Source organism: Actinia tenebrosa, unplaced genomic scaffold, assembly GCF_029948245.1.
Source record: "Actinia tenebrosa isolate PJP-AT-01 unplaced genomic scaffold, QUT_ActTen_1.0 PGA_scaffold4__44_contigs__length_22323623, whole genome shotgun sequence".
Classification (NCBI taxonomy): domain Eukaryota; kingdom Metazoa; phylum Cnidaria; class Anthozoa; order Actiniaria; family Actiniidae; genus Actinia; species Actinia tenebrosa.
In genome coordinates, this window is record NW_028292581.1 from 19,976,636 (window position 1) to 20,081,524 (window position 104,889).

Below are 104,889 nucleotides of genomic sequence, written 5' to 3' on the forward strand. Positions count from 1 at the left end.
CAAAGTAGCAAACTTGGGTATCTTTCCCTCTACGGTTTCTATGGACAATTCCGAGGTGTCTACTTTGGCTACAAATACCGCTGCGGGTTCTCCGTGCAAACTGGACCACTTGGCTGCCATGTGGGAGACGCGATCTACTATTTTTCCTTTCCTGCAGCTGTGTACTATTTGGACATGTAGGAACGTACCAAAGGCTTCCTGAGTCGCAGTGGATATTTTGGATACCAGCGTCTTTGCGTTTCTGCATATGCGTCCATACATGTCGTTCTCTGCGACAAATCCATAGACAAACACATCGTCTACGAACGGTGGTAGCCCGGACAGCGGCTGCAGGCTGGTAGTACCTTCGTTCCCGCGCAAATAGTCGCACTTGGATATGTCTGGTAGTAGATTTCCATCGTACGCATTGTCCAACAGCAAATGTGCCAGCACTCTATTCTTCGCACGTATACCCATCTCTTGCAATGTTGCCGAAATACTCTTTTGCTCTTCCATCGTATATATAGGGCGTCGAAGGTTTTTGGCTACTCGCAGCCCTTGCAAGGTAGCGGTGTTTCGCACCACGGACATTCCTGGTGCTTGCTACCAAAACAGTGGACACAAAAAAATACTTTTCCTACGCAAAATGTGTCTACCAGGAATACCCGTGTGGGAGTAGAAAAGGCAGCTGAAAATGGTTGCCGAAACAATGGGCAAAAATATACTCTTATAAGGAATAGGGTCACCGGTAATTTCAGACAAAAGATAGGGAATAGCTTTGTAATATTTCCCTAGTTTTAATTTTTTCAATGTCTTCCGTAGACTTTGCGGGGTTGGCTCTTCTAAGTGGTCTATGATTTTCTCCTTTACTTTGTTGTCTAAATATACCGGTCGATAACCTTGGATATGACTCATCCAGTCCCTAAAGTATTTTATTCTCTTATAAGGTGTTTTCTTACGACCTCCATTAGCGTAATATTGGTGGCATTTGGTACGGCATTACGAATATTCTTACCACACTCGTAACACTGTGCTGACGTGTCGTCTTCTATTTGCATTTTCTTACCACAACAAACAAGCTTCCTTGGTGGCGGGGCAACAAACTTGGGTTTCAAGCACTTTATACAGAAGTCATAAACAAACTCTTTACATTCATGCATCGTATATAAGACAAATATTTTGACTTTTTAGTAATACGGGGCACGGGTAACCCCCGCCAGCCTTCCTTTGAATTTCACACTTCATATATAAGACTTAAATCTTACGTTAGAGGAAAACACCCCCTTGGGACCCGAATGATCACCGCAAGGTGCCACTTTAGACAGCGAATACAGGGGTAGAGATTGAGTTAGTACCCCCAATCCTTATACTACTATATTCCTTGTCAAAAATGAGTCCACCAAATTAAAACAACAAACTATGTTCTTTTGTGCTTTATTTTCTGACTTATTTCATTTATAATCATTATAATATACAATCGTGCATGAATCATATTTTTATTTTTGTTTTCCATAATTCAGTGGTCCGGTTTGTCCTTCAGGGTGCATGGTCCTTCGTCCTGTCAGCTGCAAAGTTTTCAGACAAATGATATTATTTTAATGATATATGTTATAGGCTAATAAGGTAGGAAGAAAGTGAATAATTATCATTAGCATATACCAACTTGTGTACTTCCTAAGAACGCTCGGCTCATTGGTTAATTGGAGGTGAATATTGTACGATATTTACCTGTGAATCTCAGAATATTGAGTCGCCAACAAAATGGCATCTGCCGGCAATCGTTTTGGTACAATTTCCGATGAGGAAATTGAAAAAATGAAAGTAAATGCCATTCCTATCAATACTAAAAAGACAACGAAGTATGGCCTAAATGTTTTGCTAAGAGTTTTGCAAAAAGTTTTGCGTGAATTTGTCACGGAAACTAAAAGTTTCTGTTTGTTTGTTTTTATTGAATTATTGTATATAAAAATAAGTTACTCTGTACACAAGTTGGTACAGCTCGAAGACTCGCGTCTCGGTAAATATTCCCCGATATTAACTTCGCCTTCGGCGAATAATTGCTAATTATTCTATACTTCCTTCCTAAACAAATTGATTTGTGACAGGAGAAAAGAATCAATTTAATTTAGCACGTAGCCTCGTACTGAAACCTTTGTGCGTGACAAGCGATGCATTGGAAGTTGGCAAGGTGACATCATTTTATAACGCTACTTAATGACAAAGGATGATTGTACCCAAGCTTGACCACAATGTACCGTGTTCATAGAAAATTTCTATATGTTACCCATGAAGTAGGCTATTAAGGTAACATGCTTTTATGACGCTATTCAAGATAAAAGATCGTTGTACCCAAGCTTGACCAGAATGCACCGTGTTCATAGAAAATATCTATATGTTACCCATGAAGTGGTCTATTAAGGTGACATCCTTTTATAGCACTTTTCAAGATAAAAGATCGTTGTACCCAAGCTAGACCACAATGCACTGTGTTCATAGAAAATATCTATATGTTATCCATGAAGTAGGCTATTAAGGTGACATCCTTTTATAGCACTTTTCAAGATAAAAGATCGTTGTACCCAAGCTAGACCACAATGCACCGTGTTCATAGAAAATATCTATATGTTATCCATGAAGAAGGCTATTAAGGTGACATCCTTTTATAGCACTTTTCAAGATAAAAGATCGTTGTACCCAAGCTAGACCACAATGCACCGTGTTCACAGAAAATGCCTATGTTAACCTTGAATTAATTTACCATTACCCCTCTCTACCCAAGACATGTTTAATAAATAACTCCACGTACCTTACTGGCATACCTCAGCACATGCCACAGAGTTGCTTACAGTAGCTCCTTGCAAATTTTCCCATCCGGGATTTCTTCCTCATGCAATCACTTGGGCTAATAACCTATTCACGTATTTCAATACAATTAATTAAAATGGTAGGTGTTATAAAACAACGTTCTAGTTTATTACTGAGTTTCGCTTGAAGTCATGGAAGAATCTACATAGCACTCGCTTCAGGGTCATAATGTTATTCAAAGAAAAAAAAATCTATTGCATTCTATTGTCGTTCTATCTATTGTATCATGTGCGATTCTTTATATTTGTATGATAAAATTACATCATCTGCTTCAGGGGCGGATCCAGGAATTTTTCCAAGGGGGGGTTGTAGCATTGATTGAGGTGGTGGAGAGATATAGCAGACCAAAGGGTTAGGGAGACGATTATTTGCTGCAGGCGAGCATGTTTGTTTCAGGTCCCACACACGGCGTATAGAAAAAAAAGTGAGCGAAATGTGTTCGGCACCCTTGTTTTGATAAAACTCGCGATGCTGTTGGTGTTGTCATAAAAAAAAAAAATCACGATGGCTCTCATGGGGGGGGGGTTGCAACCCCCAAAACCTACCCCTAGATCCGCCACTGTGCTTTCCATGGTGCTCTCCTTAACGTTCATTAGCCAAATCGCAAGTTTCAAAAGAATTCTTTCTCAGGGTGGATAGCACATGGGGGACAGTGTTTGACCACCATTTGGAGCAAGTAAAGAGAGACTTTTATACATCAAACTGATTAAAAACCCATCAATAATATAAGGACAACGATATACTTTAACACTTCAGATTGGACGACTTGCACTTACCCAAGAGCCCACGTTCCTCTTGGTCAGTACCGAAAAACGTTTCTCGGTACTGACCAAGAGAAACGTTGGCTATGGGTACGCGATTGGCACTTACAGCGTATTGCACATAACCCTCCCCCCCCCCCCCCCCCATTCCCTTAAATAGAGCAGTTGTGCTAGAATGAACTCCGGAAATAAAAAGTGCCGAACTTTGCTTTCTTTCAAATATCGAGGTGCTCTTTTATCTCTTCATTTTGCCACCGCTGACTGGATGGTGTAATGACGTAGGGTCACGTGACTTGCTAGTGCAAATGGGATATTGAAAACACTTACGCTTCCGCAAATGTTCGATTTGTATCTGTTGGTACATCCTAAAGAACAAATAAAATAAGAGTTAAATAGTGCAGTCTCAAGAAATGGCTTTAAATATATATATATACCTACTTGCAAGAACGTTGTCATACGAAAATAGAACATTAGTGATTTAGTGGGATAGGAATTATATTAAAAAACAAAAGAAGATCACTGAAGCTGAACTTTCTCTTTTGTCTTTTAATGTATTCCTTTCTCACTAAATTACTAATGTTCTATTCTTGTATGTCAACGTTCTTGCAAGTAGGTGTATACACCGAATCGAAATATGGCGACCAATTTGAATAACTATTGTTCTGCACTGACTAGCACTGACTATCTTATTTGCACTTATTTATTTATTTAATTTACCTTGCACTTGCACTGAAATTTGCTAGATGTCCTTTTGGATTTTGCAAATAAACTATGTAGATGTAGATGTAGATGTAGCGACTGACTAGCTTCTCATACATGTGAAAACGCTTTGTGTTTCCACGTGAACACGAGGCTAGTCAGTCGCTTGCCAGTGCAGAACAATAGTTATTAGAGAGACCCTTAGATTACCATAATTCATAAAACAAACTTGGCAAAGTTTTCGGAATCATCGATGATCCTTTTAAACAAAAATCTGTATTGTGATATAAAAATTAAATTAACTTTGACTTACTTTTTTCGGGCATATCTTCATTCACTGAAAAATAATTGATAACCATGATTAAATTTGATATAAAGAAACTGTAAAGGTAATATCTGTTTCTTTACTTTTGTAGCACTATTTTGATCTTAGTTAGCAGATTCTGGTTACCTTTTACTTTAGTATATTTCTTTTCCATTTTCAAAAACGCGAATAATTGTATTATTTAGTGCTGTTGATGTCAGCTAATTTAGATGCTTTTTAAGCTTAATGACAAAAGGAAAGGAAAAAAGGAAGATGGGTGAAAAAGAGAAAGAAAGAAAGAAAGAAAGAAAGAAAGAAAGAAAGAAAGAAAGAAAGAAAGAAAGAAAGAAAGCAGCAGTAAGGGGGACTCGCGATCGATGCCGTATATTTGCGGGTTTTACCCGGGAAATTACGAACGCGGGTACAGCAGATTTACGGGATTTCCCGCGAAAAGTCCCTTACTGCTGCTGTGTTGGGTACCGCAAACGAAGTATAAGGTATTCTGTTGGATATACGATGCATGAATGTAAAGAGTTCGTAAACAACTTCTGCATAGTTTGCTTAGCACCTAAAATTAACATACCCAAGCCCAAGGGTTTCTGGTGTTGTGGTAAGAAAATGCAAATAGAAGACGACACGTCGGCACAGTGTTACGAGTGCGGTAAAAATATTCGTAATGCCGTGCCTTGTGCTACCAAAGAGCAATATTACGCCAATGGAGGTCGTAAGAAGACCCCATACAAAAGAATAAAATACTTCAGAGACTGGATGAGCCACATTCAAGGTCATCGGCCGGTATATTTAGACGACGAAGTAATGGAAAGAATTATAAACCACTTAGAAGAGCCAACCCCACAAAGTCTACGGAAGACATTGAAAAAATTAAAACTGGGGAAATATTACAAAGCTATTCCTTATCTTTTATCTGAAATTACCGGTAAGTCTATTCCCGAGGTTTCTGATATGACAAAAGCCGAGTGGATGTTTTGTCGGCTGGATAAGGATATTCCTTATTACCCTGACGTAACTTACGAAATATTTTACAAAATTGACCACAACCACCCCCTGTTAGAATGGATTCCGAGGCGACAATAACATATTACGCGTAATTCATACGATGAATTTATATTACGCGTAATAATTTGCCAAATAAGGTTATGCAAATAATTCATATTACGCGTAATTTCCAGACTGTCGTTCGATATGTAAACGAAATCCCGTCACGCTCTTTTCAAAGCAGATGTTTACTGAGCAAGCTTTCTTTGAAGCTCTTCTTTTGCCTCCTGGTAGATCTTTTTGCGAGATTCCTCGGAAAGATCTTTTACGACTGTTTTTTTATTCCTCATGTCCGACTTTAATTTCTCGTACTTTTCCTCTTCGGCCAGAATAAGCGAGAATTCTACGTCGTCTATCTTTCTGTCACGCAAAGCCTTTGAGACAAGGTCAGTGATCGTATTTACTTTAGCCCTTGACAGAGCTATTGTCGTGTCATGCTTGGATATCTTGCTTGACAACTGTTTCATAATACCTGTTGTAACAGCGGAAACGATGCCGCAGACGGCGCCGACGCTAGCCAAAGGAACTCCAACAATTATTCCCGGTCCAGTAAGCGAAGTAGCAACGCCAGAGCCTGTTAACGCCACGGACATGGAGCCGGAAGTTATCGCGATTTTATGTAATATGCTTCGGGCTCTAGCATACTTTTTTCGGACTTTTTCGTAGTGTTTTGCCTGCCCTTCCAAGTAAGCTAAGATTAAGTTCGCTTTATTCAGACGAAAGTTTTCGGCGTTTAGTTCATTAATGGGGACGTCTGGATACAACTGAGGTGCTGATGGTATAACATCCATTATATATACTAATGTACGACGCTTTTGGAAATGACGTAGAGGAGAAGCCGCATCACGACAACCGGGATTACTGGAACTGGAGAGCATTTAGGAAAATGTTCCCAAACGCAAAGTCTACTATGTTCGAAAGAAGACCCGATGGGATTTACTATAACGGTTCTAGGATGTACAGCAATGAGGATTTAAAGCCTAAGCTAGTTGATAAGGTAAAACATTTAGAAGTGCGTAAGGAGTCTAACTTTCCAGAGAATCTACTACCGACGACGGAAGATTATCCATTTTACGACAACAAAGGTGGTGCAAATGACTTTGCTAAGATGGTTACCTCCTTAAAGATTCCCGTGGGTCCTACGACTTTTAAGATAAAAGTCAGAGACATATTTAGAGAAACTGCCACGAAGCATGCCTCAGGGAAGGAATCCAGAGAATGGTTGTCAGGTCCTAATATGCGGTATTGGCCGCAGCAGTTAAACTTTGCTGTATGGGCTGCTACTAAAGGATGTGGTATAGCTGTAGACATGCTCCATATTCCTTTCCTGCGATTTCATGTTGCTTTTACTATTCGTAGGATATTGTTTGAGTTAGGAGTACCACTTCCTAATGACATCGTCTTTGACCCAAAGGATAACAAATATAATAAAGTTGCATGGGAGCGATTAAAGAACGAATTTAAGCTCACCAACCCCGACTTTCGTAACCATGAAGGTGCCGCACATGGTTTAGGAGAGACTTACACCTATGCTTCGTATGTTGGAGCTAGCATAGAAAGACCGGGTATGGGGTATCCTAGCAGATGGGAGTTCTCTGACTTAGGGGGTAAAGCATCAAAAGGTAACTTGATTTACTTCATAGAAAGCAAAGAGAAATATCCTTGGGCACCTTTCTTCGCTGCAAAGGGTATTGGATTAAAGAATCTTGCAAGGATTAATCGAAGCATCGAAGCCTTTGTTTACTGTATTCTAGGAGCGCAGGTTAGCACTCGCAGCCCAATCGTAGATGCCTCTGGTGCGTCACAGGAAACGCAGCAGGTATTCCTTGTTCTCTTCGAGAGTGCTATTATTGAGAATGAGATATCTAAGTCAGTCCAGAGATATCAATTAGCAGTACAGCAGTCTAAAGTGCGACTGGATTACGCCTTGAGTCCTGGTTGTTGGTTAATGCCTAGTAATTTGGTCATCAACGCCGATTCAGTCGTGGGTTACAACAACAAACTTCAGCGAGCTACTAAGAGTATGAAGTTTGGGGTAAATGATGTGAACTCTGACACTCTTAGGAGCATTCCCCATTTTGTAGAGAAGCCAAAGAAGGAACACACAGAAAAGCCATTAAAAAAGGTAGAAAAACCCGAACCAAAGAAAATAAAGAAGGTTACCGAGGAATATGACCATAACTTATTAAAGGCCGGCTTAGCAGCTGCAAGCATTGGTCTGAGCTATTATATATGGCGATGAACAACCCCTACATAGCTGGAGTAGATTGTGTCTATACGACTTACACAGGCGAGAAAAAATACACCCAGGCATCTTGGGTTGATGTCACGGGCATGTCCGTGTATTTGAACTACTCCGGAAAGAAGTTGATATTATGCAGCATTTCTTTGGGGGCCGTTAGCAGTGCGAATGTAGGATTTCGTTTCTGTGACGACAATGGAGTATTACAGCCCATGCGCGCGAAGACAAACAACAGGGAGCCTACGCATTTCTCAGTAGAGCCGCCAACGAATAGCTCTGAGAATCTTTCCGTTTGGACTTTCCACATGGTTGCTGATTGCCACGGGAAGGTAAAGCTGCAGATAAGAGTAGATGACACCGGGAGTGTTTGCATAAATAGCATAGAAAATCAAAGGAATACTGTCTATAACCACATGACCATCAGCACTTTGACGGTAATGAGCCTCTAGAAGGGAACTTGTTCCCTGTAATATATGAATCCATACGTGAGGGAAACGCGTTATACCCACCGCTTAGATGAAGAGGGATATGACAACGGCGCTTGGCATGACGTTGGACTGTGGGTTGAGGTTGGGGGCACTGCATTGGTCATTTGCACTATTAGCATTAATACAAATACGCATGCGAATGTGGGGTTTAGGCTTATCGATGAAAATAATAAGCCCCTACTTCCTTATCGAACTTCAACGAACACCAGGAAAGTTACCCATTTTTCGATGGAGCCACACACAGGGTCCTCTGAAGACCTAACGCCAGTGACTTTTCATATGCTAGCCAATTGTAAATATGCTAAGTTGCAAGTCACTTCTGATGACGGCAAGTTTGGGATAAATCGCATAGGTCGCAGGCCTGCTAATGCAGCCTGGAGTCATAACCCCATTTCTACCATGAGTGTGTTGCCGTTGGTTCCAAATTACCAGGGCGGTGCTAATACCGTCTTTCATTATCCTCAAAGCAGGGCACCGCCCGAGGATAAGATCAAGCCTTCATCTTCTTCAGGAGGACCACCCCAATAGCGACGACTAATATCCAAATGTTATTCCCCACGAACTTTAACAGTTCTCCGCCGGCCCTAAGTGCCAAGGAAACAACCGAACCCAGCAGCCCAGGCAAGCCGGCTGCCATCTTTTTTCCCAAGTCCGTCAGCCCATTGCCTAATTTCTTTACGCCCGCGCCTGTAGCCTTAAGCGCGCTAAGGATAACTCCTACTACGGTGCTAATAGCGACCGCAAATGCCAGTGGAACGCCATACTTCATCAGAAACCTTTTTATTTTTTCCTTGGTGGTAAGCCCCAGCTCCTTTTCCAGGTTATCCTTTTGCGATTGTAATTGCGCGACTCTTTCCTGAAGGGTTTCTACTTCCTTTTGAGCTGCCTCCCTTTCCTCTTCAGTACTAGTTTGGTCATTGATTATTTCCTGCTGCCGCTCTATTTGCCCCTCCAGGTCTTCGATGGCCCGATCTCTTTGCCGGATTTGCTCCTCTTTAGTGTTGATTTCGGCAACCAACTGCCGCCGTTCCTCCAAAGAGCTGGATATGGTGATATGCAAGTTTTTAGCTTCTTCCTTGCTTATGTCTAGGTCTTGCAGGGCAAGTTCGAAGACCTTTTGGGCTTGATCTCTTTCACGTAAGGCATTTTCTTTTTGTTCTCTAAGTTCTATTATTCTTTGGTTTTTATCGTTAAGTTCTCTCTTTTGAGCATCAAGGAGTAGTTGGTTTTGTCGCATATAATCTGCTTCCCTTTCTTCCAACGTTTCTTGTAGTTCCTCGACGCGCTTTTCTAGCGCGACCTTTTCATTTATGTTTTCCAATCTTTCTAACATGCTTCTAGTGGCACGCTGGAAGCCTTTTAATCTTGCTACGTCACCCCTAACTTCGCCATTTTCGTCAAAGAGGGGTTGTGGTTTCGTCCAGCGGTCTTTATCAGGAAATCTCAGGTCTTGAACGCTTATGAGGACTTTGTTTCCGCGTTCTGTGAGCCTTACGTCGTCAGCATCGAAACGGGAATAGCGCTCATTTAGCTCTTCCATTGCCCACTCTACGGTTTCCCGCGCGGCTGCCTCAGGCTGCTCTATGTTTTGAAGCTCCAAGTACTCAGGGACGGGGCTGCCGTGGTTTTTTGATTGCCACATGCGATTCAAGGCGGCCTTGAAGCTTTTCCATCTATTACCATACTTGTTTTCTAGAGCCATGTTGTAGATTAGGGGGTCGGTATCCGCGCCTTTAGTCCATGCGTCGTATTCTTCGTCATTGATATCAACTTGACCTTCTTCAGTGGTGGGATCAAAATCTGTTCCTTCTACTTCCATTATATATGATAAGCTCGAAGTTAAACCCCAACATATTACCTAAGCAGGTCGGCGGACTGAAAGCAGAACGCACCTTTCACCGGGTTACATTCACGCCTTCTAGCGCTAAGCCAGGTGAGACGCTGTACGTAGGCGTACCCCGCCTAACGGATAACCTAGTATTGGTTCCTGGCACCCTGGCGCTAAGGTTTAACCTAGCAATACAGCCAGATACCGTAGACACGCGTTACGTCGTCAATAATGCAGGTAGAAACCTTGTTTCCAAAATGCGCGTAAAGTTCGCCGGGGAATCCTTGCTGGACTTAAACAGGTATGATTTGTATACCACGTACAAAGACTTATGGTTGACTGCATTTGACCGCGCGCAAAGGATAGAGCAGGGAATCGCCAGTGAAACCATACGCAAGGTAAGAAGCGCAACCGAAAGCGCCTCGGGAGAAGACGAAATAAAGACGGCTTATGGTACTAAATATGTCGTTCCTTTGGACTTTGAAGTTATTACGAACCACGGTGCATACTACCCAAGGCAGCTAAGCGAGCTGCAGTTCGAAGTGACCCTAGCAGATACTACGAACATCCTGCAAGGAAAAGATGTAAGTTCATCAGCCGTGGATCCTTATTTCATCAAGAACTTGGAGCTGCAGTATGAAACGGTATACAGCGAAGACTTAGCACGTAGCGCCGGTATGGAATACAGCTCCGGGAAGGCTTTCCTTTACGATCACGTCGTGATGTACAAGACGTTCAGCTTTACAAATAACGTCGAAGAGGTCATCAACCAAAGCATTAACCTTCCCAGGCGCAGCCTTACAGGGATAATGTTGCTGTTCGCAAAGACATACACGGCAGGATTGCGTGACTCCGAGGCGTTCTTTAATCCTAACATTACCAACGTAGGTGTTAGCATCAACGGAGTGCCTAATAAGGTTTACTCACAAGGGATAAAGCCCGCGGATATGTACCGGGAAGTCGCACGTAAGTTTGGCGACCAAATTAGCCCAAAGGAATTCTTTAAGGATAAGTACGCGCTGTGGATCGACATGCGCACGACGAACGACGAAGACCTACATGGACAGGGATTACGCCTGGTAAATACCCAGGACGGCATTACGTTGGAGATCAAGCGCACCAAAGACGCCAGCGACACTACTAAGATAAATGCATACATTTTCGTAGTCTCAGACGCGCAGCTAAGCGTGGAAATGAATCAGCTAAAAAGCGTTGCGTACTAGGATGACTGAGGATAAAAATATCCCTTACGTATAATATGCTCCGCGTATTCGAAAACAACGAAACTAAACTGCAATGCCTAGTGCAAAGCGACAAGCTGTACTTTAAGGCGAAAGAGGTAGCAAAGGCATTAGGTTACGCAGACACCAAAGATGCTATTAAAGTCCACGTGGGGGATAAGCATAAGAAGAGGCTTAGTGAATTTAGAATAGAGGTGAATCGCCTCCCTTCTGGTTCACACCCACAATCCCTGTACGTGACGGAATCTGGTTTGTATCAGTTAATATTTAGCTCCAAGCTACCGACAGCAGAGGCATTTCAAGATTGGGTCTTCGAGGATGTCCTACCAACGTTAAGGAAGGCAGGAAAGTACTCTCTGGATGGTCCAAACAAGTTAGTCTTCAAGATCGAGAACGAGTTCGACCTGCACAAGAAAGTCGTAGATTACATGCGTCGGTTTCACCCTACGCTGTTATTAGCACCTGGACTCGGGGAATTGCAAGATACCACCAGTAAAAGGATAACGTGCTGGAAAAAGGGCTACCAGGCAGGTCAACCCGACATCCTAATTCTTAACTCCCATAAAAAATACAATGGGTTATGTCTGGAACTGAAGACGCCAAAGGGTAACGGCGTATTGTCCGACAAACAAAAAGCGGTATTGACGCAATATGAAATGAATGGTTATCTTGCGATGGTTTGCAACGATTACGATCTGATCTGCAGGGAAATCGACCGTTACGTCGACGGCATTCGCATACCCTGTCCTGGCTGCGTTAAGGCTTTCAAGTCACAGGAGACGCTACAAACGCACCGAAAGATATTTCATAAATATAATGATAGTTGAACAAACTCACTGGCGCGAATTAATACAAGGCATTTCATACAAAATAAAAAATTACGTCGTCTTCGAGGACATTAACCGTTTAAGGTTGGCCCTCTTAGACGGCGGCCAAGAGTACAGTTTATGGGCTCCTGACTGCGTACGGTACGTACTGCAAGGCGAAGAGTACACTCACATACGTAGCTATGGTAAAGTCAACGGTCGATGGAAGTTCGACGTTGAAAGAAAGGCGGAGGCTAATCCATTGTGTGATTAGTCGTCCTTATGGGCTTCTAGGTATTGGTCTGCTACGGCGGACCTCATTTTTTCTGACACGTAATTAGTCGATATCGTAATCAAAGCTCCTCCTGTGAACGCTGCGGTGTAAGGTAACATCATATATTAGACCATTCTTTTCGTATTGCAAGGTAATGGTCTAAAGGCTTGGGACCTTCGTACAGGCAACACCAAATATGTTGGCCGCTGCGTTGACAACCACATTTATCGCAGATGCCGTCCCAGTGTTCTCGGTTCTCCCATCTTACTCCTTCGTAGTCGTCAAAGCATACGAAATCTTGGTCTATTTCTTTTTTACGCAGCACTAAAGCCCGGCTGGTTTCAAGGGGGCAACATCGCTCTGCTAAATCGCCGTGGGTCTCGCAGACCACATCTGTGAGGTCATAGCGACGGCAGCGGTACTTATGCCAGTTTTCTTCGAAGAGGGGTTCATCGCATCGGTGGCAATGACCTTTAAGGCAGACTCTATGCTCGCGGTGATATCGTAGGGCTTGGAGGGTGGACAGCTTTTGACCGCAGTCACCACAAAGGGTGCTTATGGGACGGTATTTCAGTCGCTCCATATACCTTACAGATCCTCTTTGTAAGCTAAAGTTTTTCGTGCTTTAGGATCTGTGGGACACCAATGCCCAACAAAGGATCCTTCGGGGAATACCTTATTACAATGAGGACAGGTGTATTTTTTCTCCTCACGAATTATGCAGTCGGCAGGTAGTTCACATGTAATGCAGCCCATATATTGAAAGGGTAACTAGAATTCCTCCTGCGCCTTAACTTCGATGTAAGGAGATCTTAATAATATCTCATTATTCTTTCTTAGGATACGTTACGTAAAGACTTATTTTAGGGTCCTTCATATTATCCTCTTTTTATTTATTATATTAAGTAATGTCAATGAGATATCATTAAAGAATAATAAGGTATCATTAAGACTAAAGGCCCTAAGAATATAAGCCTAATAACATTTAAAACATTGAGAAATAATACCCTATCATTAAAACTAAAGGCCCTAAGAATAAAAGCCTAATAACATTTAAAACATTAAGGAATAATGACATTAAAACTAAAGGCCTTAAGAGACCCTACCCTATCAGCAACAACGAAGTAGGATCATTAATAAGGCATAAAGAACACCCTACTATAATGACGTGCAACGATTGCAACAAACGATTCAGTTCCTTACAGCGACTTAACTATCACACCGAAAACAAGGTCTGCTTTAAGCAACGCGCAGCAACGACATGCGAACATTGCAATAAGACCTTTACGACCAGCCAAGCTCGTTCCTACCACGTCAAAAACAAGGTCTGCTTTAAGCAACGCGCGACAGAAACGACATGCGAACATTGCAATAAGACCTTTGCTACCGCGCAAGCTTGTTCCTACCACGTCAAGAACAAAGTCTGTCGCCGAAACAACGCACACAACCTTACTTGCGAAGAATGCTACAAGGTACTAAGCTCTCCTCAAGCACTAGCATACCACATGGAACACAGAGTCTGCCTCAAATCTCTTTGCAAAAGCTGCAACGCATCCTTTGAAGATGCCTGGCACAAATACAGATGTAAACGATACGACCTTTCAGAAGTCGTCTGCGAAGAGCATGGCGACGTAGCAGAACGTTGTTGTCCAGTCGACACGGTAAGGCAATTAAACAACCAGAAAAAAGAAATAGACGACCTCTTCGTGAACTTCGACGTCACATTTGAAAAGGTTGCCTGGGAGAACGTAGACTACTGGAACGACACTTGTGATAAGTGTGGCTGCGTCAGGAAGGAACAACACTTGTGGCAGTGCTTATACGATCCATCACAAGCACGTACTTTCAGTTGCTATGCTGAAATGCGTATGAAAGATGCGCTGCTACAGAAGGCGGAAATGCTACGCCAGCAACGACGATGAGGTTCTATGGAGGATATTGAATGAAATCCTTGATGGACTCCTTAGCCCAGCCTACCATTGTCAAAAGCGCACCAAACCGTTCTGCACGCTTCAGACCACACATTTCATCATACAATTCCTGCACGCGCTCTTTTAACCGGTCTATCTCTTCCCTTTGTATTTCTATGGTGTCTTTTTTATCCTTTGCGTCGGCGGTAATCCTTCTTACTGCTTCCACTGGTTCCATCTATATATGAATCCAGATCACATGCCTTGTAATGCTCTGATAGTAGGACCCACCGGCTGCGGAAAGACCCAGTTCATCGTGGAGCAGCTATTAGGGCCCTTTAGATACCGCTTCGACTACATAGTGCTATTATGTCCCACCTACGTGAATAACCGCACCTGGACGGGCATAGGAGTGAAAGATGACGACTTCTTCGTAGATATCTTAGATCCTAACGAGTTATCCAGCCATTTGAAGTTCTGGCACAAACAATTCCCTAAAGATACGCAGACTTTACTCATACTGGATGACATTGCCTGCGGGGACGACGTAAAAAAGCGCACCTCCGAATTAGTGAAGCTCGCTTTCAGCGGCAGACACGACAATATCAGCGTTTGGTTGCTTTCCCAGCAGCTTACCAGTGTCTCTAAACCCTTTAGGGAAAACATAGGCTCTCTCGTAGTATTTTATACTCCGAGCCGGAGTGACCTGGAAACCATCTTAAGCGACTACGGCGGTGAGATATCCAAGGAACAGTTGCATGAATACATGCGGCATTTAAAGACGCATCAACATTCCAAGATGATCTTCTCTTTGAGGTTTCCGTATGACGTTAACATATATGGAGATTGAGCAGCTCATAGATGAAGTCCCCACACAGTTAGATGAAAGTAACCTCAAGGAACAACTTAACATCCTTGTGTCATCTGGGAAGTGCAAAGAAATGATAGGCAAGGAACTTACCCATGAGCAGGTTAATAAGCTGTCAGAAGAGGAGGTTAAGAAGTTCCATAAGAGGTACGAGGCCGCCCTTGCAAGTAAGACCACCGACGCCGTCGCAGACTCCGCTATCCGACTTGCCACCAAGCTTCTCGGACTTGCGCTGCCTATAGACGACGTGGAGCAACTGCGGAAGGACATAAGAGATGACTATGTCATCGCCCAAGAACTTAAGATAACCTGCGGCTGGTTGTCTTTGAAGTGCGGTAAGTTAATGGCAGTAGCCTCTGCGGCTTTGCACGTAGCTCAGCACGTAGACTTGAAGGAGGTACTAGGTTCCTTCGGAACATCTTGGAAGGACTTCAAGAAGGATAGAGAAGTCGAAAAGGTCTTTCAGGCAGCACTTACTGAGGTACCTGATCAAGTCGCCTCAAGTACCTAGTTAAGTCATTCGTAAGTACTTAGTCAAGTCACCTCAAGTACTTAGTCAAGTCGTTGTCAAGTCGTTGTCAAGTCGTTGTCAAGTCGTTGTCAAGTCCTTCAAGTCCCTTAATATAAGATGAGTGACACCGAAGAACAACCACCCGTAGAAGATACCAAGATTACCAAGGCTAAATCTCCGGGCAGAGTCGCTGCCGGAAAGAAGCTCGCGGAGATGAATAAAAAGAACAAAGCAAAGAAGGAGGAAAAGGTGGAGGAAAGAGAAGAGGAATCCTTTATCAATCCTGGGTACGTCATTGGCGCGATAGGAATTGCTATAGCAGCAGGCAGCCTCTACTTACAATGGCGGGCTACGAAGCCAGAAGTAAAGTGGGAGGCCGTGCATGTGCCGCCAACATATCACGCACCTGTGGAGGTTAGAAAAAGTAAGATCCCTGAAATGGAGTAGATTTATCACCCGTGGCGACCTAGATTTTCCTTCTCGCTTTGTAATATAATGTCGACCGCGTTGTTGAAAACTGTTGAAGAAGCAGCTATCATTACTTCCATCGTTGCGGGTATTGGTTGGGTAGGTAAGAAAGTGCTCAAAGAAGACTTTACTGAAGACCCAAGCAAGAGCTTCGCTAACTTTGCTAAGATGACCGCTGCCGTAGGCGGGGCTATCATGCTAAAGGATTACCTACGAAAGGAAAAGTACCTGCCTACGACGTAAGCTTTGCTTGCGTCTAATATAAATGGTTAGCTTAGTCGCAGGTGGAGTCATTGCAGCTTTAGCATTTACAGGAGCTAATTATGGCGGTAGATATCTGGATAAATTAGTTGGCGGTGATAAAAACGCAGAATCTAACGCTGAGAGGAAGAGGCACGACTTAGCGCTGGAGAAATATCAGCGGGACGTGGCGGCTTGGAATGAAAAAAGACAAGCTTACAGGGATTGGTTGGACAAGAATTACCAAGACAAAATGCAGGCGGATGAGAACTTCGAAAACACAGACTACGCCTTCAAACTTTATGCGCAAGCACACCCCGCGGCATTAACGGGGTTAAGAAAGCCTCAGTTCAAGAATTACTACCAGCCTTCTAAGAAACGAAAAGACAATGAGTTGGTCTTCGTAGGAGTCGCAGGGCTGGCGGGAGGCGTGGCCTTGGCGTATCTGCTCTAACGAAGGGGGACTTGTCCCCTGTAATATATGATCGTCTTTTTGGAAAGCGACAAGAATAACTTTACCACTTATCTGAATCCCCCCATCAAAGCCTGTAAGGTTCGGTTGGTTAGTTGCTCTTTGTACAATTCTTGGTATAATTTAATTAATGGCTTTGTCATCGGAACTTCCGGCACCAAACCAAAAATACCAGATTCCCATTACGCCCCTATAACACTGGCTAAGGAGCTAGCAAAGCATGGATATACTCTTACCACAGGATTGCCTCATGAAATGAAATTCAAGAAAAATAGTGGAAGCGCTAATCTAAAGGACAGTTCATTGGTAGAACTCCTGGGCCTTACTAGTACCACGATAAATAGCAGCAGTACATATGACGTGAAATGGAAGGTCGCATCCTCTTACGAAGTCTATTGCGACTTGGTTCATAGTTACAACAATGGAGAAAAGTCTTCTCTTATGTCCAAGTTTCTGCCCAAAGGTAATCCATTTGACTCAGAAGAATACACCCCCATTTCTTTAAGCTATGACTTGTCTAATTTGGTAGAAAGCATAAACATCACCATTAAAGTGGACGGAAAGACGGTGGATTTTAACGGACGTAAGATCAATCTTGTTTTGGAATTCATATAATGGGCCGCGTAGAGTACAAACTCAAAAGGATTTACTATGGGCCTGAGGGCTATTGGAAAGGAGCGTCAGCTATCAAGAAACTCGCGACCGCGGCCAGGGTATCAGATGAAACGGCTAAGAAGTGGTTGAAAAAACAAACCCTCTGGCAGGTTTATCTTCCCGTGCCGAAGTACATTCCCAGGCCCAGCTTTACCGTAAATGCCCCTAATGAAGTTCATCAGGCGGATTTGCTTTTCTTACCGCACGATAAGGTGAGAAAAAAGACCTATAGGTACGCTTTGACCGTAGTTGATATCGCAAGCAGATACAAGGACGCCGAACCCATAACCAGCAAGGATTCTGGGGAAGTCGCAGAAGCCCTAGGTAGGATTTATAAGCGCGTCTTGAAATGGCCTAAGCTGCTGCAAGTGGATGCGGGGACGGAGTTTATGGGCGTGGTTACCAAGACCCTGAAAGACCACGGCACTAAGATTAGGAGAGCTGAAGCTGAGTACCACAGGGGTCAGAGCATCGTCGAAAGATTCAATAAGACCCTGGCCGAGCGTCTCTTTGGATACCAGTATTGGAAAGAGCTGGAAGATCCCTCCAAACGCAATAGGGAATGGACTCAGAGGCTCCCCCAGGTCGTCGCGGCTTTGAACAACGAGGCGGCCAGGGCTACGGGAATGAAACCCAGGGATGCCATAAAAAAGAAACACGTGGAACACAAGTCCTACGTCAGAAGTTCGAGGGCGGTCGGACTGAAGGAAAAAAAGCTACCCCGCAACATAGTGGTCAGATACCTCTATCAGCCGGGGGAACTCGAAGGTGGCAGTAAGAGAGCCACGGATCCTAACTGGTCTTTGGAAACGTATGAGATTTCAAAGTCCGTCACCAAGGAAGGGCAACCCGTGTTGTATTACCTAAATGGCCCAAGTCGTGGATTTGTCATGGAAGAGCTGCTCATAGTCCCCAAAGACTCAGAGTAGCGCAGCACCGCGCGCCCGATTACACTCTAGGCATGTCAGTCTTACGTTACCTCTGCAATGCCCGCGTTTGTTGTTGATACGATCCACGGAGAACTGCTGATCGTCATTCGGGTCAAACCTCCATAGTAGAGGTATGTTACATTTGGCACACCTTGCCCCTTTCTTATAGACGTCGTCCACGCAGAGGTCGAACGTCATATTTTTTTCTTCGTCGTGGCGCTTGTAGCGAAGGAGTTTCTTCGTAATGTTCTCTTTGGCTACGTCTTCTGGGGTCTTATCGTAACGCAGTTGCGGACCCCAAGCTCTTTTCAATTGCTTGGCGTATTCTACGCGGCTTACGGCGGTGTAAATTAAGTTACTCCAACACAAACGCTGGTCTATGATCCACATCGTTTCTTTTACGGTTAATCCCTGGGCACTATGTACCGTCATGCAGTAACCAAGTCTCCAATCGGGGTGGGAAGTAATCCTTTCTACGTCTTTCATTTGCACCCAGGCTTTATCGTGGGTAACTGCGTTCTCTAAAGTAATGTCAGTGCCAGGTACCCGTACGTCTCTTTTCTGCATTCTGGTATCTCGGGGCTTATAGCAAACGGGTACGAGATTAGTGGGGAATCTTTCGCGGTGAATATTTAACAGATCTTTTTGAATACGGGCCTGAGAAGCACGCTTACTACTTAAGACAACATCTTTGGGGTTCCAGGCCTGTAAGAATTCCTCATAGGACTTGGCTCGTACTCTCTTACGGAGTACTTTACATTGCTGAGCGTCTGTAAGGCCCCTTAGTTCCGCTTTGAGGTTCCTTACTTGATCCTTGCTACGGTAATCGGTGTTAATTTCCTCTGCGTAATCTACCATTCCTTTTAACCATTCGTGGGGCATTTCCCCTGCTATTGGGGGTGGCTGGCAAGGATCTCCTGCGAAGATTACCTGGCACTTACCTTTTAGGAAGTCTACGAACTCTTTTAGGATTTCTAAGGGCACAGTACAGATTTCATCCCATAAGATCACAGGAGGAATATCATGAATAGCTTCTGGGACCCATTTAGTGCCATTCCAACGAAAGAAACTGTGGTAAGTTTGTGCTTCAAAGCCCTTAGCGGCGAGTTCGCGTTCTAAACGATGTGTAGGAGTTAATACGGTTACTTTAGGGAATAGTTGCAGGACTCTGGTAGTCTTACCACTGCCTCCTGTTCCGTAAAGATAAGAGAAGCGGTGGTAAGAAATGGGGTCTGTGACACTTGGTAATGGTTCCTCAGTCGGGGTTACCGTTCCTTTAGTACGATTACCGTCGTAGGTTACTCTTGCTCGCCAGGCCTTTATCTCTTCGTCCTTGACCCTCCATTGCCCGCTTTCTGCTAATTCGTCGTCGGTGTAGAACTCTTGCACCTTTTCAAGCACTGCAGGTTTGACGTACAAAGAGTCAGTAGCTACTCTTGGAATGTCTTCCTTGTCAAACCGCAACAACATCGCTAAGAGATTAATGTGGGCGTAAGCTAACATGCTAGCACGCAGATGGTAATACTGCGGTCTGTGGTCTTGATAGTAACACAAGGCATTCCATTGTTGCAGGGAATCTGTGAAATGATCCCACTTCTCTACTGACACCATTGAACCTTGGTCGTGAGCTCGTTGCACGAGGAAGCTTAATTCTCCTTTATCTGTGATTAAGCGGCGTTGCATGTGCTTCTCCCCTTCCTTTGCGCCCTGAGTGAACTTACCAATAACTATGCGGGCGGTAGCATTGTCTTCTGGCAGCCATTTGGTAAACTCCCGACGACATAATATTGCCTCATGAGCAGCGTACGTAAGGAGTTTCCGTTCTTCAAGGAACTTTAATAGCGGCACAGGGATCCATTCCTTTTCTTGCAGATGCTTCCCATACCACGCGTAAATTATGGGATGTAATCCCTTCTTTAGCTTCCAGCTGGTCAATCTAACGAATCCTGTTGCTGGGGCATCGTACGTACCATCCAAAGCTACCCTAAAGAATTGGCTGCCCGGATGTCCGTAACGGTCATAATACTCTTTACAATCTCCTAGGCCTTTGAAAGACGCAGGGTAACAATGTTTCATATCCAGCGAGACATACTCGTCCTCGTCGTATTCCATATTCCAAAGACCTCCGTGACCATGTTCTATGCAGGCTTTGGGAATTGGAAGGTCGCTAGGAGTCGGCTTCCAGCCATTACGCTTCTTTGCGGCTAAGAAGTCCAGGGAACGAGAACTTAATACTTCGGGAAAATCTTCACCCAGGTCTTCACAAACGCTGTCTATCTTCAGCTGTTCCATTTCGGGTCTATACAGAGTACCGTCTTGTGTCATAAATTGCCTACCTTCTGCGTCCATTAACCAGATGGAATTCTCATGAACCAAGTCTGCTAACGGAGATACTTTGTAGACTGAGGTCTTAACCTTCTTAGGAAACCTTAGTTCCCGCCAAGCGTGCCCATTATGTTGGTAGATAACAATAGGAGCTCCTCTACCTCCATATTTGTGAGTCCCAGAGTAAATAAACCCGTCTGTGATATCTTTAACGTGTATACGCCGCTCTAATGCCACTTCCAACTTCTTAATATTGGCTATGGTTCCTCCAGTCTTGCGGGTAGAATGCTCCCACTTTCGAATGGCTTCTCGGCGCTTTAAGGTTAACTTACCACCACGGGAAGCATCTTCAAAGAATTCCCGGACTAGCTTACCAACACAGTTACCAGGATGTCGCATTGGTTGTAACTTCTTTACATCTGGCGTGGGCATTTCATACGCCCCGTAAATTACCACCGTAACAGGGTAAGCAACCTCATAGAATAACATGTCAATTCCTTCTAATGCTCCCGGGTTGGTAGCCTTACTTAAGACGAACAGGTTCTTTTTACCAGACGCTCTAATGGGATTGCGGCCCCTTTCAATAATCCATTCCCCGTCCAGATACTTTATAAAGGTCAACTCCAAACGGTAATTACCCTCGGGCATTAGGTCGATTATCTGTTCTGCTCTTTCCTGTGTCATAGTCTCATCCGTATTACCTTCCATAAATGTCGTAAAGGCAAAGTCTGCGTCTAACCTGTCCAAAACCTGGGTTCTGAGTTTGCGCACAGTCTTGTTCTTGATACTTTTGATGGTATCCATTATATAGGACGTATTTCATACTTCGTTTGCGGTACCCAACACAGCAGCAGTAAGGGACTTTTCGCGGGAAATCCCGTAAATCTGCTGTACCCGCGTTCGTAATTTCCCGGGTAAAACCCGCAAATATACGGCATCGATCGCGAGTCCCCCTTACTGCTGCTAAGAAAGAAAGAAAGAAAGAAAGAGAGAGAGAGAAAGATAGAAAGAAAGAAAGAAAGAAAGAAAGAAAGAAAGAAAGAAAGAAAGAAAGAAAGAAGAAAGAAGAAAGAAAGAAGAAGAAAAAGAAAGACGAAAGAAAGAAAGAAAAAAGAAGAAAGAAAGATAGAACACGAAAAAGAGAAGAAAGAACAAAGACCGAGATACCCAGCCAAAAGCCCTCCGCCGCCCTCCCCCGCACCCCCCCCCCCCAGACCGACAGCAAGCATGCCGCGCCGCACACGACACAAGAAGAAAAGAAAGAAAGAAAGAAAGAAGATTTATACGAAATGGTCCCTCAAAATCGGGCATATATCGATAACTTGGTAAAGTAGTCCACACTATTTTCATTTGCAGTTCAATATACAGAATAGATGAGAGAATGAAAGGGAGAGACCTAACTCTACAGAATAAAAAAACTTACTATGTGCAGTCAGGATCTCCTCCAGCAGTTCCGAATCAGCACAGACCTGACACATCAACACAGTTCCGATCAGAAGAAGAACGAGCATACGAACAGAAGCCATGGTAAATCTGTTAGAGTCTATCGCGAACTTTAGTAGATACTTGCTGGTTTGATAGTGACAGAGTTCTGCGTATAGAGAGTATATATAGTCGTAGTACTGGCTTTCATTTCACAGATGGTGACGGCTTGTTTGATTGTTCTATTCAAATTCTATTCACTTGATTACCGCATTTGTTATTAAGTGGCTTTGGATTCATCACTTATTTAGATGGTGTTAATACTGATTAATTAAGAAAGAATTCATTGGGTTTAAATTTCTTTTGGGGACTTTGTGGAATGGCATGAGGGGAAGAGAAAAACAGTGTGTGGGATTGTTGATTATGTTTTTTTCTCAACAGTGATCATTACGCCGTGAATGAAGTGCAATGAGATGTGGTTTTCTTCCTTTGTATTGAATTTTATTATATCATAGTTGTTATTTGAAAAAATATAAGAATAAATAAATGAATGCATGCATGCACGAAGAAGCAGTGACTTCCTAGGATCATTAAATTGCCCCTAATGTCTGATTACAGACCAATTTAGAACAAATCCTCACATTGTCATAAACGCGTTTTTCAAAAAAAAAATTTCGTTTCAAACGAATTCCTAATTTTTTACGGCACGAAAAAGTTGGCAAAATGTTCGTGTCCACTCACTCTCGAAATTTCAGTACCGTGTTCCAGGAGCCTGAACAATTGTATAGACTTACGTCATCGGGATGATACACCAATTTTTTTGTGGGTCAAGAGTGCTGTTTTTAAAAGTTTCAAGAAAGAAAAAATGCCGAAATATTGAGCTTTTACTTATTGTACGAGTGTATCCAACTTGGAAGAATGCGCAAGTCTTTCACTTTTGGAACGTATCACCCCGATGACGTAATCGCACCAGTCCCCCTTACCCGCGGTCCTTATATAAAAAAGCGCGTTTTCAAAACTCATTTAAAAATCAGGAATGCATCCAATTTTGAAAAAAAAATGGATTTTTGCATTTTCATGAATATATCTTCAACTTACATAAGGTCTGTGATTATGAAATGGTGCTTCCTGCATCGTTAGGACAAAAATAAGATTAATCAAGTTCATTCTACTGAGCGTAAAGAACACGATCAGTTTCACAAGAGGGGCTATGGAGCCCTAGCAAAACAAGGGAAATTTTTGAAGTTAGGAAGGAAGGAAGGACGGAAGGAAGGAAGAAAGGGAGGGAGGAAGAAAGGAAGCAAATAAGCAAGTAAGCAAAATGATAAACAGATGAATGAATGAATAATTAAATAAATAATTAAATAAGGGTTGGATGAATAAAACAAACGAATGAATGAATACTAAAATGATTGCCAGTTTGAAGGAATGAGCGAACGAAGGAGCAAATAACGAAGGAATATATATGAAGGAAAAAAGGACGAAGAATGAACAAATGAACGAAGAAATAAATGAATGAATATATAAATGAATATATAAATAAAAAATTATTATTTAAATAAACCTACTTACAAGAACGTTGTCATACGAAAATAGAAAATTAGTGATTTAGTGGGATAGGAATTATACAGTCGACTCTATTTGAACGACCACTCTCGTAAGCGACCATCTCCCATAAGCGACCACTTTTTGAACTTCCCGTTTTGTTCCCCATTTAAACTCTGTAAAAAAAACTCTCTCGTAAGCGACCACTCTCGTAAGCGACCACTCTCGTAAGCGACCACTCTCGTAAGCGACCACTCTCGTAAGCGACCATCCGAGAGAGCCAGTAATGGTGACAGATCCTTTAACGATAAATTTTTTAAGGACATAGAGTCATTGGGTATTAAAAACCCGACGAAATATTGACAATTGCAGTACTGTAAACATATAGCACATTCAAAGTTTTGATTTAAACAATTTAATCGTTCATACAGTAGTTTTAACGCGTGAGTTACAAATTATAAATGGTTTAGGCTTCCTGTGTTAGGATTCCCATTGTTTGGGCTTCCTGTGTTAGCTTTCTCGTAAGCGACCATCTCCCGTAAGCAACCACTGGCCCCGAGGTGGTCGCTTACGGGAGAGTCGACTGTATTAAAAAACAAAAGAAGATCACTGAAGCTGAACTTTTTCTTTTGTCTTTTAATGTATTCCTTTCTCACTAAATTACTAATGTTCTAATATCGTATGACAACGTTCTTGCAAGTAGGTGTACATTAAAGAACAATTTTGTGGTTCAATCAAGAATATTAAAAAATTAATGAATTCTTTTTAAAGCTGGACCATAAATCATCTGTCCTTAATGTCCACTTAACACATGGTTATTACACTATCAATAATTAATAGGTATTCTATACTTTTTCAAATTAAGGTCAAACTTGAGGTTATATTCATAACAATGAGTTATTATTGCAACGTCCAACCATCTAAACGCCATTAGCTCACCAAGAGTCTCCTGGTCGTGTATTCAATATTCTCTTTTCTACACAGGTTTAGTCTCGCTTAAAAACTAGGCCAATCATTTGCGAACGAGTGAGAGATTTTCAACACGACAAGATAAAATTCCTATCTCCAAGCGGCCATGTAATATTCTGTTTATTATATAATTATCAATGAAGTATGTTTTGGCTTCTTCGGGCAATTCTTTCCGTGTATTTTTGAATAGCCATCGCAATGGTGTTATTTTCACATGTTATTTTCACGTGTGAAGATATCAATTTTTCGAAATAGAGAAAAATAGATATTTCATTGGTAATTATATAATAATGTATTATATTATTGTACAAGTCGACTATAAAGTAAAGATTGTGCAGCTCAAACAATTCCAGTGTTTTGAAATCCCATGGACTCTTTAATGGCTTCTTCTTATATAAACAAGGCTAAATTAGCATGCGTAATTAAGAGTTTGCGGTCTTCAAAAACAGCCGTAAGCATCTGCGAATGCGAAACTAGTGTATTTCTAACCGGGACTCGGATTTTTCCCCGAGTTTCCTTACTTTCGTTGTGATACACTGAATGATATAGCAGCGAAAGTATTCTACACCTTGGCATAACTATGATTTGACAAGGCATCTGCAGATGGAAATACGATATAATAAAGAATGTCTGTTTTGGAAAGATGGAAATATAAAAGTAATATACGTAATAAAGGAACTTGTTTGCGGACGCAAAGAGCGAGTCTAAAGCGAACGAGCACGGAATAAAATTCTAATTTGTGTAGGAGGCACAAAAACGTTGTCTTTCACATTAACCACAATATATGCATTCGGATATTAACCACATTGCCGATAAAATGCAGTTGGTAATGAATAGCAATTTAACAGGAAAGCGATATCAAAACAACAGATATTCGTAGTTAAGCTTAGTTTTTATCCCAAGTGATATTGTTTAACCCGACTATTGGGACGTCGCTTGGTTATTCATCGGTTGATTTTTTAAATCTCTATGTTGTAATTTCTAAAATTCTATCCTTGGCTTGTCTCCATAGGGAATTCCTCTTTGAATTTTGGCTTGATGGCGTGAGGAATGGCTGCCCAATTCTCCCGCCAAGAGGCTGATGTAAGAAGCGCTCGATGGTGCGCACTTTACCCTCTCAAACTATCAGTGCTCCTTATTACGGGTATTTATAGATAAAGCTACACAGAACAGAGAGAACAGAGAGAAGTCGGATCGAACCGTGCACCTCTAAGCTCCGAATGCCACGCAAAGGCCAACTGAGATACGCCTACGATACGTCGATATACGTTATCGCAGAGGGAATAGAGAGTTTTAGATTTCGTTTACGTTCACGGCAAACGTGAAACGTCAGTTGACCAGTAAAAAATTCTTTTAAATTACTGAAAAAGAATCGCAAAAAAGTCCAAGTAGTAGAAAAACAAAAGAGTATTTGCGCTTGGTGAGAACGTTTGTAAAAGGTAAAGTAAAATTATGGAAAACTATGAAAACGTGGTCACGTTTGCCATTTGCGGAGAGGAAAAAAAGTCAATCTAAAACTCTCTAGTAATTTCTCGGTCTCTCCGAGCTGAGTTGACCACATTCCCTGAAAGAAATAATGGGCCAACTATTTTTGGTTAGCATTTTTGGAGCAGGAACCGAGTATAATGCAGATTTCTCTTGCCAATTGAAATTGTGAAAAATAAAAAATTCATATTTTTATGGATTGTCTTCGCAGAATCATCGAAAATGCTAATCAAAGTAAAGTGTGAAATCCCAGCAGATGGAATTGGAATTTAAAGTTGATTTTTTCGTGGGGAGAGAAAGTTTGAGAGCCTGGATACAAACACTCGAAGATGAAGAGAGAACCAATAAACAACTCTACACAGCTATTGTATTAGGAGGTCCAGAGATATAGCCCATGAGAGGCGCATGCGCAGCACGTACCATCCGTGCTTCCCATATGTCACACTTTTATTTTACTGAATTAACCAAAAAATGCTTGTTTTATTATTTATCTTATTCATTTCTGTGGTCTTAGCTTATACATATTTAATTTGGAGACAATCTTGATGCCCTTAATGCAACGACGTCCCCCCAACTGGTAGCATACATATTTTTTCTTTAGTTAATGCGGTAGGCAACAATAAATATTTGATGCCAACCGCTATTCCCTAATGATAATGTCACTATTAATACTATTCACTTGAAACCTTGAAACCCCTTAAATTTTATAAAGCGCTTGTTCCTTAGAATCTTAATACTGTTAAGGTAGGAAGATATTATATGAAAAATTAAGAAAATGATTTTAAAATCTATATTTTTAAAATCTATTAAGAGGGTGCCAATGGGGGTATACCCAATTGTCAGTTAACTACTATTTTTCGGTCGAATGTCAGTTAACTGTAATAATCTTACAAGCGCTGGCTATGATATTAACCAAAATAATCAAATATTTCTCTTTTACTCCTACGAAGGACTAGCGTCCGAAACGTTGGTAAGTTTAATTTATCTTTTTATCATTACGGTAATCAAATGTCAGTTAACTGTTAACTACTAATTTAAAATTATTTGTCAGTTAAATACTACCATTCTTTTGGCCAATTTATTTAGAATTTAGAAGTTGATTTTTGAGGAGGGAGGAAAACCGGAGGACCCAGAGAAAAAATCTCACGAAGCACAGGAGAGAACCAACAAACAACTCTACTCACATACTCATCGGGACAGGATTCGAATTAGGGGGGTAGCATTGGTGATAGCCGACGCGTGTGATTCCCCCCCCCCCCCCCTTTTCTCTCATTCTTTGTAGCAGATATATCAAGAGCTAATAAGTAAATTGGTAATTTTAATTACTGATCTACATGTACATGTATGTTTACATCGATTGTTGAGTGAAAACAAGAGCAACTACGTACAAAAATAGTTTTTACCCTCCCCTTCTCTATACTATGCTTTCCTTTCCTTTCCTTTCCTTTCGTCAGCTTTGCTTTGTTTTGCCTTCCTTTCGTGTGCTTTACTTCGCTTTTATTTCCTTTCATTTCATTTCATTTCATTTTATTTCCTTTCCCCTCTCTTCTTTAAGTCTTACTTTTCTTTCGTTATCTTTATTTTATAATCTGTACCAAGAGAACATGATCTCTTGTCTGTACATTAAATGCGCCTGGCGGTGAAACATGCAGGCATAGACCTATGGTTTAGCATCATTATGTCGACTACATTATTAATTATTGAGGAAATAGAACAGAAAGCCTGATCCATAAGGATGATTAGTTTGCAATCGGAAACCAAATTATTGAATTAGTCGGTGAGACCATGATGAAAATGCTTCCTCGGTCAGACCATGAAAATAAATCCCTGAACAATTGTTAAGGAACTTCATGCTATCCCATTCAATCTAAACGAGCTTTACTACAACTTGCCTGGCCAGGGCCAGGTTGTACGAAGGATGGACGGATAAATCCTTATCCAGTGGATAAGTCGATGCTGTTATCCTATAAATTTATCCACTGGATAAGATCTATTCGTACGTGTGGGATCGCGCTATCACCACCCTTCGTGCAACTAGGTCATGAACCTTGTACACAGATCGACAACTTATCTGAAACTCTTCCTTGAGGTTCACTCCCAGTGTGACTTTCAATACATTAACTACGACACCCAACACACAACCCACATATGTCGATTTTTATGGAGGCAGAAAAAACAGAGAACCAGGAAAAAAATTCTCATGAAAAGGGAGAGAACAACACATCGAAAAAAAAGGTTGTGATAACCACGGTACGTAAATTAAATAATCGAGCCTGAAGCGAGTACGTAAAATGTGTCCTTTTAGCTGAAAAAATGATTGATTTTAGAGTCGTTTTTATGCGAGGAACATACAGTCCTTGATACATAGAGGATTTGAATCCTAATGTTGGTCAAACTGTTTTACGACCAACTCATCGATCTTTGTATTAATTCCTAAAGGACTAGTTTTTTAAGATGTTAACGAAAATACTTCGTAAGAATGAAACCACAACTTCTGACCGCGAGATCCACTTTAATAAAAAAAATGCAAAACTTGCAATATTGTTAAATGTGAGGTCATCTGTACAGTACGTACTCATAAAAAAATTATAGAAAAATAGATAAATATATAAAAATAATATAAAAAGATCTAAGGTTATATGAAGAGAAGAAAGAGGAAAAAAGGTACTGTTATTACGTGGGACTCGAACCCACGTCCACCAATTTTAATTAAATAATTAATTCCAAAATACAGAAGCAAAAAAACTAGTGCCTTCATGCCATACCCCGAGACATCCGCTGGGTCATCGTATGGACTTCGGACATGACGGCGATTAAGTCCCTCTGCCCTTGGGTGTACGGATTACGCAGGACTGTGTTCTAGCCGAAGCATCAGGGGAGAGACTAGCCGGCCCCCAGACCATATCTACAGCTAATCCCTTGCACAACCTGCCACGCACTGGCACATTGATTTGAAGTTGAAAATAATCTAGTCTATCTGGTCCTTTGTTGTCATGGCTATTGTTGTGCTAATTTCCTGAAATCGTGGCCCAGTGGAAAAAACTTGGCCTTCCAAGACACTGAGTCAAGCACGTTTGAGGGAGATTAGTACTTGGATGGGTAACCTGAAATCAATTTATAATTACCCTTTATTATTATTTTTTTTCTTTTAAGATTCTTGGATAGAAAAATTCCATGAAACTTCCTTGCACCTAAATTTAATGCTGATTTCAAATCATAATAATAATAATATCAATAATAATAATAATAGTTTATTATTTGTATTGCGCAATTTAACATGTTAATATGACCAACTGCGCATTACATATAGGTACACTAAAATACTAGGGATAAGATCTCTAAAAAGCTACAAAAAGAGTATATAAAAGATTTAATAACTAAGGTCCAGTTTAGACGTCGAATCCCGCACGCGCCGAATCCAGTGCAGACAAACCAAACATTAGTTTGTCCCTCTGCACTAGACCCGGCACGCGCGAATTTCCACGTCCAAACCGGGCCCATCACGTTAAAACAAATGGGAAACTAATTTGTAAATATTAAGTAAAAGGAAATCTAATTAAAAGCTAGTCTAAAAAGGTGGGTCTTTAACAACGTCTTGAATCTATTAAAATGTCTTTCGTTACGTATCTCTTGTGGTAAATTGCTCCATAACTTCGGAGCAGCCGCCGAAAAAAATCTGGAATGAAAAAAGGGGTGTCCCGAGGTCAGTCATTTTTGCGATATTCACGACTAAATACAGGACAAGGTAGTTTTGAAGAAAACTTTCTAAGCGATAAAAAACTCCCTATGAAAAGATTTAAAATTCACTAATAATCAACTTTAATTTTGACTTTATTTTTTCATGAATCCTAAATCATACATCTTTTTACAAATACGAGTGAAAAGATTTGGAAAATTTTGAGAAATATAATCTTAGTGAAAATAGATTAATAGAATATGAAGTAAGTACTTAATATTCTCTTGATTACTTATTACTCTTGTTCTAGACAATTTTCGTCTAAAACGATTGAGAAAAATGTACACTTGCCGCTTTTTTCTATAAGTAAAACCCATGCCATTTTTTTCAGACTGTCCTAAGTTAATAGCTTGATGAATCACAATATAACATTTCTTTTGAAACAACCGTCGAAAAGGATGTATACACAATGTTTGCAGTGGCTTTGCTAATGAGGGTCTGACTCACTAATTACACGCCTTTTTCTTGGTTTTGAACTAAGGGAGCCAGGAGAATTGCTTCTGCTGAAGACAAACTGATTATACACTTGAACTGGAAAAATAGGCTACAGCGAAAAAATCTTCCATCTTTACAAAAAAACTTTGAACTTACACCAGTAAGTTGTTGTTGCTAATCGTTGCTATAGTGATTTGAATCAGTGTTCAGATTGGTGGATTTAGATAAAAGCAGCAAAATGATTGGTCCACGTGAACTTTCCGATTACAAGTGTCCAATTACGACCAACTGTCGGATTAGAAATGTCCAATTACAACTTCCAGATTTTGATTAGTGTAAGATACAGTAGTTTCTCAACCAATCAGATATGAGGAAATTGTGATAGTTATGATTAATCAGGATACCAGTGACAAAAAGGCTACTTCAATGCCCGAAAATATTCTTTTTAAAACAAATCAATGAGCCTCACTCGCTCTAGGCTTTTCTTGGTTTTCATCTACGCCAAAAGGCCATAATTCCATTGTATTGTTATATGGTCGAAAGCGGCCACGTTGGTTTGTGAACAGAAGTGCATCTCGATTGCCTCGCGGCAGTGCAATACTTTGTTCTTGAGCGCCAAAGAATTTATCAATTGGCCACCAACTTGGTAACGGAAAAACTTGGGAACTACCATCGTAACAATGCTCCCCTTTCGAAGTTTGCAGTACTAAGGACCATCCATTTTAATATTTACTAATATGTTCCTATTGATTGTCAATTTAAAAATGTCCTTCCTCAGTGTAGTTAACTTGCCCCATTTCCACTCGTCCAGAACTTCTTTCCTATTTACGGCAATCTCCACTTCACAATCACTGAGATCACTTGGTAGTTCCTTCAGAACACATCCCACAGCCTGGATCCCTAACTCGGCGATTGGCTGTTCTCTTTCAAACTCCCCGCTTTTTAAACTACTCTGTTCCCCAGATGGTAAGTGAATGATAGCTTCCCATTGGAGCGGTGAGATGGACAAAGATACTCTGATAGTCTTGTCCCTTCTCCATGGAATAACACCATTAAAGTCGTCAAGAAATCCCCAAAATTCTAATTCTTCACGCAAACCTTGAGATAGGCTTGCTTGAGGTCGATCATTAGTTGCCTTTGTAATTTCTCTGACATAGAAGTTTGCTAATGATAAAGCCTTTGAAAACCACAAACATTTTCCTCTCAGCTTTTTGAGCTGAGATTGTTGAGTGGCAAATGACTCACTTTTAAGAATTTCTTCTCTGAGTTTTTTAAAGTTGTCCTTTTTTTCCTGGGGAACCGAGAAAGACTGAGTAGTAGAGTCTATGAGCATGCCAAGATGAACAATACTAGTCGAAGGCTCAAAAACGCATTTTTGCAAGCCAAGAAAGTACCCCAAATTTACAAGGATTTTACAAATAACATAAACAGCAGCTTTTGCTGCTTGAAGACTAAATTCAAGGTTGCGTTGAGCCATTGGGGTAGACCAGCGGCCTTCTTTTGTGAACAGTTCTCCATTCAAACGGTCATCAATGTATAGGGAGCAGGCGATTCCCCGACTCCTAAAGAAGTGAGTAGCGCCAAGACCAACGGTTTGGTACACATACGGCGCGTTCTTCCAACCAAATGGCAAACTTGTACAAACTAACCACCAACCTTCCCATTCAATCCCGAAATACTCCTGCGAGTTTGGAGAGAGTAGAATATGATGATATGCAGACTTGTCGTCAATCTTTGTCATGAACGAATTTTTATACACAAAATCAGGGACCACATCCAGCGACTCTAAGGAAAAGGATTTAGGATTATCCTTCATCCACAGGTTTAAATATCGTGCATCTATAACCAGTCTGGGCTTCGTTGGCTCTACTTTCATTGGAAGAACCAACCAAGGGGGCTTTACCTCTCCTACTTTTCCCCAAACCCGGAATGCTCCAGATTTAAGATTTTCCTTGAGAGTAGCAGTGACAAATCTCGGTTGCTCAGAACAGGATTCGTGATTTGGGATTTTTTTCCTGCGTGGATATGGTGAATTGAATCTCTCACCATTGAATTTGCCCTCGAAATATTGAAAGAACTTTTTGATATCCACTCCTGTCTGAACCCACTCCATAACATTGGCTTTGTCTTTGTAACCATCCAAGATTATCTCCCACAAGTCAGCGTGCGATCGTAACTCCCCTGCCTTAAACGTAGCGGGATCTCTAAACGAAAGTGCTTTCAAATTACCATCATTTCCTTTTAATACATGTTCCACATCGGCCATAACTTTGTCTACGGTAGAAACGTCTTCCTGCTCGTTGGGGGCTCCGTCATGGTACACCCATGTAACTTCTCTCTCTTGTCCTTTTTTCACTGCCTCTCGAGGATCGAATGTCAGCTGCGAAATAAAGACAGGAGATAAAAAAGTGATCGAGACCGTAGTAAAATTGGAATTTATCATATGATTAGGATTGTACGTGCGCGCTGATTGGTCGAAAATTGTACTTTATTAGTGAACGGAGCACAGTGGTGGCGCCATCCGTGCGCGCGAAGTGCTGCTAGATCCTGCGACAGTTTTTCTTTTTACGTAAATAAATTCAATACCGAAATAAAAGTAACTATTTAACAATTAGCCTACCAGGTTGAGTTTTCTATGAGTCAATGAAGCGTGTAGCGCCGAATCGACTTTTTGGTTCATACGAAACGAGAACGAGTAGTCTAATTGTTTTAGCATAATATTAGCTAATAATATAGTATTGAAAACAAAGAATGCCACTGAAAACTTTACTGAACAAAACGAAGGTCAACCGGTGGCACTTTTTTTTCATTCACCTTTGCAAACTCGACTCGATGTCTTAACGCGCAATATTTTGAGGCCGTTTAGTGGGTTTTTTCAAAATCCCCTCTTCTCTACCTAAATAATGGCTTGGTAGAGAAGAGCAGATTTTTAAAAAACCCACTAAACGGCCTCAAATCGCGCTGAAACCTCACCAGAAGACTTAACAAAGTAAAAGCAACAACTGCAGCAAGTTTTGAGGCAAATTGTTGAGTGAAACATTTTATTTTCGTAACTTTATTATAACTCCCATACATTCCCTTATAAACCATACACAGGAACCTTGTTTGGGCTGCCTGTGCGCTCGCTCGTTCGATTTCAGATACTTCACCAACTCGTGTGAAAATCCCGTACGAGTGCGCTTTCCATGAAGTAATCTCTATTTTCACACTGTGTTTTACTATGAAATAATAATTAAGCTATCTAATGTAAGGCCGTTTTCATGACTTTCTATGATGAGCTTGTTCTTCTGCACGAGATTCTTCTTCGTTTAATTAATGAGTCTGAAGGCGAATGTTCTTGTCCTTTTCATCACTAGCTGCGCTTTCGAAAATGTTGTCTTTTGGATTATGATTCCAATTAGTCAAAAATGCTTTGAAATACAAAACCTACGACAAGAAATGCACACTTCAACATTACAACTAAATTGCTGGCAAGAATCACAACAGTCCTCGCAGTGCCGGATTGAAATAATGGATTAGGTCCCGGGGACTTTTTGGCGCTCAGTGACAGTCAAAGGAGGCCCGCAAACATATTTTCAAAAGCTGAATTTAAAAAGAAGAAGAAGTAGGAAAAAAAAAAAAAAAAAAAAAAAATTAAATAAAAATAAATTGCACCACGACAAACAGAAACTCATGAATTTTATCATTTCATAGTAAAATTCAGTAAGCACTTTAAGGTATCAGAATATCTTCAAGATCTTTTTGCTTTGCCTTTAACAAGAATACTATCATGTTTCTTGAAGTGCTCGAAAAAAGTCAGCTTTACACAGTGTATTTTTCAAGCGACACGTGATACGTAGCCACAACCCCAGTCAATCATTTTAGTAACACAAGCAATGAATGACAACTGTCAAACTGTAATTGATCGTTTTCTCAAGGTTGGGTGCACATCCAAATTTAAGGAACTTGACGGGCAAGGATACCAGAACAGAAGCTTCATAATGAGAATTATCATACATTTCTATTAGATTTTTCAGTAAAAAATTTTCAAATCAATTATGGCATATTCAAAGGAAAAAAAACATTATAAAGATGGAGACTTTTATGGGCATTTTATGACTGGTCTGTCACAGCCAACCCAGTATAAATATTATGAGCTATCGAATCCGTCAGTAGTGTATTGCAAACACGTCTGACTAGGAAAACTCATTGAGACAAATATATTTTGAAAATATAAATATGTTAATTAAAATGAGTTTTATTTTTATTTTCAAAATTTTCAGTTTTATGGATGGCGTAATATTTAGAAATATAAATAAATATTTTAAAACAAAAATTTAGATAGATACGTAACGAACTCGAACCCGGAAATGTGTATATATGTTTTTTATCGGCCAAGCTTAAATTTGCTCGCTAATTTGTGTTATTATAAATTTTAAAATGTTCCTATATCTACATCTACATTTTATTGAGTTGATAAAATCGGTAAGATATCACATCAACTATAAAACAAATTAGCTATATATAAATATAAAAAATACTTAAAATATGTAAAATGTTAAAAAAAGCCCCGAATCATTAGTTTTGAATAAAGCTAAAATGTAAATATCTGCAAATCACGAAATAAATAATAATAAAACATATAAAAAATATATTCAATATTATGAGATCCTTATACTTATACACTCTCTCGGTTTTCATTGGAAAACCACGCAAACACCGGATTCATAACCATCACGTAACGGGAGTATTGTATGAAAATAATCGAATTCCAAATCGCTTCGTTCTGGTGATGCCAAACGATTTCGAAATCACGAGAATGAATATCTAGTTTTGGTGCGTTTGTATATCTAGGATAGAACTGGAATGTAAGAGAAAGATCAAAATCATAGCTAGATATATAATATTCATAACTATACAGGTTATAAATGATTTTAAGAAATAATAATAAACGATTTTAAGCATAAAGAATACCAGCCTTGCCATTGTTTACCTCCGTAGCCTCACTGTCCACTTCGCTATTGTTGCTCGCCATTTCTTTCTTTCCTTTCGTTGGGTTCGTATTTGAAAAGCTGAAATGTGGCTTTTAAGGTATCAATATTTGTACTGAATTTCGAAAGAACCTAATCTAGGCTTCAATTCGAAAATACGAAGGAAAGAAGTAAAAATAACAACAGACAATTCCAGTAATCGAAAATAAGACGCGACAGCAAAATAAATAATTCATGAAAACTTGTCTTGACTCGTCGAAAATTACGTACTGAGGAGGGGTTCTGAACTTCTTAAGTGAAGCTTTAATACTAGGATACGACGGAAGAGTAGTTAAATGTAAAAACATATTGAAACATTTATAAATATAAATATATCAAGAACATGTATCTTGACTAGACTCCACTCAGAAGGAGTTTTGAGCTCCCGAACTAAAATTTACTGGAAGAGATAGGAAGAAAAGTCAAATGTGAAAGCTTAACTAAAGACAAACACTAAGCAAACAAATGTATTTTGAAATCTAGAACGTGTTTTGACTCGTTGAAAATCACTCCAGTGGTTATGAACTAAGGTTTACTAAGAGGAAGAAATTTAATTTACAGCTGTAAATAAAAATTAATTGTGAGAGTGGAAAGAAATTATAAAACGCTATGGTACAGAGTTTTTACCAATAAGAGAAGAAAACAGAGGATTTTAATTTTGTCAAAAAAGAAAATCTTACTAAAGTCGGACTTAATAAATGAATAATTAATTCATAAAAACGGTTGAATTGTCTTGATATTGACCGTTAACAATAATAATTAATAATAATCTTTAGTGTGACGATAAATAAGAATCTACAAACGTGAAACTTTCACAAAAGTAAGAATACGAATAACAGAAATACTACTAACAAATGTTATAAAAGCTAGATTATTGAAATGTGCTGTGTTTTTCGTAAGCTGTCAAAGTGCCAAGTGCTACGATCAAATTTCTGACTTGATTTTTTTTGCCTGCTTCGAAATACCTTTGATAGGAAAGTAAAATCTCTCTTCCCTTTTTCAAAAAAAAAAAAAAAAAAAAAAAAAAGTATTAAATGGTAAATAATTCAGAATAGATTGAATGCTTGGACATACAATCACAAAGTTCATAAGCACAATATTTCGATGACCAAAGAAAATAACCAAAAAAATCAAAAGAAAATCAGAGTTTTGAACACTCTTCAGACTGGTCAGCTGTCTGGTCTCGGATGCCTCTTTCACTCACGGTTGGAAACTGCGTGGCAGCGATGTGCGCAGAAGAGCAGTTTTCGTATGACTGTAAAAAGCTTACGTAACGAACACGGTCGTATCACGGCAATAAATAAGCTAGACCAATCCCATTGCAAGAAAATTTACTCTCCATCCAGTCAAATGCCCGAAACACGGCATGAACAAGGCGCGGACACGGTCACTGAACTGTAAGACCAATCATATTGCGCGAGAAAAAATCCCCCAATCAAAAGTCTAGAAAACATCCCGGCGGCGGCAAGACACATATACGGCACCAACGTTTTTACATAATGCGAAAACAGCTCTAATAGTAGTCTGAAAAAGTCCTACAAAGTATATAGTGTTAAGCTTTGATACGTATGTAATCAAGTTATGTTGTTCCTTTTCCGTTTCTTAGACACTTGGGCTCCCTGTGTTCACACACCACAGGTAGCCCGCTAAAGAAACAGACGAGAAAGGCTCGAAGCGCCTGCAGAGGAGGCCAAAGTCGATCCGCACATTAAATTGTACCCTCAACTTGAAAACGAGGACGGGAAACAACCTCTATAGCTCAATTTTTACTTTTTCTCTACTTGTAGAATCTTCCATTTGGTAGGGAAACCCTCTTGTTCGAAAAAAATGACCCTTGGCTAAATGGCCAATTGTTTTTCATCAAAGCGCTTCTGTAACGTCTTGTCTGAGCATGAGCATCTCTGATCTTACTGACCGCCTGGCGCGGTAAGACTACAGCCAATTATTGCCTTTGAACGCACGGTAAAATTAGTTCTCGTACAAAATGTAAAGCTGATACAAGTGACTTTTCTCCATGGAAATACTAATTAGTTTGAGTTTTTACTTTAAGATAAAACGACCCCATCCAAAATGTGTCTCGAACCAGAAAATAAAAAATAGGGTTAAAAGGTTTAGATGATACTAGCACGGGTTTCGTATGACTGGGAAACGATAGATCTGACAGTATTTCGTAGCCTTACTGTAGACGTAACGTACGTGTCGTACCGTATCCGTAACAACGCATTGCGATTGGATGAGTTATTGGAAGACAATGGGAGGTCATTTCAATCTTACGGCATGTCGTACAGTACAGTGTGCTGTGAGCCACTATATATGTTTCTCACTCATATGATCATGTGATAACCATTCTTATGGGAAGCCATTTCAATGTCACGCATGTCCTACATTGTATGTAAATCAGCACCGTACGTACGTTTCTCACTAGTACTGATATGATGACCGTTCTTATAAGAAGACATTTCATTGCTACGGCATGTCATACCGCGTGAAGTGCCAGTACCGTATGTTTCCCACTCATACGAAAACCACTCTGAACAACCACAACAAAATTATTAATTGCTTGTTTAGTTTTTAGAGTAGAACCAGAACCCGCCCAGTTAGACTGGTCTTGTCGATGTCATTCTACGAGCTTCCATTGACCTGATCTCGTTGCAACATGACAATAAAACACTACAAAATATAACAAAAGCACCTGTTTCTCACAGGTACTACTTATCCAAAAACATCGACATTTTTAGATGTTTATTTGATAAATTTGTATTATTACTCAAAATTACTCATTTGATGGAATTTTTATGTTACCACGTGTTTCCTTGGCATTTCTTCTCGTTCCCACCTACTGCCGCCACAGTCATAAAGCTTCTAAATGTGACATGACACTGTTCGTTTAAAAAATCGATCGGACCGTTATATATATGGTTCCAAAATTCCAAAAATAAAAAGCATTTATATAAAGAATTTGAAGAATAAATGGTTTGAACCCAGGTGTTGAAGCTTGTTGTGAAGTGAGTTGTTGTTTCTGGGTGAGTGTAGTCTTGAGAAAGACTGTTATTGGTGATTAGGTTGTCGAAACATCAGTCACAGGTTTTTCTTACTATACCACAGTCGTCAATCGGACGATCACACTTCACAGCCATTATAACGAGTTCTTTTCCCCTATAGCAAAATTTGCTATTGTGTTTTGGTATAATTCACGTCATTAATACCGTTTTTCACTTTATTTTAGTGGTTTTCTGAACAAATTGGCTCGTAAATGCTTTTCCAGTTTAGGAGAGCTCTATTCGATCGTGTCTGGGAGCCGCTCTTGACATTCAGGTTTTCTCCAAGCCAGTTTACGACTGTTTCAGAACTGCGATTATTTAACTTTATAATAGCCTTTGGTTGTCCATGGCATTAGTGAGAGTGGGCGTCTGAGCATATTAACTTACGGTATAACCAAATTTTATTTTTTAGTCAGCACGGATGGATGGATTTGAACGTATCCAGATTGGTAATCTGTGATGTGTGAATATCAACACTACTTGAAATTTCCTTTCATCTTTTGAGAAAGTACTTGAAATGGGTCAGTAATTTAAATGACTGAAACCACTCTGTTAGATAGCTACGGGAAGAAATGGTGATGGATTGTTATTTTTTATTGAAGGATAAAAGTGGTAGTGATGGTGATGGTCAGTCGCTTTGATGGTCAACGCCACGCCAAATATGGCCGCCTTTCCCGCCCTGGAAATAAAGATTAGAGCAACCATATTTTCCCATCAAAACTCCACGGTGTCGGTTTTTAAAGCCATTACTTCAACTTTGGAATTCCAAATCAAAAATGAAAAATAAAGTTGACTTGAAGTGTGAATTACCAGTTTTGATAGATAAAAACAAATATTGTTGATCATTGCCATGGAATTATAAACCAATGTCTGCGTATCAGATTGAATGGGCTTTTCACCTCTTCTTTCATTAAAATCCCCCCTCCCCCTCCCCCAAGGAAATGAAACAAAAATCTAACTGAAATTATTTTTTTTGGACACTTTTTATTTGTTATTTCAGCCTTTTTAAATGTTCTTATTCGAGGGTAGGGAAACATGGTGCTATGGTTCACCGACTATCACGTCTAGATAATAAGGATCACTGTCAAGTTTTGGTTCCAACTTGCAGGTAAAACCATCAAACTCAACAGGTTGTCGTGTCACGTGACCAAAACTCCATAACCAAATAACCCCTATTTTCTGCCTAAATTTCAAAATATATTCCTTAAAATCGAACAACGATCAAACAATAGGGTATTTATCAGCAAAGAAAGTTGATTTTGACTCAGTTTTCTTCAGCAGTAAGGGCAAAAAACCAGGATTTCTTACTTGTCGAGAATCAGTGAACGAGAAATTGCCTCAGTAAGTTTTGAATAATTCAGATGACATGAGTCGATGACCTGAAGCCTTTGGGATGACGATTGCCTTTGAATTATTGATCAATTCTTTGTTTCCATAAAACGTATTATGTGAATTTTATGGTTATTCACTTGAACAGAGGCCCGGTTTGGATTAGCTTCCGATTGAAGGTAAAACGATTTTCCTCTCTCCACCATATTTTTTTATATACAATACCTTTTCTCTTATGTAGATAACCATAAACGTTACTCACTTTAAGATCTAAGACTCAAGTTCTCAATTTTATGAAGAAATTTTCAATTTTAAATGCTATATTCACTTATGTTTGCCAAAAGCTACCATATTGGAATAATCAGAATTGGTTCATAAGCAGACCAACTTTGAAAATAGACGTTCACTTATGTGGCTTTTTCTAACCTTTCTGATTAGTGATAAAAACTCAACGATTTTTAAAACGTTTTAAAAACTCGATGAGAAAGCTTTTGATATTTGAATTCAAAAAGCTTTCACTCAAGAGTTTTTGTACTATTGTCGGTACCTAATATCTGGTTTAAACTATGATTAACTTTAGAAAAAAGACACGTTATAAAATCTTATTGAGCTAATTTATTTTATTGGCAACAGGATGGCCTCCAAACTTATATTTATCGCGCTAGTCGCCTTGGCATTATGTTTTTTGGTAGAAGCAGGAAAACACCCAAAAGCTAACAAAGTTAAGAAAGGTAAGTTGTCTACAATGACCCGTAAACTGTTTCTATATCACGTTACTTGCTTTAGGTTTCAGCCATTTTTTTTTACAACTAGAATCATCGTGGTTCATATCTTTATCAATCATATTTTATTATATTTTATTAGAATATAATTATATAAAAAGATCAAGTTAAATGGTGTCTGGGTTAGCTTGTTGATTGGCTCTTTCATTAAGAGAAAATTCACATAAGATTCATCTTAGAACATAGCAGGGACTTGCCTCATGATTTATTTACAACGATAGAGTTTTAGGAATCACGTGAAAGCTTGAAGAGTAAACAAACTTGTACCTGCTCAGGTTTTCAAAATAAACTGGATGTCGATTAATATAGAGAGAAAATAGCCTACGTACTGAATGAATAGTAATTTGATTGATGGAAGAAATCATTTAAAAAAAGTTTTTGTAAAAAAAATGAACATTATGAAGCCATACCTTTTTCCTCTTCAATGTCTAAATACGTGTCAAAATGGCGGAAAAATTGAAAGGGATAATGACTTGATAATGTCTGAAAAGGGTTTATTTAGTATTGTATTAATCCTTTTTGGTCTTTGACTGATTGTAGCATCAGCTAAACACAGTAAGGGATCAAAGAAATGTGTAGGTCAGTGTGCACCAGCATGCGCTCCCCCATGTGCTCCTCCAGTGATGATGCCAGCAGCTCCAGTGATGATGCCAGCTCCATGTGCACCACCACCTGTGCCCTGTGCACCCCCACCAGAGTGCCATACTTATAGCCAACAGGTTCACGAGACCCACCATCAGGCTCCAGCTCCACCACCACCATGTGCGCCACCACCAATACCTCCAGGTCCACCACAGGTCATCACCCACCAACATAATATTATCCATCACAAGATTCTCCCACCTCCTCCACCACCACCACCACCACCATGTCCACCACCATGCCATGTTAGCAATGTGCAGCACCACGTAAGCCACGAATGGGCCCCTGCCCCACCACCACCAATGGCACCCTTACCAGGACCACCAGCTCCACCCCAACGTATCCACCACGTACATACCATTGTCCACCACCACGTCCATCCTCCACCACCACCCCCACCACCACCAGTTTGCATGCCAGCCTGCATACAGACCTGCGCTCCATCTTGCCCCATACAGTGCTGCAAGAAGAACAAGGTAACTAAAATACCATTGCAATCGGAGAAATTCCACTAATAATTGCGATAATATAAAAAAGATGAAAAAATAGACGTCTCGAGGATGCACAGTGAAAAGTTTATTACGACACAACTTTTGTCGCTGAACGTTTTTTTTTAAAAAAAGGTCACCGCATTAACTATTACCTTGTACATGACTTAACAATAGGATTAAGTGCCTGTTTCAATTAAATTTAATGTGGGTTTCTTCTAAACCATTTTGTCTCCCATTCCTCAGGTGACGGGCAAGAAGGCTAAAGACGTCGAAGCCTCAGCTGAAATTGACGACGATGAAGATGATGCTAGCGCTGCCGTAGATGATGATAAAGAAGACGACAAGGCCGAAGACAAGGCTGAAGAGAAGACGGTAGAAAAAGCAGTAGAAAAGGAAGATGAAGAAGTTGAGAAAGACGATAAACCTAAAGCCCCTAAAACCAAGAAGAACTAAGTCACTTTTCTAGGTCAAAAATGTCTTCTACGAAGTTCTCACATTTTATCTGAAAGCGGATTTCGTTAAGGAATCCCTGTTTGTAAATGCTATCCCGTGTACATCAACTGTGTACGTATAAATTCTAGAAAGTTTGACAAACTAGATGATGTGTGCTGTAGAATATAAGTAGTCGTTTCGCTGGTTAACGGCTATAGCGAGAACGAAGTAATGTACAAATAAAACATTATTGTTTTACGAAAAACTTGAAAAGACTTTTTTATTGCTGGTTTTAAACTTCATCTTGATTTTTCAGTTCATCTCTATTCAGATCTGGTTTTGAGCCTGCATAAAAAAAGATGTCGGCGTCAATTTGTATGACACCAAAACATAGCTTATTGCTATTTTTCCTTTTATGTTCTATCAAATGTAAAGCACATTATTGTGTCTAACGGGAAAATTCTTAGATTTCTTCCAAAGTAGTTCTGAACTGCATTAAGACAATACAATATAACATAATCATCAATTTTACTTAGAAGAGCAAAAAAGGGGTAACGAGTTCTCCAGTTTTCCTCCCTTCGCAGAAGACAACATTTTAAAGTCAAGTTCCGATCTGCGAGCTAGCTCAGAATTCCACAGAGATATTTTCAGGTTGAATACAATTGAGGCTTTGTTGGTATAAACAAAGTACAAATTTGAGGGGTTTTTTTTGGTGTAAACAAACTACAATTTCTTTGTGTGTAAACAAACTTGACAAATTTGGTTTTTTTCTGGTGTAAACAAACTACAAATTTTATTTAAAAGTCGCCTCGCGGACAGGGGACAGCAATATTTCTGCAATAGGTGTGGACTTTTACTCAATATTAATTAAAGAACTAAGTTTATTCTTTGCTTTAAGCAGCTTTATATTAATACTGATTAAAAGTAGCTGTTAAAACAACTGAAGCTAAAACAACTGATAGCAACAAAACAATTGATAAATAATTGTTACCTAATGATTAGCATGTTGAAACTTATGGCAAAACTAACTTATACAAAATTCATATCTATTGCTTACAATAGTAGATAAACTATGTTTTCTCAACTTGGTTGAATTGGCTTCTAAAAGACTCTTTATATTAATTATCGAGCTGCAATTCACTAGTAGGCACTAGTAGGCAAAAAAAAAAAAAAAAAAAAAAAAAAGGGGAAAAAAAAAAAAAGGAATACCTTATCGTATGTATTCTTAATTCAAATATATATGTTATATATATGTCCCTTGCAAGAAATCGTCAAGAGCTCAAAAGCTTATTATTTATAAACTATTACATCGAAGCAGGTATTAGACCGAGTTTTAGTAATAACTGTCCTTCTATAACTACAACTTCTTGAGTGACTGCTGGCGAGGATCAGTAGATCATCTTGTGAAATAGGCTTCTAGTCTAGCCTGAACGTTAACAGACAACACTGACCTAGGTCTATCATCTATATTAGTCCAAGTCACCAGCGATTCAACGTTTAAAAGGATGTATTGCTCCTATAAAATTATGGCTTAACTTCTTTTTTCTATGAGAACTAACTTCAGAAAAATATCTTCTGTGGCAACAAGTGATAATGTTATAGCTGTGACGAAATCCATTTTCCTTTTATATACTTCTAATAACTTCCAATATTAAACCAAATGTCAATTTTATCAATCCTTGGAACAACCTTTGGGCAGACTAATCAGGGCATGGCTAATTTTCAGATTGAACCGAAATGTAGGATCGATGTTACACAACCTAAGGTCGTTATGCAACCACATGGTCAGCCACATTTCTGTTTTGCTATTTCTTTTCCAGTCAGTTAGCATTTGTAACGGGACAAAAGGAAAAAAAATCTACTCTTGAATTCTGTAACTGTGTCGAGTTACCATTAATAGACACTGGTGCCTCACAGAGGTTTAACTTTAACATATACACCATATAACTGATGTTTACACGGTGCATGGATTCTTCATTGCAAGGTTCAGACCAGTTTTTGAGTTCTAAGTGTCGCTTGAAACTCTTTACGTTCAAGTACTTCAAGATTTCAAATCTTCAGACATGTTTAAATAACAATTACTTGGATTGGACCCGTGTTTCTGTCGATGGCTTGTTAAAGGAATCACTTAAGGGGTCACAGGTATCCGCCTACTTTTTCGCCTTATTTCTTTTATTATTTCCAATTTTTTCCCTGAAAGTCGTATTTTTATTACAGTAGATAAAACGAATAATTTTCAAAGCAAAATATAATTAAAATTCAAGTTTGGAAGACGTTTTTGACTTAGTCTTTAATATTTATTTCTTTTCCTGCCGTCAAAGCCACCAAAATCCTACAACAGGCACCGGTAACACGGTTTGTCATTAAGATCAAAATAAAATTGTTATTGAATACCCTCAATGAAGTTTTGCAGGTAGAATGACAGAAGATACCCTCAACCAAGAAAACTAAAACAACTTTGACAACCTTTGATAGACGTAATACTTCAAAGAATAATAAGAATAAAGAATACTCTTTCACACTTTGTTCCTTAACTTGGGGTGTCATCGCTTTGTCGGTTAGTGATCCATAAAAGTAAAAGGAAGAAGGCACTGATTTTTGACTTTGTGTTTTCCTTGTTTTTGACACTTCAACAAAAGCCCAAAACGTGAAATTGTGTGTAAGATTGCGGTAGAGTGTGAAAGAGTATGACCTCATCGGTCAAGTGTCACTTTGTTGGAAACAAGTCATTCGTGAGACATGATGTCAACATGGCTACGCAGCGACCATGAACTAATGCTACCCGTTAGTCCATGTCACATGACCCAATCGTAATGATCAGCCAATCAGGATTAGCTTGGAATAGCAACAGTGAACACAGTCACCCTTGCTTATAATTTATGACTTTTGCATTCTAAAGCAACCCACATCCAAAGGAGATCATTCATCGGACTTGCTTATCCACTTAAGGTAAGTTTATCTCTATCTTCTAAGACTACAACTCTTATTACTAACCTGGACTTATCTGGTTGTATCATAAACATCATACTGTCTAGAAGTAAGTAGTTTTTCCCCAACTACTTAATCAATTTTATTCGTTCTATGGATTCCTTATTCCATTTACTCGCGACGTCTTACAACACTTCTTGCCACGGTTGTACGACAACCATGAGAGCCCATTAGAACAGAAAACTTATCAGGTTATCTATATCTTTTTCTTCTTCATTTATTTAGATATATATAATGGCTCGTGTAGCAGTCTTACTCTTAGCTCTCGTTGTGTGCGTAAGCGCCAACCCAATGGGTAAGTTAATTTTGATCGATTTCGTAAGACATCATTTCCATCCACTAATTTCTTATCGCTAATTACTTGTTTTCCTTATATAATTTATCTATTTAAAACGCAACTCAACTGTAGTCAAAGTTGTACAAACTTAAATTTTAGCAATTTTGACTTCAAGTTCTTTTACTAAACTAGACATTATGATCATTTCATAAAGGGATTTCAATTCAATACAATGATTCTTAATTCAGAACTTTATTGATTTTGGCAACAAGTTCTAGGATATCGTAATAATAATAACGTAATCAAAAATCTGAGTTATCGTCTAAGTATTAGATAGCTCATTTTCTAGACTAATCTGTTCCATAATACATTAACGATTGTCTATACTAATATAAACGTTTTCTGAAATCCCCTTTAGGTTTTAAGGAATTATAACTATGTGGGGTAGAACTGATTATATAACTAAAAATGATCGAATCTCAAAATCTCAACGAACATAAACAATATCAACAGGTACCAGAGATAATGATCAACCTGCCAAATATATCATTATAAACTCAGAATGACAAATTTTCAGAACACAAAATGGCAGCATCATCATTTCTGGTGCCTTATGGAGTTAACACAATTATCAGAATGAAATTAAAATAGTTCGTACAAAAATAAAAATAAAAATATAATAATAACGTAGTCTTATACAAAGTTAATTGTAAAAAGTATTTTAATACATGAGTTGCTAAAAGCAATTTAATCCTGGTCCATATCGTTACTAAATCATAAAGTCACTCAGAAAAGTATGCTGCATGCCCAATATTAATTGAGTTTTTTTTATTCGTTCCAATAGTCAAGAGACAAGCATGTGGATTTGGTTGTGCTCCACCATCTTGCTCGTACGGATGTCCAACAATGTGCTGCGCTCCTCCCCCTCCTCCCCCACCCCCACCACAGATGGTCAACCACGTGACCCACGTCCACCACCATAACATCCACCACCAGGCTCCTATGGCCCCTGCCATGCCCGCCCCACCCATGCCAGCACCTCCACCAGCTGTTGTCCAGAGCCAGCAACACGTCTGGGAATACGTCCCACCACCACCATGTGCCCCACCATGTGCCCCAGCCATGCCCATGCCCATGCCTATGCCCGTGCAAGCCCCATGTGGAGGACCATGCGCTCCAGCTGCCAACCCATGTGCCCCAAGCTGCTCACCAATCTGCTGCAAGAAGCGATCTGGATAAAACGTTTTACCCTTGACACTTGACGTGACAAAATACAAATTATGCGACAAGACTTTGAAAGCCTTTTGGCTTAAAAATGCTTGGCGCATTTGTACATTGCATTTGCTAAGAGCGAATTTAGAAAGAGCTTGTAAGAGCTACACGATGGTTGTCTGGTGTGGACACTTTTTTCAAGTACATAATGTAGTTTTATTACGATACAAAGAAACACTAAACCACCGTAGTCGTGCTGCTCTAGGCACGTCATAGTTTGATATTGTGACAATATACATGACTGTATGTAACACGACTGTGTAATAAAGTGAGTAGTAGAAGTTCAAATACTCTGTCTCTTTATTTTATACAACAGTAGTCTTAAGCACAGTTTCACACAACCCTCGATTATTCAACAGATAGACGAATAGTAGGGAACTATTGCCTTCCTCTCCCCCAGTCATTGATTCCCACCCATATATCTCAAGTATGTACCACACTATTTTACTAGCCTTGAAGATAAACACATCGAGTTAAAAAACACTCACAACAAGTTGAAACGAAACAGGGTTCGACTGTAGAATGCCCTGCAATAGTATTTGGACATGTATACTAAACGCGACTGCCATTCGTTTATACAGACACTGCCAATGGTCCAGTGCATGCAATCCCGTCCAGTATGTTTTCTATGGCAGCTAGCAACATTGCATTTTCATTTTATCACACCCTTTTCCAATGGATATAAGCAGTATTAGGCATACGAGTTGAGCTGATTTGTTATTTTTACATGAGTGCTTTTCTTGGGAAGCATGGGTGGCGTAGCGGTGAGAGCGCTCGCCTCTCACCAATGCGACGGGTTCGAGTCCCTACGAGCTCGGTGTCGTATGTTAGTTGAGTTGTTTGTTGGTTCTCTCCTGTGCTTCGAGGGTTTTCCGGGTTCTCCGGTTTTCCTCCCTTCGCAAAAACCCACTCCTAAATTCCAATTCAATCTTGGGCTTTCACCTAGCATGGATCTGAGGGTTCCGTTCGTGATTGTCCCACTCTGTGATTACAGAGACAACTGATAGATTCCTCGATTAATAAATCCCTAATTCTTCCTCATTAAAATCGTTGTTAACTCTTGTTATCAGTGTTCTACTTTGGGCCAGACTCGGAGACATTCGGCTATTTCTTTCATTTCCCAATACTCCGAGTATACAGTGAATATTTATAATTTTTCCCCATTACTATTCAGCTGGTGGGTGTGACATTAACCCAAGTTTCAAGACGAAAAAAATGGCAAAACTAGTTTTTTTTGCTGCTCATATTATTCGAATTTCAGAGCTACGGCAATGGCTACCTTTCAACGTCTTTGAGTTGATCGACAGAGAAAACCGCATAACGAATATTCAGAGGAAGCTCGCTGTAAAGTAAGAATTAACATTATATATAAAGTGTATTTTCACTTCAATGAGGTCCACATCAGCTTTAGCTGCCATCATAGTTAATGGAGCAGAATGGTTAGGAACCTTATTGTTCTATGTTTTTGTTCGTCTTGTTTCATTGTTATATGACGTTGACTGTGCACAGTGAAGGAAAAGTTTCTCCATTTGTTCACAGTATTAGGGAATATAAAAGTTTTTAAATCTTAAAAATCGTTCTAAATATGCATCATTTGTTGATTAATCCTATATGATTAATATTAATTGTTTATTGAAAATGAAATTGCCCTTTTTGATGCTTTCTTGTTTATCATCTAGTAACTTAACTGTATTTGCGCGGAAATATTTATATGGTTTTTCGTCATGGAATGAAAGTTTTCAAAATAATAAGGCAATGAGCATTTTCAGCTATACTTGCTTTGGTTCATTGTGCACCGTCACTTGATGGTACGGTTCAACATCGAACGGAAAACAATAGCTTTGTTCTATGGAGTTTCCAAACCATTCCGCTCCATTAACTATGCTGCCATTTTATGTCCTGACTCTATTTGCAAATAAAGTATGTAAAAGTATGTATGTATGTACTTAATTTAATACTCTTCATTCTGCTTTTTTTGATAACTTTTTTTTTGAAGATGATAAACTCTCATAGGCGAAGAGAGAAATTTTATATTGTATTCAAAACAAATTGCGTACCTGTTTGAGAGAGAGAGAAAAAAACCGTTATAACTGGTATTCAAGAAGAATATATTAAAAATATAATTAAAAAAACTGTAGCCCGAATACTCTTCAAAGTAGATAAATTGTAATCTGATAACAACAGTATCCATTAAACCAAAAAAAAGTTAGAAAAATCTTGTTTTAATAATATCAATAAAAAAACAATCTTAAAAAATAAGAAGAAGAAAAAAACACTATTTTATGAAAAACCTAATGTTTTATTCTTATAAATTTTCATTCAACAGATTATTATAATTTTTTCAACACAAACTTGATTTTTTGGGGCAACAAATAACGAGCACTTTACTTGCAGAATCCAGCACGAAGTAAATTAATGGTAATGTTTTTTTAAAGACCAAAAAGTTGTTTTAATGTTGGCATTTTTACATGAATTGTAAATTCAAGACACTTGAATATCGCAATTACTATAATATAAAATTCGTTTCAATTCAAACAGTTTATGACTTTCTGGGTTTGAATTTACCTTGGACAAACTATAGCATTTAATAGTTTGGACAAAAAATGGCGTACGTTTTCGATGACAAAAGCTATATATTAGACAATGCCGGGACCTTTTGAGAATTATCTCGAATGCAAGGCATTCAAGAAAATATTAAAGAAATGTCACAAATTCCATTGAGGAAAAAAAAAAAAGATTAATTTTGGTATTTTTATTTTATTCTTGCATACAAGATAATTTCAAGAGAGGACAATTGAAACCCTGAAAACGTTTTCATTCAACGCTTGGAGTAACACACGAATAAGAAATGAAAGACTAGAGTTTTCAACTTGAATGACTTTAAAGAAAATGTCACGTTTTTGTCCAATGACCAAACACGGCCATCGATCAGTAAAAGGTGTTTATATTATTGTTTGTATTCCTGGCACCGTGGCTTTAATTTTCAGGGCATTAACATTGAGGGGAAAGTTACAACCCCTTTATGATTTCAATAGTTTTCAAACGCCTTTATTGTCTAACTTGACAAAAATATCTGCAATGATCAATCAACCTGAGGACATGGAAAAATTTCCCCCAATTTTTCGCTAGAATGATTGATTTTTTGGTAGCAATGTTTACAGCTACAACTCATTATGAAAGACTATAAAATAAGGTACAAGTAACGAACGCCAGATGCGAGTGGTTGGTTTTTGAAGCAACAGGTCATGAATGAATAATAGAAAAGGTTGTTCCATGAGCTATGAACCAGGATAAAATAAGATGACCTAGTCCCGTAAGCTCGTGATCAACCGTATCAACTGCCATTTATGGAAGGCACATGCATGAGTAATTGACATTAGCCAATCAGAAACAAGTGTGATTATAGACTTCCGAAGCAACTGTGGTTGAGCGAAAAGGTACTTGTTAGTTGCAGTAGCCCTGTGAGGAAAGGAATCTTTCAGGGACTTAACAGGTGAGGTATATCGCTTTCTTAAAATCGCTATCTGAAGAGGTTATGTGTTTAACTCGTCTTGTCGTTATAGTAAAGAAAGAAATGACAATTTCTCGTAAAAAAACATTGATTTTCTGACCATTTCTTACATACTTATCAACATCCCTCTAGTATCAGACTCTTACAACGAAACGAACTCCTTTTTCCTATCTTCAAGTCATAATTATAAACCTTATTAGTATAACATTCACTCATTCTTTTATTTTTGTCTTTCGTGTCTTTTTAATGGCCGTAGCTGTAGTCATACGGCATTTTCGATTACACTGAAAATTTAGAACTGAAAATGCCATACCAAATGACTTAATGATAAGGTCACTCAGACAGTGATCTCTTGTATGGTATGATGAACTTTAACTTTGCACACTCTTACCATTATAGGAAAATGCGTTATCCATATATTCGTGTCGTATAATATAATATAATCTAAATTGAAAATTATTTTCCATTTCAAACCACAGGTTGTTAAACAAACTAGAATGTTATTCTGAGTCGGTTATTTTATTTTCAATTATTACTAACATTGTTGTTTTCTTTCCATTTCAGAAGTATGGATTTGCGACTCGTATTTTTGGTAGTTGTGGCTGTTGCCGTGTGCACAGAAGCCAAGAGTGTAAAAGGTATAGAACACCTTCAAAGCTTATCTATACCCTGAAACAACCTCTGAGTTGAGCCAAGTCAGGGCACGTCTTACATACCGGAAAATATATCTCTATTGTTCTAGTCGTGATACGGGGGGTCGCTCCCGAGTTGTCCTAGCCCAAACTCACTAACGTTGATATTAAAACTCAACTATAAAATCATTTATTTGTCATAATCAAAAGTATTTCCTAATAGCCATCTTCGATTCTCGTTGATGTTTTTTTAGGTCTTTTTCAATAATACTTGACCAATGTTGATTCAGTGTCATGAAGATAATAAACTATGACGGATAAACAAGCTTTAGTCCGTGAAACGCACAACAGAACATCACAATCAAATTTCCGATTTTCTTTTCATAAATTTTAGTTGTTTTCTAAATTTTCAATGTCTCTCAGTTGATTTTGAAGGAAAAGCTGTCGAGTCGTTTTTTTTCTCTTGACCTGTGTTTCTGTTATGATTATGATATATAATTCAACAAGTGCTCCAATGTGTGTTTGATTTGTTTATCGAGGCACCCGAAGCAGGTACAATTATTACAAGACCAGAAAAGAGATGTTTGATGATTTATTGAAGAAGACTTGCTACATATTATATTACCTCTAAACCAAATAATTTTTTTTTTACAAATCTTTGTGAATTTATGATTAAAAATTATGAACTGTTTTGTCGACAGGAAACAAGAAATGTGGATTTAGCTGTGCTCCTACTTCGTGTGCACCATCTTGTCCAGTGTCATGCTGCACTCCTCCACCACCACCTCCACCTCCACCACCACCACCACCACCACCACCACCACCACCTCCACCACCACCAATGACTCTTCACCATCACCAACACGTTGTTTCCCACATAATGCACCCCGCTCCTCCACCACCCCCTCCACCACCACCAGCACCATGCATGCCACCATGCCATCAGCAGGCTATCTCCCACGCCATTCAATATCATGCTTCTCCACCTGGACCTCCACCAGCACCAATGCCAGCTCCTCCACCAATGCAAATCGATAGCCACCAACACGTCTTTACACATATAACCCACCCTGCTCCACCACCACCACCTCCACCACCACCAGCACCATGCATGCCACCATGCCACACCGTGCAGACCGTCCACCAGCACGTCCATCACTTCCCTCCCCCACCACCACCTCCATGCCCAGTGCCATGCCCAGTGCCATGCCCAATGCCATGTGGTAAATAAATCTGACAATTTATTAAACAAGCGTTTATCAGTCCCGTGGACTTTGGATCGATCACATCAAGACTGGTACAAAGTACTACAGTGCTACCGTTGTTTTACTTCAAAACACCTCATAGAATTAGGTGCTGGATTAGAAACCAAGCGAGAAGACTGACGACGTTTTTGGAACATATTTAGCTTAGTGACAATGACATTCAACAAGGAGAACGACAAGTGCACATACTTTTCTTTGTAAATAATTGTACCCAGCTGTACCGCATTATACCTATCATGGTCATTGTTTACGAAGCTGCAGTTTGGGGCGTGTATTTTAGAAGTTAAAGTGAGTGTCCGACCTGATCTCGTTTCGCCAAGTATCGTTGTGAAAATAAAAGTTGAAATATTTCATGAACTTTGTCTTTGTATTAACTCCTTCGTCATTAGCTATTAGTTTTAAGTTACGATTTTCACAAGAAAAGTGAAAATAGTAGAAATTCAACTTCAATTTATGTTTTCAATATCGAGACATCAAAAAAAAAAAAAAAACATTCGCAAAAAAAAAAAAAAGTTGGCGGGGACTTTTGGCACAAACGCGCCAACTCAAACCAAGCCCCTCCCACCTTGGCTTTGACGTAAATTTACTTAGGCCTTAGGTGAAATGAGTGAGTAGAAATCCTTCTTTGAATTGGAAACATTTTCTGCAGCCTTTGCCGATTTTTTTCGTAAAAACGGAATAGGGAAAACGAACGTCGAACTGCTGGAGTTGGTACTTTTACTAAGATTTGTTGACGAAATGCGGATCTTGATGACAGACGAGGAAAAAGCTGGGTTTTTTTAATGAGTTTAGTTTATTCAAGTTTTCATAAAAGCTCTATTGTCAAAATGAATTACTTCATCTTGCCCACCTAACCTTTTCGCTCGTGTTTTTGAAAGATAGACCTCTTTAGCTTGGGCATAATGTTTTTTCCCGCATTTTAGACCACGTGTCATTCTCTTGAGGATAAGATTCTTTGTTTGACTTGTATCCATGCATATTCGTGCGTCTTTAAATACACAACCGGGAAATCAGTACTACTCTAGGGAATGACACGGGGCCCTAAATTAGGGAATGACACGGGGTCCTGGGTTAGGATTTTGTGTCGGGAAAATAAAAGACATCTATTGCCAATCTCAGATCTCAGGGTGCACGTGCACCTCCCCATAAAAGCTTAAGGTCCGCTCATCCATGTCCTTTTTTTTTTTTTTTTTGGTTCTGCTTTCTTTTGGTTACCTTTTTTTCTTTTTGGTTCTGCAAATTATTGCCTGTGCACCTCCCTGCAAGATCCCTAGTTACGACACTGTACTTTACAGTAACACGATGTATTTTGATCCAAAGGAGTGCTTTATTTGTCTATTGAATTCCAACAATTACTAAACGCTACATATTCAGCAAATAATCCAACACGACTACGTATTAATAAAATAATGTACAATAAATACCTCCCCATAAAATACGTTCATGCAGTCTTAGAAGTAAATCTGTGTCGATGTTAATACATGACAAATCACACACGAAAACTTCAGGCACATTAAAATATGTGCACATCAAATATTGGAAATCCACACAAAGAATTACAAGTATTTTATCATTCGCTGTACTTAATCTATAGGAATCGTTTTCCGGCTTGTTTGGCTACGAAGTTCAATATATTACAATTAAATATATTTGGTATCAAATCCCAGTTATTTATACAATTGTATCTTTAAATACAAATCTGCTTGGCTGGGAATGCTGAGTCATCATCTAAAATAGAAGATGAAGTCGTTTGGTCTTGAGGAAGCAATGTTTATCAGTTGTCTTTAGCTTCATCGTCTTCGTGTTGCTTAGATGGCCCTTAATTTCCCATCCTCATCTCGCCCCTTTATTTCGAGATGTTAAAAAATGTCCTTATATTTGTATAGTGGTCGCTGTTTATTGGTTGGCTGTCGAAGTTTAAATTGAAGTTCGAATTCTTACTTTCTGTCACAGCATTCTGGCTTGCACTTGGGTGCGCAAGATCTAGAGCATGGGGCAGGGCATGTTTGGGGTGCCATAGGCATTGGAGGAGGCATGAACATCGGGGGAGGAGGAGGCATGAACATGGGGGGAGGTGGTGGCATGGGCATTGGAGGTGGGGGCATCATCATTGGAGGTGGGGGCATCATCATTGGTTGAGGAGGCATCGGCATGCCCATTGGTGCACCCTGGCAACATGATGGAGCACAAGAGGGCTGGCATTGCATTGGCATTGCAGGTGGCATAGGTGGTGGTGGAGGTGGTGGATTGCAGCATACTGGGCTGCATTTTGGATAGCAGGCAGATGGACAGCCTGGTGGGCATGGTGGTGGAGGCATTCGTGGTGGTGGTGGTGGTGGAGGAGGAGGAGGAGGGGGAGCTTGTGGTGGGGCACAGCAGCTGGTTTCTACGCATTGCTGTGGGCATGGAGATGCTGGTGGTGCCATGGACATGAAGTCGGTGCATTGTGGAGCACACTGCTGTGGGGGCTGCATTGGCATTGGAGGAGGCATTGGAGGTGCCAATGGAGGTGGAGGTGGACCTTGAGAGCAGCAAGAATCAGTACACGAAGGAGCACAACTTGGGGCACAACTTGCTCCACATGGGGTTCCTGTGATAACAGAAGAACATATTAGATAATCCATACACGTCACCTCACATACGTCACGACAAGCCAAGGAACGTCAAGGCTCGACACAGACATTCTATACTGACTGTACTTACTTCTTTCTCGAAGGTATTGTACAAATGATGGTACTAGGAAGGAAAAGAGCACAAAATTAAAAGCTTGAAATATTGAACAACAAAAAATCTGTTTTTAGGAATTAGGTATTTATGTATATGGGAGAAATAATGGCGAAGTTTCTCATGATACGCGCCGGTGAAAAACTGGGTCAGACAGTTTTTCCTTCCCATCTATTGGGAAGCACGGGTGGTGTAGCGGTGTGAGCGTTCGCCTCTCACCAATGCGACCCGGGTTCGAGTCCCGCTGAGCTGTGTCGTATGTATGTAGAATTGTTTGTTGGTCCTCTCCTGTGTATAGAGGGTTTTCCTCCCTCCGCAAAAATCAACTGCTAAATTCCAATTAGAATTACAGTGGATGAACAGATACGCTTTAGAAATGCCACTGTTAAATCCCATTAATTTTTGTTTTTATTTTTTATTTTTATTTTATCTATCGTCATAGAAACTCAAAACTGGAGCTCATCTGTGATAAACACTTTTACTCGATTTACTAAATTATTTTTCACAGCTCCTTTTGTCCAAAAATCGTAAGTCTTTTTTAATATATATATAATTTAAAGTAATTGAGGTAAAGCGTTTGGATTTATTGTTATTAAGTCTAAATTTCAAGTAGTGCATGAACTAGACTTGATCCTCTGCTAAAAGGTCAAGGAGACCAATTGTATGGATCACTAACCAGCCACAATGGCAATATAGAGCGATCTTGATACTAGAGCTCTATTGTTAATAGTATACATTTGGAAGGAAAGCAAAAGGCTTGTCCCGTAACAAGTCCGTAACAGGGTCACTAACTTTCTTAACTTCATTAGCCTCTATTAAAGAACGTTAGTTCGTCAGAGCATTGCCTGGTATAACAAGAGGCCCATGCCATGCTGCACTTGTTTCGGCTCACTTTGCCTTAAATAGGAAAGCCTGGAGAAAAACCTTCAAATGAAGGGAGAGACCTAGCAATCTAAAGATCTACTCCTAGCGGTTTTTCTCTGACGGTGCGCACTTTGCTAGTTGTAAGAGTATTCAAAGCCCACGCACTACGGACTAACACGCTAAATTCTAATTCGATCTGTGAGTCAGGCCATAGCGAGGTTGTTTCAGTGTATCGAAAAATCGAAAAAAATTGGTAGGGGTTATTGCGATAGCACTGACATTTCATTTCTTTTAACATCAACCCTGCGGTTTCGCCACCTCTTCTAGATATTTTGGATATTAAAACTGGGAATTGACCCTTAGGATTATGAGGAAGAAAACGTTTTTATTTTGTTTCACTACACGATGGGTTGGTTTTGGACGTCTCCTTCATAATGAATGGCAGTAAACTAAATAGCGAAAGGAAGACAGGCAACACTCTTACCTCGATCAGATTGAACTGCTGCAGCAGCCCAAACCAGGCAGAACACGATGCAAATCTTCATCTTTGTTCCAACTAAGAATACAAGCAAATATGAATCATTTCACCACTGCTGGAATGAAAGAGCGCATACTAACATCACTAACAACTGTCAAAGTTGGAACCAGTACAGACTTAGAATACTGCTAAACCACAGCTATAGAGAGCAAATAATATACCCTTGAAATAGTTATGAAATAGGAGATAGTTAGCGCTTAATTAGACAAGACATAGGAATTCAACGAGGCATGACAAGGGCACGGGCGTTTACCAGAGTGACAACCCAATATGTAAAATTATACGAAGGAAAAGTATGTACAATAAAATATTGTTTCAGTAGTTTAGTAATTAGTTAGCTAGCTATCTGTTTCACGGGTATATTATTTGCACTCTATGAACCTATATGCCACAGTCATCAGTTATTCCAATTCCAATTCCAAAGAAATTATTGAAAGCCATTCCATAGTTTACTTAGTTATCAAAAAGCAATGAATGCGCGACGTTACGATACAAGAGGGGGGGGGAGGGGGATTTCGGGCGCTTCAGACTTTTTGAAAGAAAAGTATTTAATCTGAAGATAAAATTAGTGAAAACAAAATTTAACCTTTGCTAAAGATCGATCCTTATAGTTTATTTTAACATCTAAAATTATGAAAATCTTGATTGATTTAAATCGGCAATTATTATTTTTTCTTTTGGTGATTTTATATTGGTATTTGGATTGCAGGTAGTTAATATGGCTAAGATTGAATACCTTTGTCCATCATATTTTTACATAACCCGCAGTCAATATATCGAGTTACAAACGTCTGCTCTTGAATAATAATAAGTTCATCGTAAGATTTGCTCAAAAAAATATAGAAGTTCTCCTTTCGTCTTTTGATTAATGTTTAAATTTACAAGTTTATAGTCAAATTAAAGAGCCTTTTCTTTCATTTATTCATTTAATCGAAGTTTTTCTTCTCCTTTGTTTCTTCGATATTTTTTCTATTTCTTATTGATCTCTCTGCATTCGTATTTTTACTCGTGTGTGTGTTTACATGCCATGACATGGTTGATTGAACCGCTGTTGATTTTTTGTGAAACCTCAACAGGTTGATCTTAACCTTCCATTTTCACCTTGATGTCCCAACCACGAATACTAAAAACCTAAGCATATTTTCATGAAATCTGTTAATTGATATAGAAATATAAGTGTATTTCCTTCTAAATCTTGGGATACAAAGATTGAAGGATAGAAATAAATTTCCAACTTTACTAAAAAAATATAACCTTTACTATATCTAACTCACGGACAACCAACCACAATGACAGAAACCAGTTCAGATATAAATGTGAAATTCCTTCTTATATACAAGGCTTAAAAACCCATACAAACATTTAAGACAGTTTGAAAATCAAAAAATTTACGACGATCCCACAGAGTCCAAGCTTCATCATCAGCAAGAACAAACCACTTACTTTTAACATGAGATTTTAAACCCTTAAAAATCGAATTCACAACAGTCTCTTTTAACCTGTTGTATGTCTAATAACTATTGTTTCTTCAAAACTATCTATATTAAAAAAGCTTTCAAACTTACCGTAATTCAGCTCTTTCCCTACGAGATAAAGCTAAAAAATCTTACTCCCTTAGATGAACCAGTTAAGATTTTTCAATTTGTTTATTTATTCAATAATTTTGTCACTCGGAGAAAGCTGACATATTTTAAAGGTTGCATCATGTTAGGTAATCTTGAACCGTGTCAGGACTGGACTAGAGAGAAACGACACTATGTTACACAATATTATTTGTATATCGCAGCGTTTCTCTATTTTTGGAACAAGGTTTCATATCTTAAGTAATTCTTCTTCTTAATTTTTCTTTCAGAAACGGTTACCGCAAGCATTCATATTTAGTAGACTCCTTAAATAACCAGATACATGTCCACGGTTACTGTTAACTTTCGAGAATACTCAGTTGGCCAGTCAATCGGAGCTCGAGATTTTTAAGAGATGGTTTCATACATGCCTCGATAACACTGGCGATTTTTTCGGCGATTTTTGCGTCGATTTTGAATATAATCAAGAAAGGTTGGATTTTAAAACTTATAAAGTTCTATTGTTTACAGCAAGATTACCTGTACAAATGTCAAATAACTAGAACGACAAGAAGAAATTTATTATATATATTTTTGAAAATCGCGACAAAAATCGAGGCAAAAATCGCCAAAAAAAATTGCCAGTGTAAAGGGTCTATTTAATATGACATCAATCAAAAAGTAGATCATCACACTTATTGCATGATGGTTGAATGAACCTTAATCAAACCACGAAAAATGCATTAGACGAAGCAGCTTTGATAATAACAGAAAAGATTAATTTTTTATTCAGTTGATATTTCAGTTTGAAATTCTTATTATATATTTTTTGACCGCTGTCATTCAAATTCTATCTATTTAATTTCTCCCGACAGTCAGTCATGTGTTGTGCGAGAGACCATGGGAGCAAACCTTGCAGAAACAACAATATTTAATAAGTTACGGAGGAGAAAAAGCTGTCTTACGAAAAGACAGCTCTATAAAAATAGAATAGATGTTCAACGTGGCTAGTAGGATGCCCATAAATGGCGGCCCCGTCTCTTCTGTAAACATCAAAAATAGAGCAATGAGTTTATAGGTTCTAACGTATAACTGTTAAGTGTAACCCTTTCAACATAAGGCCTATTTCATCATTTTAATTATTTTTATCTATTTTAAGACTTGATCTCACATGGGATCAGTTTTTCGGAGATTCTGTCCATCTTTTTTGACAGCAGATACTATTAGAGAATCAACTGATTTGACCTCATATTTCTGTATTGGATTCCGTTATGCTTACGCATGCTCAGTTGCAGTTGGATAGCCGGTCCTGTTCTCTCGCGGGCTTAGGCCCCCTTCACACCTATCCGGAAAGTTTTGTACCCGCAATTTTTTTTTCGGATACGGGTTGCGTCCACACGCATCCGGAAATTTCATGATCCGCCCTGATGCACGCTAGTGCCTAGTCTATTTGACGGATAGTTTTTCTTATTGAGCATGCGCAGAATCGTGTTTACGTCAGCGTATTCGAAAATTTGCGGATACTACCGTCCACACGTATCTGTATTCGGAGCGTATTCGAAAATTTCCACTCTGGAGACCGTTTTCGAAAAATTCAGGTTACTGATTCAAAACTTTACGACAATTTCGGGGCCTTTTTCAAAAAACAGGCCTGGAGCGGTGGCGAGAAACATCACATACATGTGAGAAAAATTAATGGTCACGCGGTACATACGTGTCGTGACGTGCCGTGACTGTAACGGTACCGTGTTTGAGCATTTTCATTGGATGAGGAGGGATCTACTGCACTGTGATTGGTTTAAAATGTCGTCATTTGCCGTATCACAGCGATACAAAATCTAAATTGATTACCGACACATTTCGATGCGAATTCGAAGCTGGCTGGTTTTATCAAATAAGGCGTCTAAACTCGTTTGGCAGCAATAAGTGTGAGCATAGAAGTATGCAAGTATAGTAAGTATAATGTGATACGTAATTCATTCACGCTTCCCGCTGTAATGTTGGAAAGAGAACAGAGAAAAGCCAAATCATGTATAACGAGCATTTTGTGGGTTGGTTTCACACATTACAATTACGTCATAGAACGTAAAATCCGGTTCAAGTGCGCAGACGTTGGAGCGAGAGGAAAGCGAATGGTATCGGCCTCCGGGAATTCAGGGATAAAATTCTCGCTCGTTTTTCGTCAAAACAAAACAACAACAACAACAACAACAACAACAACAACAACAACAAAGGTAACGAAAAACGAGCGACAGAATTTTATATAACCTAGGTAGAACATAAGCGAAGATAAGCGAATGGAGGAATGGACCTTTATCACACGGCAGCCATGTTTATTCTCATGAGAATAAAAACCTTTGTTTCCCCAGCATAAATTAGTTCTCAAACTCTTGTATGCGAGGCTACGTGTGGTGGAATCTATTGTTCAATCCAACATGGCTGCCGCGTGAATAAGGCCCAACTTAAAGTTTATGCAAATGAACACAGTTTCGTATCAGATTTACAATACTCTACACGAGTTAAGAACCATGCTCTTTCGTAGTTCAGACACTGACGTTCACGTTTTAGAGTTGTAGGCAGTGCTTAAGACTCAGTCTAATGATTTTATGATATGCCTTATTGGTGCCTTGATACGTGAACTAGTCTCAAAGAAAGTTTTTCTTGAGTACGCGACGTCAGCCAACGTCACCAAGAAATAACCAATGATATGCCCCTGATAGTATTGAAGAAACTCAAGCTGGATAACAAAAATATATATATATTCAATAGCTTCTTTGAAATGAGATAAACGCCTAAATATCAATCAGGAACTGAGTCATTCCGTGGTCGAAAATATATTTTCGTCTGATAAAGTAATAAAATTAAACTGGGCATATTTAATTCGAAAAAGAGTTCTTAAAGCCTCTTGCAGCCGCTAAACAGTCCATGTATGACCACTTTTGATTCAATAGCGTTGGTAGTTTGATAGAGGGAGAAAAAACTAGAAACTTTTCCAATTTCCGAAAGAATGAAAAACAGGCAGCTGGCCCAAGCAGCGTTTTTGTTGTTTCGTTTTGTAAAAAGGGGAACGTAAAACTCTTGCTTAGTAAAGATATTTTTGTGTATTTTTTAAATCAAAATTGGGGTCGATCAAACTGACGCTACACACACACACACACACACCACACACAACTGCTTGGGATGCCTGTGTATCAACTGGTGCCCGACCTGGTGTCATAGTAACAGATGTTGTCGAAAAGAATTACATTGGAAATGAGGCAATAATAAGTCTATATAAAAGTGATAATCAAATCAAGAGATATGAAAATTGATAAAGAAAAGAAAAGAAGATAAAATTTTCTTTTGTCAGCTGTCCCTTGATAAGATTATTATGATATTTTTAGGTCAGACTAAGTTTCTCACTTCTGTCAAATTTAACAATGTTTTTTAAAAGAGGACATTAATTGTCAATCTGTAAGTCCTTGTTAGTGTTAAATGTAATGGCGGCTTTTCTTCTCTTTGTTTCTATGCCCTGAACTACCATAACTTGTATTTACTGTACTGATGTTGGAATTTATATTTTTTATTTCTCGTTCGTATTCTAGACTTACTGTTTGTTCTTTTACTTCCCCTTTTTTCCGCTATTCGCCCATTCTTTTTTCTTCTTCCTTTCTTAAATATCTCCCTATTCCCGCCTCTCCCTTTCCCTTTGCCTTCTTCATTTTACTGTCCAATTTTGTTCGTTTTGTTTCATTTTGGGAAAAAAAAAAAAAGAAAGAAAGAAAGAAAGAAAGAAAGAAAGAAAGAGAGAAAGAAAGAAAGAAAAAAAGAAAAAGAAAAAGAAGAGAGAGAGAAAAAAGATTCATTTGAATCGCGATAAAGAAATAATATATAGATAATACTGGAACTTTGGAACTTTGAAATGTTACATTCACTGAAAATTACTTTGCCTACGGTTGTTAATGCTGTCCGAATCATTTCAGCTCAGTTCTTCTTAATCGACTTAGTTGTTTGTTTTTCGAAGAATAAAGAAATTAAAAATCCAATATTAATCAGTGTCTTACATATTCTATACATTTACCAAACAAACTTAATTTGAAATCAAAAAGAAAAAAAACACAAAAAAACGTTGGGGTCGTTGTCATTCAAAGCTCTTGTAAGATAAACAATGAATAGAAGTCTTATGAAAGTTCGAATTCTAATTTTTTGCCTTGAACTTTTAGAGAATCATTGGTTACTAAGCTGGTAACTAAGCTGGTTCTTTATCATGGTTCGTCTCGTATTGATGATTTCTCTTTATGGGGCAGCCGCCATTGGTTTCAAATCATTTTCAAATTTTTCCTCATGAATAACACTAGACGTCGGTCGTATAGACAGTCGAAATATCAATAACTTTTATTTAAGTGTCTAGTCGTTCTAGCACTTTCGCACTAATTGGGGACACTTTTCGCTCACTCGCACTACCACTACATTTAATATTCTATACACACAACGCTCAACTCACACAAAACCCTCGTAGCATAGGAGAGAACAACACATCAAACAAACTCAATTCACATGTGGCGACCGCAGGGCTCGAACCAGCGACCCGACCCGTTGGACTCTCAGCGGTGAAAGACTACGCGTTAGCCGCGAACGCCACCCATGCTACCCATAAAGTTACCAAAGTTACCAAATCCCTCGATAAACAAACTGATGGCTGCTATGATTTTGCTAACGTCATCCCACGCTCTTACAGCATGGATAATAATCCCAAAGTATCACAAATCAAAACACTGCTGAACTGATGCCGACAATGTTTGTTTCTCTGGTGATTTATTTGCTTTTTGAAAAATCAATAAAAGAAATATTCATTTAAAACTAATCAGTTTTTTAGTGTTTGCTGATGACTTCCGTGTAAACTGGAGAAGGAATCGCTCAGCTTCTGTTTGCTATTATGATTTTATTTATTGTCGGTATGTTTGATTATGTTCTGGTAAATCAAAATCACGGAAGACAGAATTATCGTGTAATGTTGTAATAAAAATTAGGTGTAAATAAATTATTTTAAAAATATTTAGATTTAACTGACGACTGTGATGGACTTCTCTGCACTTAAATATACTTGGTTGTCAAGTCTCATAAAAAAACTTTAGTAAAATCAAATTCTCATTTTAAAAAGATAGAGGCATGTTTTCTAAACTGAAGTCCTATAGAAAAACTTTTCCAATCATCAGTCAAAGTTATCGGACCCTGCCAGGGCACGGCTCACACACAACACACCGAGATTGAATTGGAATTGTCGGGTTGGGAATTGTAAACGGAGGAAAACCGGAGAAATTGGAGAAAAAACTTCAAATAAAGGGAGAGATTCAACAAACTTTATTCACATGTTATACTGAGTCCAGGAATCAAACCCTAGACCCTAGAAGTGAGAGGCGGAGTGTACTACCGCTAATTGATAATTTCCAATTTCTAAACATTAAAGAAACCGAATCGATATCGGAAAGATATCACTTAAAACGCTTTTCGGTCGGTATTTCTTTCACATAACTGTCAACGGATCATTTTGGCTTTTAAAAACGTGCGGCGAGATTACTACTAAGTACTGATTATTCATATTCATATCCGTCTGTCGAACTTTTCCAAAAACACTCACTGTTACCAATTTCAGACGTTATCAAAGAAAAACTAGCGAAGATAGCCTTTGAATGCCTAAATGGCCTTGCTCCAGACTCCCTCTCGAGTCTTTTAAAAACAACTGAGCACTGTTACAATACCATAGGAGTATCTAATTTTATCTTAACTATCCCCAAGTCAAGGACTAATGCATGCAAACGTAGATTCGCCTATATAACTTCCTCTATTTGGAATGGCCTTGCTTCAGAATTGCTCAAGATATCATCTCTTGAAATTTTCAATCGAAGGTGCAAGGTGCATTTATTCTTAGTCAATTTAAGGCTTCTGCATAATTTCTTCCTCAAAAATATATTGATGCCTCTTGACTTGCGATTCTAGGTTTCTTAGTCCAGCTTTTGCTGGACTAACACTATTATTAGTTAAGCTTAGCTTTTTTCAGTTTAGATTAGTGTAGATAAATTTGTTGAGGTACCTAATATAGCTGTATATGGAAACACTGTAGATATAGCAATTCAATAAAAATACAAATCCTTAGATATAGTTAAGTAGATAGGTGCACAGTTTTAGAGCTGAAATATGTATAGATTAAAATAAACATTCTGAATAATTTTGTAAAATTTTTATCGTATATAAATACATATATATATAATTTAGTTTATATGGGCCTAATTGGAAATAAGCCCACCGCTTTATTAGTTCACCCAATAAAGATTATTATTATTAGATTATCATTAAACATTACTGAGTGCCATATTTACGAGACGAGAAGAGGCCACTCGAGACTAATATATTGAGAGAGAAAAAAAAGACATAATTCTAGCGACGATTCCATCACAAAGAGCATTTGGTAAAAAAAAACTTTAAACATATCCGAGGATTATCGCATGCACGTGCTGAAAAAACCGTGTTTTCATTCAAGCAGTAAAAAACCGTTAAGCTGGTCAGGTGTACCGTGGGAATCAGTGCGTGCTTAAACAGTCGAATGAAAGGCAGATCTGGCTGTGTTTTCAGTCATGAATTTCTGCCTCTTAGGAAGACCAAAGGAACGACGGGAGGGTCACGATATTCAGTACTTTGAAGAGAATGAGGGCGTTGATTTGTACAGATATGTTTGAATTTTCTGCAACCTCTCAGCATCGTATCGTTATACTCCAAGATTAGAAATACTCATCTTCGAATTTTATTTAGCTTCACTTTTGATAAAAGATACCGCTCTATTGAAAAGTGGGAAAAAAAAAAAAAAAATCCTTAGATACAAAAAGAGGCAAGCTGAGTCAAAACCTCTAGAGAAGCCAGGGTAGAATCTATTGTGTCGAAAGCCAATGATTTTTATCTAACCTCCTTTTTAGGCAAAGTGTTAGATAATTCTTGAAATCTTCCCGTTTTTTTTATCGAATACCCTGAAACAACCTCTGGCTCTTGGTTGATCAAAGTCAGGGCATAGCTTAATCGTATCGTTATCCCCCATGATTAGAAATACTGATCTTCGATTTTTATTTAGCTTTACTTTTGATAAAAGAGACCACTTATTTTGAAGAGAAATAAATTAGTATCTATAGATACACAAAGAAGGCTACTCAATATTAATGACGTTATTGAGATCAAATCAGTCCGTCCCAACGTTGAGCAAAAATCAATAAAAGCGCTAAGTGGGACAAGAACAATGTTAACAAGCCATCCCACTTCTGTGTAAACAGACTTTACCATTAGTGGTAAAAACCGACTTTGAAACTAAATATTCCCAATAGAGTTAGTTTTCGTTAACTCTTATACCAAATAAACGTGAAAGGTTTTTTGACTATCTTAATCCATGGATTTTCTTTCTCAAGGTTCCAATTGGCCTTAGGCGAACAAGCTTTTTTAATTTGTCAAGCCTTGAATGATTTTTAACCACAACGACAATTACTCAAGAAAAAATTAAATTAATTGCTCATATTCGTTGTGATTAAAGCGTGGCATTAATGTAAATGTGTAAGATTGATAACAGCAAACAGATCAAAGCTAGATAATACTGACGACGACAAAGGAGGGCTAATTTATCATAGCTGGAAATAAGACAGCACTGTCGGTGTTGAAAATAAGTAAGAGTGACACCGTAGTGAGATCCACTTTGCTTCAAGTACAGCGTAGGTTATACATGAACACCATGTTGGTTCGACTTCTTTGTACGTTTGTCCTTCTCGTCGTCCAAGCTAAGGTAATTCAGTCGCATATCTTGCCAAAGCTTGCAGAGTTGAAAAACGTCACGCGCGTAGCAATATGCTTTCTAGCTCTTAGATTACTAGAAGAAAAATTCTTTTGTGTTTTTGATTTCTTGTGTTCGTAATATCTTGGTTGTTTGTCGTGTCGGTGTTCGCTGGGCTTTGAGGCAAACTAAAGCAAAAACTCTAGAAAAGCAAAGATAGACTCTACTGTGTCGAAAGTAAATGATTTTTATGTATCCTTTTGGGCAAAGTGTTAGATAATCCTTGAAATCTTCAAGTTTTTTTTATCGATACCCTAAAACAACCTCTGGGTTGATCAAAGTCAGGGCATGGCTAAAGCGTAGACCGAATTGGAATTTAGCTTGTTAGGTTGAAAGCGGAGAGAGGAAAATCACAGAACCCGGAGAAAAGCCCTCGAAATAAGGTCCACTGCCACTGCCACTGCCACTGCCACTGCCACTGCCACTGCCACTGCCACTGCCACTGCCACTGCCACTGCCACTGCCACTACTGAAAGCATTAAATACTTTTTTTGTCCTTTAGGGAAGTTCAATCAGAAAAAGGTTTGATATCCCATCAGGTAGGCCAGGAAAAATTATTTAATCCATTCATTTTGTCTCTTTGCTCAGAATAGAGATTTCGACCATCATATGACGGCAGCCATGTTCGATGTCAAGAACAATACAATCGCGTTTTACACGAGTAAAAAATATGTCATAAATTTTATTGTTATGCTATCTAACCACAGACAGCCCAAGCTGTATCATGAGCCGTGAGCATGTAATGGTGCAAACCCTCTATTCGAAAAATATATGTGTAAATATTACTACACTTATTTTGCAAAGGCTTACAGTGCGAATACACCAATCAATGCCCACAAAAAAAATGCATAGAAAATGCATTTAAAAGCATATATTTTTTAAAAGCATATATTTTTAAAAGCATATATTTTTTAAAAGCATATATATATATATATATATAATTTTATTTATATATTTTTTATATGTGTATGATCAGGAATACCAAGAAACAATTACAACTCCAGAATTTGTCACCATTTTTTTATTTAGCGTCAAAAAACTGTAAACTGCTTGCGCTCTACGCTTTTTGCTAGCGCTCTCCTTGTCTTTTGAAAAAAATACACACACACACAAAAGAGAAACAGTGTAGAGTGCGCGCAGTACGCGCGTGCAAGAAAACAATCGATCAAACGAATGACTCTAAAAATAGCATCAAAGATTCTAAAAATAAGCATCAAAGGGTGCTCAGGATTTCTTCTCTTAGTTCATTTTCCCTTGACTAAACCTATCGTGTATAAATGTTTCAGTATCGAATACCTTCCTATACCTTTTCTCTTTTTCAGACTGCAAATTACAGGCTGGTTCCAATGCTTGCAATAAGAACTACTTGTGTGGAACAGGGGACGTCAAGACAACACTCTCTGTAGTCTTGTTTTGTCCAAATCCTGCTTCACAATTAACATGTGCTGTTCCACTGGTTCCTGGTGGATGTGGCAAGCAAATATGTCGTGAGTACAATCGAATAACGGGACCTGATTGGACCTGATTTAGACCGGAGGGGTTGCGTAATTACGATAGTTTCCTTACTATTATTACTATTATTACTATTATTTGATCATTATATTATATTAAATTTTCTAACTGAATTTATTGCGCATTTGATCATATGATTGCGTGGAATTATAGTTTAACAATTCCAGGCTCAAAAATATTATGACCCCCCAGAACTCGTTTCAAAAAACTGCAATTGTAGCCCTCCTATAAATAGCTCTTGAAAATGATGGCCCTCCCCTTAAAAATAGCGCCCTCCGTTAAATAATGACCGATCCCAAACGGAACTACGATTCATCTTTTCTTTTTTTCTTGTATAGCCTGTGTGGATCACAATGGCAAACGGTACAACAAAGGACAGAAGTACATGTACGGTGAACTGCAAGGCGCTGGCGAACTGTTTGAATGTACCTGCGACAAGGACAGTAAATTATGTGGAGCAGTGTGTGAGCGGCTTGAGAGAGGTAATCCATTATGGCACTGCATGGATATCCGTGTTAATATATGTATAGGGAATGGTACAGTAGACTATGTGGAGCAGTGTGTGAGCGGGTTGTGAGAGGTACTCCATTATGGCAATGCATGGATATCAGTGTTAATATATGTATAGGGGATTGTACAGTAGACTATGTGGAGCAGTGTGTGAGCGGGTTGTGAGAGGTACTCCATTATGGCAATGCATGGATATCAGTGTTAATATATGTATAGGGGATTGTACAGTAGACTATGTGGAGCAGTGTGTGAGCGGGTTATGAGAGGTAATCCATTATGGCACCGCATGGATATCCTTGTTAATATATGTATAGGGAATAGTACAGTAGACTATGAGGAGCAGTGCTTGTGAGGGGGTGGAAAGAGATATGTATTATCCATCATGACAGGCAATATTTTATAATGCTTTCAAACAACCATTTGTTTTCTTTATCATTCTTCCGCAGTTCCCGTACAAAAGCCAAGACCTCCTCCAACTTTCCCTCCATTCCCTTTTCCTCCAGGCTTTGGTCGCTAGACGTGTTTATAGCAGGTAATTAGATAAGTAGTTTAGTTCATATATCAATGCATATAGTATCCGTCTACTTTCATACGGGCAGTCCGTCTTGTAATTATTATTTACCCTCGGATTATCACATCATCGGAAGAACGCATCCTGGAGTTGAGATCCATATGAATATCCGACTCGCCCTTCATGAACCAACTGATTATGCATGGAGACCCGAAGGCATCAGGGGAGTTATTAGCCAGCTGCAGACCGTGCCTAAAGCTTTTAAAATCTCTCGCACCTGCAGTGCCACGAACATTTGAAGTGGAAAGTAATAGTCCCCTTCACCATCTTGAAAGGTAGCCGTGCCTTTGCATCGAAGCGAGACGAACGGTGACCTTGCAATGATAGAGACCTTTTTTTAACACCTTGGACAATTATTGACAGGTCCCTATCATTGCAAGCTCACTGTTCGTCTCGCTTCGATGCAAAATTAAGGCCCGGCTACCTTTCAAGATGGCGCAGGGAACCGTGAAGGGGTCTGTTGCGGAGTGTTCGGGAGGTTTGCTGGAAGCTGAAATTTTTTCTTATAATAGCATTTTAAAATGCTTATATATGTTCAATACATCAATAGTAATTATACATTATTTAAAATTAAAAAATATATATTAAACTAAGGTCAAACGTCGAACTTCACACGAGCATAACCTTATGTACCAAATTGAGCTGATCCTCACAGTACATCAACCATAACCTAATGACGAAAAATTGTTTTCAATGCGTACGACTCGACGTTTGACCAAAACCTTAATATTTGATATATTAGATTAACGATACTGGCTACTTTTTGGGGAATCTTTTATTATTTTTAGAGTAGGATTTTTTAAACGAAATTCAAAGCTGGGGTGTCTTGAGCTTATTTCCGAGATAATCAGAGCATTAATGAATGCCCTGCGAGCAAGTTTTGGAAGCAAGATTTACGCCACACCGCGGACGTGTCAAAAAAAAAAAAAAAGTAAAATATTTATTCTAAATTTAATATAACGTAGATATTTTTCAGGTTTTTGAACTTATCTCATAAAAAAGAATAGATTCCCGTACAAGCTTATCGATTCGAGGGTTTTGAATTTTTGAAATTCAAAACGTGTACATGACTATCCTCAATAAAACTTTGACCATCGTGCTCAAAGCAAACGTTCAAAAGTAGGCTGTCTCCTTGGTAGTGACCTAAAAAAAAAATATATTTTTTTGTAAAAATAAATTTAATGTATTTTTCTCCATAATGATCAACAGAGCCTCATATATGGACCACCTAGATGAAGTCAAAGATACTCTACAAGATGAAAGAAATATATAACAAATATTATAATTAAAAACATAGCTGTACTTGTAAATATAGATAAATGTGGTGGAGTTGAATTAACTAAGCTTGCTTACTTCGTGTATAGTCAATGGATGTTATTTTCATTGTAACAACCGCAGAGCGCAAAGCAACGCAGGCGAAGACTTTAATACACAAGCGATAGAGTTTACTAAGATTGGGTCAATAAGACTAAGGTCAAAGGTCGAACTTCATATGAGGCGACCCTAATAACATCAAATAAGGCCGCCATGTGAAGTTCGAAGATTTACCTGAGCCTAATGCCCCGTCCACACGTATCCGGAAATTTGCGTATCCGCAATTTTTTTTACGGATACGGGTTGCGTCCACACGTGTCCTCAAATTTTTGTGACCGTATCCGCAAATTCTACGAAAACGGACACATGTGGACGGTGAAAACGATTCGAATACGTTGCGTGTGGACGTAAACATTTTCGTATCCGCAAAAACATTTTTGCGGATACAAAAATTTCCGGATACGTGTGGACGGGGCCTAAGCGTCCCAGTCAAATGTAAACGTTACCAGATAGTCTTGTATACCCTGGCTATTGAATGTGGATCTAAAGTTTTATAAGCAGTAGTCGTCAAATAAACTGAGTTTAAACCCCTGGTAAGATCGATTTGTATACTTATATTGACACTAAAAAAATTATGGAAAGAGTATGGCCCGGAATGTTACAGATTCCCCTCCCTTTGAAAAAAAACAAACAAAAAAAACAAAAAAACAATACAACGACAAATAACAACAAAGGAGGAAAAAAACAGCAAACAAATCGAAAAATCATAAACAAAACCATAATCAAGAAAGTAAAGAGTAAAAAAACAAAAACAAAACAAAACAAAACAAAAAAACCAACAAAAAACAAACAAACAAAACCAACAAACCAACAAATAAACAAACAAACATCAAAACTAGAAACACAACAACAGCAAGTTTTAACTCGATGATAGAACAAAGGTCACAGGTATTTAGATCTCGGGTATATATAAAGTGCTACACTCCTAAATATGAACGATGTATAAGAAACTGCAATTTGTATCGAGTACAACAGCCCTGTGGAGCTCTGCGTACCTTGATGTAATCAAATTTAGAAAAGCAGATATTTACGGAAGGAACAAAATCAGAGAATCTATCCCGGGAGAAAAAAACTCCAAGCAAAACTCTCAGGAGAGAGTTAAAAAGTATTTCTAGTCATTGAAAGTCGGTCAGTTCAAAGTTAGTTCTACAATAGGCCTAATCCACTGTTTTCCAATTTCAGAACACATGTCATTGCATATAGTATCATTTCTTTATCTCACGGTTGGGAAAGTGAAGAGACAATCAAATAGATACAACTCAAACAAAGAATCTTGTACTTAAGAGAATGACACGTGGTCTGTAATGGAAAAAATGTCTATGAAAAGATTTATTGAAACCGTAAAGTATATTTCAAGCAGATTTTATCCGAACTATTACTCGTTATGGATAAACCTCTTGATAACGATCGAGTTGTTACTGTTCGCTTTGGTTTTAAAGTATCTTTGATTCTTTGGCCCCTCCTTATCTTCAACTTCGGTTTATAAGATCTATCAGAATATATCCTGACAAAGGATTTTAAACTGTAATTCTTACTGTGACTTTATATGGGATGATATCGAACTGTGATCTTGTCCGAGGATATTGTTTAAAGTGCCTATCACCCTTCTGACAATATTCACAGTATTGATTCTACATGGGGTAAGATGTGGAATAACCCGAAAATATTTCATAGTTTGAGTGCGGCTTCTTGAAGTAACAAAGGTTTTTCCATGCCATATGCTAATGATGTGACGTATGAGGAGTAATCATTTAATATACAAAACATTACTGGCACACATAAATAAAATTTGGAATGCGTCATTGTTTTTCCCATTGCTGTTATAGAAATTATTGCAAGTTAGTTTTCATATAGAAGCCGGTGTTTCGAGTTACAAGGAACAACAAATAACCATAAATGCTTCCTCATACGTCACCGCATTAGCCGTATGACATGGAAAAACCTTTATAACTTCAAGAAGCCGCACTCAAACTATGAAATATTTTCGGGTCATTCCATATCTTACCCCATGTAGAATTAACACTGAGAGTATTGTCAGAAGAGTGATAGGCACTTTAAACTAAAAGTATAAACTAAAATTGAAAATTATAAAATCAAAATTAAAAATTAAAAAAAGAAAATATAAGAAAGAGTAATAAAGAAAAGGATATTAATAAAACTAAAATAATAAAATGATAACAATAAATATTCAACTTGAAATCAGCTAATAAAAAAGAATAAAATATTAATAAAAATAAATAATAAAATAATAATAATAAAGTATTCGACGTGAATTTAGATTTTAATTGCAAAACGCAAGAGTTCGTGTACAACAAGGTAGGGCAGCCCTACTCTTTTGTTTTTGGAGTCAGTCCGGACACTTGGGAATAAAAACAAAAGACTTGTGCGTCCCATGCATATCTGATGTGAATGTTATCTGAAATCCTGGGTTTGTCTTTGAAGTATTGTTCTCCTTACTCTTAAAACGAGGGATTTCGTTTTCCGCGCCGGTTCCCTGGCTGAGTCTAGCTTCACACAGGGAAGAAAAAAAATAATTAACCATTCAAGTGATTTAGAAAACCTTCTGGTTTTTTTTTGTTTTTTCTTCTTCTCATAACGGAAAAAAAATTATAATCTAATAAGATAAGAATTCCATTTCAAAATTTCCTCCGTAAAAAAAAAAAAAAAGCACGACAATAATCTAATGTTGCAATGTGTTTTAAAAACTATCAATGTAGTACAGTTTTAAGGATCAATACAAAAAGACAATACGGAAAAACTTTATCAAGGGGTGTCAATATTGCAAAGATAAGTTTTTTTCTTTTTATAAAAAAAAACTTTTTTAAAACTGAATCCCAATCAAAATTTAATTACAAAAAACTACAAAGGTAATGAGATAAATACGAGTATAAATAGATTAAAAAGAGTGTTGGTGTGGCAACCAGAAACAAAAAAAAAAAGAAGAAGAATTCGAATTTAATTTCATTCACAAAAAAGAGAAAAAAGACTTCAGTTCACAGTTTATTTTTCTAAGTGTAAAGTATCTACGAGCCTTTAAAAGACTCTTCTTTAGCTGTTGAACAAGTTTACTAAATGTTCTTCGTATTCTCAGCAATTTCTAAATTAATTCCTGTAATACATCTATCTAATTCTATTTAAAAAAAACAATTTAATCTCTTCACAACTCGGTAAGGTAGTAGTTAAAATTCGTGCTGGTTTCGAACTGGACATCGACTTGCGTATCAATCCCAGCACAGTTGGAAATTTATTTAATGATTCATATTATCAAGTTATTCTAAAATTGGATTTTTATCGGTCTATAAATTTAAGATTTTTATCTTTCATGCAGCAAGAATAGTTGGTATTTCTCGAAGCTGAAACAGTAAACTGAAGATGTCGAAGCTGTGGGTCTTCTCGCTTGTGCAGATTGTTGTTGTATTGTTGGTGTTACAACCTCGAACTTGCTTGTCGAAAAAAAAAGATAAGGTAAGGTGCAGGTGTAAGGAACATTCTTCGTTTGGTTTTGCTTTGTTTTGTGGCTTGTATTTACTTCATTTATTAAATGAACTATGGATCTTGAATACCAGAGGCCGCATGAATTGAACAACGCAACATCATTTAGGACGAGTTTTACAATGTTTTACTAAATATATTTTTACACCATTTCCGAGGTTAGTCTAGTTCAGGATAGTAAGGCAGGCAATTTAGAGAAGAGAAGAGAAGAGAAGAGAAGAAGGGAGAGATTATGATAATGAAATAGAGATTCGGTTTAAACATAATTAATATTAAAAGTTAATCTAGAGTTTAAGTCCACACTTGATATATTGTTCTGTCCTGTTAAAACTGTAATTATGTGCTTTACATATTTACTTAGCTTTTGATAACTTTACTGCTGATATAAAAGGGTGTAAAAATCAAGACAGACAGACAGACAGACAGACAGACAGACAGACAGACAAATAATTTATCTATTAAAAGCACAATAATATCACTAGTTATCTTTAGTTGTTTATCATGGACAGAAAACGAGGAGATTGTGGAACAATATCATAAAACTTTTTTGGCAAGATTCGTCGCAGATTTTAAAACCGGCTTTGTAAAGGGAGACTAGCAACACATCAAACAAACTCAAGTACCATGGGGCTTAGTCAGGAATCGAACTCGCTACCCCAGGCTTGAACTACACACTCAGTGAGCGGTGAGAGAGACAGTAAAAGCCTATGACATTCTGGGGGACGAGGGGTGAAAATAACCCAACTTTTGGAAAGCTAACCAAAGTGTTTTTTAAAACTCCTTTTTTTGTGCACGAGACGTTGTCAGCGGTAGAAAAGAGAATGCATGAGCTAGGAAGATTACCGGATTCAAGAGAAGAAAAGAAGAGCTTTCCTTGAAAAACTGTTCAGGCTATTAGCCCCCTCTCCTTCCTCATCCACCTACCCCCTACCCCCTACCCCCTACCCCCTACCTCCTACCCCCTACCCCCTACCCCCTACCCCTACCCCCTACCCCTACCCCCTACCCCCTACCCCCTACCTCATCTCACACAAACAACCCCACACATATAGCTTCGATCGGGGGCATGCTGTTCTTTACCTAGCTAGCTTTACTTAGTCTTTATTCTTCTTCTTTCCACATCTCTAGAGCTGCATTCACCATGGCGTTGAATACAAGGAAGGCAAGAAAATACCGACTGAGAATCCATGTTTGAAATGTAAATGTCGTAAAGGCAAAGTCCAGTGCGAACAAGCGAAAAAGTGCCCTAAACTCGATGGCTGCCCGGCGCCAGTTACAGATCCTGAAGAATGTTGTCCCCGATGTGGTAACCGTTAATGTAGTCCACCATTTGACATTCAAATATGCTATAAATGGTCAATATCTAAAAAAACAAAAACAACAACAACAACAACAAAAAAAAAAAAAAAAAAGAGCCGTCATCTTGGTTGAATTTATCAAAATAATTTTCAATGAATTCTTTTGTTGTATCAACCAACATGGCCGCCGTGTATTTTGTTATTTCACTCCCTTCGGGATAATTGAAAACCTACAATAGTTGAGTGGACTAAGCTAGTAATGTTTGTGTTGCAGTATGCCAAGACACAGAAGGAAACACGTATCAGAGGTTCCAGAACTGGACCTTCAAAAAGGGAGAAACATGCTACGAGTGTGAATGTAAAAAGAACTCCATTGCCAAATGTAAAGAACAAAAATGCAAGGAGAAATCCTGTCCTAAAGGGTTTGACGGCGTAAACATGACGGGATTTTGCTGTCCTGTTTGCACAAGTGGGTAAAAATGTTAACATTTTAATTAACGAAGATTCAGAATTCCAATTGTTAGTCTGTATCTATTTTTGTTGCATTCGGTCCTAAAATTTGCAAACTTATTTTGAGAATGGCACTGTAGAACTTGGAAAAAGTATTTAAAAGTATGCTTTCTATTCTTTGATCTGTCTGTCTGTCTGTCTGTCTGTCCTTATCAGATGCTTGTTTAACTTAATCTCCCAATTCGTTTTCAGAGGTTATGCCAACCAAACGTCCACCTCCAAGAAAATTCAAAAATTGGAAAGAGCTAGATAAGTATATAACTGAACATGGAAGTGCCACACCCCGAATTGAATCCAAGCCTGAATCCAGGTGCGTATATGTTATTCGTACGCCCATTCAAATCCAAGTTTACAAAGTCTCTTTCAACATATGCTTTTTGACAAATCGCTCATAGATTTGCACTCTTAAAAAAATGTTCGCCGCGCTCGTGGTTCCACTTGAGTTTTGAACACTTCAAGCCGTCATCTATGTTCAATAAGAGGAAAATCCGCGTAAATCTATGAGCGATGTTGTTTTATTTTTACAATAAAAGAAACAAAAAAAAAAAAACAATAAACAAACAAACGAACAAAAAATAAAAAATAAAAAAACTAAAAACGAGGAAAAAGTTTAAAAGAAAAACGGTTTCAAGCGCGTACTATGCAAGTGTCAGTGTCCTCTTATTGATCATAGCTATCAGCCAATCAGATTGCGAAAATACGCTCTTTTATTAAAGTAAAAACAGTGTGTGTAAAGACGTTCCTCAAATGTGCCTCAACAACATTGAAACAGCCACCATGCTGGTTGATCTAACAAGAGAAGCTAATGAGGAATGCTTTGTTATCGTCAACCAAGATGGCGGCTATGACGTAACACTCCAATGCTCTATATATCGAGTTGCGCTTTCCATCACTCTGAGGTTAATTTGAGCCGAAACTTTTGAGTAGGGTTGCAATTGTTTACATGAAAATGATGACAAACGAAAGGAATTATAATATTCTCAAAGAGATGACACGCATATAAAATGTTTGGCAAACATACAAGGAAGCTATACAATATACTAATTTCTGCGATTTGAGGACATCATCCCGAACTTCACTTGCAGTAATGGTGGGTACTGTGTGGCCCCACCCCTCCCCTCTAAACTGGATCTTGTCCCCCAGCATACTAACGACAATGTCTATGTCTATGTATACACCCAATTGAAAAAACGTAGTCGGGTTCGAGAAGGTCATATCATCGAAGCTAAGACCGAAAACGATTTTGGGTACTCCGAAATGCGTATTATATTTGCATACAGACATGTAAAAATGCACAGTAGAGCAAAGTCGTTCGACCTAGATTAACAACATGCCAAAACCATGATGCATAAAATGTGCACAGGAAGGGAAAACTGCAATACGCATGAAATTAGCATAATTGTTTGTCTTCCCATGCTCCCCTTCGGTCTTAGCTTTGATGATATAATGAAGAAATAGAAAACGCGCGCGCGTGCTGTGTGCAGTCATAAAGCACGCGGGGGTTGGCAGAACACGAGAGAAGTGCTAGGAGAAGCACGACGCGTAGCGGAGTGCTTTTCGACACTTCTCGAGTGTTCTGTCAATCCCCAAGTGCTTCATAACTGCACACAGCACAGCAAGTAAGTTTTTTATTTCTTTTATAAAATACGAATTACGTGAATGACGAAACTGAAAGTGCGCGCGCGTGCTGTTTGCTCTCATAAAGCACGCGCTCCTAACCAATCAGATTGCGAGCTTTAGAGCAGTTATTTTATACCCTTTTTTATAACCCGACAACGTTTTTTCAATTAGGTATATCATATTTTGTATTTTGATCGTCAGGTCCATCCAGATGGTAGATCACTGATCGCCTAATGTCTCATCGTCTGTTTGGTTAATAAGTAAATATTGAGATACTTGTGGTTCAAATACAAGCAAAACCTAATTATTCTTAGAAAACTATATGAAATGTTCACAATAGTCACTACTAGCTACGTTGAATAAATACTAGAAAATAAATATAGTTTCTATCATTCTTTCCTTTCGATCCTTTTTTCAATCTGTGTATCATTTTTTTTCTATGCTTCAACTCCCTTTCCTTCTTTCATATTTACCCCTTCTTTTAAATATTTTTTTCATTATTTTATTCTCTCTTTTCTTTCTATTTTTTCTCCTTTATATCGCATTTTTTCAAATCTTTTTTTATATTTCATTTGAGATTATTTTTATTCATGTTAACTGAAGTAACCGGAGACCACACTTCCAGACATCGAATGCTGAACCGTCGTATTGCAGCGCCACCGCTATCCCGGGAGGAATTACAGACTGATCAGAAAGCTTGACCGAAGCCTAAGGGAGAGGTTAGTCGGCCCCTATACCGTAGATGAATTAACCCTTTGCTATGATCAGCAAACCAAAAATGTCGATTTTGCCACTGATAACTACATACCAGTCGGCACTTCTTTCCATGTGGGACGCTTTTTTGGAAACATGCCGCGAAGCCAACTTCACGCAAACTCAGTGAGGATAATCGTGAAAAGAGAGGATTTTTCTTGTGTTTTATATAACACATTTTGAAAGCATACCTTTTTAAGAAATCATTAAAAATGCCTACGAAAAGTATACAAAAACATAGAAAGTTGATTAAACTATGGTAGTGAGATATGCAAATGTATGTGAAAATAATGAATAGCAGAACCTCAACACACTCGAGCAATCAAGAATCGACTGATATGGAAACCTATTAGCCATTCCGAGATTGAGGGAAAACTCGTCGAGTTGGTTTCGCAGTGCATTTTGGGGCTGAGCTAGGCGGTTTAAAAAAGCCCCGAAATGCATTGAATTGCCAACTCGACCCAGTGTTTTCCTCAACCTCTGAATGGCTAACAGTTATACGTCCCTCGTTTTCCTTTGCTTCAAGGTACTAGCAACAAAGCACGGCACGGAACGCTATTGCTAGGAGTCTACTTCCAAGGTACTCCAGTCCTATCCTAGGGCTATAGGCCCCTTGCATGTGACGTCAAAGCAGCTCAATGTGGGGAACAAAACAAAAGAATTTCCAATCTCCTGAGAATTGGAACCTATTGTTTTGTCCTCAGATTGAGCTGCAAGGGGTCTATATTTTGTTTTTTGGTGTTTCAAAAGATTTGTCCCCAGAATCAAGGTCACTTCACTTTTATTTACATTGGCCCTATTATTGTTCGGCTTGGTCTAATACCTTTCTATTTACCTAATTTTACTCAATTAATTCTTAAATCTACAAAAAAAATCCGTTCATCGTTCCTTGTTTAACCATTTGCCTCTCTTTGCATCTCTTTCTTGTTCCTTAAAAACCGCTTATTTTTAGTTTAACGATGTTAAGTTAAAAATTTTGGGGACATATTCTGAATCAAATTTCACTGTAAATTTCGCTTCGCTTCGTCGTGTTTTGACAAAGATGTATTTTCAATGTCCCAGCTTGAATGGTATATTCTGGTCACTTGAAGCGTAGTAGAGCCTGAGATTTTGAATAAAACAAGGGAATTCTTCGCTTCCTTGGATAAATAAATATTTAGCTAGGTATTATAGCAAGCTGGGCAAAGCACTGACGGCAGATTCAATCTTCTTGGAAGGTCAATGAAATAGCGTGGGAACCTGTTCTTTTATTAAGGTACATTTAGATCGGTATGGTTTTTAACTTCTATGAAGACAGATTGTAACTTAGACTTTTACATGATCAAAATATTTTAAAAGCTAACTATACTTTATTTTTGGTTTAAATAGTTTAAATGTTTCGGGATTCGATAATTGCTAGGAATGTAGAATCTATTACCTATACTGTTGGACGAGTTCAGAAGCGAAAACCAGAACCGAATAGAACGGATTTATATCGGACTTTCTTTGCTTAGCGATGCTTTACTAGCTTTTTGACTGTTTATGACATTTGATATAACAAGCTTCATTAATCAACACAATATCTAGATCCCTCGATCATTCAAAATTCACGGACCAAATATTAATGAACAACAACTTTTGACAACTCAGAAACTGTCAAAGACAATAACCAAAGTTTAGTGTAGAAAATTTGTGCAAAATGTTATTGTGGATGTTGTCAGCAAACCTTGAACAGTTCAAGTTATGACGATACTCTGAATCGCCTTCAAGCTGATTAGAGTCAGGGCTCACAGCGGATTGAAATTTAGCTTGTTAGGTTTTGCGGATGGAGATAAAATGGACTGAGAATCCGGAGAAAAGAAATCGAATCAATGGGGTAATCAGTATGAGAAGAAGGCGGCCGATTTTCGAGATTGAGGTCGAAAAAAATAAGTTTCATTTCAAGTTTAAACATATAAATCTAATATTCCTGTATAATTTTAAACCGCTAATTAATGTTTCCCCCCCCCCTTCAAAAAGCCGGGAAAATTAAACTACTTGAAGTTAGTCACCATGCCTGCCTCCCGCCCTGGAATTTTTTTGCTTTTTTGTTTTCCATATAATATTTCATATTGCATATGTGGTAGTTACGACTCGAAACTCTACTCTAACATAACTTGAAAATTCATCGTAACACTTCAATCGATTATCCGGATCATTTGGTTATGAAGTTATGCTGTTATGTGCACTAGATCGTGGCTGATCGATTTGATTGAATGGAACATCGCGTAAACAAACTAAGCCTCTCTCTTTGATGTTTTATTCATCAATGCTTTGAATAAATCCTCTTGCTTTGGGCATATATAAAAAGTTTTCCCATTTCAGACCACGTGTATGATTCCCTTGAGTATTACTTCCTTGTTTCTCCAGTTGGTATCGCTTGGTTGTATTTTAACAAAATATTAATCATTTGGGGAGGTTTGGCATGGAAAATCATTTTGACCTAACATAAGAGGGTCTTATTGATTTGTGATGATTTTTGAAGGCTTTTTTTAGCATAAGTTGTGAAATGAGAGGACTGCAATGCCATCGATCTTGCCATCGATCTCAACGTTTGTTCAAAGGTAGAAAGGTCCTGCGAAGCAGTAATCTTTCGAGGGAATTTCGCAGAAAGCTGAGAATTCGCTCATATGCTTATCTGAGACTGATTTACCGCGGAAATAAAAAAATAAAGGAAAATTCCGAAAATTCCGGGGGAAAAAAGAAGTATGAAAAGTAAGACAGGAAGCAAACAAAAAGAGTAGTAATAAAACAAGGAAGGAAGTGCGACACGTTGAAAGCAAAGAGGATATAGATACTATATTTATATTTCTGACAAAAGCCAGAAAGGAAGTCATCAGTATAAATTCCCCATCGGCAATTCTGCTAAAAAAGGAAAGAAATTCTTTTCCTTTTACTAAAGTTTAACTGTCAAAAAATATGAATGTAACAGGAAACCAAATATCAACCAAGATAACACACAAAGAAAAGCCAAAAATGATTGCCAGAAAGGAAGTGGTATATCGGTATTTGCTGAAGCGAATCACATTTGTTATTTTTGGTAAACATTAATGAGTGTGTTCGTAAAACGAAGGATTTCTTTGACGTTAGACACTCTTGAGAATGATTACAAACCATAAGTTGAATTAATAACCCACATGAAGCCCATTCAATGTTATCGTACCTTTAATGCTACAAAGGAATGCATGTGGAATGTGTATCGTAAGAATGTTATCTATAAAGTATTTTTATGTGTGTTCTCTGCACGCAATTTGGAGCCAATACGACGAGTTTTAGCTTTTTTACGGGTCTACCAATATACGCATTCTTTCTAACAAAGCACATGTACATTGCTTGGGCGTCCTGTGTTTATGATACGAGCGAAAAACGTCTGCGCACGCTCTGCATAAAAATTAGTCAAAAACGCCTCTTCGTGATGTCGATACAATATACCAGTTTGACATTCAACATGTCTGACAAATGGACTTTACAAGATGCCAAAACTTAAAGTCAGCTCTTAAAACTTAGATAATTTTATATGATAACATTCACACCATCCAGTCTACACCACTTCCTTATGAAGACTAGCAGTTTGCAGTCGATACGTCGCGCGGTCCTTCTACCTCAAAATGACCTTAAATCGGGAGACAAATGAATAACTAAAACTAGTTTTAACGAGAAATAATATTTTCCATCCGAATCTCTTATATGGTCGTTGTTAATACAGTATCTGTTTTTATTTTTTGTATATTCGGAGGAACAACATAGCATGGGTGGCGTTCGCGGCTAACGCGTCGTCTTTCACCGCTTTGAGTCCAACGGGTCGGGTCGTTGGTTCGAGCCCTGCGGTCGCCACATGTGAATTGAGTTTGTTTAATGTGTTGTTCTCTCCTATGCTACGAGGGTTTTCTCCGGGTTCTCCGGTTTCCTCCCTCCGTAAGAATCAACATGTGAGTTGAGCGTTGTGTGCATAGAATATTAAATGTAGTGGTATTGCGTGTGAGCGAAAAGTGTCCCCAATTAGTGCGAAAGCGGAAGAACGACTAGACACTTAATTAAAGATTTTCTTTCTCACTAAAATTTTCCTAAATTCTTGGAAAACGTGCTGAAACGCAAGCATGCGCAAGCGTCTTTATTTTCTGGCGATCAAAAATCATGATTATATTAATACGTTAATGTAACTAAGGGATTGGAGCACTAGGAAACAATGAGATTACTTCCTTCTGTACTTTTTACCTTAGAGGAGCGTTGCATGTGTCGAGCTGAAACGGAAAACTTTTTTGACACTAACGATAACCTAGCTGTAAGTTTTGCACTATTATAACAACATTAGCTGAAATGTATTAGACTTAAAACCGGATCTTCAAAGTTAGCAGGGCTTACTCTATGTCTTACCGTTTTTTTTTTTTCCAGTGTTTAAGCAATGTTGTATTGATTTATTTGCGAAGGAAATATTAGAAGGTTTAAAAAAATAATTTATATTAAGTGTTTGCTAGCTATGGAAACGCCGACAAAATGTTATTACTTCTTAAACTCTCAAGTGGAAGACCGTTGACCGGCTATCTAAAGTATTGGCGGTTATTCAAGTTACTTGTACAACCTATAACAAAACAACCCTTTTCCGGGGTCACAAGGGAAGTAATTCCTGTTTTATCTATTTTAATCAAATAGGTGGAGACACTATAAGTTGGATCGTAATATTACCCATTTTAGACCACGTTTCATTCACTTGAGTCAGTTGAGAATAAGATTCCGCACGTATTTTCTTATGTACAACCGTAAATTAAACAAAGAAATAATAGTCTAGGGGAAGACACGTGGACTGGAATGGGAAAGCATTTTACCCAAGCTAACAAAGTCTACAGTCATTTGACTAAACGTTGTCGTTGATTGATCATCCCTACGCGCCTAGACCGAAAAGGATAACGGGTAAATTACCCAGAACTTGCGTCATCCAAACTGCTCGCCAGTTTAAATCTTCGCTGTACGCTCGAGACATGGTTTTAGGAAATGAAATGGGATCGAAAAAAGCGAGCTCAAGACGTGTTAGATAACACATGCGGCAGCTAGTAACTGTGAATTAATCATCCCCATGATACTTTTCGGTCTAGGCGCGTAGGGATGAAGCCGATCAAACGACAACGTTTAGTCAAAGGACTGTATACAACGGTATACAACGGTAGCAGCTAAATCACTGGTTCTGTCGATAAAAATTTTCTGTAACTTGAGTTTACGGCCTTATGATTTTCCTGCAGTCTTTCGTATTCTGCAAACTCGGTAGTTGCGAGCTGCACGCTGACATTTGGGTTTTCGCTGCTGTCAACCAAAACCAATCACTCGGTACGTTTTATGTTCTTGACTGGCGGCAGTAAAAAACAAATTTCACAACAAGCCGTTGGAATTTCTGAGTTCGCAGAATAATGGAAAACCGCAGTAACTCTTTTGTCATATCTTGCAATTAGTTTAATTTTAACCATCCTCCATGAACAAAATATACCTTCCGGTCATCTGAGGATGGCAGAGGATAGGGATCTTAAAAGCCCAGGAACCAGGAACCAGGAACCGTTAGTATCGTAACTGCCCCCAAACTCAAAGACTTGATGACTCAAGACCTTTAGAGACCAAAAGAGATTTAGAGACGTTCTTGAAAGACGCATAATATAATTATTGTCTCTAATTGATAATAGAGGACTTTAATCTACGCATTCCATGGGAATACATAAATGCAGACAAAAGAAATAGCCACCATTTTGGTTGACAAGACAAAAGTTCTCGTCTAAGTTGGCGGCTATGACGTCAAATGACACCCTAAAAAAATTGAAAACATTTCTCTGAATAACAAAAAACAATTTTAGGAAGGTTTGTCTTAAGACTAAGTGTTTTTTTTTTGTTATAGACGATTATAATAACAGTTTGGTCTTATCATGTCTAATTTTTATCCCAATTAGTTATATTTTTTATCACCAAGTACGACCTACAAAGCAATTTCTTTTTCAGCGCGTATTTTTCTAGTTGCTTCCTAGATCGCCGACAGGGCATAAGCATCAAAATCATTTTCCAATTATCCATTATATCAACATTTCCTCCAACTAGATCCGGCGACTGTTGTGAATGACGTTACCGAGATAGGAAACGACATTCTAATGTCTTCTTTATTCCTCTTTAGTTATCTGGTTCTGATAGGGTCTCTATTGTTCAGCTGCCGATAAAAAAGACATTTAAAGACCAAAAAAGAGGCTAAGAGGACAGTAATCTGTGGTGAACAGCCGTTAGAGTACTTTGAACTTGAAAGACTCAAAGAGTCATGGCTTTTTTGTATTTCATCGTTTTCATTTGCTGCATTGATTTGGTCATCAGTAAAAACATCTTAAAGGTAAGCTTCTTAACTCTTGATTTCTCCATCGTTTTCTTAACTATATCAAAACCACCGGTTAAGTAAACCAGTAGCCCTACTAGTTACCAGATTCACAATCATTATAGAAATTAGCAACTATATGTTTCATGTCAGACTACACTACTTAGGATAAAAGTTATAGATATCAGAAACACAGGTAGAAGTACGCTATCACCTGTGTTATCCAGAAGAGTCTTATCACTTCTCTCTTGAACAAATTCCATTTGTTTTTATTGGCATGGGTTTTTACGAGTATAAGATAAGCGGCTTTCTTAGACTTTTCATTTTGCGTATCTTACCTGATCGGCTTCAAATAAAGTTCTATGTTGTATACATAAAGGGATCAATGGGTAATCGGTGAATTTGTTAACCCTGGCAGGGAAGATTGTATTCAGCCTTAATTTTTTTAGATTGTACTTTAAATTTAAAAGGTAAATCGGCTAATACTAATTTTCTATGATATAATTCATTAAATTGAAATTACTTGGGGCGCCAAGCTATGGAAACGTACAGAGGAGAGGAGATTGGAGAAAACAAGAGCACATTAGAAGAAAAAGAGTGTAGAGGAGGAGGAAGGAGAAGAGAAGAGAAGAGAAGAGAAGAGAAGAGAAGAGAAGAGAAGAGAAGAGAAGAGAAGAGAAGAGAAGAGAAGAGACGAGAAGAGAAGAGAAGCCCCCCGATCGAGCATCAGACGACAGACTAGGGCCTCTCCTCTCTCCCTCCTCTCCTATCGAAGCCCTCCACTAAAGAGAAGAGAAGAGAAACAAAACTAGTTTCAAATAACGTGCCTATAATGTTTACTTAACAATCATTATTAACTATATGCCTAAACGCGGTATTAACACATTTCTTGAAGCGATAAGTCCGGCAAAAGGAAAGCACGAAACTATATACTTCTGTTATTAAAAAGGACTGATTGTAAAAGTGTTGAGAATATTATTCAAACGCTGCCCGACGACATTTATTTCGATATCCATATGTATTCGATTGTTGGAGCTATTACTGAAGGATATAATTAATTTTTCATTTATTATACATTTTACGGCTGGTTTAGGAAGAAGACATTAATCCACTAAAACTAGAAGAGAGGCAACTTGATATTGGTAAGTCTTAGATATTAGCGGTGTTGCCATGGTAACTTGGCTATGACCAACAACTCATTGGAAATTTACATTGACTATTAGACTATTGCAAACTATTTACATTGACACCTAGATATTCTTTTGGGAAATATAATATTGTGTATGATTTCAATTTAAAGAGTTCGAATCTCTTCTTGTTTCTTTTCTTTTTTTCTCCTCTCCTCTCCTCTCCTCTCCTCTCCTCTAAAATACGGGCAATAGCCATCCATTAGCGGAAGAATTGCCTTTACACTAGGTAGCGGAAATGGATAATTGCAATAATTACTTGTTAAGGAGAGTTTGTTTTCACGTACCACCTGTCTTCGCGGTATCCGGACCGGAACCATTCAACATAATCTTTTTAGAAGAAAAACCAAAACAGACTAAGATGGAAAAGAAAAAGAAAAATACAAACAATAATTAAAAATCAACCACACCCTAAATCCATTGTTTGATGTAGGTTCTTAAATTCGGCGGAAAACCCAGATTCTCAAAGCCGGCGGCGGAATTGATATCAACAGGGTAGAGCGGGGCTGAATTATAAACCCGGGATAGGTTTTTAATTACTTTTCCTTATACTTGCCCGAGAGAACGCAAGGTATGAAAACAGTACTATTTTTATTTCTATCGGAACAATAGAGTGCAAACGCGGATATATTGTACTCTATTTCCAAAAGAACAAAGCAACAGTAATCTATCTCTCTGAATTCATTATAATTTAGTATTTCGTGTTTTGCATCGAAACAATGGAATTTAGGGCTTAGTTGATATTTTAAACCAGTTCGAACGCACGGGCTCGGTTTTGCATTAGAATTCAAGACCTCGGGCCTGCGGCCCTGTCTTGAATTCTAATTCAAAACCTCGTCCTAGGGTTTGAACCTTTATTTAAAATCATATATATTGAAAAATACTAAATATTCCTTTAACACCTTTCTTATTCGTGCACACAGCACTCTGCTCTTATGATAATTGGCATTTACATTGGAACCGTTTAAAGGTCCGTTCTCCCCTCCTTAATTTTGTAATATTTTAACGAGTTTTCTTTATCAAGCTCAAAAAGAAAAGAAAAACAGCCGGAAATATTTCCATAAGAATAAAAAAACAATTGCCAAGTGAAATCTTTAAATGACAAAAAAATTCTTAGGGCCCCCCTTGAAGCCCCCCAAAAAGACAACTATCCCCCCGGGCAATCTCTCGTAGCTTCTTCCCCCCCCCCCCCCCCCCACCCCATTTTACTGGTAAGATTTTTTTAACCCTTCCCCCCTTTTTTTTCCACAGGAGATGCACCTCAGGTTAAATCAATAGGATGCTACAAAGATCAGCAGTGGGATCGAGCATTTCCAGTATTCTACAAGAGTATGAGAGGACACACGCCATCGGAGATCATTATAGGATGTGCCAAGGCCGCGGTTGCTAACGGGTTCGTGTATTTTGGTACTCAGTATGGCGGAGAGTGTTGGGGAGGAAAGGATGGGTATCTACGATACGATATGCACGGCCCTGCAGATAACTGTGAGGAGAAGATAGGGGCAACATGGAGCAACTATGTTTATCAGATTGAAAGAGGTTAGTAGGATCCTTAGGATATTACAGTCTCAAGTTTGAATGACAATGATGTAATGTTGTAGTGTCGTAACCAGGTGATCTCGCGCACGCACTTCCGGTTACTATTAACCAATCAGAAGCATTTTGATGCATCGACAAAAGTTCCATGAGGAATTTCAAAATGGAGGCGCCTTACGATTTAACCTTTTCAGAATACGTCCTGAAATATAACTTAACATCGAAACATTCTATGTTACATGTACTAGAGATGTAGTTTTACTAATATTGTGTACGACGCTATTGTATACCTATCTAATGTTGCAGCAACCTCTTGTCTCATGGTGTATTGGATACAGATGTAGTTTTACTAATGTTGTGTACGACGCTGTTGGGTATACCTATCTAATGTTGCAACAACCTCTTGTCTCATGGTGTATTGGATACAGATGTAGTTTTACTAATGTTGTGTACGACGCTGTTGGGTATACCTATCTAATGTTGAAACAACCTTTTGTCTCATGGTGGTGTATTTGTTTCAGTGGACGGATATTGTGTTGCACACAACAAGTTTTACAAATACAACACTCTCGTGGACGAGAATAACCCTTGTGAAACATGCACCTGTCAGTCTGATGGTCACGTGATTTGCCATCATAAGACGTGTCCCGTTCTGCCAATGAGTTGCGAGAAAAAGGTTACTCCTTCTGGACAATGTTGTTCAGTGTGCGGTGAGTCTATTCACGATTTTCTATCTTTTATTTGATTTTTTATTCTATTAGCTTTTACTTTTATTTTTCTATTATACTAACTTTCCAAGAATAATTTTAACAAATTAAACAGTAACAGAAATAAAAGGCAGGAGGACCGCAACAACATTAATTATCATCTGCGAGCCCAGTTTGTTGGAACTCTTTTTATGATTTTTTGGGTTTTTCTTCTGCTGGGGAGGAGGGAGGGGGTTTTACTTTGCTGCCGCAACTACGTAGCCAAATACTGCAGGCTCATACATCATATGTTTTAGTTCCGTCTTCTTTGTTAAAAAAATATATAGTAGTACCTAAGTACCTTATGTCACAAAGGCTGGTTCGGACGTGCTTCCGCCTAAAGGCTCGTGCAATAATGGACGTACCCTTTTTTAAATGATCTTAGATGCGAGAATTTACTCTCCATCCAATGATGCCCGAAACACGGCACGAACACGGCGTGGACACGGTCACGCCAAGGTCACGGCCCTGCCAAACCAATCAAATTGCTCGAGAAACTTTTTTAAAGTGATACGAAAATATCTCTACTATTAAATTGTTCCAATGATGGAATAATATTACGATAATATTTAGCAATTATTCGCCGAAGATGAAGTGAATATCGGGGAATATTTACCGAGACGCGAGTCTTCGGGCGGCGAGGTAAATATTATCGATATTCACTGAGGCTGAGGCAAATAATATCTAACTATATATACAAAGGTGATTCTTTCAAAAGAAAAAAAAAAAAAAAAAAAAAAAAAAAAAGAAGATAAAAGACATTTTTCCGGTAACAGCAACAAAGCGGCTGGCCGCCAGTTTGGATTATCGCTGGAGGTGATTATCGCGTGATAGTGTGAGTTTCTCGACCAATCAGCGCGCGAGATTTTCAATAATCACCTGTGCATTTTTACTAATTGCCATTAAACTAATTCACGTTTATAATAATAATTCATAGCATGTTACCACAAAAATAAATATTACCAAAATGGAGATAGTTGGTCATGGCCCTTGAATAATAATGGATGTGAAGAGTGCTCCTGTTCCAATGACCAAGCCGATTGTCAGATCAAAGTTTGCCCTACTTGTAGTGAGTACTTGGACCTACAACCAGGACAGTGTTGTCGGGCTTGTGGTAAGTATGAGTGATTATGAACATCGGTCATACAGTGATAGGATCATCTACTCCTTCCTTTCCTTTCACATCCATTTCAGATTACCTTACCTTCCATTCCATTTCCTTTCCTCTTCAATCCCATTCTATTTCATTCCATCTTTTCCAATTCCATTCTATTCTGTCCTATCCCATTCCATTCTCTCCGATCACTTTTCTTATCTTTCCTTTTCCATTCAATTCCATTTCATTATCTTTTCCAATTCCATTCCATTTCCTCCCACCTCTTTCCTTATCTTTCCTCTTCCATCCAATTTCCTTCCATTTCCACTCCGGAAAAGAGTAGACTTACCGGAATGTTCCACTGATTACAATTCTATTCAGTTCTTCAGTGATCAATACACTTAATTCAATCAAGTAAGTCAGGAAAAAGCCAGCACGAAAGCTTATAATGGATTATGAGGATAATGGGGAACTTTTCATAACGTTAACAAACAAGTAAAGATTTTTTAATACAAACTGCAGCTTAAGGATGCTCAGAAGTGCATGGTGAGACTCTTAGCTACTCTTACTGGTAAAAGATGTGCAAGTATATCTATCAACACCGCTGTCAATCAGTTGAAACATGTAAAATGTTTTTACTCATAATCCTTGTCGGTTTGTGCTTTGTAGATTTTCTGGTGACTAACTTTATTGAAATAAGTATAACAAACTTAAAGTGAGTTATCTAGAGCATTAGTGAACGATAAATTTTTATCGCTTTGCATGGCAAAAAAAACCCTCCAAAAAAACCCACTGTTTTATCGGTCATCATTGAAATCTAGGGATCCAAATGTTGTGTAGTGACACTGCCTTTCATCTCGGGTTTATTAGGTCTCGTTAGGTCTCTTCCCTCGATTCGAGAGTGTTTCTTAAAACAAACCCTAACAAGCTAAATTCTAATTCTAAATTCTAATTGAGTTTTTGCACCATCACGTGGCGGCAGCCATGATAGATGGCAGGAATAACACAATCGTTTTACATGAGAAAGAATTCAATTCCGAAGAGCAAAGGAATTTTATTGTTCTGCCATCTAACCACAGGGCGGTCCAAGTTGTGTTAGGTGCGCCGGCAAGCAATGGTGCAATACCTCTATTCGTTTTGTAAGCTGAGTTATAGCCGTGCCGTCAACATACACTACTTAAAATCCAAAAAGTAGAGCGAATTCGATAATTTGAGGCCTGCCACCTCAGACGCTCTAAATTTATTTATTTATTTTATTCTATTTATTTTTTATTTTTTGCTCTTTTTACTTTTTTTACTTTTCTTACCGTTTTGTAATTTACTTTTTAATTTAATTAATTTTCAATATATTTCTTTGCTTTTAAAGTTCTTTTTCTTTTCCCTCAATTTTCTTTTTCTACCATTTTTCATTCATCCGTCCATCCATTTATAATTTCTGTTTTCTTTTCAGTCCCAAAGCCCACAATCATTATCCCACCGACAACAGAAGAACCAATCTTAACTCTTCCTCCATGGCCTCCAATCAAGAAATGAGAAAATTGAAGAAAGGCGCCCGACCTTTGTAGTTTTTTAATGTAATCTCATTTCCAAATGAATTGAATTTCTGTCTACTTCTCTTATACACATTAGAAACAATTCCGGGGCAAATGCATGTAATTAAAAAAAAAAACCATGTTTGATGATGAATAAACCACGCAGATATTAAAGTACACTCAAGCACATTAATAAATATTGAGACAAAGTTCTTTTCTAGTTCCATCTCAGTTACTTTAGCTATGTTTACTTAGTTTATTTAACCAAGTGTAGAAGCGAGCTTTAGGTTCTTGGGGCATGAATTAATAATCAGATTATTTATCGACTAAATTCACTTTCGTTAAACAAAAATCGATCCCGTCTAAATTGGTAATCATTGATATCTTCATTAATACATTAGAATTAGCCCCTTGGCTGCGCGCATGAGAGGAATCAGAAAACATCGAAAGATCTAGTTCCAAATGTTATATAATTCGCTGTCATAATATCATTGGATCACTTTAGATTATTGTTTAAGGAGGAGTAGAATTGTGACATCGAACACTTATCTAGTGAATGGGAAAGTGGGATAATATTATTGTAGTTCCGTTCGTACTTCAAAACGTGGATCCACATATAGAAGCAAGCAAATATTAACATTTACAAAGGTAAGTTTCACTTTGGATGAAATAATTTGAACTAAAAATGCGAACCATTGTCGATCCCTTCAAATGTCAGATTTGTTCAAAAAGTTGAGCATGTGCTATCGATATTTTTTACGGCAACAGAGCGTATTCTCGCAATCTGAATGGCTGACAGCTAGCTATCAACAAGAGGTAAGACACTTATGACGAATCGATCGCGCTCGCTCATAGCTTTCCATTGCCTTTGCCCTTAATATTGATCGTAGATGACGTCTTAAAATGCTCAAAAACCACGGTAAGCTGCGCAGCGCTCGTGGTTCTACTTGAGTTTTAGAAACTTCATCTATGATCAATAAGAGGACAGTCAATGTAAATCTATGATCGATTTGCTAATGTGCCTGTTTGTAATGCATCTTGGAGATATCAAGGTTTATACTCCCATTGATGTCAAAGGAGGCATTATTAAATATACGAAAGAATTTTGGGAAAATAAAACATCCTGTATAAAATATCATTGTCTTACTCAGGGTTTATAGATAGAAAGGTTATAAATCACTCATGATTGTAAGCTGCACGGCTGCTATAATATAGCGCATTCATATGCAGCCCGTAAAGTCCTTCACTGCAATGTAAAGCGCACTGAGACAATGTGAAAATGCGCTATATAAGAACCCCCATTATTATTATTGCAAATTTGTCTTCTCATAGGAAGCACTGTCTCAATTTACAAAAATGATGAAAAATAAACTCAAATGCTTCAGTCCTATGACTGCATCACAATCCTTAGCGTATTGGAAGTATAAGCCTTGATTTCTCGCAAGATGCATCACTCGAGCCACATAAAGTATTTTACCATTCAACTATTCACTTCATATACACCTATTTCAAAAAACGTCGTCATCGCCAAAGGCGATAGGTAATAGGCGATAGACGAAAAGCGATAGGAGATAGGTCATTCCAAGATCCAAGAATAGCTGGAATGACTTGTGTTTCTGCTTCTTATTCTCATCAAGAACATGGACCTTAGTGTTGAGACTGATTTAAGGTTCTTTGTATTCAACGAAATCCTTTCCATGTCGGCGCATTTGACCTATCGCCTTTTGCCCGGCTTTTTCGATGACATCGATCGTTTATTGAAATAGGTGTATGTCACCATATATGGAAGCCATTCATTCCATAAAGATGACTTAATGAAAAGGGGGCGCGAACGATTCAGTTTAACGAGTTGTGAAGTATCAAAAAACGAACGAGCGAGTCTTCGAGTTTTTGATGCAAAACGAGTGAATAAAGATCGTTCAAGCACTTTCCATGGTGTTTTCTGTTTATTATATTCATACTGAGTCCCCTCGAATAGAAGCTTGACATCTGCCCCGCACATTTTTCACATGTTCTTGACAGACGCCGGTGTGCCAAAGTGAACGGTGTTGTTCAGCCACGCCAATTTTAAAATCGACTCGGGCGAAGAAATGTCAAGTCGTTTTTTTTTTCTCAGTGTGGTGCTGCAGCTCTCTTTTTGTTTCCTTTTTACATTTCTTTTCGTTTGGATTGTTTTTCGAGTAATAACAAACTCTGTATGGTACTCGCAGGACAGTAAAATTTCTTCAGGTTTCTCTCAGAGCATATTCCCCTACAGCGAATCATTGAGAACTTCCCCTCTTTGTACGTTCCGGCGTTGGTATATAAGCGTAAAAGAGAATAATAATAGGACGGAAAACAGCTTGCCAAAAAGTAAGAAATAGAAAGAAAGGAAGAAAGGAAGGAAGGAAGGAAGGAAGGAAGAATACCGTAGTAAAAACAAGAGCACCTTATGTTCAATGTTTCTTATAGTCGTAAGACACAAGACGACATGCAAGAGGTGGATAAACCAATGGGGTTCATTGTTTTAAATTTCTATGACTGTATTAGGTATATGTCTAATTAACTCGGTTTGAATAAAATATATTAGTAGTGTATATCTTATGAAACAAAAAGCTTTTGAATCTATTTACTACTTTTAATTGAATCCTAAACCATCTGTGTGCACTTTGCTGCTTTACTGCTTGAAAAACGATCCGCAAATAGCCTAAAGGTAAGAAATTATATTCGAAAAGAAAATTAAAACTTTTTCTAAACCAGCATATGGATTTTTAAAACACCTAAAATGGAAAGGAATGAAAAAATAATAATTAGGCATAAAATATTACTTGATAAAATATATGAAGAGGTCAACGAATACAATTAAAAATATTTTAATTTTCGATTTTTTAATATGAATTTTTTGTTTGCTTTTTTCAGCGGAAAAAAAACCAGAACTATCGTAAGATAGCGAATAGGTTTTAGTAACAAAGGGAAAATTTTTTAAGCAATCAAAATAAAAAAAAAATAGTTTGGTTTTATATCGATTGTAGAGTAGTTGCATTCAGGCATCTTTGATAATGAAAATACGATAGCGTTGTCCTTTTATTATTTCATTTAAAAATCTTGATTTTGGTCCTCCTTGATAGAAAAGATCAAAACATATTTCTAGAAAATAAATTAAAAAAAAAAAAAAAAAAAAAAAAAAAAAAAAATCGCCGTTGAAAAATCTTTTAACAAAAATCAATTTTCTATACAAGTCCTGGTAAATAAATATTTAATCAAATGCAAATTTAAGAAAACTGTTTTTGTTCAATTAGTGAATTTTTATTTTACGTCGTTTGGAGGATGTTTTCAGAGTTAATCTTCTTGTACTTCATATAGCGGGCCGTTAAACTATTCAAAATAGAACTCTGGAACGTCCTACCAGAACATATCAAAAACTATGGACCAGTGAAATGACTTTTTCAAATTAGAATTTAATTAATTATTTACATATATTTTTACGTTGTTTAAGTTATCCACGTTATAGAGCATCATTAGTGTAGAGCAGCGTTTTATATATACTTTTATACACATATATTTGTACATATATGTGTATAAAAGTATATATAAATGTCTATATATATATGTATATATATATATATATATATAGACATTTTTAACCATTTGCAAGCGCATTGAGATAGAAAACTACTTTTACGGAATAAACATGCCATGAAACTGATGATTTATGCGTATCTGTGTTGCACATATAGCGTGATGGTGTTGACCTACGCTTTTTTTTTAAATTGTCCTGAAAGGCAGCCGTGCCTTTGCATCGAGGCTAGACGAACGGTGAGCTTGCAATGACAAAGACCTTTTTTAACACCTTATTATACAATTATTCACATAACTCTATCATTGCAAGGTCACCGTTCGTATCGCTTCGATGCAAATGCATGGCTATCTTTCAAGATGGTGCAGGGAACTGTGAAGTGATAATTCTGTAATCCACAGTAATTTGGCAAAGAGAGGTCATTTTTGACGAATCTGAATCTTATGGAGAACAAAATACTTAATGAGTACTTCACAATTAAAGAAGCCCTTGAGGATAATTTCAAGGAGAGTTAAAAATAATGTAAAACTCTCGAAAAACTGCACCATGGGAATGAGTACTTAAAGTCAATCACGCCGACTTTGAACAGAGCCGTTGCGCTGCCTTGCCATGCAAATTAAAGTTCTTGGTTTACAGGAAACTATTGTCTCCTATGCTTCGCTCCTGCTTTTTCTAGATGGTTCTCTCAACATCCCACTGAGATCAGAGTATCCGAAAATGGAGTGTTCCTTAATGTGATAGTAACATTAAAAATAAATAGAAAACTAAAAAGTCGAAAAGATTGCTTGAAAGGTATAGGCGAGCGACTGGCATGACTCAGACAGTTTAATTAATTGAGGGACTTCTAATTCTCTGACCAATCACAGCACAAGCTTGGCTTTTTACCGCCATTTGCTCTCATGCAGGTTAGAGCTTGTTAATGCAATGATAAATCAAACTAATGAATAGAAAGTCGAAAAGATTACTGGCAGACGGTGGTTTGCGATAGGAGTAGCGAATGAGAGGTTTCTTTTTCTTTTTAATTACACGCCTTTTTCCGCTATTTTATCTCTCAGTCCAGTGTTCCTAATGTATATATGATAAATAAGCTAAAAACGAAAATAAGAATACTGTCAGATAGTATTGTTGGCGATCGAGTGAAGACTCAACGACTACACTCAATTAAATTTCTGGCCATTGCAGAGCGCCTTTTTTCGCTATTTAATGTCAGTCCAGTGCTTCTAGTGCATGTCATAAATATCATACTAAAAACGAAAACACGAAAAGAGTACTGACAGACGGTGATTGGCGATTGACAGTGGTGTCTGACCGTTAAGAAAAGGATTTGTTGGATTTGTGGTTGATTTGACACAAGAATATCTAACACAACATAATATACAAGCAAAAGCAAGGTATTTATATAGACAACTTTAGATCAGTTACCACATCATAATATTTTTGTACGTGCTTCTTAGACGCCCAAACAAGGCGTTGTTCGCGTCTTACTGATTAATATTGTTGAAATCTTGGAGCTCAGTTGTTGGCCAAAATTTGAAATAATATGCAAAGACATGTTTAATGGCTATGATTATTTTATATTTTTCGTTTTCAACCACGTAAATATTTTGCTGTATTTTGCTGGTGCCACAATATTGAGTTCACTTGCCAATGAAAAACCAAACCCTTATTGTGAAAACTCTTTTCTGCAGGATAAACAAAGTCATTATTATTATTATTATTATTATTATTACTATCATTATTATTATCATTATTATTATTATTTTGTTTATTTCGACTTTAACTCGTTTTACAAGTATTGTTCTTAGTGAAATTGCGGATACATTATATATCTAAGCAATTCCCCAGTTACATCAAGGCAGATCAGATGTATGTTCATTTGAAGCTATGCAAAGCTTTCACTATCTATTATTATTATTATGAGGCAATGTAAATGTCTGGATGCCCAGTGAAAAATAAAGCTTTGGTCGGACGGATAACCGTAACCAACCACAGCATCAACTAAACTCTAACAATGACAGTTACAGTTGAAAAGGAATGACGATGAAAGCTAGAAAAAAATTAAATAAATACAGATAAGAGACCAAAATTAAAAAAAAAAAAAAAAAAAAAAAAAAAAAGAATTTTAAATTCAAAAAATTATTAAATGTTCCATAAAATTCAAATAAAAATTTCTAAAGGAATTATTATTATCATTATTATTATTATTATTATTATTATTATTATTATCATTATTATTATTATTATTATTATTATTGTTATATTTTTGCACAGCAAAATAAGAACATTACAACTCTTTTGCTGGTATAGATTAACCTTAAGCTCGAGATTCTACCCGGCTCCTGAGAGCTGAAGTACTCTTCTTAAGATTTGTGCCGTGCCTAAAAGTACAGATTTCTATAGGTCTAACAAGCTAATACTATGCCTATATTACAAACAGTTCCTTCAATGATCAACCAGGTCTTCTTCTCTTTGTCCTTTATCACTAAGTCCGGCTTGTTAGCTCCGTTCTTTGGTGCAACCTTCAGATGTATTGGAATGTCCCAGGGTATCTTTGCTTTTTTGTTCTTTACGACAGGTTTTGGTATTGGTTGTTTGTGCCATGGTGTCTGAGATCTTCATCTTTAGTGAACCCATAGGACGATATGATTTGATGGTAAATAGGGCGTAGCATCCGATCGTGTCTTGCCTTGTATAGGGATTGTGCGATAGCAGAACATCCGCATAGCAAGTGTTGTATTGTTTCTTCTTGGACGTGGCATAACCTGCATCTTAGATCTCCTCCTTCTTTCTACGATATACCTTAGTTCAGTTAGTTGTCAGTAACTGTTGCAGGATACTAGTAGTGTGTATACTGTAAACGACGTCAGGAATGTTCTTCCATATCTTAGGGATGTTATAACTTTCTTTCTCTAGATCTTTGTATTGCCATTGTCTAACTAGATACTGGCCTACCCATGCTTGTTGCTTTATTTCGTCTTCAAACTTAGCTTCTGTTTCTTTCGTGAGCGCCGGTTTGGTGTGTCTTGGTTGACACTTAGTTATTTGAGTTTGTCCTTCGTCTGTTGTGATAGTTGTTGTTTTCTCTGTGATGCGTACTCTACCTCTAAGTTTAGTTATTATTATTATTATTTTATCATTATTATTATTATTATCATTATTATTATTTTATTATCTTTACCATTATCTTTATTTACAATTTGCTTTAATTTTGCTTACAAAATTCTTAGTTTACCGAGTCCATTCCATGGGCCTTGGGAAAACAAGAATGTGTTGATAATCTTTATTGAGGGAAACCTACTCACTAGACGTGGTTTTCAGCGAGTAATATTACAATAATACAATTAAAGAAATATGAATAAACAAAAATATGCATAAAAAGATAACTTAAATACGATAAGAAAAATGTAAAGTTATAAAATATAAAAGAGTGATCTAAAAAGACTTATGATATATACAAAATATTAAAAAGCTAATAAATATTTTTAAGAGATCCATTCTTGAAACTATCGACTGATGTTATTTTTTTATAATCTAAGTTTAATTCATTATGTACTGTTTAATAAACGATAAACGTTTAATAAATCTAACATTATTTAGAAAACTCATTAATAATTCATGAAGAAAACACAATAGAAATCATGACCATGAAGGTGATTTTATATCTGATAAAGATTCGTCTTCATTTGCATAAACTTTAACTTGGATTTTCTCTATCAAACTTGGTTCATTTCGTAAAAAAATCGGTACACAATGAGAACAAACATCATAAGTTTTCTAAGCCGTTCAATAATCCCGCAGATCGTGGTTTATCGGGTCTAAAACCACTCGGCTACGCCTCGTGTTTTATACCCGATAAAACACTCCTGCTCGTTTATTAAACATTACTTATACGTGCCGAACAAGGTAATAAATATCTAACTCGTTTTATCAAACCAATTTTCTGGTTGACTTTTTTGACTAAATAATCGACAAGGTCATGCCATGTCAAATTTTGATTGAATATTACTCCTAAGTATTTAAATGTATCTGTCCTATCTAGTGTATACTCATTTATATGAATATCAACAGTTCCAATATTGTTCAATTTTCTTGTACTCCCAAAGACCATAAATTTGCGTTTTGAGGTGTTGATAGTGAGTAGTTTAGATTCCTGTTGAACCAATGTGCAACCAAACCCAGATAATCATTAAGCTTGTGTTCCAGATCACGTACAATTTTGGCTAAGCAATATAAAACAGTATCATCAGCATACAGGACGACCTCACTTTGAAGTGGATACTTTGCTAATTAAGTAGTTCACGTAAACTAAGAATAATAGAGGGCCAAGTATACTGCCTGTGGTACTCCAACAGTCACTGCAGCAGAGGACGACAAAGTAGAGGCAACAGAAGTAACTTGGCTTCTGTTACCAAGATAAGAGATGAACCACCGTACACATAAGTCACCAAGACCAAGAGAACGCAGTTTGTAGATAAGTAATTCGTGGTCCACTGTGTCGAAGGCTTTAGACATCAATAAATACTGCACCAGTTAAAGAGCCATTGTCCATGTAAGAAATAATCTTATCGGCGACGTTCGCAAGAGCTACCTCAGTGGACAATTTGGGCCTAAACCCAAACTTTTTAGGAGGAGTAAGCTTGTTTTCATTCAAGTAAGAGTATAGCTGTCTGTGTACAGCTCTTTCAAGAATCTTGCTCAAGCTTGGTAATACAGTAATAGGTCTATAATTTCCAGGGATACATCTATCACCAGACTTGAAGAGTGCTGTTACTTTTTACCACATTTCCAGGTTGAAGCAGAGGTTGATGGAAAAGTACTTGAAATTAGAGAGCGAAATTGAAAATGTTAGTCAGACAATTAGAGATTACACTTGACGCATCCTTTAACAGACGAGCACTTATGTTATCTAGCCCCCAATAGATTTGTTAGTTCTTAGATGTATCAGTTCATTTAATACGAACTCTTCAGTAATAGGAATAAACGAAAACTTGGTAGTTGGTGGCATATCTCCATTATTATTGATTAAAACAGATAAAGTTTTTCGTATTTTGTTTGCTAATTTTACACCGATAGTAACAAAGTGTCGGTTGAGAACGTGTGCTATCGATTCATGATCATGATGAATTACACCATCAGACTCTATACTTGAAATATCGGGAACATTTTTCATTGATGTCACCTCTTTCAAACTTTTCCACAAGCGAAGTATTAAAAGAATAAAAGAATATATTTACAGTACAAGGTGTAATTAAAATAAAAAATAAAATAAATCAATTTAAAGGGAAAATAGAAATCAAGAATCAAGTAATCATGAGAGTTTTTCTAATGATGCGTGCAGTTCCAAGGAGAGCAATCTTCTGTACTTCTGTGATAGAGATGTCCCCTTTTAAATGGTTGACATATTGTTCTAGTCCTTTGTGAATTAACCCCAGTGCCCCAGTGCATGCCCCAATGACAATAGGTATGGTTTTTGTTTCCATACCCCACATTTCTATTAACTGTGATGGTTCTGTCCGTATGTACTTGCATGTCCCATAGGATTGTTGCTGTGTCGTTGTCCATTCCTTTTTCAGGTTCATGGTCATACCATTTTATGCAGACAGTAAATCCATATTGCTTACACAGTTTCCAGCTATTAGTGGCGGCTGTCCGGAAGATCGTGTTGACACTTTAGACAATTTTTATCGCAGTTTAATCAGATCTGAATAATACTATGCCTAACTATTCCCTTTCAATGGAGTAGTTTGGGCATAATAGTAATGACAGTAATGTTGTCAAGTACGCAGTACGTCAGTGCAGGACAACTAGATATGCAACGCTCTCGCTGATGAACTAAACCTGAACATGGACAAACTCAACTCTTTTAAGGTGGAACCAAATTAATTCAGAGCGAATTTTGGACAACTTTATTCTCGCTCCCTTCGCAAAACTAGTGCGTCAATCTAACTGTATTTTTCTTATAATGTGCTCGGATTATTCTAGATTCTAACAGTGTATTTTATTTTTATTTTAAGGTTTGTGTTGCTGACTTCACTCAAATATTCTTTTTGATGAAAATCAGTTTAAAAGTATCTATAAGCTCTTAGCTTATTCTTATAACGAAGTTTCATCATGCAAAAAATTAAAAACAAATCTTATGACGATCAAATGCATGCCGAAGAGAAATGATTGATTCAGTTTGTTTGATATGCAGGCTGTTCTCTCCCTTGTCGCGAATTTTTTTCCCCGCTCTCCTTTTTTTATTATAATTATTATTTTTTGGGTCTTCGCTAAAATCAACTTGCGACTTGGAGTTTAGTGCATTTAAATTTTGAAATAGGCATTAATAATTAAAGTGTAGTCTGAGCATATTTCCATAGCCTCTGGGTTAGGAGACCCGCGCAACAGTTGATAACAATCGATTTATAGTTTGAACCAGACGATTTTGATTTACCGTCCATTTTTTTTCCGTTCCATCTATTTTAATCACAAAAACTAACACAGATAGATTTCGACTTTTCGATGACATCCTGACATCATAAGAAACTAACTAAAAATAATATTTATATTACGTAAGTAAATTTTTTTTTTCAGTTAGATTCTTGATAATGATGACATGATGTCATCGAAACGTCGAAATCTATTTTATACGTATTATATCTCTTTCCCTGTAATACCATTCTTTATTTTCTAAAGGCTGGACAAACAATTCCCTGATTGGTTAACTATACGTTTGGGAAGAGTGTTAGCTGAAACTTCTTACAAAACAATTTAGTAGTGATTGTTTAGCTTTGGTGACTTGAAATGAGTATTTCCCGGATATTAAAACGTTAATAACATCCTCAAGCTACACAAGCCCGACAGAACGTTAAGTGAGCGGGAAATCGCATTTGTGACGTTACTTGCTTTTTTTTTCTTACAGGAATCAATTTGGATCAAACTATACGAATTTCAAAGCACAGGGATAAGCAAACTTTAGCCAAGCAAAAAAAAAAAAAAAAAAAAAAAAAAAGAACATTTCTGCTTCTTTAGCGAAGAATTACAGCGACAGCAACAGCGAAACCTCTCCAAAGATTAGTCTCTCGGTAAAGGTGACTTTCATTTTTCTTGGTATTTTGGCATTTCTCATATTCGTAGCTAACTCTACAGTGATTCATCTGTACAAGAAAAACCGTTACCTAAGAACGATGACCAACTTTTGTTTAGTGTACCTTGCCGTGTCAGACTTGCTGGCCTCAATTGTTGCTATTCCTCTTATTGTAATATGCAACACCACGGCGGACTTGGACTGCACTGCTATGGATTTCGCGACGCGCTTCATAGCCATATCGACCATTCTTCACTTGATGGTCGTATCGACAGAGAGGTTCATCATGATCGTTTATCCGATGTACTACATCAAACTGGTCACCAAGAAAAGAATCATTGTTGTGCTGGGGAGTGTCTGGGTATTCTCCCTTACTGTAGTATTAATTCAGTTATCCTGGGTCATCAATGAAACCCAGGCCGTAAAGTACGACCTATCATACAGTCTCACTACCTTCTGTGGCATCGTCCTTCCAGCCCTCTGCTTCATGATCTTTATTTATTCCAAGATATTCACAGTACTTCGAATACAGATCAAAAAAATCAAAAGACACAACATCCCAGAGTCCTTACAAGCCAACAAGGTCTCAGAAGATGTTGCGTCCAAGCGAAGCGAACACCGAGCAGTGCTTGTCTTTGCTCTGATGATCATAACGTTTGTCTTAGGGTGGTTTCCGTATTTCATCTTCACTGTCCTGTACGACTTGGGCATCGAAGTTCCTGCTGCAGAATTCTGGTTATTTTTGAGGTTCGCTACGTCCCTTATGAACCCTTTACTTTACACTTTCCTTAAAACGGACTTCAAGAAAGCACTAATTGGACGAATAAGATCAGAATCGCAAAGGTTCTACAAAAGCGTTAATACACAGAACGAAACTCGGATTTAGACAAGATGATTCGGTAAAACATTAGGTAATTCTATAGTTCTACGGTTGATGAGTAGCGAAATGTGAGGAACAAGTACTCGCTATTTCAGTAAAAACTTAATTTGAAACTTATACAAGCTTAATTAATTTACAAGAAGATGAATGAATTAGAACAAACAAATGAATATTACTAGCAGGTGTTAAGTCGCCGCTTAATAATACCTTGAAAAGATATCCATCGATGATTGATATTAAACTACCGATTACTAAATCACTCTTTCTGCAAGTACACCTACTTGCAAGAACGTTGTCATACGATATTAGAACATGATTAATTTAGTGAGGAAGGAATACATTAAAAGACAAAAGAAAAAGATCAGCTTCAGCAGTAATCTTCTTTTGTTTTTTAATATAATTCCTATCCCACTAAATCACTAACTCACAGTAAGCTTATTCTCAAAAAAAAAAAAAAAAAAAAAAAGTCAACATGAAGACTTTTATATCATATGCATTAATCTTTCTTATTTTAAGACAAAACATTTTTCTGGGTTTGACGAATTTATTATTTACGTACAAAATTTCGTATTTCCTGAGTATTTCCATGCAACTGTTATGGGATGGACCGCTCTCGGTAGAGCTACTCGGGATCTTTATTCTACTTTCTCTTCTTCTAACTAAAACTAATTACATGTCATTCTACAATCAGTATAATATTATCGCTGTGCCTTGATTGGCTAATGGAAATAGTAAATTCCTGAGTGCGATATCTTATTAAGAATAATACGAGTGAAAATCATAGAACTAACCATAACTTAAACCAAAGATAATATGTGAATATATGGTAAATGTATAGAAAGGTCTACGAGGAATAATTATATCATAAGATTTAAAAGAATAGTGGTAAAATAACTATGCAAAGGGGTAAAGAGTGTTTAGGGTGTAACCATAGGTGTACATGCTAATGGGAGGAGCTAAGTAGTTTACTTGTAAATTCAAAGCATACCATCATCTAAACTCGTGCGTGATGGCAGCCTTGCTGAAATCTTATATCGATATTTTCAATAACTAATTGATCGTTCTTTATCTTGTTTTCATACGATAAGAAATAGTAATTAAAAAACTGATGTCTAGCTTAGTCTGTAAAAACATTAATTTTCTCTCTCATAACACAACTAAATTAATGGATCTGTAACCTTGGCAGCACTTGGTGAAGTAAAAGTCCCCCTCATGAGAGTCGCGCGCTTTTCTATCTTGCACTGTCTTTCAATTATATATATATAGTATTATTTTATCACCACAGATCACGACAAAACCACTGCATTTGGTTTTGAAAGCTCCGGCAGGATAGAGGAGATAACTGTTTGCTCAAAGTAAATAATCTAGCAGCCAGGGAAGACATGTGAACCAAAACACCTGAAAGGATTCACTTGTGAATGAGAAATCCAAACCGCGTCTACGTTCTTACGCGGTTCCATTCGTTTGTTTGTTCAGTTAGTGTTTTTATTCAGTTCAACTAAGAAAAAAATATGATAGTAGTTTATTTTCTTTTGCTTTAATTAATTCTATTCAACTTCATTTAGATTTAGTCACTATTCTATCCATTCCGGTTTGTTGAATTATGCATATTATTCCATTTATTCTTATTTTCCTACCTCTCGGTTCGGTATTCATCCTTTCTTTTTTGTTTGTTTGTTTGTGTGTTCGTTTTTTACGATAACAGAATAGCTTAGACTCAATAACACTTCAGGTAAAGCTTGTTGATTCTCTTATTTTTTTAAGCAATGGACAAAACGTGACAATGTTTAATCTTATTTAGTACCTAGAAGTAATTAGTCGGCAAAGGTATGCTCCGTGGCTGTGTATTTTTACGAGTCAAGTATTTTAGCGAGCCTTTAGGCGAGCAAAAACTACAAGTGACAAGTAAGAAGCCAAAGCCGCGTATCAGATGCTTAGCCTACTGATGAGTTGTTTCTCATTTAATTCTGCAAAGAAATGCTCAAGCTCTCTCTAAACCCTATCGTACACAGCGCGAGCAGATGAGAAGTGCTGATACGTTATCATATCAGGCACGGTGTTTTTCCATATCACGCACGTTCTTTGTAGAATTAAATGACAAGAACATTTACAAGATATAATTAGAAACGTCTTTTCAGGGTATAGTCTGACTGTAATAACTATTGGAGCTAATCTAGACAGTCCTAGGAGATGTAATAAGTAATGAAATAATTTGATTTATATTTGGATTGAATTTCTTTTATGGCTGACGTGTGGCCTTGCTCTCTGAACAGAATAAGATGAAAATACTAAAAATACAGTTTCATATGAAGTCAAATCTATTGCGTTCTTCCCTGCTAGCAGGGAAATTGCGTTCTAGTATGGTGCATGCTAAGCCATGGTAACGCTTTTTAAAAACTAATAAGACCAAAGTTTTCTGTTTGACTTAAGATTAATATATCTAGACAAAATGTAAAGAGAAGTGACTTTGTGGTGACGGCCCTTCAGTGAAGAGTGACAATGACCATGTTCTATTTGGTGCCATTGGTTGCAATATTTCTATTTACATAACTAATATATATAAAACAAGGTCTGTTGGTGTAACCTGCCTGTGAATAAACAATATTTGTTTAGCGCTGCCAAAGAAACGCCGATCGAGCGTTATCATTCAAAACTAATTTCATCTCAAGAGTCAATTGTACAAAAATACAATGTACGTCTAAAAACTCACGAAAAAACGACTATGAGCCAACAAGCGGGCTGGTTTTCAATCATTCCCAATGGAACGAAATATACATCAGCCGTAAAGGTCATGGTCATGTTGTTTGATATTTCGTATTAAAAAGTCTTGTGTTAAATTCAACCAAGGGGGGCGGCTAGGACGTCATGTGCAAACCGGCGGAGGATACACCAGGTTCGCATTCGATGCATACCGCTGTTCCTGAAGACCACACTCATTTGAACAGGTTTAGCCTCGTTTATAGGCAAGCTATTCACACATACCATTAAAAGTCTGTTGGATTTAAAAACAGTTGACTTTTGAAAATGATTTACTCTTAGGCTAACCGTGTACAGATGAGTCTTTAGAAAACAGACAATTTTAAATATTGTTAAATATTGTTGTTGCTGTGCTGTGCTCTGTGCGAAGAATCCTTTCGCTGTTTTTGTTCTTGAGCTGCGAGGTGTTTTTGGCCATAGTGCAGTGCCTTGCACAGTAATTTCATAATTTTCATAATTATAGATACATCGATATTACATGATTTTTTAGCTTTTTTTAAATTTTTTTTGTTTTTTTTCTTCTTCTATATATTCACTTATATTTTAGGGTTGGGTTTTGTTATATTTTTAGATTTTATAAGTAATGTAGATTGGAGGTCCACATCAGCTACTAGCCTCCATTTTATGATAACCTGACCTTATGTTTGTAAATAAAGTAGGTATGTACACAGCGGTATTTACGAAGTGAGAAAAGGGACAATAGTGAGTCAAAGTAATGATGAATCTTGTCAAAAATGTCACGAAAAGGAGGAAAAAAGAGAGAAAGAAAACAAGGAATGAAGGATGAAAAAAAAAAAAAAAAAAAAAAAAAAAGACCAAGGAAGATG

General features: G+C 37.9%; 10 protein-coding genes and 1 long non-coding RNA gene across 12 annotated transcripts; 8 read left to right on the plus strand and 3 right to left on the minus strand.

Moving 5' to 3' along the window:
- Positions 1 to 1,397: 1,397 nt before the first annotated feature.
- On the minus strand, positions 1,398 to 22,509 carry LOC116296506 (U-actitoxin-Avd8e). Its single transcript, XM_031704530.2, has 5 exons — positions 22,344 to 22,509; positions 4,618 to 4,641; positions 3,933 to 3,970; positions 2,786 to 2,889; positions 1,398 to 1,544 (listed from the first exon to the last, which is right to left on the minus strand). The coding sequence occupies exons 1-4, from the start codon at positions 22,444 to 22,446 to the stop codon at positions 2,800 to 2,802; spliced, it is 255 nt and encodes an 84-aa protein (XP_031560390.2). The 5' UTR covers positions 22,447 to 22,509; the 3' UTR covers positions 1,398 to 1,544; positions 2,786 to 2,799.
- Positions 22,510 to 29,576: 7,067 nt separating this feature from the next.
- LOC116296499 (uncharacterized) lies at positions 29,577 to 35,688 on the minus strand. 2 transcript variants are annotated; one of them, XR_016121180.1, is made up of 3 exons: positions 35,485 to 35,688; positions 30,669 to 32,892; positions 29,577 to 30,017 (listed from the first exon to the last, which is right to left on the minus strand). XR_016121180.1 is itself a non-coding variant. In XM_031704521.2 (2 exons), exons 1-2 carry the CDS (start codon positions 35,524 to 35,526, stop codon positions 31,219 to 31,221), a joined length of 1,716 nt encoding a protein of 571 aa, XP_031560381.2. In that variant the 5' UTR covers positions 35,527 to 35,688; the 3' UTR covers positions 29,577 to 31,218. The 2 variants fall into 2 exon arrangements, 1 of the variants encoding a protein (XP_031560381.2); XM_031704521.2 differs by having other exon boundaries at positions 29,577 to 32,892.
- A 4,298-nt stretch (positions 35,689 to 39,986) lies between these two features.
- On the plus strand, positions 39,987 to 42,503 carry LOC116296508 (uncharacterized). Its single transcript, XM_031704532.2, has 4 exons — positions 39,987 to 40,070; positions 40,525 to 40,622; positions 41,214 to 41,791; positions 42,050 to 42,503. Exons 2-4 carry the CDS (start codon positions 40,526 to 40,528, stop codon positions 42,257 to 42,259), a joined length of 885 nt encoding a protein of 294 aa, XP_031560392.1. The 5' UTR covers positions 39,987 to 40,070; position 40,525; the 3' UTR covers positions 42,260 to 42,503.
- A 2,564-nt stretch (positions 42,504 to 45,067) lies between these two features.
- Positions 45,068 to 47,063, plus strand: LOC116296515 (uncharacterized). Its single transcript, XM_031704542.1, has 3 exons — positions 45,068 to 45,187; positions 45,452 to 45,521; positions 46,348 to 47,063. Exons 2-3 carry the CDS (start codon positions 45,461 to 45,463, stop codon positions 46,740 to 46,742), a joined length of 456 nt encoding a protein of 151 aa, XP_031560402.1. The 5' UTR covers positions 45,068 to 45,187; positions 45,452 to 45,460; the 3' UTR covers positions 46,743 to 47,063.
- Positions 47,064 to 50,109: 3,046 nt separating this feature from the next.
- Positions 50,110 to 52,540, plus strand: LOC116296512 (uncharacterized). Its single transcript, XM_031704537.2, has 3 exons — positions 50,110 to 50,268; positions 50,851 to 50,924; positions 51,620 to 52,540. Exons 2-3 carry the CDS (start codon positions 50,855 to 50,857, stop codon positions 52,147 to 52,149), a joined length of 600 nt encoding a protein of 199 aa, XP_031560397.2. The 5' UTR covers positions 50,110 to 50,268; positions 50,851 to 50,854; the 3' UTR covers positions 52,150 to 52,540.
- A 950-nt stretch (positions 52,541 to 53,490) lies between these two features.
- Positions 53,491 to 57,948, minus strand: LOC116296498 (uncharacterized). The gene is made up of 4 exons (XM_089037257.1): positions 57,875 to 57,948; positions 56,256 to 56,327; positions 54,887 to 54,919; positions 53,491 to 54,773 (listed from the first exon to the last, which is right to left on the minus strand). Exons 2-4 carry the CDS (start codon positions 56,314 to 56,316, stop codon positions 54,121 to 54,123), a joined length of 747 nt encoding a protein of 248 aa, XP_088893383.1. The 5' UTR covers positions 56,317 to 56,327; positions 57,875 to 57,948; the 3' UTR covers positions 53,491 to 54,120.
- A 7,560-nt stretch (positions 57,949 to 65,508) lies between these two features.
- Positions 65,509 to 70,213, plus strand: LOC116296513 (uncharacterized). Its single transcript, XM_089037118.1, has 6 exons — positions 65,509 to 65,666; positions 66,217 to 66,253; positions 67,037 to 67,201; positions 67,565 to 67,708; positions 68,183 to 68,268; positions 69,517 to 70,213. The coding sequence occupies exons 1-5, from the start codon at positions 65,607 to 65,609 to the stop codon at positions 68,251 to 68,253; spliced, it is 477 nt and encodes a 158-aa protein (XP_088893244.1). The 5' UTR covers positions 65,509 to 65,606; the 3' UTR covers positions 68,254 to 68,268; positions 69,517 to 70,213.
- Positions 70,214 to 73,023: 2,810 nt separating this feature from the next.
- LOC116296510 (kielin/chordin-like protein) lies at positions 73,024 to 76,979 on the plus strand. The gene is made up of 5 exons (XM_089037150.1): positions 73,024 to 73,146; positions 74,302 to 74,479; positions 74,746 to 74,940; positions 75,174 to 75,291; positions 76,803 to 76,979. Exons 1-5 carry the CDS (start codon positions 73,054 to 73,056, stop codon positions 76,825 to 76,827), a joined length of 609 nt encoding a protein of 202 aa, XP_088893276.1. The 5' UTR covers positions 73,024 to 73,053; the 3' UTR covers positions 76,828 to 76,979.
- Positions 76,980 to 78,477: 1,498 nt separating this feature from the next.
- Positions 78,478 to 90,015, plus strand: LOC116296511 (uncharacterized). Its single transcript, XM_031704536.2, has 7 exons — positions 78,478 to 78,609; positions 83,518 to 83,724; positions 84,800 to 84,848; positions 86,145 to 86,432; positions 86,951 to 87,139; positions 88,113 to 88,289; positions 89,722 to 90,015. Exons 2-7 carry the CDS (start codon positions 83,656 to 83,658, stop codon positions 89,802 to 89,804), a joined length of 855 nt encoding a protein of 284 aa, XP_031560396.2. The 5' UTR covers positions 78,478 to 78,609; positions 83,518 to 83,655; the 3' UTR covers positions 89,805 to 90,015.
- Positions 90,016 to 92,435: 2,420 nt separating this feature from the next.
- Positions 92,436 to 100,353, plus strand: LOC148907438 (uncharacterized). Its single transcript, XR_016121098.1, has 2 exons — positions 92,436 to 92,495; positions 100,261 to 100,353. It is a non-coding gene; the product is annotated as an uncharacterized LOC148907438 (long non-coding RNA).
- A 78-nt stretch (positions 100,354 to 100,431) lies between these two features.
- Positions 100,432 to 101,561, plus strand: LOC116296496 (histamine H2 receptor-like). The gene has a single exon (XM_031704517.2). It carries the CDS (start codon positions 100,526 to 100,528, stop codon positions 101,309 to 101,311), a length of 786 nt encoding a protein of 261 aa, XP_031560377.1. The 5' UTR covers positions 100,432 to 100,525; the 3' UTR covers positions 101,312 to 101,561.
- The last annotated feature ends 3,328 nt before the right edge of the window (positions 101,562 to 104,889 follow it).

Bases quoted from the DNA above. Each gene is read 5' to 3' on its own strand.
- LOC116296506 (XM_031704530.2), bottom strand. From the start codon at position 22,446: ATGGCTTCTGTTCGTATGCTCGTTCTTCTTCTGATCGGAACTGTGTTG. The intron at 3,971-4,617 runs GTAAGTCAAAGT...TTTGTTCTTTAG, and splicing joins TGAAGATATGCCCGAAAAAA to GATGTACCAACAGATACAAA. The intron at 2,890-3,932 runs GTAAGTGTTTTC...ATACGTGAATAG, and splicing joins AATCGAACATTTGCGGAAGC to GTTATTAGCCCAAGTGATTG.
- LOC116296499 (XM_031704521.2), bottom strand. From the start codon at position 35,526: ATGGCGAGCAACAATAGCGAAGTGGACAGTGAGGCTACGGAG. The intron at 32,893-35,484 runs GTAAACAATGGC...TTTATTTCGCAG, and splicing joins TGGACAGTGAGGCTACGGAG to CTGACATTCGATCCTCGAGA.
- LOC116296508 (XM_031704532.2), top strand. From the start codon at position 40,526: ATGGCCTCCAAACTTATATTTATCGCGCTAGTCGCCTTGGCATTATGT. The intron at 40,623-41,213 runs GTAAGTTGTCTA...GACTGATTGTAG, and splicing joins AGCTAACAAAGTTAAGAAAG to CATCAGCTAAACACAGTAAG. The intron at 41,792-42,049 runs GTAACTAAAATA...CCCATTCCTCAG, and splicing joins AGTGCTGCAAGAAGAACAAG to GTGACGGGCAAGAAGGCTAA.
- LOC116296515 (XM_031704542.1), top strand. From the start codon at position 45,461: ATGGCTCGTGTAGCAGTCTTACTCTTAGCTCTCGTTGTGTGCGTAAGC. The intron at 45,522-46,347 runs GTAAGTTAATTT...TCGTTCCAATAG, and splicing joins CGTAAGCGCCAACCCAATGG to TCAAGAGACAAGCATGTGGA.
- LOC116296512 (XM_031704537.2), top strand. From the start codon at position 50,855: ATGGATTTGCGACTCGTATTTTTGGTAGTTGTGGCTGTTGCCGTGTGC. The intron at 50,925-51,619 runs GTATAGAACACC...TTTTGTCGACAG, and splicing joins AGAAGCCAAGAGTGTAAAAG to GAAACAAGAAATGTGGATTT.
- LOC116296498 (XM_089037257.1), bottom strand. From the start codon at position 56,316: ATGAAGATTTGCATCGTGTTCTGCCTGGTTTGGGCTGCTGCAGCAGTT. The intron at 54,920-56,255 runs GTAAGAGTGTTG...TTTCCTTCCTAG, and splicing joins AGCAGTTCAATCTGATCGAG to TACCATCATTTGTACAATAC. The intron at 54,774-54,886 runs GTAAGTACAGTC...CTGTTATCACAG, and splicing joins ACAATACCTTCGAGAAAGAA to GAACCCCATGTGGAGCAAGT.
- LOC116296513 (XM_089037118.1), top strand. From the start codon at position 65,607: ATGAACACCATGTTGGTTCGACTTCTTTGTACGTTTGTCCTTCTCGTC. The intron at 66,254-67,036 runs GTAGGCCAGGAA...TCTCTTTTTCAG, and splicing joins AAGGTTTGATATCCCATCAG to ACTGCAAATTACAGGCTGGT. The intron at 67,709-68,182 runs GTAATCCATTAT...ATTCTTCCGCAG, and splicing joins GTGTGAGCGGCTTGAGAGAG to TTCCCGTACAAAAGCCAAGA.
- LOC116296510 (XM_089037150.1), top strand. From the start codon at position 73,054: ATGTCGAAGCTGTGGGTCTTCTCGCTTGTGCAGATTGTTGTTGTATTG. The intron at 74,480-74,745 runs GTAACCGTTAAT...TTTGTGTTGCAG, and splicing joins AGAATGTTGTCCCCGATGTG to TATGCCAAGACACAGAAGGA. The intron at 74,941-75,173 runs GTGGGTAAAAAT...ATTCGTTTTCAG, and splicing joins TTGCTGTCCTGTTTGCACAA to AGGTTATGCCAACCAAACGT.
- LOC116296511 (XM_031704536.2), top strand. From the start codon at position 83,656: ATGGCTTTTTTGTATTTCATCGTTTTCATTTGCTGCATTGATTTGGTC. The intron at 84,849-86,144 runs GTAAGTCTTAGA...TTTTTTCCACAG, and splicing joins AGAGAGGCAACTTGATATTG to GAGATGCACCTCAGGTTAAA. The intron at 87,140-88,112 runs GTGAGTCTATTC...AATAATTCATAG, and splicing joins ACAATGTTGTTCAGTGTGCG to CATGTTACCACAAAAATAAA.
- LOC116296496 (XM_031704517.2), top strand. From the start codon at position 100,526: ATGACCAACTTTTGTTTAGTGTACCTTGCCGTGTCAGACTTGCTGGCC.